This window comes from Scomber japonicus, chromosome 10 (assembly GCF_027409825.1).
Source record: "Scomber japonicus isolate fScoJap1 chromosome 10, fScoJap1.pri, whole genome shotgun sequence".
In the NCBI taxonomy this organism is placed as follows: domain Eukaryota; kingdom Metazoa; phylum Chordata; class Actinopteri; order Scombriformes; family Scombridae; genus Scomber; species Scomber japonicus.
Genome location: NC_070587.1, coordinates 21,213,474 through 21,357,652, shown reverse-complemented (window position 1 = coordinate 21,357,652; position 144,179 = coordinate 21,213,474). Strand labels below are relative to the sequence as shown.

Sequence of the window (144,179 nt, the reverse complement as noted above, 5' to 3'; positions counted from 1 at the left end):
CTGGGGAAGTACGTGTCGGACCGCAAAGAAGTTGGACCTAAGAAAAAGGTGAGTAAAAAAAAAAAGACTGCCGAAACTTTTTAAAAATATATCTTTGAATAAGTTATTGCTTTAGTTTGAAGTTGTATTTTTGGCTGGAGTCGGCTCATTCTGACACATCTGAAGTGATGCAGGTCAATCAGGTGCATTAGAGAGCTTTAAATAAGTGATGCAGCTACAGTAGTCAACTTTTATATCTATATTTAATACTAATTGCATTATTTCAAACCTGAATTAATAGTTAAAAAATCCAAAGAGATATTTTTTAAATATTTTTTATGTGTGAAAAATTTAAACCACAGATTTTTTTTAAAGTCTGCTTTTATACCCTAATCTCTTACATTTAAACAGCTCGAACTGGCTTTTGGATTTTAAAGCTGCACTGTCAAACTCCATCGGGCCTTCTCTTATTAATTGGTTTGGCCCTGTCAAGTTAGAAATAATTGAGCTCTATTAGTGGCCGACTTGTCAGTCTGTGCTGCTACTTAACCGGCCTAATGGGCGACCGGGGGTGCGCTGTGTGGGACTTCAGCCTCACATTTCCCTGCCTGGCGGGCCTGTTATCCCGATGAGCCGTTTAATTTCAATGTAATCCAGCCACACAGAAAAAGATGCCACCGAGGGTCGGGGAAGCAGCCTGGGGGCCAAGAAAAAAAAATCACAATAATAACAGTGAGAAAAGAGAAAAATTAGAGCTACTGCATTTATGTTATTGGATTTGGTTGCTCAGATTAACAGCAGTTTGGTGTTTGATGGGATTTTAAAGGTGCAGGGGAGAAAATTTACTTCTTTACTAAAAGCTGTTAAAACATTAGAAATAGTCAAATAAAAACTTGCAAAACAATAAACAAACAAATAAATTATCCGAGCTGGGTTTTTTTTTACTCAAACAATCATAAACAATTTGCTCCTATAAGTGCATTTCCAGCCGCACCCTGTTATTGTTGCAGCTGTCAACGGTTGTGATTGATGCGTCTAAATGCGTGGCCCCGGGGCCGCCGGCGATCATCAGGTGCAATCTCTGTGTCAAATGTCACGCTTCCATCTTTAATGTCCTTGAACAGTTTAGAAACGCTCTGACACTCCTCAAATTCGTTTCCCATATCAACTCAATTAGGCCCGTGTGTCATTCTCTTTAGTAAATTATCAGCAGAGCGGATAAAGAGGCATTAACGGCGTTTTTGTGTGGATCATGAGTAGAGCCGCGACACCTCCAGGTACAGCAGCCACTAGATATTGGTAGATAATAATCGTTAAATAAATATATCGATTAATAAATAGATCCATGGAAATAATAAATAGGAAATAAAAAACTTGCAGAGGTTGCATTATTTGAAGTATAGGCCTAATGTGTTATTGGTTTATTAATGTGGCATATTTACCTGCATGTTGAAGGGTGTTTAGTGCTCATATTTCCCATCTTTTCATTCATGCTCATGCTTCTCCTGATCGTCTTGTTTGGGTCTTAGGTCCGCTTGGTACGGGGGGAGTTTGTGGATGAATCGGGCTGTCCTGTGCCAGACTGGATTGGATTCATCCGCGCCGCCAGGAACAGTCAAGAGCAAAACCTGGAAGCAGTGTCGGATTTACCTGGAGGACAGGTGAATATTCATCCGCTCACACTTTCAGGGCCTATATTGGAGTTTCTGAAAGTCACTTTTCCCCCCCAATTCCTGGTGGATACTGTATTTTAACTTTACGCTCTCTTTTCCTCTCCTCCTTTTTTTCTGGCATATTTTAAGATTTTCTACCGCGTGCTGAGAGAAATCCCTGCAGGAGAGGAACTCAGTGTTTGGTACTCTAACGCTTTGGCCCAGTGGTACGACATGCCAACCACTGCCACTCCCACACACGACGAGAAAGGTAATTCAGACTGTTTGATCCGGGGGGCGGGGGGGCTGTCAGTGGGAATTGAAATACTGCCTTTTTTCCTCTTTTCTTAATAATTATAATAACAATAAAACCACATCACATTATCTTCGAGTAAAAATACATTCAGGTTTTTATCCATTAAACAACACAATTTACAGACTTGAAATGAGTTTTTAAAGCAACTTATTTAGTCAAGATTGGTGTCAGGGGGGGGGGGCAGTGGGCCTGCACTCAGCTTCAGTCGTGTCTATTAAACCAGATAGGCCTGACAGTGTCATCGACATGTTGAGGGGTCCATCAGTGCACGCTTAAATGGCTGCCAATACCCGTGGCGTCCCTCCTTTATAGCTGAGAGATGGAAATCAATTGCATGTTGTGTTTTTTTTTTCCTCAGGCGGCCTATTTTATTTATTTATTTGTTTACCTTTACACATTTGGTAATTTATCTAATCTAGGATACCAGCAAAATAGTAGACTGTAGTAAAATTACAAGAAAAAAAAAACTATAATAAATATATTAACCATAGCTGTGTTTTCAGAAAAAAAGAAAGGGACACAAATTTAACTTTAAGGCAATTTGTTTTTTCTTGCAGTTTCTAATTATTTAGTTGTTTATTTGTTACTGGAAAGATTTCAGATAAATCACATGAAAAAAAAGCCACAACATTTTTGGATGTAAATATCATATGCAAAAAAAATCTCATTACAAATGAATTAGACTGGCAGCACATAACCTAAAATATGCGCAATTAAGACACTAATCTCCATAATTATTTACAGTGGACATACATGCTTCATTTTCTCCAATTGCTCCGTTTCATAGTTTTTTTTTTTTTTTTTTTTTTTTTTTTGGTGAGTTTTGTCATCTCATCAGTCTGTGTGTGTTTGGGCTGTGATGAGGATTTAGTGTTTGCGCTTGAGGATTAATCTAAATCCTTCTAATCTTGTCAGAACACCAGCTCACCGGAAACTAATCCGTTTAACAACAATTACACACACACACACACAAAAAAAGATTATTTTCAACAGATACTTTTATTAGGAAAATTCCTTTAATAGACGCTGTGTGTTTTGGAGGATTACTTATTATTTATAAAGGATGCTTATTTCCTGCTTGGAGGGCCTTTTATTGAATATATATCAAAGCAAAAAGAAGAAGCTTGAAACGATCTTTAACTTGAGTCCTACATAATTACATTGTGCTTGAAACATAAGATAAAAAAAACGTAATTAAAAGCAGGAATTGACACGTCTCTGTCGGCCATGGAAGAAGAAGAGGCTGGTGATTCAGTGAGGAGACGGAGGTGAACAAATGTCATGGCGTCATTAATATTCATGTATTCAAAAGCAAATAAATTCAAAAACAAGTGCTTCACGGTAAATTAGGTGGGTGCGTTAAGGTATTGTGGTCTAATGAATGCTAACTTTTATGTGGGGTGTATATTGCCCTGATTCTCCGGCCCAACACACCGTGTGCGCTCCTGGACATACGCTCTCTCCCATTATTAGGCGTCAACAGATGGGCCTGCGCCATTGTTTCTGGAGACTTGCGATTTCAAGCAACAGCTGCTGTCACTTCCACGGGAAAGAGCGCAGAGAGGGAAAGTCTAGTATTCAATGCATCGCTTCCATGAGCGCCAGATTGGGCAGGGCGTTTGCTCTTTTGATGGTGATCATAAACAATGGAGGATTACAAAATCATTACATCTATATTAACCTCTGAGTGCTCGTCTGGGGGGTCATTAAGATGGATTCGCTGTGTCTATTACCATTTGGCACCGGATCTTACAAACCGGATTACACACATTAGGCCTAAATTCTAATTTCAGGTAAAATGTTGCAGTGAGTGAGAGAAATGCTGCGCTTTAAAGACACATCTCAACGAGAATATTGAGTTTGTGCAGTGATAATTTAGTGGGACAATCGATTTTTTACTACACACTCCACTCCGTCTCTCTGTGCGTGTGTAATGTGTGTTGATGGTGGCGTGGAGGGGAGAGGGGTTCATTAGTCTGTGCAAGCGCCCACAGGTATTTTCTCTACAGGTTGTCACCTGTTATCAGCATTTTACGCATGGGAATAAATTGTTAATTTGAATGTCACTAATGTTATCTGACTTCATGTTGTGTTGTTTCATTTAATGATCCGCATCCATCTCATCATTCATGTTTTTTTTTATCTTTGTTGTGTCTGCAGGTGAGGAGCGTTACATCTGCTGGTACTGCTGGAGAATATTCAAATACCCGAACACACTCAAGGCCCACATCCACTTCCACTGCGCCCTCAGCAACGGACGGGGGGTCGTGAGCAGCGAGCAGGCCAGAGGTACCGAGACCTTCAGCAGGTCACCAAAGTCTGGAGACATCCCAAACACAGCCACCTCTCCGAGGAGCGGTCACAATAACTCCTCCATCTCAGACTCTGGCAGGCGGACAGTGTCCTCCTCGCCATTTTTAAACAAAACAGGACTGGTAAAGAAAAGCAGCTCTGAGGAGCAGGACAGGGCCCTCGACATGAGCGTCACGACAGCCAGAAACCAAGGACACCTCCTCGGCCTCGGCGCCACATCCTCGGTGCTGAGCAGCATGGGCTTCCACCCGGGAGTGCGCTCTGCTTTCAAACCGACCGGCATCTCCAAAGTCCCGAGCGCAGAGGTTTCCAGAGAGGACGCCAACGGGAAGCTGAGCGGTTTAGGATTCAGCAAACTCATAGGGAACATGAAACCAATCCGCAACGTGGGTGAGACCTTGAACGGAGGAGGGAACCACCCACCGAAGTGCACACCTGCGATTATGGACTCCTCATCTCCAATGGTGCCGTGCACAAACGCTATCCGTGGTTTCCCGCTGCTGCCTCACATGGAGGAGACCTCGGCTTTTAAGCATGTGGACAGCCGGATGCATTCAGGCCTTTCCCCGTCCCGTTACCCCCAGATGCCCCCCGGACTCCATTTTGAACGGTTCTCTCTCCCTCATTTCGATGGTGTCAAAACTTACGGTGGAGACTGTAACATCCCTCTGATGCCCTTCACAGTTTATAACGGGGAGCTCCTGTACAGCTCACCTTACTATCCGCTCAAATTCCACTTCAGCAACCTACTCAAGTACCCAGAGTCCATGTCTTACTTTGGTGCGCCCTCGCTGAGCCAAGACTTGGGCTCGATCACCAACATCGACCGAGAGATCGCCATGCACACGCAACAGCTGTCTGAAATCGCAGCGGAGAAGAACCGGACGCGGATTGAGTCCATACCTGCCGGAAGCACCAGCAACGCCGGCTCTGGCAAACCTAAAAAAGGACACTTGTGTCTCTATTGTGGCAAGTTGTACTCCAGGAAATACGGCCTGAAAATCCACATGAGGACTCACACTGGCTACAAGCCGCTCAAGTGCAAGGTGTGCTTCAGGCCCTTTGGGGACCCCAGCAATCTGAACAAACACATCCGGCTCCACGCAGAGGGGAACACTCCGTACAGGTGCGACTTCTGCGGCAAGGTGCTGGTGAGAAGGAGGGATCTGGAGAGGCACGTTAAGTCCAGACATCCCGGGCAGACCGTCAAGAAAGTAGAGGACAAACCGGGAGGCCTGTTCGAGGACGCGGAGCAAAAGAGCGACAATGACAGCGACGTGGACGTGTGCTTCACTGACGACCAGAGCGACCAAGAGTCGAGCAAAAATAATGACTGAGATGACTTCATGGCCATTTAGAGACTGCTCACTGTGTTAAAATGGTGCAGTGACACAATGAAACATGTCCTTTAGTCTTGTACTGAGTCTTGCGTTTTAATATATTTTTTTGACATTGGGCGTCTGAGCTTTGGATTACAAACTTAATGAAACTGAAACATTTCTTTTTTTCTTTTTTTTTTAACTTAAAGGCAGCATTGGGCAACATTAAGATCACATTTGGACACACACACACACACACACAGCTTATAATAAGGGGCCTGTAACAGTGATGAAATGTTCAGTGTCTTGCTCAAGGACACACGTTTCTACACTAAGTTTCAATCAGCAGCAGTGTTACAGTTCCTTAAAAAAAAAAAAACAAAAAAAAAACACCAAATCTTCATTGTTCTCATTTTTGATACCAGTGGAGAAATCTGTCTTTCTCTGCCATGTCTCAAAAACACTGACATCTCTATAAAACTCTTCCATGAAAGCGATGAGACTACAATGATCCAGCCTCACTCACAGACGTCTCCAGTCGCTTTAAGAAGAAGAAAAACAGTCAAGGCTGAATGTGAGACTAGATGACTTCTTGAGTATATATTTTTTTGCAATGTAAAAAAAAGAAAAAAAGAAGAAGAAGATAACAGGACTGTCTGTTGTTATATGTCTCCCTCTACTTTACTAAAGGCCAATTTTTTTTTAAATATAAAGAGCACTACATTCTATCAGACTAGGAAATTATGAGCTGCAAAAAGAATATGATTCTTTTCGTTTTGTTTTTATTTTTATTGTGAATAAAAATGGGCAACGCATTCACAGTGTTCACACGCTCCCCTCTAAACTGTCAGTTGCACTTTAAAAACAGCAATGGGCATTTCATTTCAACAGGACGGCTGCATAATGATTATTATTATCATTATAATCGAACTTTTTTCCATGATCTCATTAAAGAACTTACTTCCGGCGCCTCATTGAACAACACCCTGGACTTTAATTTGCACTTTCTTGCCGAGGCACGCTGTTCTTAAAGACGCAGCCAGCAGTTTATTTAAGGAATGATTTCTACAGAAAGAAAATGTATTGATTGCAGTTATAAGCCTATGTAAAGAAGTGTAAAGTATGATATTTCACATTTCAGTGGAGAAGTGTTGTATACGTTTGTTTATAAGTGATATTGTCCACGAAGACAATATTTTACTCCTGTCCAATAAGTGGTTGGTTTTTGAATAAATTAAATTTAAAATATCAAAACGTGGTTTGGAGGTGTTCTCTCTCTTTCTTTTGTTTCATCAGTGAGATGAATATTAACAATAAGGATTTAACCCGACAAGGTTTCCATGCAAATTGTTAAATTCCCAAATCTTAGTGTAATTAATGTCATTAATACATCTCCCATACACATATGGCTAAGTTCTGTCAGTATTTGTAAAGTTCTGTCATTATTTGCTATTATATATTGTATATTAATACTGCATTTATTGAACGTATTGTTTGACAAAATCAGTCTCAACTGTCAGGCCTGTTGCCTGCCAGTACAAAATGTCATCGCTGGAAGGAATAGAACATTCCTTCTTCTCCTTGTTTCAATAATAATAACAGCAATAACAATAACAATAATAATCATAATCATAATCATCATCATTATCATTATCATCATCATTTTGTTGGATAAGAGCAGATGCTGATTAATTTCGTCGTTCGTTAAATTGAACACACCACAACCCTTTTCCAGTGTCCAAGTGGAATTGTTTTTCTGCCAATGTAGAGGAAGAACTATTTAAATTCTTTACTGGATTAAATATAGCAGTGTAAAAATACTCAGTTACAAGTACGAATAAATAAATATATGAATACATTTATATATAAATAAATAAAAACCTGCTTTGTTTTTAGACTAGGCTTACTTTAATAAAAGCATGCATGTTTTATTAGCAAATTATATTCAATAGATAGCTAAGAATGCATACAGACCCTTACAGTGTTATACCATTATGATATCATATTTAATATTGATCCTTACACTGTTGTTATTATTATATTATCAGATCAGGTCAAGTTGGAGCTTATTTGAACTATTTCATAAACTGTGAGGATGTTTAATTTAAAACAATGCATATTATTTAATAATACAATCAAATGTTTTGTATATTAAATATTGATTTGTGAAATAAAAAGTATTGCTGTCAAATACCTAAATGGTGGACTACAAAAAAAATCTCTCCTAAAAGTGTTGGAGTATAAAGAGACATAAGAGAACACTTTGAAAGATGTTTGAAGTCTTTAACCAAAACTAAATGTAACACTTGTAGGTCTATTAAACCTGCAAACCTTCAAGGTGATCTGGCAAAAGAGAAACACTTAATCTTTTACCAACAAAGTACATTTACTGCAGCGTGTCCAAATATGTCCTTTTAGTTAGAAAAGACTGCGTAAAAACAACACGACTTTACGCTTTTAAATTGCGCAGTGCCTACGCCAAAATCCAATTTTGCGTACAGGTGATATGTCAATTCAAATACTGCAATGTTAACCTTTTCGGGGTACGGTTGGTTAGATTTAAACATAAAAACTATTTGGATAGTGTTAGTGAAATGTAGTTTGGGTTAAAACAGTAAAATATGGTTAAAAAAATCAATCACTCCTTTTATGGCGCTATTTAAAATGCCCCACCTGATGTTGAGGATGTCCGGTTGGTCTGCTCGAACAATGCTCTCCTACTGCTTCTGCTACTTTCTGCCAACTAATAATTAACTAACCAACAAATTAGGTAAGCAATACTTTTTTTTTAAAACAGCCATCCACCCCAGTCCGCCTTCTTGTTACCTTAAAACGTCCCATTAAAATGACCTCACTTCCCCCGGAAAGGAATCACCTGCGCACGCACCTCAAAAATGTAAAGGTGTGTTATTTGTATGCAGATTAAAGAGACCTGGCTGGAAAAGAAGATGCAGAAGAAATCATATTAGAACATGTCTGCAGCTATTCAAAAATCTATTTAAACAAATTAATACTGAAATTCCAATTGAGTTCAAGGAATTTGTATCCTTTTGAATGCCTGCATGTTTAAAAAAAAAAAAAAAAAAATCTGGATTATTCAAGCTTTTGCAGTTCCTTTAATTATTCATACCGTGAGTTTTGGAATGAGAAAAATAGCTGTCTTTTACTTGGATATGGTGGACTCCAATGAGTGTCATTTCACAGACTTCTACTACTTTGGGGAGAAAACCACTGTATTGTCCATGCATGATGTTGAAGGCACTCATGACAAATCCATAAGTAAATCTGTTGACTTTATTTCAGCTGTTCTACCCCACGTTTGTGCCTTGTTTTGTTCACAATCCCCTAGGTATTGTTGAGACCATACAGAAGCAACAGGAGCATAAAGTCTACAGTGACAGCTGCTGGCAAATGATTACTAAAATTGGTCGCTGGTAAGTAATGATCTTATTTTTCACTTCTTTTAAGATGTAAAGGTGGCAAAATAGGTGTGACCTTGATGAAGCAAACTGAATCCATTTATGGAATTTTGAAAAAACATATCTGTCTATAATGGAGCACTATGTCTAGTCTCTTCTTTCACTGCTACTTATTGTATGTTTCAATACTCTCATGGTGAAATGTAGAAAATCTAACTACAAGGATACATACACATACAGTTTATATTATTACTTTTTCTTTTTGTGGTGTTCAGTCTCTCAAAATCTTATAAAACTGAGCCTAATCACATTGTAATACATTTGATACATTGTTTATCATCTTCGTGACAACTAACACCTTTGATAAATAATAATAAATATATTCCCTTCAAGAAATGTTATATTGAAATATAAAGAGACTTGTCCAAATAGCTAATTGAGACTTCCAGTATACAAGTTCTCTGTCCTGAAAAATCATTGAAATGTGAGGGTTTGTACGGAAGGTCACAGAAATGTCACAGAATGTGAAATTAAATTCTCCCTAAGACTCCATAAACACTGCCATGTTTGGGTGTTATTATAAAGACTAACAATTGGTCTGCCTCCATTGTGTCTGACTCAAATAAAGTGCAGGTCCTCTGTTGTTGTGTGTTACTCCCATGTGAAGCATTTTATTGGTGCTGAGATTCTCTGTGTAGAGTCAGGCATGTGTGAGGTAAACACTGGCATTCTGAAGAGGGTGCACTCTGCCCCCCCCCCCCCCCAACCCCCCTCCCCCCCGGACCTCCACGCTTCAGTTTCTAAGAGTCATAGAGGAAGGATGTGCAAGTACATTACATCTCTGTTTATACTCATGCAAGACACCTTGGCACGGCCCTCCACAATTGGCACACACGTCCCCTTGCTTTCTTTGGTCACTTTGTATAATACGTAAAAGAGAACATGTGCAATAATGACACATGAAATGAATTACAATAGAGAGAACTGAAGTAAAGAAGTAAAGTAGGCCGCGTGTCAACAGCAGTAAACGCTGACATACTGCTAAACATTGCAACTGTGTACTGTAATTGTGGCCAAATCATTACTGAATGTTGTCTAACAACGCCACCTAGGTTTATGAGAGCCTAGGAACTCTCAAGGTTTTTCTAACAGCTAAGCGTCTGGTTTAAACAAGGGAGAGCGGTGTGTAGCAGCACAGGGAATTTATTTTTTCCACAGTTTAGCATTCCCACAAGAGAAAATATATGAAAAGCTAAAAGGAATAAAACATTTTAAAACTTAACCACAAAACCAAGATAATATATTTACACAGAGGGAGCTAAACTATAATAAACACAGCACACAGTTAAAATAATGCCTAGCACCCTAGAATTGGCCCATAGATACCAACGTTGGCTCTGCTCCTTTTCACCCAGTGTATTGTCTGCCTATAGCTTCCCTCCTCTGTCTCGTGTCTTCCTGGCTTACAACCCTCCTCCCAACATGGTTCAGCTCTTAATTGGCTCCAAGGTGTCCTGTGTGCTGTTTCAATAGCCAGTCCTACTGTTCAAGCTCATTAATTATCTGCTCACTTGTGCTTTCCCACAACGGCAGAAGAAAACTAACACACAACACAACTATATAATACAGAACATCTCAAAACAATCCCAAAACTGATTAAGCAAAATAATACAAAATATGGTTGAAATAAATGAACATGCAAAACAAACACAAATGCAGAAACAATATCCTGCAGTGTGACATAATTACTGCTGCTTACCTCCAAATCCAAATTGCTGTCCATTTCTCAGTGTTTGATGGACTGGAAAAGCCATTTGAGCTCCACCAGAAACAGCAGGACCACTTGCACAGCACGCACCTAGTTGTTAAAATTCATAAGTCTGCAACCAAGCACAGTGACAACTTTGACGCAACAACTTGGTGCATGGCATCATTTTTGGCATGTGGACCTTGAGCTAGGGACATTGCATCAAGCATAAAGCTAGCATCACACTGAGGTCACATTAGCTTCACACATCTTCTATTTTGTTATCTGTTAGCAGTGCTTGAACTGGAATTAAAAATGGTGCCAGTGCACAAGATCATCCAGCCTGCATAATAATAATAGTTATTCATTTAAAGGGTGCACATTTCTCGTTTGGAAAAATGAAAATGACTTGAACTCCAAAGCCTCTCATACCCATAACCTACAGAACACATGTAGAAATAGCAAACATGTTGGGTTAACAGGCAGCCAGTCTTTTGAGAGTAGTTAGCGACCATTAACAGCTAGCTTAACATCATCCTCAGAGAAGCTTCATCCAATACTGAACAAGTCAGATGATTCCTGTATGTATTCTCACCAGTTGCGAACATTGGCAAGCTAGCTAAGAGCACACAGTACAACAAGTTTGGAGTTACCAGGAGAAGCTAACCTCCCCATACATCCAGTCACTAAGCCAAGCTAATTTGTACCACAGCTATCCGTCCACTGAACACGTATCAACCTTTCATCAAACTATAAGTCGACTCCTGAATTGTTTACGTATTGTACTGTAGAACGTTTCTGAGATGAGTAACTGTATTTTATACCGAATTTCAAATTGTAATAGTCTTTCTGAAAAAACAACATTTCCGCCAGGCTCTGCACCAACAACTTACGGAGAATTTTGGAGGCAAGTTAGACAACTTCTTGGACCTCACACAGCTGCACAAATTTCCTCTTCTTGTAGCTTGTTCGAGCAAGAAACTGACACATTTTGCCTGGCACTTACAAGTACTACACTCTGAGGACCTACATTTATTATAAAGTGGCAGAGCTGTGTGACAAGTTGGACAAACGTCTGTGCTGGTACTCCAGCTGGTCTGTCAGGCTTCAATAGATTTAAGTGGAGGCTTTGACTCAGTTGCTGAAAAATTTGGCCTTTTCCTTCCAGAAAACAACCGCCTGAAGTGGAGCACTGCAGACATCTTGAGGGTTTCCCATTACTGAAGGTAAAAAGGGTGTTGAGACTGAGTGTGAGTCAGGCACATGTGGTGGCAAAGATAGAACTAAACAACCAACACCAATTTGATTTGCTGGCTGTCTTATGTTCATTTCTGGTCACATGCTTTAGATTGTGTTGAAATAAAAATTTTCAACAAGGTTGCTGAGCCCAATTCTCCTATTTGAGGGGTTTCAAACTGGCTTGAGTGGAAGGAATTATCTGGAGAAAAAGACATAGTGCTTTGCAGTTGAATGTGATGTGATGCATTTACTTTCTTGGTGGGTCAGGTTTATTATCTTGCATATCGTGTTAGACAAAAAGAAGTTCAGTGTGGTCCACATAAGTGTTTACCAAAAATACACCCCAAACATGCATTCTCATTATAATTGGCCACAAATGCACACCATGATTCAACCCACAGGAATGATTCTAATTAACTACAAAGTGCTTTCACTCTTAGCAGGGGAGCGGTTTCAGAGGATGGAGCTGACTGTCCCTTTATGTGTCTGCTCCCTTCACTTTACCCTGTATTATACTCGCTCCTCTATGTACAATGCTCAGCTGTGGGCCCCTGCATCAGTCTGGACCAGATCCAGATGCTGTCGTGTCTAAACCCCCTTGGCTCCCCCACATTAACATCCTGCTTGCTCATCCCCTCCCACCAGCGTTTTCAATCAATTAGCGATGTTCATTAGTGAGGCCATGGAAAAAAAAGAGTTTGATTGAGAGAGTTTGACTCCCAGCTTAGAATTTGTTTTAAAACATATTTCTATTGCCTTTTTAAGCATTCAGAAAAGCCAGACAACAATGTGGAAACAAAACAATGAAGAAAATAAAATAAAATATGCAGATATTAACAAACAGGCACAAAGTAAAGGTCCGTGGCTTATCTCACTATGATGAGCTACAAAGACAGAAATTGGAGGTGGGTGGTTAATGCTTAGCTCTAATGTAATCCATAAGTGCTTTCCAAATTCTCTCAAAGTCACCAGAGGAGCCACATATTGTGACTCTCAATTTGTCAAGTTGAGGTGCTGCATCACCTTCCTCAAGCCACTGAGTCCAGCTTGATGGATGAAGAGTCTTCTAGTCAAGATGGATCAATCACTATTCTAACATTTTAAGTGACACCTTTGATTATCTTGAGTTTAATTCCAGAGAGATTATTATTGTTCTCTCCTACTATGTCAAAAATACGTAATCTGGCTGAACTGTCAATTTGAAAATTTCAATGTAATTTTGAAGATTGAACTCCAATAAATAGATGTATTAGGATATTACCAGAATGAGTGTGCTAGAGAGGCAGGGGAGAGTCTGCATCTACGTCAGGGAACATTTTAGAGAGTTTGGCTATAGAGAAATAAAAGTGATGCAGCACTGCTGTCCAAGCCACCCTCAAAACCCCCTCCCATGCAGACAATAGAATCTCCAGTGATGGGTTTTGTAAATTAGACAAAACATTGTAGATAAAATGTATTGCACCCCTTTTTAAAGGCTCAAAGTAAAACAAAGATTCCATGGGTGATTCATCAGCCAAGCCTAGAGTTTGGTCCAAAACCAGACATCGGTAGGCCAACCACCACACCAAGGCAGACTTGTTTCTAGGCTATGATTTAGTGTCCTGTAAAACCTGGTGCTGGTATCCTTGATCACAGGAATCCTTTTCAGTCTGTTGCCTCAACTCAACAAGCAACGGATGAGAAATGATGTTGATAGAAGATGTTTCAGACTCATTTTGGAATTTTAAACTCCTACATGTGCTATTCACTGCATTGAGGTGCATAAGGTCTCTGGTTATCTGTATGGTTTTTAAGAAATCAATTTGGAACGGTCTTATGGTCTTTAATCACTTCAAAAGAAATGTTTCTTTTGTGGTTTTCTATGCAAAAGTTTGAACACAAAGCTATTCTAAACTGAGTGCCATAACAATAGATAACTCAATCAATCGTTCTTGGCATGTGCACAGAAAAGTATGATTACAGCAAGGACATAAAAACTAATCATAAGAGAAAAACCGCGATGTTGGACTGGATACATTGTAGGAGGGTTAGGGACGAATAGCTGTAGGTCAGCAGTGTGGTGCCATTTATTCACTACTTTATTCTTTTGAAATTAACAGTAAAATATTGCATGCATTGTAACCTCATATGTGAACCACAAAGGCTGTGGGCCCTGTGTAAAGGTGATGTGAATGTTTGATCAAAGAATGTCTTCAACTGAAAATATGAAGATGATATTCAACAAATACATGTCGAGACGGAACAAAAAGATTTGATGTGGAAGAATCAGTGTGACTGCATATATTAGATTCTTAATTAGTCTTTCAGGGAGAGCTCAATTATTAGATGTACTGATGATGAATGACAACTGGAAAAATGGAAATTCTCATTTGTGTATGAAAGCAACTTTTCTTTTCCCAACCCAAAGACTGTAGTGACGTGAGATCATTTAGCCTTTCAGCAGCTTCTGATGTGGTGAAAAGGATGTAAATGCCAAAGAGCATTAAAATAAAGTTGGTATGTCAGCTATAAACATCAGGGCTTAAGGCTTCTCAGTGTGCCTCTGCCCAGATGAAAGTGTATTAAAAATGTTTGTCCAGACAATAAAGTCTGCAGTGATTCTCTGCAATGCCAGTTAACAGATTTGCTTGTAGTTTTTGTTAAAATAGCCCATTTCTATGGCAGCTGGAGAGTTGTTTGTCACAGTAACAGATATTTGTGTATTTCTGTGCTTGAAGGAGAATGAATTCAACGGTGTCCTTTACCAATAAAGACCCAAACCTGGCCTGAGAATAGCTCATGATGTTGAAGGCTCTCATGCAATACATGTCAACTGACACAAGGATGTTCAATACAGGAGCACTGGTAGCAGACATATTCCACAAAAACAACTTACAGAAAAAGTTTTTGTTGCAAAAAATAGCCAGCAGATACAAATCTGTGTGTCCACTATCAAGGTAAAGGGAAAATGTAGTTACAATATTTACTGTAATAAAAATTGCCATGTTTTAACCTTGCAGTGTTGCTATTATGTGTTTTTAACCATGTTGGCAATGTCGCTCTGTGGACTGCAATGTCAGTCAGTTAATCGGTTGGTCCTTCTCTTTTGTCCAGACTGATTTACATGTACATTCACTGTTCAAAAGGTTATCCACTCTTCACCATTTTCAGCCCACTCACAGTTTACATGCACAATCTGTGGCCTTGTAAACAGACAGTGTCAGGATGCCTTGCTCTAATCAAAGGCCATTGTTCAGCTGCCAATCAGACTTCATGGTCCCCTGAGGAGGAATCCTAATGAATTTGGTGATCCTCTCATTTTTCATCATGAGTCACCAATAGGTAAAAAAAAAAAATCCACTTTTCTGATGGATTGGCACTATACAGAAATTCCATAGTTCCCAGACAATGAATCCCTAATGACTTTGGTTATTCCTGATTTTCCTCTCCAGTCACCATGAGGTTGACATTTGCAGTTTTTAGTGAAATATCACTATTGTCCGTGGATGAATTATAATCACTTTGGTGAACCCTTGATTAATAATCTAACTCCATCATGAGGTAAAAATGAGTTTACGGTCTTACGGACACTTATTAAACTCTAAATTGTATTGGGATGGAAGCAGAAATCTGAGAGACAGACATCTCAAATAAAACCACCAGAAATTAACCAAACTGTACAATATATTTTTTGAGTTGTAGTACAAAATTTGCTACACACCTGACCTTGTCAGTTGATTTGGTTTTCTGATGAAGCATGTTTGGTAAAACAAAAACATGTCTTTGACAGATAGGCAGCGAGTGCTTGTCTCCATTTCTCAGCCTGGTTTAAGTCTGACAGAACCAATGTCGAGTGACAGCCCTGCTGCAGGTAGACCAGGAGATGAACGCAGGTAGAATCAATACGCACAGCTGGTCAGACAGAGTTTGAAAGAGATGGAACAAATTGCATCACGCGCACACAACATGCACATAAACACATACACACAGCCATATCATGAGGTAGACATGTGGTCCTCCTGGCGATGAAGAGAGTCTGACTGAGCGGATTTGAAGTGACAGTGCGGCTGCTGGCAGCTTGCTCTCTTGGAGCAGGTAAACCAGGTAGAGTAAACACACAGCTGGTTTCACAGAGCTGCAGAGAGGGGATGAAACACACATGCAGGAAGAAAGCATAAAGGAACATGGTCATGAAAACTATGATGCATGTTGGCATGCACGTATAACACTACAGGGAGTTACACAGGGAGGTAAGGAAGAGGACACAAGTTCAAATCAGATGCAAAGATGAACAGCTGTGCATTTGTATTTACCTTCACTTCCTATATTATTTTCTTTGCTACATCAAATTGTAAAGATCAGAGAGAATGGTTTAGTTTTGTAGGGAAACTTTAAGCGTCACATCATAATTGTGCACATTTTACTGGAATGTATAGAGGTCCTTCCTGTTAAGAGGTACAGACAGATGAATGGGTATGCTGACAGGAAAGACAGTAGCAACAAACAATACCAAAGTAAGCGAGTTTACCTCATATGGACAAACAAGGAGACAAGTTTGCTGCATAGGTAGAGGCCAAAGCCTCGACTTCAGTCAGAGAGAGACTATTCGTCGGGCCCCAGCCTGTCAGTTGTGATAGCAGCAGGTAGAAGGTCGAGACTGTGGCACACCAGCTGTGGCCCACTGGTACCCTCTCTTCCTCCATCCCTCCACCACCTCTGCAACACAAACACATGCTAAACAGGCCAGTGTCTTCACAGCCTCCCACATTCAGCTGCAAATGAGCCTGCTTCGGGCCCCAGCCCTGTTTGATGTCATGAATAATGAGGATGAATTTTCATTTGCGCAGGTTTCTGAAAATTACAATGCCTATTGTTCAGACCCCTCACATCAAGCAGTCAGGTCTGTGAGCTCAGGAGTCTATTCATGTCCAAGTTACAAATGCATACAATTCAAACCCGCACATTAACAGAATGATTTTAACAAAGGTAATAGTCAGTCTGAACGCAGATACTGTGGCTACATTAGACTGCACACTGCTGAGGCCAAAAAACAGTGAACTCCTGAGAATTTGTTGCTTTCAGTATCTCAGTATGTGAAGCATCCATCTCAGGTAGACATGTGGCCCTCCTGGCAGCGACAGACAACTGACAAAGTGGATATGAAGTAGGGGCTCCTTTCCTGGCAGCCCGCTGTCCTGGAGCTGGTAAACCAGGTAGAGAAGACACGCACAGCTGGTCACACAAACACAAGCATGCACACATACCAGAATAACTGAGGATACCCAAACAGCACAAAGTGCATGTTTCAGGTGCAATGAAAACCAACTGTTTCTGTCAGCATTCAGTTACCTAGTTACTGTCTGCAGGGACCCAATTTCTTCAAGGCCATGAAAACAGGAAACCATGTTTTCATAAATAAAGAGTATTGGAGAAACCTGATATCCCCAGTTAGTTTTCAAGTAGGGATTTTCAATCACTGACCTCACAGATTTCAGTTTAATTTTATGAAGGTCAGAGAGAGGCTGATTGGGTCAATATGCCACAAATTATTATTTTATTACAAACAAAACTACATGTTTTTGAGATTTGTTTACCTTCCCCCTCCCTCTGATAAAGATAAAGAGATATATTAGTGAGCTTTGGATGTGCGATATGTGGGCAGAGCTGTTACCCTCTGCTTCCAGTCCTAATACTATGATAATATAATCTTCACTTGGCTGCTTCATATTTGATGCATAGGCATCTCAAACTATGGGAAGTATTTTTGCATTCAAAATGTTTTAATTCAAAGTGACGAAAACTGAAAGATGAAGTATGCATATAGAACTTGCCGGTCATTCTGGCACATGTAAAAGACTTTCAGAAAATATGTAATTTTAACAGGCTAAGCTGTAACATTAGACTAAATTCTTCAGTATCCAGATATGTGGGACAGAGTGAGAGAAACTTGTGTGAGGCAGTAAAAGTAGCAGGTCTAGCTCACATCGACTAACCAGCGGGTTAAAAGTTGGATTTAATTGAAGCCCACAGGCAGCTACAAGCTACTATTGAACGCCAGTCTGTGAGGGACAAACAGTTAACTGGTCAATTTATCCCCCTTGTTGACATTGTTGAGGTTTGACTCATCCGAGACATTCAGACTTCAGTTATTCTGTCATTTGTTTGGTAGGTGACTGCTAGGAAGATGTTATCAGTCCTTAGGATGAATGAGGTCTACTGCTGGAAAAGCTCTTTATCCTTCAGTTGTGTGTGTGTGTGTGTGTGTGTGTGTGTGTGTGTGTGGCTAAAGATGTGTTGAATGTGGCCCATTGATTTCCTCATTAGCCTCAGCCTACTAAACAACCAGGCGACTGCTAATGCACTAGTCATTATCATTCAACTTGCAGCACAAGGTCTCTGAAGGCAAACCTCTCCACCATCTCCAAGGACACACAAAGCCATTTTATTATAAATACCTTTATGTGCTTAAAGTTTACGTTTAAAAAAAAAATCACAGACGAGGTTAAACTTGTATTCAAAGCAACAAACTTGATGATCTTCCTTTAATTTAATTCACTTGAAATTGAGTTGTTATTTCAGTTGGAAAATGTGATTTGAGTTTTAATATTCCCAATGAGTCTTTTGCTATTCATTGCTTTAGTATATCAGCTGCTCCTGTATTGAAGATAACCAGCTGTAAAGACACTTTGCTACTCAGCTATGAAAACATCATTTTTAAGCTGGTAAACACTCGTGGTTGGTGTCAGGACATTAGGCCAGCATGCAACTTTGATAGATTATAATAATGTTCTTTAACTCTTGGTTCACTTTATTTCTGCACCTGTATTAAGCACCAGAGGAGTTTAAGGTAAACTTTTAAGGACTTTTATGAAGTCATGCTTGATGTTGGTCTGCCCACCATTTTGGTATAGGCTGACGATCTCGACAACTATTAGTTACAGACATTAATGTTCCCCATAGGAAGAGCTGCAATGTGATCTCCTGACCTTTTCTCTATAGCCATTATTAGGCAGAATTTCAATTTGTCCAATTCGTTGGTTAATGACTAAATTAATGACATTCTCATCAGCTTCAGTTGTACTTTGCCGTGTTCAGATCATCCCAAACAAATTGGACTAAAGTGGAAAACTAAATTGAGTCTGATAGGTTTGCTCTTACAGGTCAGGTGTACTCTAATATGAAGGTGTAAATGAAAGCGTTAACATGTCTGTCCTTGCTGTATGTGACACAAATACATCTGTGGACATGAGGTCTGTTAAAACGTCTGAGAAAAAACACTGAATTGAATGTATTTTTTAATTTTAGTTATCACTGCTTTGTGTCTGTCCCTCGCAGTGTCATTACCATGTCAGTCTAGACTGTGCTGTACTTGACTGCTAAACTGGGAGAAGTCCTGGATTTTCCCATATAAGCAGCAGCTAGGGGCCAAAAGTCAAAAATGAGGACACACTAGTAAGTCTATATTTTTTGATGTGAGCCAAAAAAGGATCCACAAGGCCATAATGAACTGTATTCTTGTATTTCTTCTCTATAATCAAATACAACTGATATAAAGTATAGGCACACAGTACATCTATTTAATACAAAATATGTGAACTCTATTACACACCTATTCGTCTTCCTCTTGATGTGGGCAAGGGTGTGTGTGCTTAAAGGAGCACTTTTTTTCTCCCTCCAGCCTGTTTTTCACATCCTCAGAGGACAATCATTACCAAACATTACAAAGGCAAACTATTTAAACCCTTGCTCCTATTGAAAGCCAATTCATACTGAGTGAAGAAGAGAAGTTAAAAAAGAAAGAAAGGGAGGAAAAAAAGGAAACAAAAGCTGAGATAGACTCTGAGAGAACGTGGAGTAGAGAAAGAGGACGTTAAAGACAGAGAGAGGGAGAGACGGAAAGAGCGAGATACGTAGAGAGAGAGATGGAGAAGAGGAGACTCTTTTGGGGTGCAGTGGGCTGTGAGACAGGTCCATTCACTCTGATCTAAACACTGTGTCCCACTGCGCATCAGCGCTCTCACCCAGGCAGCCAACACTGGCCACAGACTCAAAGTTAACCAGTCAACTCCATTACAGTGCAGGGGGCGTGTACAGACCTGCCACACCAAAGGGATCACGCCGGCCAGCCAAGAATATTAATTGCTTTTAAATGAAGTGGAAGTCTCTTTATTGGGTGTCTGGTGTTGGTTTGTTATCTGTGAGGCTGAAAAGGCCCCACTGCTCTTTGGTCTCGCCGCCTTTGAAAGAGAAACTGACTCTGGATGAGGTCATTGATCAGCGGGGGCTGTATACTCCCAGTGGGTTTTTGTGTGTCCTGCCCCTTTAACTACCCCTATTGTCCTTTGCTCATTCAATCCTCAATGCACTGTGGTCAATAAACATATTTGTTAATGATGGTTCCTCACATTTGTAGATTCAGTCCAAAGCATGTTTACTGACAGTGGAGTAGGATGTACATTAAAGGGGACCTATCATGCTTTTCCTTATTTTCAGTCATAATGTTACAATGTTGCATATTCATATTAGACATGGCCAAAGTGTCAAATAATGAAGCAAACATACATAGAGTAATTATTTTGAGCAAAAAGTACTGGCTTCAGACTACTCTGAACAGTTTTTTCTTCTCTCAGTCTGAGCTGATGCCAGCTTGTGACTAATTTCTTTATATGGTCGTCTGCTCCACTCCACTAATATTATGGTATTTTTACATTGTTTTGGGGATTATTCACTCCAAGCCATGACTCGTGTTGAGCTGGCATGCTGTGACTGTTTTTCCATCACACATCTGCAGCGCTTCATCAAACATCATCACTGTGATTGTTTCTGCTTGTACTATTCCTACCTGCAATATGTCTTAATGTCTACTGAACAAAGAGCTCCAAATATTTCCATGTCTGTGTTGTGTCAAACACTTTTAACCACCACTCATGAGGCTCCACTAATTCGAAACATGTTTCATGCACAGTTAATTCTTCACAATAAGAGTCTCGCCTTATGTTGCCTTTTAAAAACTTGTGGGCTCACTGAAAGGGGAAAGAGAGAAAGAGACAGTAGCCAAAACTGCCTGTTAGGAGACAGAGGCTGAACTGAGGGGTTTCATAAAGAACCAGTATAAGATAAATAAGGAGTTTTTTTTAACTGTGAATCATGCAAAACTACTCTGGTGGACAACTTTTAACAAAAAGAACTATATAGACTGCAATTTTGTAAGATACCGGCTTGATTTAGCTAACTGCAAAGCCCTCATATTAGCTTCAAATGAACTTTTGCACAGAATGAGGGAAGTGGATTTTGTCCCTTGTTTCTTACAGTGTAATTGCCTTGTGAGGAAATAGTTTCAGGGCCAGTGTGGATAGGGACTGTTACAGCAACTCAAGACCCATTCCCACATTTACAGTATATGGGTACTTCAGTATTGTAATAGACCGACTCAAACATCTCCTTTAGTTAGCTATTTATGGTAAGTAACTACCTCAAAAACTAGGATGTCGGCTAGTAATAACTACAATGTCTAGCTTTTTTTAACAGGTTTTACAGGAGATAATGTGACGTGCTGTGCTGAGAACAAAAGAAAACTAACTAGCAGTTCATTAAAAAGAATTCATTTTGCTGTTGAGCAGCTTTCAATGACTAATATGAGTGATCCAGTTTTATAAACTGAATGAGTTATTATCTAAAATGTTCATGTCAACATCGTCCCATCACATCAGATATTGTATTGAAACAAATGTGAGTGGCGTGTACCACACGCAAGGGTTTATTATTTTGCCTCATAGGTAATTCCTCATAGTCTGGCTGTGACTGAATGTGCTTCCACCTGTGAGCCCTGTCGTGACTACAATGGCTGCTGTAGCTGAAATCATGTACAGTGTGTCCACCTCTCTGGGCCCCACTGAGCTCTGTGTCTGAGGCCTAGCAGGCTAGCAGGGGGAGAGGATAGAGGACATTATCTATAATTCCCTACGCTGTCTCTCTCAAAAGGGGCCCCGGTACCAAACAAAGCCGTGCTGCTAGACAGCTCTGGAGATGAAGACGAAACTGAGGTTTCACATCCCCATGAATAAGGTTAGATATTAATCCAGCTAAGAGAAGAAAAAACATGCTACAGGTTGCTTTCTAAGCTTCCTTTGTGGGAGTATTTCTTTGTGTTGCTGTCTGTCTGGCTTGTGAATAGGACCCCCCTCCTTTCTCACTATGTCCATTGAAAAATTGGCTTCTAAATACAAGCTATTAGAATATTTGTGTAGATAAGTAATAAGTTATTAGTTGCAATTACTGGTCATCTATTAGTCTGGTATAATAGACTGATTAGGCAGTGGGCCTTTTAACTTCTGAAGAAGTAATTTGGAAGACAGCCTACCTTTGACAAAGCAAAGAAAGGCTGCCTTTATTCAGGCCATATCTGGCTATTGTACTAACAGACATGTTATAATGGGATTACTAGCAACTACACTGGACTGATAAAATCAATGGCGAACGCATCATTTTGTATAATTCACAGGTACTGGAGATGAGAAGAGATCTTGGCTAGTGAGAGGGCACTTCAAACAGGATGAATAGGAGTGGAATATGCATTACACAACCTATATTTAATGTAATTTACTGCATATGAGAAATGATGATGGTGGGATTTTTTTCTTTTCCACTCAATGATTCAAGATATTTAAAGTGACACATTTTGACTTTTGGAGTTTTCGGATCCGTGCATGCCTCAAAATGTTACATCTAGGCCTGTTTGAGGGTGACCTGTGTTTGACCTCAGAGAAATTGGAAGCATAGCTTCCTCTGTACAGGTAGGTACTGGCCCTTTGTCAAAGATGATGACAAAACCACCATTCACATTCTGTCTGAGTTTTCCCAAGGACAGCTTATTGTCATTAAACACATCCCTGTCCTGAAATCTTTCATTATGAAGAGGAATGGCAGCTCTTGTGGTCGTTGGACTTCTGTCTTCATCTCTGTTTCGCTTCAATATGAGGAGACACTGGCGCTGTATTATCCAAATGTTGCATCCAAACGTGAAGGTTGCTCTGTGAGGAACAGCTGAAGTAACATGAAGCACCATAAGCTTGAGCTTCCTCAATGTAATGATAAATACAGAATGAGGGTTATCCCTGAATGTGGCAGACCGGTTCCTGCAGTTGAAGGTTTAGTGTAAATGCTGTGTACCTCACACATGAACACAGCAGGTTCTTGATGCCCCACCACCCTTCAGTTACTGGCTCAAGTTGTGCTTCATGCCTCCTCATTCACCAGCGGCCACAGATGGAGCACAGTGTTGACACAGGGCCAAATAACCAAGAACAATCATCTTTCCATTGGTGGCAGACAAGACAAATGTATTGCTGTTTTTCCTACCCACTCGTCTCCTCTCTTTATACCTCCGCTTCTTCCTTGCCTGTTGTTTATTCTAATGTGGTCTGGATGGAGCAGCTGGTGGTGACATGGGGTTGATTATGCTGTTCCCACAGTGACATATTCAAAGGCGGCGGAGGAAGACGCCATTGTTGCCTCTGATCTGTGGATGACAGCCCTGCCTGTTGCACCAGCTCCACACTGGCGGTCTCATGGTGAGAGAGGAGCAGGGCTAGCGTGCAGTGACATGTACAGTACATGCCGACCGATATTAGCTTCAGATTACCTACAAGACCTATCCAATGAGAAGAAAACATTATTACTTTTGATGATTAAGTTTCATCTCATCTCCAGTACACCATGCTTTATTCCCTATATCTTGTCTTCATCCAAGTGGTATCTAAGGTTGTTTCCTTTTATCCCCTTTTTTTACAATATGTCAAGTGGTCATGTTACTTATAAACTAATAATACTACTATTAATAATACTACTACTAATAATAGATAAAAAGATTTAGAATAAAAATATATATTCCCATAAATGCAAGATACACAACATAACAACCAACTTATATGCAAAAATACAATATTTTATCCAGACACTTCAATAATTACAGGTTGAGTCATTATTGAATAGGTGTTCTTGAGCCCTTCAAGGACTCAAAAACATGATAACGTGATAACACCAGTGCAGTCAGTGGTTGTTAAATCTGATTTTTTTGTTGATAAACTAGCAAATTTCACATTTTTTTTCAGAACACAATATGAAATTTCCCTTTTCTCTGAGGACTTGAGAATAACCCAAACTAATTTGACAGAAATAGTCGAGCCAGTCCAGTAGCTTAGGAATTACATCTGTACTGGAGGATTCCACTCCTTGCAATAGACCTCCAATGCCAATGTTCAGTGTCAGTGCAGAAAGTTGAGGTAAAGGGTTAACACAGGTCTCACCATAGTGTAGCCCACACAAGGTGAATTTATTGTACATTATATTCATGGGGATGAATGAACAGTATTGTACATTGTATCATGCTTTGAATACAAAACTCAACAGTTACTGTTTCAACTTTGTTACATAGAAATTCACTAATATAACTGGACATTCAACTTCTAGTCCACAATTTCTCAGCACTGAATACAAATAATTGTGTTTACAGTATATCCATTCATTGTGACAGAGGGCAGAGGTCATGGCAGTGGTCTAGAGTGGAAGTGGTTTTGCTGTTATTGAAAAGAAGACTGCTGAGCATTTGTTCAGCCTCCTCAACATTGTCTCTACTATCAGCAATCTCCATCGGTACAATCTCATAAATTTGTAGGAAAAAACACAAGCTGGACAATAACAGTTGTCTCCACATTGGTATCATCACTGTAGCCAAGCCCAAGGCTGACTTTCATGCAGAAGACCTGAGTTTGTGGCCTTTCACAGACTTGCAGTCGACCTTCACCTCCATAACCTCAAATCTTTTTCTAACCATGGTTTCTATGTGCAAATAGAAAGTGAAAGGTACAAAGTGGTGTTGGCCTTTGCAGAATTGTCCAACATTGACATTTTTGTCTGGTTAACAGGTTTGTATCTAACTCAATTTCCCACCTCCAGCTAAAATAAATGTTACCATCTACTCCTAAAATCAAATCTGGTTCCTTTTTATAACCTTCAGGGTAAAATTCCTCAATTTATTGTAAAAACTCAAAATTTCATCTTTTTAAAAGCAGCTTCTCTAAATCTCTCTGTCTATTTAATAAAGATAACTTTTCAGTTCCTATCCATGAAGGAGGAGTGGGCGGGTTAAGAGTTAATTTCCATTAAGTGCTTTTTTACACTGTCTAGTACTTTCACAAGTGCTCTTGTTGCTTTTCCTTCATCTCCCTTTTCACTTGTGCATATTAACAAATACATCCCACACCTTGAAACATACAAACAATTAACATGCAGCATAGATTTTACAATGCCGTCACATTTCTGTCACAGTGGACCCTCAGTTGCTTATTAGACTAGTCACTATAGCATAACTAGTCCATGCAAAGTATGCACACATATACTCACACTCACCCAGCAGCCCTACTCTGTTTAAAAGCATATAGGACAACACTGTGCGCACAAGCAAAGAAGAATAGTGGCGCTAGTCACTCAGTCAGTCCAGCTACTTCATCACAGGGCCCAGTTTGGATCATTTGGTCGGTAATTGCTGCCCACAAGTGAGCCACTCCACATGAATGGAAGTGCAGTAAAGCATCAGTGGCCATGATCAGTGTCTGCTTCCAGGTAATAGCACCCCATCCCTCCCCTCTTCCATCCCTGCTTTACTCTCCCAGGCTGCTTCTCCTGTTGAATGAGGGGATAAAAGTAGTGAGGGTGAGGTAGAGGGCTTTGCAGAGAGGGGAGGGTGGAGGGGGCAATATAGGCAATCCATAATTACCTGTAATGAGACTTTTGTCTTGGAGCATTATAGGGATGTTCTTGAAGTCACCCCGGAGGTGGTTTTCAGATGGAGCAAGAGCCACGCACGCCTCAAGGCCTCTCATCGCCCATCTCATCCATATGTGCAGTAATAAGTAATTACTGAAGTCTCATTGAAGTCCATATAGAGTATTCTTCCTCTCTCCCTCTCTATCTCTCTCGAGGCAGATGAATACCCGCCACTCACCTATTACACAAAGTGACACTCCTGGAGATCCGACGTGTCATCTCAATCTTCCTCTTCAGCCCTACTCCCCCCCTCCCTCAGTTTGAGAAAACAGCTGGCACCCTTTGATGTCTGACTGGCCTCGCACTGGGTCATCTCCACTGCTGCATTTGACAGGGTATCTATTCATGCTGTTCTCAGGGCGTTGAAATCATTTTCTATATAGCACCATGCTAGAAATAAGTATCATGGGTTTCCTGCATTGCTTCCTGACACCTAGATTTGAAAAGCTCTCACCCTGGGATCAAAAAGGACAGAACTGCTTTAACTGTTTGGTCCATTGGACACCTTATTCTGTATCTGCTGGAAGGATCCACTTATCACTTTAGAGGAAGTAAAAAAAATGATCTGCCAAAATCAATCAAATATCTCTCTGTTGTCTGCCATTAAGAATTCTGATTGTCTGATTACTGTAGCTTTGTGTATCCTTTGTACTGGCTAGGATAATATGCAAATTATAACTGAACAATCATGTCTGATTGAGAACTAAGAATTAAGAACCAAGTACTCACATGATCAGATATGTTTTAGGCAGTTTAGCCAGTGTGTCTGCACCAGTAGTCTCCAACCACTGGGTCACACATTAGTACCAAGCCTCAGAACCCTGGCTGCCATGCTGTGAGGAAATATTATGAAAAAAGTAAAAAAGCAATTACCTTGAACATGGTCTGTCTAGACTACGTCTGTCTCCATCACTCTCATAGGTATTCGATCCATATGTGCTGTGTCCTTGTTGCTTTTGCTACCAGGCAGCTGACAAATGAAAATGAAAGGAAATGTTGTACAAAAGTTTGTAAATTTGAATCAGGTAGGAAAGCTGAAAGGCTAAATATCTGATATCATTTCCAAACTTCTGATCTTCCAATGGCTTAACCTTTGGTCATGATAGTCTGAATGAACATTCAGCATGTTCATATGCACAGACCAGATCAATATTTACTATTTAGGTAGTCAGAGGACCCATTTACAGTAGTTATCTGGTTAATGAAATGTTTAAACCCTGCAGTAATCAAATGTCTTCCCTACCCTGACCTTATCATAGATCACTGTTGTTTCTTTTTTGAAACAACCGTGATCAGAGACTTTGTGTCTGTCCTGAGGTGCTGACAATCTCGAAATTTGATTGTATATTTTGTAGCAAACTGACGGTGCAGAGAGAATTTGTTTCAACAGTGGAAACAAATTCATTTGCACCTCTGATGGCCACTTTGTGATAGTTTCAGGTTCAGTCGGACTTTGGAATGGATGGAATCATTTTAAAAACAAGAATGGATTATTTGTAACAATCTCTCCTTTGATACATTATGTACTATGTGGTTACGTTCCCTGTCTGAAGTCCTTGACGATGTCCACACTAATACATTTTCGTGTCTCCATCCACACAAGCATTTTAAAACTATTTTAGAAATAATCTCCATCCATAGTAACATGCCTGAAAATGACTATCACATGACACACAGAAGGATTTGTCCCAAATCACTTGAATAACATATTGCCTCCTGTGCATGCAGGCAGTCGTCACATTCCCAATCAGGAAGCAATTCATCATTTCAAATCATCGATCATCATTTTCAAAAGAGTCATTTTCCACCCATCCAGACCAACATTGTGCTGAGCAGTGGGTGGAATGGTGAGACTGAACCAAAATGGTTAAAGTTGTAGGCCATAAGACCAAAACAATAAGCTGAAAAGTGGAGGCTAAAACTCTCAGCAGAGTTATGCATTAGTGCAGCGTTTAGTAATATGACACGCATTTCAGTAACATACAGTTTTTGGTCTGCTACACCTGTATGTTAAATTTCAAGATGGCAGATCAAAAATGTACTGAAAGTATATCGGAATATAAAGACTTTATATTTCCATAACAAGTACTGAACTACACACACAGAAAAATACTGCATGCTGTTTCTAGCTCATTTCTTCTCATGTAAATATGCATGTGTGCATTCACGCTCAACTCATCAATTTCTTTTCAAGGCCCCGGGTTCTTAAATTGACCATGAACACGGTCATTCAATCAATGCCGCACAAAATTATAATAAGAGAAATTGTAACATTCTGAATACTGTATGAAGAATAGCACAATTTAACCTGGTAGGAAAGACACACACTTGATATTTATATCAACTTGAATATCAACCTGAAGGGCTAAAGCTTGAACCAATAAAAATATATTTATCTGCCATCTTACTGCTGCGGTGGTCAAAAAGCATGAGAGGTAATTGAAAAGAAAAAAAAAAGCCCCAAACACACAAACAAGAGAATGAGGAGGTCACCTGAAGGTACTCTAGTTAGTGCTCAGGTGGGGTTTCACAATGAAGTGCTTTGATTGTGTGTCTCCGTGTATGTGTGTGTGTGTGTGTGTGTGTGTGTGGTTTGAGTTCTTATGACTTCTACTGGAGTTCTTCTTGTCATAGTGAAAAAAAGACCCTGAAAATGACCTTTAACACACACACACACACACACACACACACACACACACACACACACACACACAGACACACACACACACACACACACAAAAACAAAACAGCTGTGCGGGTGGGCCTTGTCATTAGTCCTGCTTGTTTTTCTTTTGATTGAGGGAAGTTGCATTGCGGTGCAACTCTCAATGCGTGTTTGAGAGTGAGTGTGTGTGCCATGTGGATCCGTTCTCAGTGTCCACTCGGCACTGAGACTAATTTGCATTCCTTTGTGTATGAATAAAGGACACCTATTCTGAGGACAGAGTTTACCAGCTGCTATCCAGAACTAGTCCTTATTAGAGCCCTGCTGTTCCTCTGAGAACGCCAGCACATGTTCAACACGTGCTGCCGCTCACACACGGGCACACAGCCTACACACACACACACACACACACACACACACACACTCAAGGACACGTGCACCCCCACAGCCATAATCTATTCATACACAAAACACACTAACACAGATGCACAAAAAGAAAGAGACACACACTTTACACAGAGACACTTGCAGAGGTTCCAAGCAATGATTACCAACACCAGTGCTAATTTTCTGCAAGTATCAATGGAAGGGCAAAGGTGACCGTCTCACACACGTCAATGTTTTCTCAGACCAGTTCCATGTTTACACATTAAGTTTTTACTGTTTGCACAGACTCAGATTTCCATGGAGTCAAAAATGATGGTTGCAGGCAGTAGTCACTTATTTTTCCTAATGGCCTCATCATTACATTTCTCTGAATTAGGTAGGTAACCTGCTGTTGCTCAGTCAGAATAACAGGAATAACACAGAGTAGAGCCAGTAAACAGGGTTACTCTGTGAATGTAGCTGTTGACAGTGACTAACTATATTGTCTCGGGCCAACATTTTTTACAATCCTCATAGAAAGTCTCAAAATCTAATTCTAAATACCATACAATTCCATCTATAGTGTTTAGTGTTCTATAACTAAACTAAATCCATGGTCATGTCCATGGTCATTTTGTCTGTTATTCATTACACATATCATTATGTGGGTTTATTATGTTTTGACATTCTATTTTAATATTTTAACATTATGTTCTAAATAAAAAAAATCAAGTACAGTCACGTTGGCATATGATTTAAAATAACACCTTGAAATAAAATAAACTTGTGTGTGCATGTGTGAGGAAGATATTTGAACACAGGGTCCAGATTAGGACTTCAGGCACTAACATGCATCTGTTCAGAGGGAAGCATCAGTGATTCTTGATTTTATCAAACAGCAGACATTTAGAGATACACTGAAAAAATAACATAAGTGATGATTTACTATAACAGCACACAGATGTGAAAAAAAAAACAGTACACGACAGTTACAGCGTTATCTGGTACATGATGATGGTTGCCAGTTTTGTTGAAGGTGCTACAGAGTAGTTTGGTTACGTTTTTATTTGCAAAAGTTATGAGTAAACCTCACAAGGGCTCACTGATATTGTAAAACAGTATTCACAATCTCACATGCACTGTATATTAACAGTAACAGTATTACATACATTTACATTATTTATTAGATCAAACAATAGATTAGTTTTCAGGTTATCTGTGTTTCTTCATGTTAAAAAGGAAGTTTGTCATTATTTGTTCAAAGAATGGTCATTAAATCAGCATGATTGTCCTGTGTTTGAAAATCATTTGTATTCATAAAAAAAAGTGTACCAAACAGTAGCGAAAAACAGTGTCTCTAGGATCAAGAAACTCAACTTATAATATGCTAAAAAAAAAAAGAAGTAAAATGCAAATTCAATACATACTTTTAAGAGTTTGCATACCAAATGTATTGTATTTGTGAGTGATTATGAACTGCAATGAAATCCACAATGGAAATTGAGGTACGTTTAACAGTTGGAAAAAAATATCAAATTATAAAATATGTTGAAAACATTTTCTTTTTCTTTTTTCTCCAATTTTCAACGTTGAAAGTGGCAAAGCAGCTGGATTGCGATTTGGTGCACACTTTTCTTTTAGTACAAAACAGTGTACAGTACATTTCTTACATTCTTCCTGTCGAATAGTATATATTATTTATAATTAATAGTATTAATAGGGACAGGGTGTGGAAATGGGGACAGGTTTACACCCTCTTTGCAACAGAAAATAACAGTTTTTATTGGAAATGCAGTAATCTGTAAAATAAATAAATAAAGCACTACACAAGGCACCTTTAACTCTTAATTGCCTAGGGAGCATGAGTAGCATTTTGTGATTTCATTTCAATGTGCTTGTGTAATGAAGTGCTGCAGTAGGAGGTCTATCAGTGTCACTTGCTCTCACTCCTCTGGATGTAAATGACTATTAAATTAGAGGATGATTTGGGGTTCAAAAGGAGAAACAAATTGTTCAATTTGGGGTAATTAGAGCACAAGATGTAGACACTGACCATGGTGGCCTTGGCTTGAATACCTAATTATAGAGTGGAAAAATTATCCGGCTCTCTCTTCAAAATGATGGTCAGTTTTAATAAACACAGCGCTCTCACCAACATTTGAGCAGACTATTAATTTGTATATTTGATGTTGCTGATATAAAGCATACACTTCAATGCTGCCTGTGCTCATGTATGTGTGCGTGTAAGAAGTGCTAGCTGATATTGCGACCCATGTAATGTGTTTTTCAGCCCATATCATCCCACTATTGTCCTGCTTTTCTTTATGCCTTTCTTTTCACCAGTTCTCTTTTATGTATTTTGCATTAATTGTACCTCTCTTAATTGTTCATCTGTTAAATAGGGAGTTAGCATGGTGCACAACAAGTGAGGGAATAACAATGGCACTTGAGAAATGTTGCACACAAGCTAACGCTCAAGTACACTTCAGCACGGTGACAAAGTGCAGTTTTTAGTGCTTAATTAAAAAATCATTTTAAAAATAAAAGATATGCTAATTATGTTGTTATTGCATGCTAAACAGTTGGTTTAGACATGCTGGTCGCTGCAAAAGGGGAAGATAGAGTATAAGCGAGTAAGAGGAACCATGAGATAGAGAAGAAGTAAAAAATGTACATTTAAATTGTCTCTGGATTGCCACAGTGTCAGGAGTTGGGGTCCTATTTTTTGGTTTTCTTGTTTTTATTTTTCAGAAGACTTTGAGGTTGTGAAGAAGGCTAGATGTGGGTGAACCACTGAGCAGTGTAGTCAAGAAAGGGTTTTTATATCTGATTAGGAGGTGGGCGGATGGGTGGATGGTTAGATAGTTAAGATAGTTAGGCAGCAAAAAGTGGACTTAGCTGCAGGCATAGTATTCTCCAATGACTCGGTCTGGAGTGCAGGTACAATCAACCTATGTGGTTGTTTAATTATAAGGGTGTCTTGCTATAGTGCAACATCTCTAAAAGTCAAGAGGTCTGCAGATGCAGACAGGCTTCGCCCATGTTTTTTGACAGAAAAGTGAGTTTTTCTGTCTTGTTTACACAGAACTAATAAGGACTTATGTGAGAACTTTACTCATTGTGTTACTGAAGGCTTTTTCTCATGAAATTGGCTTTCCCAGAGTGCTCCGGTCACAGGTCACAACATAAATGGATACCAGTGCTGCTTGAAGTTTTTCTTGTGTTATTGAATATAAACCATCAAATAAAAAGATTCAGAAATTTGTCTTGACAGGAGGAATCAGGAAAGAGAATAATACCTTATGGTAACACCAATGCTGCAAAAGAATAATTGGAATCCCTCACTCCAATCATTTAATTAAAAATGATCTTTGAACTGCCACTGAGATGATAGAAATGAAAAGTAGTCATTGAACTAAACCTAGTCTTCTATTCATGAGCTGAAGGTGGAATGGAACTGCACGGTAAATAGGCTGTTTCCTCTGCTGTGATTTTTTTTTTCACCATTACTCCGATTGTGGGATACTCATAGCTGAGAGAGGGGCTATGTGATAGAGTATGACCGCTGTCACAATACAGACAACAAAAAGGCTTGGTGAAAAATGTAATTTCCCCTCTTCTGTGGAGCCGCAGCAAAAGAAGGAGGGGGGGTGAACCCGGCAGAATTATTTGCCTGCAACTACTAGAGCTTGTGGTAATTACTATAATGATGTCTCCAAGTCAAGGCAGAGCCAGTGCCGCGATCACACAGAAGCTGATCAGAAAATAAAATTTCAGGGGGCACACAAGGCAGCCAGTCATCTCATTAAAACATGCTAAATACGGTGAAATGACAGAAAGATCCGGTGTGGCCTTTCACAAATATGAAGCCAGGTAGACAGCTTTGTTATTGTAAATATTCTTAAAATTAATATTGAGACTTTTAGGTTACATATTCAAAAAATCATTTGATATCTTATTCAAATAAAATCACTTGTATGATTGATAATATAATTACAGTGCAGTAGGGCTATAGCCAGGATTATTGGGGTCATGTCTTGTGAATTGTTTCAGGGTATTGGGCTGGCCTGAAAAAAAAAACATCTCTCATGATGAAAACATAATCATGAACGATGTTTTCATTCAACAATTGCATATATATTACGGTTAGGGTTCTTACATCTATTTAGATTCAGTTGCTATGAATTTTGACTGTTTTAGGCACGAACATTGAAAATTAATTAATTTGACTAAATAAAAACTTAATGTCTATCACTGTCAAAAAATATTTTGACACAGCATAGCCCATCAAATTAGAAGAAACATAAAACCCATAAAATATAGAAAACAATAAATATTACGTGAGTTTAAATTTGACTAGTTATTGAACCAGCAACATAAATATAAAATAGCTGAAACATTCAAATTTACCCCACAAAAATGGTATTACTAAAATGTGTTATATGTCAGCTGGGGATAACTGTTAGCTAACGTCGTGTGAAAATTGAAAGTACCCTATGTTATTTCAGCAAACTGTTGGCAGGTCATCAGAAAGCACATGTATAGTGTACAGTAATGTAGAAATGGCTCCAAGAATCTCATTTCCCAGTTTTGATTTCAAGTCAGGGATGTGGCTAGACTGTTAACCATCATGGGCTGAACCTGAAAATGAGCGTATTATACTTACTACCATTATTACCAGACCTATATGATGGAAAATCCTCAAAACCCATAACACAATGGTACTTTCACAAATGAGAGTTGAAAACAGAAAAGCTGTGGTAACTTGATCAGAAAAAATGTTGGATTGGTCATAAACCTCGCCTTGGTTGTTATCATTGTTTGTAGGACTACCAGACTGATAAAATATTAAACTTTTTGGCTATCTAACATGAGCCTAGGCTAGTTTGGTGTCGCTAGCCAAGGGGAGGCACAACTAAGCTATCATTGCTAACGGTTTAGCTTGATACAGTCAAATGCAAAACACGTTAGCAACATATAATTTATGCTCTGTTCATATCCTGTTCATGAATTTTGAGAGTAGACATTTATACACCTTGTTTTGTTGGTTCAGCATGAGAGGATGTATGTGAAACTGCTTCAGCTTCAGCCACTTTACCCGTGAAAAATAAATAAATATATACAAATGTACACTGACTGAATATGTGAACTAGCATTTGGCACATTAACCCCATCAACTGAAGAATTTACCTGTCAGCCAAAAAGACACAAGTATTTCCACCTGTTTTACTGGGCTTGCCTCTGTTCCATTCACTGAAGATACAAAACTAAAGTATTGCCAGCTAACAGTAGCTATACATGTTAGGTGGATGCTAATTGGGTTATGTCTAATTTTACTAATGTTACATGAATAATGTTAGTCTATTAAAAATACATATATATTAAATTAGCAAAATGACATGTAGGCCTACTAAGGCTGCTTAAAAACATATATACAGCTTATAAAATTCTAGCTGATTGTGTGTAAACAAACACCTGGCTACATAACTATTAGTCAGAGGCTGACAAAACTGTAACTTTTTACTTAATAAATGTGACTCAGTTTTCTTTGTATATGTTTTTTTTTGACTGGCAGAGGAATGTTGCCTTTGTACAACTACCAATTTCTCATTTACCAAACAACCCTACGACAACAATCATTTTTCACAGCAGGTTAGTCATTATTAAAAAAGCTATGAAAAAAAACTGTAAGTCCTCACATGGATAAATCTTTGGCATTTCTTCCTCAACAGTTAAATGCTCATCAACATTTTTTTTGAGAATTTTGTATTTTAATGTTGATCTATTTGCATTTCATTTATTTATGAGCTGCCTGTACCTGAGTTTACCATTACCATTTATGTGTGTTATCGTTGTAACTTACTCTGTTGCTCTTTTAGTGTTTAAATGACTTAAATAAAAAATTTTGTAAGGCATATGAATTATTAGTAGTGTAATTATCATTAAATCCAATGAAGCAATTTTTCTCTGATCTAAAAGAGCCTTCAAGTGCTTTTAGAGAACCCTCTTAAAACAAAAGGGTTCTCAAAAGAATAGTTTTTAGAGTGAGCACAAGGACACTTGGGAGTGTGCAGATATAGAAGATGTAACAGGCAGAAACTAGGCTTCTCTGTAGAAGACAGCAATCAGAAAACAAGCCTTGGTGAGCAAAAGTAATTTCTTTTTGACTATGCGACTGGCCCAAGAAGACATGGTGGACATGCAAGACCGTAGGCTGCTGATATGCACAGATGTTCCCCCTCATATCCACAAGCGTGTGACCACAGTCACTGGTTCAGCCTTGCCTGGCGCCCGCTTACGCAGATTGCCTCTTGGTCCCTCCACATTACACACGGCCCTGTTTGATTCTGATGGGTCCTGAAAGCCAGGAGACATACGTAGCTGTAACAACATCAATGCGCTTCGCCAGGTTTTCAAGTCAGGGACATGTCTTATTATAATTACTACCCATGTATTATTTATTTTGCTCTAGAGAGACAAATCGTCATGGTGCTCTCTGAACAGTTTCATGTTTTCCTCTCCTTCCTCCCTCCCTCCTTCTTGTCCTCTTTTCCAGTCCCGGGAGTGAGGAGAAGACCACAGTTTGGGAAAAGGGACAGGGTGAAGGCGGGGGGGGGGAGAATGGTGGGGGCAGCAGTGATCTGCAAATCATTTATTTACGTTTGGCATCTGCATAATGAGGCAAGGAGCCAATGGCAGCCCTGGCTTGCTGGAGACAGGGTGGCATGCCTTCAGTTTTAATGGGCACACTGAGGAAACTTCCAATCCTTCTTGACATTTCTCATAGCGAAATAAACGTGCTCTGGGTCAGAGTGTCTATTAGGAAGATAAGAGACGAACAAGTCAATTATACTTCAATGACTGCATAGCCAGGGGACCTCATTAACATGATCAGGGAGGTCCATGCTGCAGCAGCCCTCTCCTGTGTGTAGCTCCTGATTAAGTTGTGGAAGAATGACATGGCCCTTTTTTTCCTCCTGCTTTATGTATAAAAAGACAGAAAAAAAAGCACACAGACATAAATATATTCAAACATATATAAGCAAGTATAAACATACACCCATAGACAGATATACATATACACAGAGTGGCACCCACACACACACACATACACACACTTACACACACACACAGCAGACATCGCCAGGACACAGTGTCTAGCCAGCCAGCCAGAAATTGTTGACACATTCAAAAAAGTGAGAGGCACACTCCATCAGGGGTTGTGGGGAGGTTTTATCTGCTGATAGGGTCATGGAAGTGGATGCTCTGGGAAAACATTTGTGGCAGGGGATGTTGCGAGCTGTCATGCACAGCCTGGACGCATGGCCTTGGGTTGCAAGTGGAGGGTGGGTTGTGTGTGTGTGTGTGTGTGTGTGTGTGTGTGGAGGGGGGGCGGGGGGGGGGTAGCGAGCGGGCGGGGCACAGGCTGAGGCGGAGGCGCGGGTTAAAAAAAGCAGAGCCTGGGGTTTGGTGGGCGGAGTGGTGCATGTTTTTTTCCCCCTTTTCCTCTTTGCTGGCTTGTTTTCTCAGTAAGGACACTGCGATCTGTTGACGTTGATGGGATGAGTGCAGACAGGGTACAGGGAGCACGGCTTGTCTTTTCTAGTGCTTGCATAGTGTGCATCATATCCAGCCGCAGTTTGGCTAAGGCTCTAATTAATTAATTTGATCGCCTATCTGGACCAGTGGGAATTGATCAGCAGTCATCTTATCAGTGACAAAAGTGTTAACTACTTTTCACTAGGAGAAAAACATTCATCCATCCAACAATTTCAGCTCCACATGCAGTCAAACATGATTTCAGCTGCTACATTACTGCCAGAAAACAGATTACAAACATGGTTTGTAGGTAGTTTTTAGCTTTCATAAATGTATTTGAAAGTCTATATAAAATTAAAAGTAGTACAATATTCTTGTTGAATACTTGTTGACAATTTCTGTCACAGAGTTACTGAATGTCAACATTAGCTGAGAAACGTCCCCTGAGTCTTGAAAATGCTTTGGCTTGTTGTTTTGACAGAGAAGTATTGAAATTCTGTTACACAAATTGTCCTCTGATACTAGAAGTACTCAGAAATGGATCTAATGGGGCTGTAAAGATGGATCAAATTTTGATCAAACAGCCATTTGGCATTCTCATCGGAATCAAGCTTGTTTGCTGTAATTTCGGATTATCTCCTTTGGTTTGAATGCCTTCATGTGTGATCGTGAAGAAAAGAGGAGAGGAGACAGTAACAAGCCTTTGTCCACAGGCAGACCAAGCACACACAAAGGCATCCCACTAGGAAAGGTCCCGGACATATCTGTTCACATACCTCCATTATTGCTCTCTGAAACATGAATGATTTGATTATTTGATGACAGCTTATTTCTTAAATCTGTTTCGGCACCATATGTGTCTAATATGCAGTTTGCCCGCCATATGAATGCCTTGCCCTGGGGTCTGTGAGAGGCCAGTGCAGTTTTCAAACCTGGAGGGAGGATTGGCTTGTGAACTCAGACAGGCATGCCGCACTGTGCAAAAGCGCAGCGGACTGAATTGAAGTGCATGTTCAAGGAACAAGCTTCCTATTGCTATGCATCTCGTGTTCTCTCTGTCTCTCTTTTTTTTATTATGAATTAATAATCCTGCTTAAGGCTATACGTGCTGTTTTTAAATATCTTGGGCTCATCCAAACCAACCAAATCAAGCAGAATAAAGCTATGGAAAGACTCTTTCATTATTTCCATTGCCTTCCTGAGGAAGTATTCTTGTTATCATAATTGGTTCCCCAGTTTTTTTTTCCTTGCAGGAATTTTAAAACATGAGAATGCTTCACAACTCAAACTAAGTTTAACCAGCTTTGCAACCTGTGTCTCATCACTCTAATTGGCTCTTTAGTTGATCTGACTGGATGACAGTGATGCCCTGCATGACAGACCTTGTCCATTATAATGTTCACAGACTCCAAATTAATTTGATTAATTTCTACTTCTTACAAAATGTAATAATTATTCCAAACCAAGGAGTTTGACTTTTATTTGTTTATTAGTTCTCATGCAGCAAATGCATAACACTTTGGTGATTGGATATGTTCATGTTTCATATTTTATTTCATTTTTTATTTTTTGTGTGCATTTTTTATGCATTTAGTCTGGTTTTCAGTGAAGAGCTGTTATATATTATGAACATTTCAATAAATAATGAATGCCAGGCAAATTCTGAATTTTCTGCCACAGTGTTCTGTAACAGAGGTATAGTTTTATAAAGGTCTGACATGTTTTCATACAAGTACACCATAACAAGTGTTCATCATCCCTATACAAAAAAACAATTGGAAGATTGAACCTTTAAAAGTGTCATGGTTTCACTCATACAGAGATTTGTAACTGTGAGGAGCACCAGAAAGTCAAATAATATTTAAATAATGTAATTCATCCAATAATAAATTGTGATTTTATGTACTTGAGTGTTTGGTGGATTTTACATTGCCTTTTGGCCTTGAAGAGTCACTGCCGATGAATGCAGCAGTGCAGCTGAAGGTCATGGAGGTCAGAACATCGAGGCCGCAGTGAGTCCCTGCATAAGAAGTGTCCGTCACTGCATCTCATTCACACCTCGTATAAGTAGGAACCTGACAGCTCACCATTAGAAATCACTCGACTGGAGGGATATCAAATGACTTGTCAAAAGAAATACAGAATCCCACTGAACTGGAAACTGAAAGGATTGGCTCTAAGTAATGCAAATGACCTCAGGAGCAGTCAGAGTCATGTAAACACATTCATCCCTATTGAAGTGTGCCATACAGTAGAAGGAATTGTATAGCGGTATGGACAGATTGCCTCAATAATTAAGAAATTGCAAGGCAAATGGGCTATTTTGATTATTTTTCTGCTCTCTCAAAGAACTTTTCCAACAACTGAAAGATACTGGCCTTGCTAATTCTCCACTTTTGAATAAAATCAATTTGTGAGCTATGAAGGATGTCATACTGTGGTCTTGGGATACAAGTCTTCCTTTATCTAACTGCAAATAAGGTGCACTACCGCTTCAAGGTTGTGCCACAACAAAATTTCCAGTGGAGAAAACTACAAGGGCACATTCACATACTTTTTTTTTGAGAATATTTTAAAAATTATCTTTTAAAACATAACTAGACAGGGGGCAAAGAAAAAAAGGGAGTTTAAAAGTAAAACAAATACAATAGGGCATGAACCATATCATATTATCACCTGTAAACCCACCCACACCAACACTTACCTCACACTCGGCCGGGCAAAACAATACAAACTGCTGGTAACAAATAGTAAGAATTCATAGTACACAGAAACATACACATATATACAAACATATATGCATACACATGTTAACTCTAACTAAAAATACAATATATCTTAAGGTGAAGGCCTGCTCACTTTTCTATATTTAGTTTAGTCCTGTAAGTGAGAGCTGGGAGAAGTCCACATAAACATGTATATGTGTGTGGTTGTGAGGGGTTCAGGTTTGCTCTCTTACATTCTTCCTGGTCATTTAGCCCTGTTAATAACCTGCCATGCCAAATCACCCTTCTCTCCAAATATTTAGACCTGCACTCCCAACATCCCCTCAAACGACAGAACATGCTCTTTAATTGATATACTGTGCATCCCCAAACCTTTGAGTGTGAGGAGGGAGGAAACTGGTAAACTGGTGTAAATAGAAGAACAAAAGGCTGCAGCATTTATCTTCTTCTCTGCGTTGCTGGTGTCATACTGAATGTCCCTGCTTCCTTAGATCTCTGCTAAACAGACAGTGTTGGCTGTGCCCTAACAAGACGTACAGTTATGGTTGACTTCATTCCTCTCAGGTCTTCTTAGCAAGGCGGAAGACAAAGACAGAATTAATTTCTTTATTTATTTGCGAGGTGCCTCACTTTAGATGTGATGAGGAAACACGATGAGCACTTTATCGGTCGGGTTGCTCATCTGACGTGTAAGAAATAAACATGCAGCCAAAGAAAAACTCAGATGTGCACAAGACCAAAATCACCAGCAGGAATTAATACGCTGCTTTTTTTGACACAGACTTTCATTTGGATCATCGGCTTGTCTGTGACTGTTTCACATTGCTTATTACTGTGAGGAAGTGAAGCGTGTAAATTCATCCCTTCAATAACCTCTGAGCCATACGAAAGCTGTTATGTTTGGAACAGAGCACAGCACGAGCGCCACTATGCTCTCTCACGGCAGGTTACTCTGCTGCTCCAGCATCGTCCAGCATAACTAGATAATACGTTGATATACATTTAGAGTATTTTAAAGCTCTGAAAAGGTGACAGGTTGTGGGTGACAGCAATTGATTAGTGAGAAGTCATGTTAAAGATGGCGCACCTCCCCAAGTACTCAAAAGGCACAGCTTTTATTAACTGTAACACTACTTTGTTGTAATTTCCATGAAATTGGTTGAATACTTTTGGAAGTGTGGTGGTGTAATGTATATAGTTTTAATGTTGGCTTGATCAACCTCCTCCCCCCTCCCCCCACATTTGTGCAGGATGCCTTTTGAGTATTTGAATTCTGCTGTCACCCACCTGCATTCACTCATTAATCAGGATTGGAAGACATCCACTACAAAGTTTATACAATATTTGCTTCATCCATTGAACCTTGATGAACCAGTTGTTTTTTACTGAAATTAACCACGTTTTTGAATAAAGGCTTTTTAAAAGTAATCCTTATGTTATTTTTTATTCCTGTTCCACACGAGTGCCTGAAGTTTATTTTTCCCTCCATGTGATACCCTCTTCTTCAAGAGCACCTGTGTTTTTCTCGGTTTTTATATAATAAAGACAGTCCTTGAGCACACCACTACCCTTTTTCACGAGTTTCAAAAATGATAGTACTTTAAGAGGAATATGCCTTTTAATTATATATAATATTAACATCTAGCTTTTCTGTTCATGATGTGAAACTGGCCAGAAAAGGCAAATGCAAAATACAGAATTAAAACATGGCTTCTGTTAATTGCATGTCGACTTATTTGCTCTTTTTTGAAACAGTCTATACAGCTGTAAGTTGAAATGACCCTGCTCTTGTAGTGTGGAGTATGGGGCATGCCATACATTTCAGTCAGTCATATATAGAGCACATTAGATCCACTTCAAGATAGACTACCCCTTCAAGGTTATTCTATTATTTTCTTCATGATTACCAAGGTTCCATGAGTCTTACAATAGGGCGAATCTTCCTCTAAGACTTTCCCTTTATCTTACCATTAGACTCTAAAAGTACAAATTCATGCTGTAGCAACACCTTGTTCACAGAGCTTAATGATCAGTCCCTTACAGATACCAAATATGTCAGGCTGGATTTTGGGTAGATTTCTGCACCTATGTCAGAGGTTTTATAACTTTGTTAAGCAGCTGAATGCAAGCCTGCTAACATGTGCACAGTTATAATAATAGCATGCTGATGTATGATATGTTTAGCAGGTATATTTACTGTATTCACCATATCAGTTTTGTGAATTAGCATGTGGAATATCCTACTTGGTACTAAACACAGGCTGATTGGACAAGTACAGATATTTAGTTAAACAATTGAATTAAATTTTTGAGCTGATGGTGGCACTAAAGGAAAAGTCATGGGGTCACCAAAGTCATTGCAATTCATCCTGAGGGGGACATGAGTGCAATTTCATGGCAATCTTCAAAAATATACATTTCAGCCTCATGATGATGCTAAAGAAAAAATCAGAGGATCACCAAAGTTATTCAAATTTATCCTAAATATTATGTCAATCAATTAAGTAGATATTAGAATATTTCACCAGATAAGAGAAAGCTTTGATGAGCTGATGATGCTGAATGAAAAGTCATTAGTATTCATCATCAGGGCACAATGAATGTCTTTTAAATTTCACAGCAATATATCCAATAGTTGTTGAGATATTTTATTCTGAACCCAAGTAGTAGACCGGCACTGCCACATCTAGAGCCTCACTGTGGCTGTAAAGAGGAAAGCTATAAGTAAAGGAGATACATTTCATGAAAGATTAAATTAAAGATTAAATTAAATTAAATGAAGTTTTCACAGTATTTAGATTTTTTTTACATTAGATTTTTTTTTCAGTACCACGGTTTCAGTTGTCTCTTTTAAATATCACATCTGTCAGATCTTCCTGGCTCTCACTTGTATTTAACATGTAACCTTAACATATAGGTTTCAAAATGGCTTGACAATTTCCATTTTTTGTAGTTCTGCATTTAGAGTGAGTTAAAGGTGTTTAATTTCCAATGCATTTAAGTGTGTTTATTGTGAGATGGTGAGCAGTATGCCTCCACATTATAGACTGCTCCTAAACATTTATTTGCCCCCTAAAGGCAAAAACAGGTCACAGTGTCAAAATGCTCATTTGGGGCTAAAGGCCTGTTATTATTTTCACACTTCCACACGTGCTGGTTAATTGACCATAATTGCCAAATTAGCTGGTCAGTAATTTAAGTTTAATTATTCATGTTTTTTTCCTCTTCTCGTTCCTTCACTTCCTTCCATATTGTTAGATATAAAGACAGGGCCTGTTAGGAGTGTCATGTTCAATGAAGAGGACTGAGATGGGACCCAATTAATATCATGAGCTGAACCCTCAAAGAGAAGAGAAAAAAAAGTGAGCCTAACGGGGACATTTCCTCAGGACATAATTGAATCTGATTACATCAGTTTTAATTTGAGCACGCTGCCCTGAGGCTATAAGTTTGTCTTGAAGGTGAATGTCCTGAATTAGTGAACATGCCCTCATCCTTAATTACTCACCTGCAAATGTCTATCATAGAATAGTGTTTGCTCACTACAACTGCAACAATACACTGAGTTAGTGACAGACAGTTGAAAATCATGGATGCACTCACAAAAGTTGGTGATACCCTGAAATATTACAATATTCATTCATTTGACCCATTTTAGGAGCAGAGACTTTTGAACCAATGAGATCATCTTAAAACTATAGTGCACTGAAATACTGTAACACTCAATATTTAAAAATGTTCACACAATTCTAAAAACAAAGCAACATTTCAAATACTAACATTTTTCTGGTTTTATTTGTCAGTGTTTTGGGACTTGTGCTGCCAGAGGCATCTGCCATCTGTGGACTATTCTGAGTAATGCTGCAGAATAATACATTACAAATACACATTTCCATGCATCTATGTTGTACTGGTGAAGACTCATGATGGACATTTCAAAATCCTGACTAATAAAACAAAAACTATGGATGGATATGGATGAATACCTCCAAAGATAATTGAAAAAATTGTTTTTTAAATCTTGAGCTTCTAAAAATATTCTGGACATACAGTATGAGAGTTTTAAAGTCAAACATTTTATAGATGTTCCTGTGAATGCTCATAATATTCAGTCCTTCATCTATGTGTGTCAGTGGTAGCTGGAGCCTATCCCATCATGCACTGCAAACACTGCACATATTACAGTATCCCCGTGATCTCCTTCACACCTGAAGCACTCAGAGGAAACGTTACTGACACAAACACAGGTGAGAACACACAAACTCCACACTCACTGGATACAGACTCAGAGCAATGATCTTCTTTTGTATTTATAAATCTAAAAGTATTACTTAAACCCTTGCACATGCACCACCAAACACCCTGAAGAGTTCTCATAAAAACCCACGTGGATACAGTGAATCATCAGTCCAGCAGTATGAAGTTTGTATAAATGCTTTTCTACTGGAGAGCCCTCTTATCTCCTCACCCTCCCATCTCTCACTCTGTCTGTCACTCAGATAGACTAATAGCTCTTCTCTTCCCTGGTAGTCTACAAGGATCTCTGCACCGTGGACCTTCGGTTCACATTACCCATAGCTAGTCCAGACTATTGAAATTGTAACCTTATGATCCTCCAGGCCAAACTTAATGGGACACCAGAGTCCCAACCCGCCCCAACCAGCCCACTGGATTAGTGCTACTCGGATCCGATCACATCCAGGCCCGTCACAGAGGCCCTTCAGACCAACTAACTGCAAATCTGAGGCGGCACCTCTGGGCCCAGGACCTGCCTGAGTTTACCCATAGCCTCAGGTCATGTGGCCTTACTGACCAGCCTTGGTGCCCTCAGGGAAGTGAAAGAGCAGCAGCAGAGAGGCAGAGAGTGGTTGACCGACCCAGAAAGACCAGCATGGTCAGACACATGATGGTCACATGATGACCCCTCCCTGTTTTCAGTGGACTAAGATCCTGACTAAAGAACATCTGGAGGGCATCGCTGCAAGCAGTAAGGGGAGGGTCTTTGCTTCAAGTAGGGCTAGTGAACAGAGGAAGAGGACAGAGGACAAGGAGATAAGAAGAGAGGAAGAGAGAGAGAGAACAGGACAAATAAAAAGAGATAGATATGTGTATATGTGTTCCAGTTGAGGGAATCTCAATTGCTACTTTTTCTACACATTTCTATTTTTCTACTCTGCTTCCATCAGTTTTACTTACCATTGCTACGCCAAGCTGTGTCAAGCTTTCCGTTCTAGCACAGTACATGTGGATCCTTGATTTCAGAGCCACAGTCGGCAAAAGCAGGCTTATACATTCTGGATGGCGACTGAGGATTTTGCCAGTTGTAATGACAACTGTCACAGGCATACTTCATCATAGCCGGTTAGCTAACAAATAATCGTTCATGAGCTTCATGAGTCAGTTGAAAAGTCTGTGTCAGGCTGACTTGTTTTAAAATGATAACCCCGTGTGACATGATTATGCTGAGAGACCCGAGGTTAAAGCTACATGTCTCAGGCGAAAAGTAAGCTGATGATTCCTATAGGAGACATAGGATTAAAGGTGCAGCATTGATTTTGTACTGCAGTAAAGTCATTCAATAGGCAGTATGAGGAGGAACAATTTAAATTCTCTGGATTATTTCATTCTGATATAACCCTGTTGTGATGCTTACCTTACAGGAAATCTTTCGTTCATATTTTGCAACTGCCTTTAACATTATGAGAGTGCTGGGGTTGCTAGAGTGTAATCTAACAAATTAAAATGTAACCATATAAAATATATAATAATATAAACTGATCGTATACTGCTTAGCTTTGATAGAAAACTTTGGACATGGCAATATCTGCCGCTTACGTTAAAGCAGAAAAAAGGCACCACACCACTTCTGACACTGTTGCTCTGCTGTTTTTAGTATTTGAAAGATTAAAAAAGACATAAGGCTCTAACATCTGCTTAATTTCACTAAAGCCTTACATTCACTTTCACTCTCACTGCTTGAGCATCCAAAGTTTGGCATGAGACAGTTCAATATCTGTCCATTTCACTAGCCTTCAAGACGACCTGTCTGTAAAGCTGAGCAACAGCATCCATGAGCCATGTGATACCATAAATAACCAGTCTATGGTTTTGAACACAGGCTCATTGTACAAACAAGGACAAATCACAATAAGCATAGGATCCACTTGGTGAGAAAGAAAAAAGATATATGGATAGAGTATGGAGACGGAGAAGAAGAGAGAGACAGAAGGAGACACAACTGAGGCTTTTCATTGCGCATGAGAGGCAACAGAGGCAGATATCTGAGCCTAATCGCAAAACCCACTTAAAGAACAGCGTCAAAAGAATTAGGCCCATAACATCAGAGCTCAGCGTAATGGAAGCCAACAAGTTGACAGGGAACTAGTGAATTTGTGGTGGGCACACAGCGGCTGAGATATCCGGCAAAACTTGTATGTTGACTAGTCTTTTATCTGATTGGATTACTGTTACTTAGCCCATACACAGTCAAGCATGAGTAATGCAAAGCTCTTTTTTTAGATAGATGCCCGCCCTCTCTCTTGTTTTGTTTAAGACCCTGGTGGACGGAGGTGATGGATGGATGTAGACTTAGTGACCTATATGAAGAACATTTCCACACTCATCATTTAAAGGATGTATAGGCCTCATTTGGAACATACAGGACTATTATATCTCTGATTTCAGTGCCTTGAGGCTGATGTGAGGGCCACATTGGTACCAATCAACATGAGGGTTAAATGCATTAGTGAGGTGATGCGTAACATTTTAAAAGCTACTCTAGCAGATCAATGTTGTGCGTCATCTGAGTCATGCTGGCTAACATGTTTATTCACGAGTGTACAGTCAGTAGTCTGAAGTTAGTGGTTTCATTATTTTTAGGGTATCCAAAAAACATCCACTCGGAAAACAAATATTGATGAGAGCACCTGCAATTTGAGAACCAGTTGAAAATAAATACATTTTTAAAAAACAGTCATGTTTGAGACTACACTCGATACGTTCACTGCTGCAACCTTTCATTTGGAACACACTCCCACCTTTCAACAGATAAAGCTTTTCTTTTTAAAAGCCCACCTCCCTATTCATTCTCTTTGTCATTGTGAGACAACATGGTGATGCTAGACTGTGTTTTCAATTAGGTTGCTCGCTGTTTACAGGTATTGTGCTTGGGGCTGTTGGGCAAGCGTAGCCTGGCCTCCAGGCCATTGTGCCTGCTGACAATAGATAATGAGCTATCCACCCATATGCAGACAGCAGAAGACGGGCACACTTATACACATACACACACACACGCATGCACACACAGAATATGATTTTACTAAGACAGGGAAACAAATACTCGGACAGTGTTGGCCTCAGTTGTTGATTTATTCTGTTTGTCTAATTACTATACATTTATCATAAAATACTCAAATTAATGGGATAATATTGTAGTGTTCAAAACATCCTGTAGAGGGCGCTAGGTTCCTGCACGAAGGGTCCATATTCAGCTAAAGTCAAAGGGACAAATAACAAAAGGTAAAAAGCGAGAAATGATTTATTTTTTATAGATATTTGTAAAACTTTCTTTGAGCTGAGTAACGTGATTTAAAAATCTGTGACATCATCACAATGTAAAATCTATGGGGCCAATGGGCGAAACACTACTGCACATATTCAGTGTTCTGCATACTCTTGGAATTAAACCTGAAAGATTTTTTTTTTTGGCTAAAAAGCCTGGCAAGCGATTCTTATTGGACTGAATAGATGCCATTTTCAGTCCAGTATCCCACTGTTGTAAAATTTCAACGATAAAAACAAGCAAAATCTGGTATGCCAATTTAAAAAGTCCCGCCCTACTCTGCCTCTGATTGGCTAGTACTTCATTGGTTGGGTTGGTCAGGTTTAGGAATGAGGAGTGAGACTGGTAATGGTCATGACTTCACTATCCTAGGAAAAAAGTTAATATTAAAGCCATTCAAGACAGAGGTACCGTGGTTTGATTCTTTGTTGTTTTAACAAACTTTGAATTTGATGCGTTTTGATGATTATTTTCACAAGGCACAGGGGAGGAACTGCTCCATGGGTTTGGATGCAACAGATTATCTATATTTAGTTAACAGATAAAAATGTATTGACTTGACTGAACTGAACTGAACTTAAATAAAAATTAATCTTGCATCCGAAGAAGAAATGAATAAGGACAAAAGAAAATGAACTGAAATTTTTGGTGGATTTTCGTTTTATTCTGTCTATTATCACAAAGTAGTATCTGTGTCTCACTTATCATCTTCCATCTAGGGTGTAGACTGACTTAAAGGCACACTATGCAGGATTTGTCAGCGGGCGTTTGTAAAACACAGCATTGAGAGCTGGTCCCTCCTCTCTGACTCGACACCAGAGCGAGACAGAAGAAGAGATCGAGCTACAGAGTAAATGAAGAGAGGGAACGACGCTAGCGAGAACACAGCAGTGAATCAGATAAATAAGAACCATCCAGAACAGGGCACACACTTCTAGTGGGTCATAAGTGATGATTGAGAGATTACTATTGTATGAGTCTTTACATTGTATATTCTTTTTTAGGAAAATCCTGCAGAGTATGCCTTTAACATACTTGTGTATAATTATTAAATTGGTTTTTGACCTATTTCACTATAACAAGCACTCGCACTTACATCTTTTTTTCCCCGTGAAATACTGACCTGAGCTACTTCGTCTGAGCGTTTGTGTGGGATTTGGGTTTGGAGAGGAGGAAAGCATGGAGCATTCAACACAAGGTCAAGAGCCTGATCAGGTGCTCTTAACAGGCCTGTGAGACATTCAATGACAAATACAACAGATGAGTATTTTAAACAACTTCTGCAGTTATTCCAGACTGTATATTTTCAAGTAATATTTAATTTATTAGATAGAGATACAGTAGCAGCATCACAGATATTGGTACAACAATGTTGGGCTACACAATGGTGGTCTACTGGAGAGTTTCTATCTTCTGGCCACTTTGGGGCAATGGAAATAACATTGATATATTATCACTTTTTTTTTTTTTTAAGTATATTTTTGGGGGGTTTTTTGCCTTTAATTTTCAGGACAGTGTAGAGAGACAGGAAACAGGAGGCAGAGAGAGGGGAATGACACGCAGGATAAGACCACTCAGCTCGGGATTCGAACCGGGGTCACCTGCAACGAGGACTATAGCCTCAACACATGGGGCGGGTGCGCTACCCGCTGAGCTATGCTCAACCCATATTATCACTTTTTAAAGGGAAACTTTCAACCTGCACCCCATTTTCCAGTCTTTTATATCTAAGTGATTTGGGACAATAAACTCTTTCTCTTGAGCCTGTCTGTTAATTATTGCATCTAACTAAGTCTTGCTCAAGGAGACGACTTGTTCTTGTTGAAAGTTGAGTTGTTAAAATCAGCAAAATATTAATATATGACAGAGTGTTGGAGTACAGAAAGTGTAGCTCAGTATTATCATTATCTAAAAGATGTTCAATGTCATGAATGAATATTTACCAGATTTCGATAATAAATCAACTTTAATAAGGTCCAGGTTGAAAAAATACAGAAGTTTCCCTTGAAGCTGATAGAGATGATATAGAGATAGAATCATACTGTATTTCTGTCTGCCTGATGAATGTTGCTTAGCTTTGTTTTGGTTTCCACTAACTATTGAGGGAAATATTTGTTATTTAGCTGCTAAACACTTCATTATGTTCACCAGCTAGATGCTCTGCCTGTCTGCAGTTTCGTGATGGGCATTTCACACGTAGTATGTGTTTGATCTTTTTGTGACAGAGGTCACTCCTTGTGACCACACGTCATAACCTGTTAGAGTTGCATTATGGTAAATCTAGTGTCCAGTCTTTACTTGTAAGACTAAACATTAAGATATCTCAGCCTCTGCTGCTTTGATTTTGATGATTGGGAGTCTATCTAATACTAAATCACCAGAATGCCCCTTTAATATGTAACCATTAATCGTTTACCAAAAAAGAGAAACTGGCCTCAAACCCCAGGCATTCAACATTTGTCATTTAAAGTAGACACAATGTTTCCAGCATTCATTCTGTGCAACCTTTACAGGAGACTGTCACTGTGCATGGTACTGGGATGCTTCAGAGCACCACAACATATTGATCAAAAAGAAAAAATACACTCTTTAATCTGTCCGTCAGGTGGACAAACCCAGACAGACCCTTGAGCGGTTAAGGAGATAACACAGCAAGCGGATTTACATGCCGCAACTGATGGAAAAAAAGGGGCCACCTCGCTCATCGGGTCCACATGAAAGGGAACCTGGTTATTAATGGACAAGGAGAGCACTGGAGGCTGCATTACCATCACATGCACCTCACTGTCCTCATTTATAATCAGCAACACACACATTGAACATACGTACGGCAGCACGGACATGCACCATAGCCACACAAGCTAAGAGGGACAAACTACTTTCTATACCCATAACAACCAGAAGCTGTTGTTGCCTCTCACAATTAATTAGGCAACTTATTGAGCTCAAGATGCAATATGCATGTTAATTTAATGGGTTATGTCTGGTTTCAGAAAAAAGGGAAAATGCTTTGATGTTCATAAAACTTGGCAGGAAATCACTGGCGGCAAACAATTACAGAATTAATGAAGATCCAGAAAACAATAGCAGAGGCTATTGTTGTGAATACATGCATGTTAAATGTGATTTCAGCCAACAGTGTGCCTCTGAGTATATTCAGGCTTATTATCAGTGCTCTCTTACTGGTCTCAAGTGCATCAAGTGTCATGGTGGGCTTACCAGTCTTTGTCAATCAATCGGTTCAATTTCTGTTTAGACTACTTGTTAAAGATGTATGTAAAATGCTGAACCATACATAAATCAAATAATACATTTTAACAATGTATTAATTAGAGTGCTATTATTCAACTAAACTGCACATACAATTATAAATAACTTCAATCCCTGACATGTAGGTACATTTAGTCCAATCAGCATACAGCACAGTGTAACCCAAGTCACAAAGAGTGAGACACAGAAATGACTCAGCCAATCAGGCACAGTAGTCAGGGTAGGCCATAATACATCCATGGGCTAGACAGTTTTACTCTGATACTCTGATACTCTGATACTGGGTGACACAGCCAATATTTTACTGTAAACTCTCGATTTGTGCTGCTCACTGACACCTGCTGAGTGAAGGAGAGGAAGTCCTGCATTGGTGACCAAAGTAGTACCAAATCACAACAACATCTCAAGACACTTCACATAGAGCAGATCCAGAACGTACTCTTTAATCTAATTCAAAGAGCCCCAACATTACCCCATTACACAACTTTGCTCCATAGTGCTGTCCTTATTTATTATTATTATTAGTTATTTATTCCTTGTGCTATGATTACATAAATAAAGTAGTCAATATAGAATGTATTTATGCTTACATTCAGTTTGTTTTACTATCCACTTTATGCAAGGAAGAGCACTTACTAAATGTTTAAATTGCACAGATATACTAAAGTTGGTTAAAACTACATAATAATAATAATAATAATAATGCATTTTATATAAAGGCGCCTTTCAAAGCACTCAAGGTCACCTTACAAGGCACATATAACACAACAACAGTACATCAAACAATACAAATCAGGTAACATTTAGTGCAAAGATAAAGAATAAAGAAGAATAAATATGAACGAGACGTCAAAGTGCATTAATATAATAAATAAACAAGAATGAAGATTGCATAGTTAATGGGAGACAGAGTAGGCCACTCTGAATAGGTGTGTATTCAGGCGGGATTTGAAGGTGGAGACATTGTTACCTGGTCTAACCACTGGTGGTTATGTTTGACGCCAGTAAATAGCCATGGCCATCAAATAGCCATGGCCATCAAATAGGATGAACTCAATTAGCTTTATAACTTACTTGAAAGTAAAACTGTATATTGTCTAAAACAGCTGACAGAAATACAATTCGATCATAACAAAAACGTAAAGTAAACTAAAGCATACAGAAAACAAGACGCATGTCATACAACAATTTAAACAATGCTCACTTCACTTAGTCTTGTTGACACACCAAACATCTGGTGTACACTAAAAAAACGCCCACATACCGCTTCAAACCTCACTTACCTGCAGTTAAATTCTCACTTTTTATGGTGACATTAAATCCCAAGTCACTGTTATTTCTCCCACTGAGCATCAGTCTGGAGCATCTGCAACTCCATTACTACAGTTAGGACACGTTACGCATGCCCTCAGTTCAAAGGTCATCATATGACTGGCAGCCAGGTCATTTTATTTATAGCTAAATGATTTGTTTAATGTTTGTCTTGAAGGTCCATTGGTAGGCCTTCTCAAAATCAAAAAAAAAAGTCTTGTCAAAAGGGCAAGTGCACCCACTGCCCTGCCTCTGCATGACCCTAGGCTATCTATTCATTTGATAGTGTATTATGTGCTATATTATTTACAGTCATTTTGTTATTGCTGATACTGTAAATAGGGAACTGTTGTTGGGATAAGGAATAGCAAGAATATTTTCAACAGCTCTTTGTCACACATGGTCATTAAAAAGCCTTTTCTGCCTCCTGTTCCAGTCTAACATCTGAATATGGTTCTGTGTAATTGTAATCTTTACTAACTCTAAATGTTATTAATTATTATAAGTATTCATCTATTGTGTTACCTCCACTAGCAGCAGTATCAGGAGCCATGTGCTACAAAACACTAAAGAAATTTAACAAAAACATTTCTTTTTTTTTAAATTTCCAACTGAAAAGATGAACCATGCATTCTTCTGAGTCCACATGTAACTACATTTGAAATTACAGGTCAAATCAGTGTCAAGAATGGGAAAATAGATGATATCGTACAAATCTTTCAATCCAGGGTCATTAAATGATGTCTTTGGAATGACTTGTTTGCACGGTGGAGCAGAAGTGAAGGATTTAGGTCAGATGCAAATGTCTTGCTTGTAATATTTTCAGCATGTGTTGATCCATCTGGAGCTTGCAGCAGAATAATAAGCACAAGCCTGGCCAGCATGTGCCGACATTCAAAAGGCGGCAAAGACATGCTCAACAGCTAAAGGCAACGTAGTGGGTAGCTTAACTAAACCAGAATAAAACATGTCAAATGTTCCCTTTTCTGAATGATTAGTTTCAGTAGGTGCACAGAACATAAATGTAGACCTATCACTTGTTGATTTTTGCTTAAAACACAGCTTCAAATCAGAAAACCTTCATCTGATTGCTCACAAATGCTACAAAGTGGCCTATTTTAGTTGTTTTTTTTTTTAGTGCAGGGAGCTTCAGGGAATGATGTCTGTGTTCTCTGTGTTTCAACAGAAATTAATTAAGCACGACTTTGGGTCGTGATCACACATGTCACTTTAGATTTCAGTGCAAGAATCCCACACTGAGCGCAAGGCCTCATCTAATTATGGAAAAGTTGTCAAGGCGTTGGCGCTCCTGCTTGGTATCTGCGCGTGGTACCCGCCCGAGAAACAACAGGCTGTCTGAAACCTGCGCCCACCACTGCCTCTCAGGCTAAAACCTGTGCGACGTGCAGGCTTCACGAACTGACTGAGAAACAGGGACGTCTCTCTAAATTACTCACAGGATCATACACGAGAACAGCAGAACGGTATGAAGCTGCTGAGCAGAGGTGGTTTTGTGAGAATAGTCCTCATTCAGTCCACCACCAGCCAGGCAGGAGGCTGAATTTGCTGAGACAAGAAAGAGCGCTTGGTTTAGCAACATGAAAGTATCAAAGTGCCACAAAAGCTTGTGTATTTCTCAAAACAAAGAAAAAGTAGGGCGGTCAGAGGTTAGGGTTGTAGCTGATGATGATGTGCTGTTCAGACACACTTCACATACAAGTGTAGTGTTTTTAAATGGAAGTAAGCAACCTCACCATGCTACCCTAAATACTCAAGCAATCTTTCAGTCAAAGCAGAGATTTTAAGCCTGTAATGGGTGTCAAGGCAAACATCCAGTTATAAAAAAGAATTTAAACTCAGGTTCAGGAATGAATGTTTCAGTGTTTCATGTTTTCTCTCCCTTTAGGTTGTAAAGCTAGCTGCACAGATGAACTGGGAAAGCAATTCACAAACACAATGTCTAATCTGATATAGAGCTGGCATGAAAGGCACATTAAGTGGTAAAAGAAGACTGCATTATAATATCAAATCTTACATTTAAAACAACAGACCTTTTTTTTTTAGAAGACTCACCTATGAATATTCTGACTGTCAAATAACCACCCTGTTTCAATTTTTAAACTACAAATTATGATACAAATTGAGCTGATGTCTAAAACAGTTTCATTAATGCTCTAAGATGTGATATGGCTGCACAGAAGGGACTCAAAGGAGGGTTTATAATTTACAATAATCCAGACATATAATAGAAGCACTGTAAAATGAGCTGACTATACTGTGTCATTTCCATGCAATATAGACAAGATGCATAGGAGTTATGGATTTCAATCATGTCTGCTCATTCAAAACTCTGCTTTACTGACACAGTGGCTATTGTAAAACTTTGATTTTTGTTGGCCAAGTTGTGAGTTGTATGTATTCATTAGACCAAAGCTTCAGTTAGAGTGAATAAAACATTCATGAAAAGTGAACGCAAGGGATACTAGTGTATTCTTTCAGGGAGCTTTTGTACACTGATCTTTGTACTCTAGCTTACAGCCAGCCATCATGAATAAAATTATTTCAAAAGGAATAGAAAAGTTGCATGTTGGTTGCATGCTATTCATTTTTACTGGTCGTATTCTACAATCAATACGTTTCTACTTTCCATGCACCCACCTTCAGCACAGATACACATTGTTATGAGTGTGCATAAAATCCTTGAGGTGTAAAACTGTTGACAATTCAAGAAGCAGATGTTAGACAATAGACACACTTACAAAGCACTTCCACTCCCTTTATTCATTGCAATTTATTCTTATGTAGTGTATTTGCCAATAAGTTATACTGGTATACTAACAGTTGCTTCAAGGTTTTTCTAACAGTAAAAACCATATGGGGCACTATCATTGATGGTTGTAATTGTTAATATAAAAAAAGTCACTATAAGGCAAAAAAAAAGAAAAAAGAAAAACGGGGTGGTGGTGGTGGTGGGGTTGTTCTAAGCTACTGGGTTATTAAATGTAGTTAAATAGCTCCCAGAGTTTGTTGTTTGTGTGATCTTTGTTCCTGACATTAAGTCGGTATCTTAACAGACTAATGCCTATAGCAGCCCTATAGCAGAGAGATGCCCTTTAGCAGATATGGGAAATATAATGTATACCACTCATCATGATACAGGTTGATGGTCTACCTGCACCTCCTCTGGTGCCTTTTACGTAGCTCTGCTCCTAAGAACACCTCTGACATTTATTCCATTTAGCCTATTACAGATAATTATGTTCCACGTATAGAGTTCAGTTCTTGTCATCACCATTCACTGGCCCTATCATAGAAATAGTATATAATAAACTATTATATGAAATAATAGCTGGTGAAATGAGCCCAGAGAAAATGCAGTGATTCACATATAGGGATATTATTAGATTAATAGTATCTATTATTTTGTGTCATTATATTGGTTCATTAGCAAGGCAACTTTCCTTATAGGAAATGATAGAAGAAAATGTGCTGGAAAAAGGGGGATGATGATGGTTGACAAATGTGTGCATTCAGTTCATTATTGTCACAAATGTTGCACTGGTGCCCTTTCAGGCCTTTTAAGATCTCAATCTGTATATTAGAGCACCCTCTGCTGGTCATCTGCTCTGAGGTTGCTCTTCTGCACAGACCTGCACATTTCAGTTTAACTATCAAATAAGAGGAGCATCAAGTAAGGGAGTCAAAGTGCACAGATGTTTGAAATATATTTACAAAGAAGATATTGAGACCGTGTCAAAGACAATCATTTCTTAAGTCTTGAAAATAAAAGGATAAGTAGCAAATAAGGTTTTGTGAAATCGTGAAAGCAAATCTAAACAAAAGAGACAAATTGTGGGTCCTGAGAGGGCTGAAAGTGCTGCTGTCTGACCCGTGCTGTAGTTACAGGATTCAAGCAGGACAAGCTGTGTTTAGGTTGGTGGTCAGGCAGATGGGAGAGGGTTTTTTTTTAATGTCAGACAGGCAAAGGGGAGGATGGGTTAACAGACTCTCACAGGCGACATTCCCTTGGGGGCTTTACTGATTGGCATTGCTCACAAGGTCTCAGCAAGGTGCCATTTAATGCGAGTCTGTAAACAAGGTCAGAACCATGTCGAGTTACAGCTGCCAGTCACCCCAGCCTGTCTGTGACTAGCAAGGTGCCACCACGGGCTTCAGGGTGAGGACAGAAATCTAGGTAGAAGATGAGAATTCAAATGTCATCTGCAGTCTTAACCAAAAGCCAGTGTTTAAAAAAAGGAGCACACATTATTGGTGACATGTAACACAAAAATCTGAGATATGATTTCAATTCAGTATGACAACCTCTCCCCACAAATCCTTCCTGTGTCTCTTAGACTGTCCACTAAAGCAGACACATCTCTAAAACATGCTGTTAAATTCATACACGCATACACAACTTGAAATAAGATCAGTTACTGTCTACATGTTTTGTAATACAGATAATACCATTTACAGCTGATGGCTATAGCTAACTGACAACTGGATGGTGCTGACATTGAGACATATTGATCTTCATGTCCGAGCAGTGGTTGCCCAGGGCTGTTTTTTTGGGCGATTTAAAAGGGGGCGTGAGGCGAGGGAAAGTGAGGGAAAACAAATGTTTGTCTCTCAGAGTCCCGCCTGGGGTGTGACGCTGAACGCTGAACTCTGACTGGTCCGGTTTCTTCTCTATTGATTTTAGACTGGGATGGGTAGCGGGCCCGCCGAGGCCTCTGGTACTGACTGTCTGGACAGTGATCGATTCATTAAATCATCCTCAGTCTAATAGACAGCACCAGACAGACGAAAAAACATATACTGTTGGAATGTACTTGATTCACCTGCTGCTTGTTTTAGTATGTATATTGCATGAAAATGAAAATTGTGTTATAGTTTATATTGATCAGATCTCTCAAGGTCTTGGTTTAAAGGCCCAATTTCTCTGTGCTTTTGTAACTGAGCCACCTTTGAATCATAATCTAATGACAGTCGGCATGTCAGTGACAGTTTGGTCACTACCAATTAAATGTGATGAACCACACCCAAACAGTACTGATGAAACTGATTATCTGCAAGTGTTAATACATTTTAACCTTGAATTGTTGCTTATTTGGTGTTTTATGTAGCAGAGAAATACTTTTTGGGTTTTAAATTTTGAAATTTGGTGATAAAAATAAACTGTCTAAAAGTTTTAAAATAACACAAATGTGCACACTTGCAGAGTTTATAAGGCCACATGCTAAGCATTGTTAATTGGATTGCAGTTACATATGTTGACCTGCTGAGGGAGCCAGAGTACCATTTGATACATTTCAGACACCAGGCTTCTGGTTTGTTTTTCCCACTAACTGATATGAATTTTATCAAGGCAAATGGTCACTTGGAAATTAAACATTTTCTCACACAGATGACAAAAAACAACACTTAGATACCATCAGCGAGAGAAACATTTGCACAAGAGAGACACATATCTTCATCCAATATTCCAATACTTACTGCACCCTTTCTCTGTCAGTAGGTTACAAATAATCACACATGGAAAACATTAATCAAAAACATTTTTATTCCACAATGAGTTGTTGGATATTCTCTGACACAGTCATAAAGTAACTTCCTATTACAGTACAATCAAAAGTAACCTGTGAAGGATTTCCTCTATATATATTATTGCAACGTGTCATGTGATAACAGCCATTAGTGCAATATTTCATAAACTGCTATCTGTTTCACATCTCATTAACATCCCTTTGGCCTGTACTTTATATATTATGAAATATTGAATAACTTCATATTGTGGAGTACATTCTATTCTTGCTATTATTTGGGGCAGAGGAGTAATTACGAGAAATAAAGCTCAATATGTCTTTCGTGAGGCCCACCAGAAGCACGAAACATCACTGGTGAACACTGTTGGCTCTTTTGCTTCCAGTATAATGTGTTGTCATCATTAATTTCACAGTAATATATTAAAGAGAAAATTCTACACACATCCTCTTTCATATGTCAACATCACGTCTAGTGGTGATATTGGACCTCAGTAGTTATCTGGCCCCTTGAGGGCACGTTCTGTCTCTGTCAAGTGGATTAAAGTTTGCATGACTGGATTGTCATGCTTTCCTCTGGCCAGCGGTACGAGTCAACAGAAAACTCATCGTAGTCAGTGCCGTAAGAGAGTGAGCGTACGTATGCTTCTTTGTCGGACGGTTCTGGTTGAAGTGTCGCCATGTTGTGCTCATAGGCATACTCCATGATCTGTAACGCACAGGTTTGGACAATACCAAGTGTTTTTTTTACAGCCTTTTTGGTGAAATATTTGTAAACTAATGGATTTGAATTAAAGTGATGGAGATAATCTAATGTTCAGTGTGTGTGTGTGTGTTTGTGTGTGCTGAGCTCTCACCCTGACTGCCAGTTTGAGAGAGACCTCCCTGATAGAGCTGAGAGGAGGATACAGTCTTCCCTCGGTGAGGTCCTTGTCTGTCACCAGTTGAGCGAGAGCCTGTGGAACAGTACACACACAGGTAACGATTGAGCACATGTCACATTACTCTCAGCTTTATTTATGGACTGATGCAGTGAGGCTGGTGGTCTGAATGAGAATTTCTAGTCACATTTTGGCTAAGAGCAATGAAGGGTTATAGGTGAAGCAAAATGGGGAAATATGATTGTGCAGGTTCAAATATGGTGGAGGAGATTATAACATAACAAGCTTCAGGTATGATCTCAGAGATCATCCTCACAGTGGCATTAGTAATAGTAAATACCTCAGTTCAATGACACATTAAGAATATGTTTAGAAATTTAAACTGACAGTCTGTGGTTGCGGCAACATGATGTAACATTAGTTTTAAACAGTGCTGAATTTATTTATATCTATTTATTGTTTTTATACCCGCTTACAAAATAACAAGTCATCAATAATATACCCTGAAAGCCTCAAGGCACACAAGCTTTTCATTATATTATAGAGAATTTGGCTGACAGCATTAGTGATCAATAACACAACTCATGTAGTGTTCATCCATCCATGGTGTTAAAGCCAATGCGTTACCTCTGCTGCAGTAAGGAATATCTCTTCAGTAATACATCGGATGGTGCAAGCAGTGACACCGAGGCCCACACCAGGGAAGATATAAGCGTTGTTCCCCTGACCGGGGTAGAATGTCCTCCCATCAGGCAGTGTCACAGAGTCAAATGGACTGCCACTGGCAAAGATGCCCCTGCCCTGCAGCACAAGTGGTACAGTAATGTTTAAAGGTATTCATCCATTTTTCAAGAGAGATGAATGACAGGATGTGTCCATAGCCAAGTATGGTGATAAAACAACACGTCTGAGTCTTCTGAATACCTCTGTTAGTGTGTAACACTGCTCAGCAGTGCATTCGGCTTTGCTTGTAGGGTTGCTGAGAGCGAAGATGATTGGGCGTTCGTTGAAAGATGCCATGTCCATGATGATCTGCTCAGAGAAAGCTCCAGCAACAGCTGCCACACCTGAGACAGAAAGCCAACAATATGCAATATATTCCATTATTTACTTCATTTCTATTCCAACTTTTCAAACTGGATCTTATGATCATATGAATGCTTGATAGTTTACCAATGATAGCTGTGGGTTTCAGTTTCCGAACCACATCCTCCAGTTTCTTCATCTCGGGGTGCTCATGAGCAAACCTCTCCTTCTCATGAGTCAGGTGGTCTCGACCCTAAGGATTTAGACAGAGCAGAGGAGGAAGAGGAGGACATTAAAGAGCATGTGTGGAGACATCAGACACTGAAGAAATATGGTTGAGTTCAAGATGTAGAGTCCATGGTTTTGCTCAATTACATTTAGCACTGACATTTCTTGTTCATACTAGCTCATAGATCATCAAAGTGACATTGGAGGACTTTGAAAGAGGTGGAGGAGAGATAAGGAGAGTGAAGAGGAGGATTTAGGGATGAGAAAGACAGGTGATGCTTGAATAACATGGATAATGTGAACAAAGCAAAGTTATAACAGATGCTAATGTTCACCCTCTGGAGAGCCTTTTGCAGTGATTCCAAGGAAGGACATCTGTCATATAAGTTAATGAACCATGGGAAAGTAGTTCTGAAGGCGAAACTCTGAGGGGAATCCACCCTCAGATATTCCTAATCTAACTGATCTGCATGTCAGGACTTATTTTTATGGTTACATGTTTTTCTATCAGTCTTATCTAGTTCCTGGAACTTTTTTTTGAAGATTCAATGATACATAACACAAATCCAGCATTATCAGATGGTTTATTCTGGTCAGATCACATTAGTGGTTTACTTGAGCATGTGAAAGTGTTTGTACGTGTGTGTTTGCTTTATTTCATTAAGGCACCTTGACAATGAGGCCCTTGGAATCAACCATCCAGATCCTTTTCATACAGTCCTCCTTGGCGAGTCCCTCCTTCTCCATCGCCATGGTGATCAGATCAGCGATCCCCATCGCTGCCTGGGAGAGAGAAGATAAGATGTTCATGAGGATTCCACACCAGCTTTGACAGCTTTAGCATGCCAGTTACAATCACAAGCATCACAAGGGATGTGATCCTAAATTACAATATTTTTTATTTTTTTATATGTTTGCTAATCCACACATCTTAAAGAAAGCCTTGAATAATGACACTACAATAAATGTAATGTTATTATAAACTGAAATCATTCCACTGCACACAAATCACATGTGGTAAAACTGACCATTAATGGTCTGACTGTCTTGTTTAAAGAGAGAGCATGTAGCTTTTGATGGAAGAACAAAACAGGCTCATAAAAAACATAATATAAACACACCCTCACTCAGCTCAATACACTGAGGTGTTTCACCGCTTTAACCTTACTTGGTCTGGTATGACCAGTAGCTTAATATTAGCAAACAGTTAACAAACTTAATATGGACCTGTTGGGTAACTAAAATAGCTGAGACAGTACATTGACTTAAACTATTGCTGCCCATCTGGATACACAACACTTCACCAGGGGACATGTTTTTCCTGCTCTGGTTTTGCCCTAATGATGATGCCTTTTGTGGCATTTTTGCCTTTATTATGTACAGTAGCTATAATATAGAGAAGGAAATGAGGGGACAGAACATTTTGACAACACTGTGGTTTTAAAATCTTCGTCCACCTGGTTGAAGTCATACAAGCAACAGACTCAAAAGAGTTGCCATTATGCTACTAGCTAAAGTTATAAAGTCTCCCTTTTATTTTTTAAGATTTTTTCAGCACAGACGCCTTTATTTAACTGTAGATAGACAGGAAACAGGAGAGAGAGAGGACGACGCAGCAATGGACCTCCGGCCGGGATTCAAACCGGGGTCGGCTGCGTATGTGGCATGCGCTCTAACCACTGGACTACCTGCATGCCATAAAGTCTCCCTTTTAAGTGTTCTACACCTACCTCTCCTGCACCTTGGAACACTATAGTATGGTCGCACATTTTGCTCTTGGTGATGCGGAGGGCAGCCAGGAGTCCAGCTACAGCCACTGCAGCAGTACCTGAAGGAGATTATAGAGCAACATCAAATGACAATTTTCAGTAGCACAATTTGAGTTTTTCCTCTGTAAGTGTTCAGAGGGAACAGACCTAATTTTGTCCTGCATGAGGTAAGTGGTGCATTTGTGTACCTTGTGTAATTGTTGGAGCTGTGTCACTTACAGCCCTCTCTCCATACAATGTTTTATTATATAATGAACTGATAAACTTCAGACTGCTTTGTTTTTCAGCTTGGTAGTGTCAGCTCTAGCCAAGGTAGTGCTATTGAAAATGCACCACACCCACTCCATTACCTCCAATATGTTGTAATAGTACTCACAATAGCAGTTGGAGTGTTGGAGTGAACTTCATTAACAGCCTAATAGCCAAACAAATAACCAACAACATCTGCGCTGCTCCACTTATTCTCTTTGACTCATTAAAAGCAGCAAACAATTTAATGAGCCATCAGGAGAGAGCAGGAACACTCTTCTAGTGGAAACTGTTCTCCTCCAAAAATATACAGAGCCCCAAATATTAATATACAGCAGTATATTAGTATCTGGGACTTCAAACTTCAAATATTAATGATTATTTTAAATAAATAAATGTCAAATTTATACCAATCATGTGGTTCTATGAAAGGGAAATGAGACAGAAGATGTTCATGTATGTGTGCTGAGTTACCTTGGATGTCATCATTGAAGGTGCAGTACTTGTTGCGGTACTTGCTCAGCAGACGGAAAGCATTAATGTTTGCAAAGTCTTCAAACTGGATCAGACAGTCCATGCTGTACCTGTCAACAGAAGAGTTGTATTTAATCTTTCTGAAGCAACAGAGAGCTTAAAAAGACTTTAAAGACAAAGGAGATAATAAGCCCAATCATCTTAAAAATGACTGAATGAATTTGATCAATTTTAGTGTACAAATTGACAGCTTCTGCTTTCAGAGTACTTATTTAAGTCCTGAGGAGGGCGCTCTTCCACTGTACTATGCAGCACAGGATGAGAAATGAATTGAGGTGAAGCTGGCTTGTCTGTGTACATAATGCAGTTTCAAATGAAATAGAAAACAAAACACTCTTTGGTTTGAAGTGAAAATTAAAGCCACAGACTGTTGCACACAGTTCTGTTTAATAGACATTTGACAAGCTGACACCTGTTCCCCAGCTTTATGACAGCACCTCACAATGCAGCACCAGTGAGAGAGGTCAAACCCTAACAAAGGAGAAGAAACACAAAAACTCAAAATTTGAAGGAAAGAACACAGAGGCCACCCAGTCTCCCAGTAAACCAGCAGTGCTCAATTTTACAAGATGTTGCTAAGACCACCCATCACATCTAGTCAATACAACAACACAGGAGCCTGTGCCAATGACGCCCTTACAAAAACATCATACAACCAAAATAAGCTTGGCGTTATGAGTCTGTAAATTAGATTTAGCAGCAACAAGGATGAATCCCAAGTTCCCATGGCTTTCAACAGATGGAACTTTTGTTCAGGAATTTATTAGATGTTTGCAGAGCGACTGCTTCTCTATCTCCAAGATTAGAGTGTGGTGTTCAGCAGCAGGAAAGGAAGGAATGATCTGGAGAAGGTGTGCAGGATGGCATTCTGTCTGAAAAGTTAATGACAAAGAGATGCAAGAAAAATACTGTATATCAAGCTAATGGATATTTTTTTTAATCATTGGCCATTATACAGTACCAGCCAAAAGTTCGGTGCTTCTCACTTAGTCATTTTATAGTATTCAGTATTAAAATCTAATCTGAAACTAAACTCCAGTGACATTACAGAAACATTACTTTTCTTAACATAATTGGCAGTTTGCTAAGCCTCCCCTCTCTCACTGTTACTGTTATTGTTACTATGCGTGTCAAATTTGAATGCAGTTTACAATGGTAGATTTACCATTTCAAACTTCTTAGTAATTTTGGAAAAAATGGTTCATTGATTTCAAACAGATGTTGACAAAAGCAGTCCTCTCATTTCTAACCAGTGACTGAAGATTTGACCAGCTAAAATGAACAGTTTTCACACCTGAGTAGTCTTCGTGACAGGTGCGTTGGTGAAGTAGCAATGTAGCTACATAGCTAGGTATATGACATGTACTATAGCTGAGGTAGGTCTTTGACTGAAATATGGTATATATTAAAGTGTCTTTATTGAGAAAGTGAAGACAGTGTGCGTGTCCCTTCTTTTTGGTACCAGCTAAAATGATCAAAAACACTGGTTCCTGGCTGATTCCAATGAAAAAGAGAATCACAAACATTCAATTGATATTCACATGATATCATGCTAGATGTATTTCCCAGGACAAAAAAAAAAGAAGGAAATCAGCATTTTCACTGGCTGATGATTCATGTGGAAGGCGTTTAAATGGAAAAACAGCTTTGTTCTTGTATTGCAGTACAGAGCTGGGTAGACCTAATGTTACAAGTATGATAAGAAATAATATCAGATCAGTCTTCTTGTTTTAATGTAATGTAGCCCTATTTGGCTGCATAGCTTACATACTTGGACAAGAAAGACAGAGGTCAGATTTCTTCATCGTTCGCAAGAGAACTTACAACTATTATAAAAGAGAAAAGACTTTTAGGGGTCGACTAGTGTGTTTGGCAAGCATAACGCTATCTCGGGCACTGAGTTTAGCATGGGTTGCTGGAGTGTAAACGTCTCCAAATCCAATAAAGATTGAGGCAAGACACAGTTTAATCCATTCCTTACAATTTTGTTGTTTTAGTTTTGGAGGGTCTTAAAAAGACACTACCCATCAGACTCTTTATATTGTCTGGTACTACTGCCCCATTCATAGGACTTCAGCATGTAGAGAAATTTAAAGTGTACCTGTTGTGCCTAGTTACTGTTGCTAAGATGTGATTGGATAATTTCAGTTTTTTTTGGGGGGGGGGCTTTTAACTCATGCTCGACTGAAGAGAGAGAAAATTTGTGTATATTTTGCATTAAAAGTAAGATTAAAGACTACATGTGGGATGACAGTGTTGATGTTTCTTGGATGATGTGACACTACAGATACCAGATACTTGAGCAGTATTCATTTATGAAGTTTTTTTCTCAGCAACAAAAAATGGGAGGGGGGCAAGGTTTGCCCAAACCTGTATTAAAAACACCGGAGCTCATGTTGCAGTGAGTTACTGACAAAGGAAGTTAGGCTCAGTATACACAGCAAGCTGTCCCAAAACCCCCAAACACCTGCAGCCCTGTCAGTTAACTGAACAGAGAGAGGTAAAATCCTTCCTCATAACATTTGTTTTTCTCTCCTTTTATTCTTTTCTTCAGCTCACTGTCATTTATGTGGAACTTACTCTTTCTCTACTTTTTAGGTCTTTTAATAAAACCCCACGTCATTCCTCATAGGGAAAAGGATCTTTGATTGCACTGTTATTGTACAACTCTCCAAAGTGGTTTCCCACTTGTTACAGTGGCTGCTAAACTGCTTAAATTTTCAGCTACAGGACAATGAAGATGAGAGGAAGTGAGGAAAAGCAAAAAGAAAAGAAATGCAGGATGAGAAAAGTGACCAGAGTTCAACTGTAATAAAACTTAATGTCCTGATGAGAGAGTGCCATCACTGGGTCAGTGTTTATCCTTCCTCTGCCACACTGCAAGACATTGATGTTGCATACAGAGACTGACAGCCTGGCTGACTTACTGCCAACACAGCAGTAGTGTTGAGGGGAGAAATGTGTTTTCTATCAAGCAGAGAGCAGTACGAAAGCACTGGGAGCCTGGGCGAAGAGGAGGAATAATGAGGCAAAGAAGGGAGCTATAAACTTTTCATTGTGTTGGGGCTTTAGGAGATGGAGACAGGCGAGGATAGATGTGGCCTTGCCCTATTGCCAGTACAGCGCTCTCTGGTATGGTTTGGTGTTTCTTGCAACTGCAGAGGTCACACCAGTTCAGCAGGACTAACGTCCTCATGCCGGACGTCCAAGGATGTGGATTTGGGAGTCCATGAGAGTACAAGAGTCATGCTCACACGCTGCAACTATTCTCATACAGTAAAGCCAGGATTACAGAATGAGGATTGTCAGACACTGAATTCATAGGTTTTCTTTATAAAAAAATGACAGATGAGAAAGATCAGAGACTTTCTACATGGCTCTGAGAATGACTGAGCTGTGAATACAAGCATATTTATGGGCATGCACTGACCATAAACTACAGAGTGACTATGTGTGGTTGTGGGGTTGCAAAAAGAAAGGAGCATCTTCCCAAAGCAGAAAGCTCTTTGGTCCTTGGTCTGAGCCAATAAAGATAGGGGGAGTGTTTTTGACAGTGTGTGTGCGTGCATTGCCTAGAACAAAGCTAGTCTTGGAGGCCATTTGTGTTCATCGTCCATTATTCTGCCTGAAAGTCTATTGTCTTTCCTTGACGACCTTCTGAATGGAACGCCAAAATCCCACAAAGCACCTCTTTTTTGCCAGCTAGATAGAAAAAAATACCCTGTCCAAAGAAGCAGGATTTGCTTTTGTATCTAAGCTAAAGTATCAAGGGCAGTAACCTAAGCAAAACTGGGCACACCCAAAAGATGAAAAACAGACCTTGTTCCTCACTATGCTGTTAGAAATCCATTAATATCTGAACAGTGGAGGAGAAAGACAGGCTCAGAGGAAATGTGAATGAATGACTGGGAGAGTGATTCTACTTACATAAAATATACCATAGTTTGCAATCAGCAAAATGAATATAATGTTTTATTTTAGTGCATTTTATTTAATATTTTACTTGATACAGTAAAGGATCACAGTAGAATAGATAGATTAAACTGGGGCTAATATTATGAGTACATATGCCATAGGGTGGATAGGTGGACTGTAAGTAAATTATTAATCCAAGTTTGTTTATTCATTACTATCACAAATGATACATTCTTAGAAGTTTGAATTTAATGTCAATTTTACCTTCAAGTGCAAGTGCATTATGATTTCAGACTATAAACCAAAGTTCAGGAGTGGTTGGGACTCCACTGCCAAGACTTCAGACTTGTAACTGTAAAACAGTGATATTGTCCCACATTTCAGGGCTGTTATGGAAAAAGAAATGAAACTCTCTAACCCTCCTGTCTAGATTTGGCAGTGAGATCACTTTCCGTCTCTTTGTCCAGTGCTTTGTCAACAGTAGTGTCTGTTCGGTGAGCTTGGCGACCGAAAGGGGCCTGGTGGGAAAGCACTCGTATCTGTCACTGGAATGAGAGAACAGGGAAGAAATATTCTCCCGACACCTGCTTAAATATGTAAAACAGTGACAGTGAAAACCCAGTGAAAACTTTGATTGAGCCAGTCAGGTTTCCCAGTATCAGGGAACAAAATAAATGAGAGAAAAAATACATAATGATATTAGATTAGATTTCCTCTGAGACCACAGGTTAGAGTAGGGACTTTAAAGATGTATCCCCTTGTGAAATGAAATCATTTTATCCTTTCAGAGTTTTAAACAAGCTTGAAATTAATGAAAGAGGTCTGAGGTTGTGGAAAGCAGACTGTGAACTGGAGCAGGCATGGACTGTGGTATAGCTAATGACGTACACGATGGTATCGTCAGCATAAAACCGCACACTGTAATGCTCAGTTGGGAAATATTTATTTATACAATAAATAGCAGGAGACCAAATGTTGATCCTTGTGGGACACCTTCATCAACCATCTGGACACTTCATTCAAAACCACCAGCAACAACAGTCTGAACTTTAAGCCAGCTGTGAGTAGAATAATCAGGCAGCTCATTTAAATGCTTGTTAATTCATTTTCTGATAGTAAACCTTTTTGTTTCACATTGGGAAGCATGGTGAAATTCAGTGCCACATATAAATCACTGCGACTCTACACAAAACCTCATATCTATAATACTGTTTCTCCTTGAGTTCTTCATTTGCATTTCATCAACTCTTCAGTATGAGCTCCACTTTCTCCCCTATGAACACATACCATCGTGTACACTAATGCAACACTCACTTCTTCTACAGTAACAGTTTCCACCATTGACTGTAAATAAATATGGATGTCAACAGCTCAAGCTCCCCCTGGTGGCTGGCTGCAGTAGAGGTCATAAATGCTGCCCTTCACATGTCAGCAGATGGGACATGAGCCACAAATGAGATATTCTGACTTCATTTTTGAACAGCAGTAGGAAGTGGAGTCCATATTCATATACAGTCAGTGGTTTCCACATAACTTTATTCATTACGTCAGATGATCTTATAACAGCAGGTGTTCCAATGGACTGATTTGCACACCTGAAAGTTCTGGAAACAGAAAACAACCAGACAGGCAGACAAGACACTGGTTGAACCTTTTCTGCCATGGTGCTGTTAAAACTATCTGAGCAACAAATCCAAAACAACACAGAGCTCCTTTGTGCTTGAAATTGTTATTTTGCTGTGATTTATGACTTGTCACAATAATACGGGTAGTAGAATGAAAGAAAAATACTTAGACTCATTGTTTCATGGAGCTGTACTTAACCATTTTTTTCAGTGCTTGCTGCCAAACCAGTCCAATATATTGAGTGTAAACGCTTGTGACATTATTATTAATGTTTGATAGTATGAGAAAGAGTGAGACGACAAGCGCTGTCCCATGTGGTGAATTACTCAGACATTTGGTATTATGTCTGGGCCAATCTGTAGGACGAGGGAGTTAACGAGTGACCCAGCTCCTTCAGGAAACATAATCGCTTCATCTGAGACTTGATGAAATCTGAATATCCAGCTAATAGGAAGTAGGCGGATATCATATAGACTTCCAGCACTGAGGGGGGAGACTAGACGCAGAGGAGAAGGAGCAGAGTGGTGTGCTTTTAGTTGGAGTGCATTCATGAGGACCACAGCAAGCCAGGGAGGACCTCTGCAAAGAAGGTCACAGACAAGGGTCCTCTGTCCAAACACAGCTGTCGAGCCTGTGTGCACATACGTGTTTGTGTACACATACAGGCTGTCTGTTAACCACCATCCCCACAGGGCTGAGGCCTTAATAAATCCCTAGCTCCCTCTCGTTCTCCAGAGGGCCGGCATCTCTCAGCACACATTATTTCTCAAATCCCTCAGCTGTCATTAATGACAAAAACGCATTCTGCATTCTTTCTCCTTTCCTCTGTTGGTCTGTTCCTCACTCTCTCAGTGCCAAGAGTTTAAAATAGTTGATGGCATTCTTGTAGTTCTTGCATGCTCCTCAAGATTTGTATGGGCGAACACCCTTTCTGTCAAATAGGCCTACTGTAAAACTATTTATGATATTAACAGTTGTGACAGTTTTGAAAGTGACTAAACTGTGCTTCAACTAGAACATAAAGCACATTTATGCTGCCAAAAGCAATATTTTTGATGAACCCATCAACGTAAGGTCAACAAATACAATGCAGTGTAATGGTAAGTATAATAATGATGACAATGTTATCTAACCACAAATGGCTAACAAACCACTAACAACTATTGTTCTTGTAGTCAGACCCTGATATTGCTTATCTTTCTGTGCCATAAAGCCCCACTGCCACACTGGATGACATGTGGCACTGGATGACATGTTGCTTCATTACAATGAGCATGGTCACTGTTTATTTTGAGCCAGTGCCACACACATTACACCATCTTATTGCTGTAAATACTCAGCAAAGCATCAAATGTGTATTAATCTGCAGCTCCACAAATGCTCTACATCCTCTGTAGTGTACTATTTAGTGTTTGCTGAAACCCACAGCCCCAAGCTTTTATTACTCAATCTTTTTTTAACAATGAAAATATGTACAGTATTTCTGACTCGTTTTTTCCACAATTATATACTCGGTAGAGGAAAATACACTTGGGGCTCAGTGGCACAGCCAGGGTAGGGAAGTCAGAAAGTAGAGAGATGACAAACACACTGTTGGTTTTCATTAAATTTGTTGACAATAAGAACAATACAAAATAAAGTCTTATGTTTTAAAGGAATAGTTCAACATTTTTGGGAAATACTTTCTTTGTGAGATTTAGATGAGATGACTGATGCAAGCAGCCACAGGTACTAAGATCCCGCAGGTTGATTGGCAACCTCATTGTGACCAGAATTTATCCAACAAACAACAACATATACAACAAATTACCCCCTGTAAAACCACACATTTATTGATATATCATGTTAATTTATTAGCTGTAGAGGAGCTGGAGAGCAAATGATGTCACATTTGGACTGAGCAAGACTATTTGTTTTCTCTGCTTCCAGTCTGTGTGCTAAGCTACGCTAACTGGCTGGTACTGGCTGTTACCCATATTTTAACAGCTCATGAGTGGTGGTATAGTCTTCTCATCTAACTCTCTGCAAGAAAGGCATATACACATTCTTCACAAAATATGGAACTATTCCTTTAACATGTATATTTTTGGGAACATTCAGCTGGAGATGAAAAGTTAGGCAAGTGTCACTGGAAAGTTATTGGTTTAAATTCCAGACCAGCTAGGAAAATTCTGCAACAAAAACTGGGAAAGTGCACACATGTGTTAAAGCATAAAGGTAACTGAGGCATTTAAAAACTGCCTGCTCCTATCTGTGTCAGCCATATTGGAGACAGAGGAGCATTTAGAATAAAAAAAAGCTAATGTGTTATTGCTGTGTGACTTGAAGCACCTCTTCTCTCTAAATTATTGCTTGTGTGGAGATTTCAGTTCCAGCACATCCCTCCAGTCACACATTATCACCTTTGCAGACAAATCCAACTAAATTTCACTTTGGAATTAAATGTAATGAAATGTGACAAAATGTTAAGCCTTGGTTCATCCTTTTTAAAAGTGTCTTGGGTGTTTTGTGGAGCTTTAAAGATTATGAGGTAATTCTTTTCTGTCTGAAGATAAAATCAGCAGACTTCACCTATTGACTGTTCCTTACTGGAGAATGGGCCCTGGCCTGAAATCAAACACTCAGTTGCATCACTAACCATTCTGCTTCAGCTAAAAGGTTATTCTTAAATGATGGATTAAAAAAAAAGGCTTCCAGACTTCTACTCGTTGATGATGAGTCAATCTGGAGTATTTGAGTTCATGTTTAGTTTCTTAGAAAACCAAACGCGAATATTACTTAAAAGACTGTAGAGCTGTAATCATTCATTCAATCTCTGAGCCCATAATTATTCATTTTCCGCCAATCTGGCTCCTTTGGGGAAAAAGCATCGCTGTTCCCTGTAGTTGAGAAGCCACCCGGTTATTAGAGTCAAGGCATCCTTATTGCCAGCTGGAGGGGGCCCAGACCCAGGCCTCTCCCTCTGGACTCCGGTCTTTCCGGGTTAGGCTGAGGCTTAACCAGGCCCATGTGTGTGGCTGTGAAGGTTCCATGGCACAGAAGGACACAAAGACATGTCGGCACGCGAGAAAGTCAAAGGTATGAACAAGTTTTGTCAGGGTCAGGATTGTAATAAACACATAAGATACTAGCCCTCAGGGACAGGACAGTCAGTAAATGACTCATCTAATTTCATCCCAGACAGGGAAACGATAATCAGTGTATACAAACTAAATGAGAGACAATATAGAATATTACACACTTGAATACCTTGTTGTGGAAAGTATAGGCCAGGTTAGGATAGGAGAGAGGGGAGGAAATGTGGAGAGAGAAGCTAACCTCTCACTGTGATTCAGTGTTTAGCATGTCAACATGACATCACAAGTCTGAATTATGCATCCTCTGGTCTTGGGGACTGGGACCACTGGAGTCACTGGAAACAGATTCTTCCACAAACAACGACTCCCCAGCTATTCCTCTGAGTGTCTCAATTTACACAGTCCTATTCTCAAAGCTTGATAGAGCATCCCTAAATATCCTGTTTGCAACAAATAGAGAAGCAAATACTCTCATCCCTGAAGAATGTTAACGTCTGTGAGCCAATAAACAAGCCAGATCATTGTTAGACTATCGTTGACAAATTCAGAATAGGTGAATTTAGCCAAGTGTCAAACTCATAGAGCTCTTGACAGTTCAGTCTTCTGCATAGCTGGTTAACGATCCTCAAACATCTGCCGTGAGAGTTTCAAGCCAGTGAAATCAATAGCTCTGATGGTTACCAAGACACTGATCACTTTTCAATGAGCTGTTGTTGCCATGAAACTATTTCAGCTGGGAAGCAGAGTTTTGACTTACCCTGCTTCAAATGAAGATAAAACTGAATCATCGATGACTTAATTTCCAGACCCCTGAAGTCCACAAGATTTGCATCATACCGCATTCACAACAATGCTAAACTGCTTAACATGTTTCTTTTAAGAGCTCCGTGTGCTGCGTGCACTGAAATTGCAATAACAGACCGCCTAAAGGAAGCGGGCAAATGATGAATTGGAAGCCGATATGATTATACCTGTCTGACACAGCCTTCATGAATTCATCCAGCAGGTCGTCGTAGGCCTGGCCTCTCATTCTCTTGTGCCTCAGTCCAATGTAGAGAGGATCCTTCAGCAGCGCCTGGAAAAGCACACAGGGGTAGAGAGAAGATCAACAGATGTGAGACTCCATGTTTCTACAAGAAGAAAGTCTGTAATGTAATGCAAGTGGACTGCAAACAGTAAATTTACCAAACTGTGCTTCTTTTGCATAGTTTCTCTCTTGCATGTCAACTGCATTGTAAAGCATTTTATGGAACCTCAAGTGAACAAGAACAAAATAAAGACTTATATATAAAGACGTTTATTACACTTCCGTAAAGTTGTGGGACTGCTAGAGATCCAAAACCACTGTCTCTTACTTCCAATAAAGCACCTCTTTGTAAAATCCTTCCTGCATGGTAAAGCACCAGAGCCCTTTTCACTAAATTTGCTAAATGCAAGCTGTGATTTCCAATGTGACACATTTACTCTCATGTTCATTCTAACACATTTAAGTATGACCCTTACAGGAGCATTGAATAGGACTGTAGGACCTTATTTTTCCTTACTCAAGGATTCTTTAGCAGCTGGGTTACAAAAACATTTGAAACAGGTTTAGTTTTTTAGGTCTATATTCTGAAACAACGTTGCTAGCCTCATTCTGGGAGAAAGGTCAAAGTTCAGTCACTCTATCCTTAAGATTCATTTAGACCTGCCCTCTCCCATCCCATTCAGTTTACAGGCCGACTACATCAGATTATTTAATGGGAAAAGCTATATTCTAAAGTCAGATACATCAATGATCAATCAATTTATTTTAAAAAAAGGTGTGTACTTGTAAATCTCCTGCATGCTCATTTAGAAAAGAAACCCTTCTGTACCAGGAGAGACACAAGAACTCTATGTCTGTGTCTGTGCTTTGTGTCCAGTCTTGACATTTGCTGGATGTGAAAATTAAAGAGAGAGGAGAGATATATACAGTATGTGAGTTGGCACACACACACACCTGTGTCTCTGCAGACCTTAGACCTTGGTTATAATGTGAACCCCATGTGTGATCGGACTGCCCCTGTCAGTTCATACACAATCTGTAGAGACGAAATTATTGCACTGCTGCAAATGTTGTCTTTTTAGCTGTTATGTCAATCACTTTCACATGCTTTAAAGGGGAATTCACCATTACACCGGATGTCTGGATTACCACGTCTCTGATAGTAATGAACAATCACTACTAAGTATAATTTCAAAGCACACACATTCCAAGAAAACAAGACATTTTCTTTATTCAAAAAAACGTCTCAATTCTCGATCATTTCTGACACTCCATCGGCCAAAATACAAAGAAAGTTCATGGAGTTCCTACAGGTGGGTGAATGAAAATGAGGAATGTAAATATGTGACTAGAGACTGTGAGAAACAAGACTGTTTTTTACATTTACATCAACAAAGCAGTCCTTCAAAGGGCGAACTAACACTCAGCTTGAAGGGAATGAAGGAGGAGCTGCAGTGACCTTTGACCTGTGCACCGCAGTATCTTGAAGAACGAGAAGGATGCAACAGGGAAGTGAGAAAATTAAGAGCAGAGGTCCATGGGAAAGTGTGTGTGTGTGTGTGTGTGTGTGTGTGTGTGTGGCAGAGATGAAGAAAGATGATGAATCAGATGGAAGTTAACGCCCCCTAAGCATTGATTAACTGCTTGCAGATTTTGCTTTAAACTGCCTGTACATATTTCATCAAATGTTTGACATGGTGCACCTGCCTGACATAACCTCAACCATACAACAAAGCAGCTGATTCCTACATAGATTTTAGTAGATTGACTCATAATCTCTGCAAACTTTGGCTTCTGAGGAATTTCGGTAGAAGGGTGGAGAGCTGTTGTCATGCCTCGCTGAGACAGGCGACCTTTTTACTTCCCACTGATGTTGATGATGGATAATTACAGGGTGACACCGAGATGAGCGCGGCTTGGGGAAGGCAGCAGCCACCTTTCCGTGCCAGGGTCAAGAGCTGCCATGTCCAAGAACGGCTCAAAATGTTTATTTCAAGCGATATTTATTTGAAGCTCAAGTCTCATTTCCTGGCAGACCTTCAGTAGACAGTAATAGGCAGGAGGTGGCTAAATTAAACTCTAACAAAAACAAGCAAAACTGTTTAATTTGATCCCACAAGAAAGGGGACTGATATCAGAGAGAGAAGGCTCAGTGGGACTTTCATAAAATGATGCAACAACATGCAAGAAAGAGAAAGATCAAAACCTCTATTAGAGTCATGAGAAGTCACTCAGTACTGTGAGTGGAGTTTGGTCGCCTGCTGCTCTTCTTTCGGAAACTGTGGGACTATACTGCCTTTGGAGCTGCGCGGTAAGCGACTTGGTCGTTCATGAGAGAGATTCGAATGGGCTGACCTCGTTGACACTGTGCTGAACTGTTGACATGAGTTGTCGTTCTGTCCCAGATTATCTACTGTTGATTGGATAAGCTGTCCTTTGTGTTGTACAGCCCCTTTTCTCTCAGAAGGGATTAGTCCTCGTGTATGGCTTCACAGTTCATGGCTGCTGGAGACACCGAAGCTCCGTTTTCACCTTCCAGTTGAATCTTTTTTTCCCCAAACTAATGACTGTTAAAGTTCAGGAAAGTCATATAAAAACAGTTTGTGGTGCTAGACTTTGGATGGTAAGAATATATAACTGCAACCTTTTTTGAAAATTGAATTCAAGAAGCAGTGGAACGAGGCAAGAAATCAAGACTAGTCTGGATCTGTGAAAGCCTACCCTGAACACACACACACACACACACATGCACATACACACACACACACACACACACACACAAACAGCATATTGTCAAGGATGACATCACTGGCTCTTATTTCAGCATGAGTAAGTGTGTGTGTTGAGGTTAGTCCAGGTGACATCAGGCCCAGGGACACAAAGATAGATACAGTCCAGGGAGATAACAGGATGATGCAGTAAAAACTGGACACCCTGCTAACTTGTTTGAAGAAGAATGTTTTTCTCCATGCTGTGTCTCCCCACGGATACGTCTATATCTTTTGTCTGCGCTATATGTGAAGAAGAGATAACAGCTGTCCAGGTAGTCAAAGTTTATTGCTGGTTCTCACATGAGATTACACAGCTAACGCATTCCTCCGCAGAAAAAAATAACACCTACGCAGTCGCTAGCTTCCTAAACGTCTCGAGCCAGGCAGACATTTCACAGGCGTTCAGACTCCTAGATTAATGGAATACTTTGACATTTTGAAGACTGTTTCCTTTCTTGCAGAGATTTACATGAGAAGATTGATACCAGTCCCATGTCTGTGCAATAAATATAATGATGGAAACAGGCACATGAGCGCCCATAAAACCACCAACTGTTGTTTCAACACTTCTTACTTATGACTTTTGTAGGGGATGAAACAAATAAAATATAATGTGTTAATTAGAGAGATTTAGATGTAAGCTGACTGACTGCTAGCTCCAGCTACATACTCACTGCACAGACATGAGAGTGGTATACCATGAAAATAAACAGTACATTTCCCAAAACTATACAATTTACAATAAAAACTGCATATTCCTGACAGTTTTTCATATTTCAGATACAAAAAACAGACTACAGCTCCTTACAGACCATAATTTGATTAAATACACTATCTTATATGAATGATGCAGGTACCTAAATAACCACTATTACCTAGTAATGATCGCTAATCTAATCTCGGTTGTGGGGTCTGCCTCCTTTACTGTTTGGATATCTGCCTGCCCGCCTTTCTATCTACCCCCATATCCACTCAAGGACAAATATAATCCCATAATAGCAGTCATTTTAATAATTATCTTGAAGTACTACTACCTCCTAATAGAATCCCACTCCCATCTGCTCCTATCATGCCTTCACAGTCGGGGCTGCAGAATGAGGCGGGATACCAATGAGCAGCTTCTAGTCTACCTCCCATATGAAGCCAGTCACTCCGCATGGCTTAAGACACATACACACACAGCCGGTCCATTTATCCCATTACATCTCATTTAGCCTGTCATCTCTTTAGAATAATAGAAAAATGGAAAAAGTCAGCAACAGCCAGGCAGGACTACTGTAAAATCTCTTATAGAGCTACTTCCTTTTAAAGTAGCAAAAGCAGCAATAGCACACATGCAAGTGTGTGTGCTTGCAGGAAAGTTTGCCCCTGTGCATGTATAATTAATTTAAAATAAGTCTTTTATCTTTTCAGCTGTCCTCGCCATTTTACGATATGCATTACGAAACAGCAAAAGGCATTTCCGGCAATTGGCTTGGCTGAAAAAGGGGCTTTCCTAGCATGCCGCAGGCCATATTCTAGCCTTTGTCGTGGCTCAAACACTTACATCCACAGAAAGGTTTGGTCTCATCTTGACGTGGAGCATCTGCTGATTAATTCCATGACCAATGAAATGAAATGAAATGAATAAATTCTTGTTTTTGTTAGCTTCACTAGCATCTTGACTGTATAGGCCTTGCAGAGGTCTGCACTATACTGAGTGTACTTTTCTAGTTTTAAAGTTTAATTCAACAAGTAGTGCATCACTGTCAGAGATGTGATGTGAGAGCTCAAGCCTCATCTTTCCTCATCTGGACACAAAAGAGATGTGATCATAAACAACAAAATAAAAGGTAAATGCTAATATAACAGCCACAATTAAATCCCTCAACAGCAAGACATGAGATTACTTTTAATGTCATTCTTGCAAGTCACTGCTGCGTGCTGCTCTACACGTAGCATGCAGCAAACTTCAATACTGAGTAGAAAATAATGACAACATGCTTTCATAAAAATAAATGGGCTACAGTACATTAAGACATCAGTCAGCTTTGATGATGGGCTTCTGATTTCTGTTTATGCATTCCTGTTAAGGGGTCATCTGCAGCGTGTCTCCCCTTTTTTACCAATGTCTCTGCAAATGTCTGAGCAAAGGAAAGGAGGCAAACCCTTGCCCATTTACTGCAACATGTAGCCTAGAAGCCATGTCATCTCTATTGGCACACAAGGGCGAGTGCTGACAGTGCATTTCTGATTTTATTGTTATTTCTCAATTTGCAGTGCTTTGGTCCCCACTGGGGATAATAATAAGTCAGCAGAGGAATGGATATATAGACCACAAAGGGGGAAATCCCCTCAACCACCCCTCGTAATCCCACCACACATACACGCCTGTGCAGCATTTCCAGCTACAGTATAATGAATCACATCTAAAACCACAAATTGTAATTTACATTTATACAACATGTTAACAATTGAACTTTAGATGTGTTGGTTATTGTATTTCTGAAGACAGCCAGACTAGCTGTTTCTGCCTGCTTCCAATCGTGATGCAAAGCTAGGCTTAATCACCTTCTGCCAGCTCTGCACTGAACACACAGAACACGACACGACAGTGGATAAGCATATTTCCCAAAATGCTTAACTATTCCTTTAAAATTCCAACATATTGAAAGTTCCTCCTCCTTTTGGCAGCAGGTATAACGCAGATTGAGGACACAGGCACAAGTATGGATCAAAGACTCTGAGGCAGATTGTTAAAGTTGTATTGTGATGTCCATAAATGTCTAAGAGTGCTGTCATCCACCCAAGAATCCAATCTGCCTCTCTGCAGATATTATCACCCTAGACCAGACTCATTCAAACAGAGCATTAGACTCAGTATGGAAACTTAAAATGCTTAGAGATGCCAGTACAGGAAGAGGTCAAAAGGTAGTGCTGCAGTAAGTATGCCTTTAAAGATAAAAAGCTGAGGTGGAGGACTTGGCGGAGTGAGAGATGATTTTGCTCTCTAAATCCAGTTCCATGAAGAGGAGGGCTAATGTAATGTCTTTTATGGGCTTTCTGGGAAGAGTGTTTCTGTAGTTATACTGCAGGAGATTTCTGCTATGAGCCCCGAGAACTTTGATGAAGTGTGTAATGGGTAAGTGCTGTCAGAGTGACCTCAGGCCGTCCAGGATGCCACCACGGGCACAAACCTAATAAAAGAAAGCCAGAAATGTAAGGTGCAGAAATAATATGGAGGAGTAGTTAGATAGGGAAAACTCATCCAACCACAGAAACATCCCTCATCCTTAATCCACTTGGGACATGCCTTGGATTGAAACTGAACTCCAGAGTCTGAGTCATCTGAAGACCGTCTTGGAAAATAAGGGACAGCTTCTGACAGGCTTAGCTTAGCTGTGCCCGGCGCACAGGCATCTGAGGGCTGCCACGCCCTTGGCCGAGGCCGACAAGACATGGATACAGTACACAGAGGGTTGTATATAGAAGCGCGCACAGTCTATTCTTAGTCTGTTTAAGGCTGGAGACACACGTGCTGCCCTGCCCACAGTTTGGATCATCTTTCCGAAACACAGAGAACAAGGAGCCATAGGTAGGTAACTACGGCTCTGTTGGCTGCTGCTCTCACATACTGGCAGAGCGGAGAGGTGCTTTCCCAGCTGGCATCCATCGACGGAGCTGCTTACCTCACTCATGTAAAGGGTGTTTCCTGGTTGTAAAGTGTGAGATTTGTTTTCTTTTTTTATTCGTTGATTTCTGTGGCAAGGCCTACCTGGCTATATTGGATAAAGAGCAGTTCCCAGCTGGCATATCATGTACTCGTGGCATGTTAATTTGCAAGAGCAATATTTTGAGTTTCAGGGTCTGAGGTAGTAAAGTTGAGTGGTGAATATAAGACAAAGCAAACTTGACCATCACTACTTGGGTTAATAATGAGCCAGTTGCCCTACAGGTATGTAATCCATAGTGTGCTGAGCAAGATATTTTCATAGTTCCAGCTTCTCTATAGTAATTACTCCACCTCTGATCTCGCTGTGGAAGGTAAGCAAGAAAAAAGTAAAGCAAACACAAAATAATACAAGAAAATATCCAATGTGCTACTTACCAGACTAACAAAAACTCTATTAAGAATAAAAGTCCTACAGTCCAACTTGAAGTTTCTACAGTTTGGAAAAATACACTTTCATGCCGAAAATATACAATGAGAAGACTGCTGCTCTCTCATGTCTGAACAGTAAAAATAAAGCTACAGCCGGCAGCCAATTTGCTTAACTTAGCATAAAGACTGAAAATAGAGGGGAAACAGCTAGCCTGGCTCTGTCCAAAGATAATAAAACCTGCCTAACAGCACCTATAAAGGCTCACTGATTAACACATTCTATAAAAACCCATGTGTAAAAATGACAAATTGCAGTTTTATGGTGGATCATGTAGCAGACCATTTCTTGGCCAGGTACATAATTTAATTAAGTCACTTTGTGTACATGATCAACAAATAAAAGTATAATGTGTTAGTTAGTGAGCTTTAGAGGAGAGAAGTTGTTTAAAGGACCGGTTCACAATTTTTGAGGTACCCAGGTTGTTTTAAGACTTGAAAAATGATGCACTAATCCTTTAAAGTTCTGCAAGTAGTTGATGCTTATTTAGCCCTCAGTGCTTACCTCATTGTCTGTGCCCACATCCAGCATGACAGGCAGGCACTGCTGCGGTGGCATACCTCCGCAGGCTGTGTAGAGGGCCAGCTTGCCCACTGGGATGCCCATGCCATAGCAGCCCAGGTCTCCCAGTCCCAAGATCCTCTCTCCATCCGTCACACACACAGCCTGTCAATCAACAAAAGGGTCAGCTATAAAGTTCAGAACAACATCAACAACCTGAGTCAGCAATTGACTGTAAATCTGTGTCATAATGATTAGCAGAAGCAATTCTTTGGATATTATATTTCTAATAATTAGATTAAATCAATTTAAACATAAGCTAAATAAAAAAGCAGTCCAGCACTTATTAACTCCAAACTTTACCGAAACAAGTCCACCCTAATACCCCGAAACATGTTTTTTCCCTCAGAGTAAGCCAGGCCCTCCTACACACTCCTGGATTTTCACTCTCTCCAACAGCATGAAACAAATCAATTGTGCAACACTTAATATCGCCAGCAGAAGTGTTTGATTTGAATTTGTTTTTCCACAATCAGGGTGACGCAAATAGCTCTGGCTCAATAGATTTACAGCCTTGTTCCTCCCACAATCTAAGGAGGTTTACAGAGTATCATTAGTTTCCCCACAAGAATGTTTAAAATGCATAATGACCATAATTTAACCCAATTAGCAGCTTTTTTAAAAAACTATGACTCTGTTAATTTGTGACAGAACGGTTGCCAAAACTTATCATCGGATGACTACCTTGGCTCCCATTTGCCCTCTCTCTATTGAAATGTTTAAAGTAGGGCATATTAGGTGAGTTTACGATAAGACCACCCTGACAATGAGAGGCGGCATGTCAGCGCTCAGGTAAATGCCCTGCTGTTGACAGCTGTGAACAGGTGGCTGAGGCTGCAGGTATATTTGACATGCCAGGAATGCCTGCTGGTTTCGTCATTCTGCATATGACCTAATTATGCCCTGCACATACAGTAGTGGCTCTATACGCAAGATTAAAGGAATATTTTAGGATTTTGGGAAATTGGCCAATACATCAGGTCAATTTACGAGTGATGAGAACCAATTCCAACCTCATTCACATGTCGCCATGAGATCACTGGTACATTAATTATTGTGAATGACAGTCTGTTGTAAGGTGACTGAGCTTTTGTGCTTTTTATCAACACTGAATATAAACTCACAAAGCTAGCCAGGGTTATGCTTTTATCATAAAGTGTTCAACTACCTTCAGTTCACTGTGTAACTAGTAAAGAACTGATAGTTTGAACAGAATTCTTAGTCATTTTAGATAACTATCTTCAGTAGGCTACTTGTTTAGCTAGCTAGCAAAATGGCTCTAGCAACAGCAATGCCAGTTGGAGTGAAATATCAACAATTACCTCCATTATCGGGGTGCAATTTAAATCTGTCGTATAACTTCGATATGACCAAATATCTATAATGACCATTAGCCTCAGCTGTATTTTGTGTTTAGCACTAATTAGCAAATGTTAGCATTCTTGTTGTATAGCATACCGACATTAGCATTTAGCTAAGTACAGCCTGTGATGTGAGAGCAGATTTTATGTAGCATTCATCTGTATGCAGAACTGGGCTGGACACATCCACCTCTAGGTGTGAACTGACCTGCCTCAAATTACAGACATCAGCAGGGGCTATTAAGTACCAAGATACGTTTCACAAAATCTGAATGTAAAATCAATTAATCATGCTCTCAAACTGAGAGACCATGCTCTGGATTTAGAGAGCTCCAGTGTTTTTTTTGTGAGAGGGATTAGGACTGACCTCTCACTCTGGAAATATAAAAATATTGTTGGAAAACACTTTGCCTCTATGAACTCCATTAACATCATAGTAATGTGTTGTTTCTGGATGTGTTGTGTAATTCTAATGCTTCTCTTTTCAATTATATTTAAGTGTTATATTATTATTCAACAGTTTGAGTGATTTACCCTGATGTCCTTTTCTGGCCAGTTCTGGAGCAGAGAGGCGATGTGGCCACGGTCATGAATAGAGATGAACAGTCCCCTGGAACATAGAGTGACAAATAGAAAAAGTTAGTAAGGGTGCATACTGGTGGCCCAATGGTTAAGGTGCATGTAACTGCAATGTCCACAGCTTGAATCCTGGCTGGAGGACCCCTGTTGCATGTCACACCCCTCTCTCCCTCCTTGCTTCCTGTCTCACTGCACTGACTCTCAAATAAAAGCAAATCATTTAGACAACACATTTTACATATTTAAAAGGTTTCCTGTCATGCTCTATTATCACAGCTATCCAACAGAGCAACATGTCACTTAAGTAATCTTAGCAAAATCAATGGCAACACAAGAATTCAACTTATGAACACCTACTAACTTTAAAAAAAACCTGCTTATCTAGGATTTGAAGGGAAAACAGCCTTTAAGCTCCATCTCAGAGGCTGTTTGAAGTTAAGCTGCCATTTCTTTGTCTGCCTTCTACTAACCAGGACTTGATTGAATACTGATGGAACCTGGGATTTTAATGTTGAGCTCAGAGCCCAGGGCCCCAGCAAAGAGTTTGCTTAGGACCCTAGAAGCTCCACAACTATTCATTGATCTTACTATCACCCCCTTACATTTATCCTTTTCTTACCCCCTGTCATCAATGTCCTTTGCTTCAGGACAATCCAAGGATAAAAAGATCATCTCTATGCGTGGGGTCCAGCTGCAGCGTCTTTCCTTACCAGCAAACCCATCTGGTTATAGTATGAGGGCAGCACGAGTGCCAGCGACAGTAAAAATATCTCTACTTGCAAGAATCAGTTCATAAAGTAAAAACTGACCCCAGGTTGATACCAGAGGAAGAAACGTCAAATGCAAACAGTATGAAACATGGTTCGAAGTGTGAGGAAGACAAAGTGTGCTGAAGATAAGGACATAAAAGCATCATATAAAAATGCTTTGATAATTCATGGATGAGGTGGGGTACACTGTCTGCATAGGTTTCCATTTAACACCAGTAACCACAGTAGAAAAAAGTATAAAATTCACATGTGGACATCTAACATTTATACATCAGACAGCCACATAACACTAGAAGAAATACTGAACAATGATCCAAAGAGAGCAAAGAGACATTTTGAAAATATGAAACATTAAGCTCTACAGTCTTTAGGTTTAGAAGAGATATGAGATATTTCTCACAAATACACTCAGCATGTGGGAAATACAGACTATTTTGGTTGAGGCGTGTGCACATGCATGAATGTGTGTGACTGTGTGAGAGCACAGTTGATGGGCAGTCGGTGAGTGTTTTGTCCACATGACTCCAGTTAGATGACGGAGGAGTTCACACATGGCAGACCAGTGGTCCCGGGGCTCTGCATGTTTGCTTTCCAAAGGTAAACACTGTATCCTGTCTGATCTCTAATCAATTAGACTGGGCTCACACACTTTTATGAACTTATGAAGTCTTACTCAGCCATTTTATCATTTATAGGCACCATGTTGGGGTTTCAGTTAGCGCAAATCTTAACTTTGGCTATTCTGTACTTTCCTATTTCTATATTTTACTCATTACACCTTACTACCAATGATCACAGTAGTGCCTGCATAGTCCAAAACACATCAACGCAACAAGACACATACTTTTAGAAGACTTTTAAAAGACTTTAAGAATGGATTTGAATATTCCAAAGAAGAGAAAGAATGTGTAGGAGGGGATAGAAAGAAGAGACAGAAATGGAATGACTCATCAAAAACAATGACTGTTGTGAAGCTATTAAAAGTGACACATTTCTGCCTGCTCTGCAGATTGCATAGAGCTGGCTAAGCCAAAGACATCTGGCATCTGTCATTTTAAAACACCTTTTAACTTTTTTGGCAGTATAACGACACACATCTGCAAACATCTCATCTGTTCACACAAATACGAGCTGCTTGAGATGCACCATTGTCAGCAGGGCTCTGCAATGTGAGCATTTTGCAAATCCTGTTGACAATGGAGTGTGTAAATGTGAAAACTTGTTAATAAATGCTGATTCTGTGAGTGGATGACAGGCTACAAAAAAAAACTTTGCTGAAGTCAGGTTAGTGTTTTATCTGCAGGCTGATGTCTGATCTTTGCCAAAGATTCAACCAAATAGTGATAGTGTAGCTCCAACACATCCCAAAGAGTGATAAGTCTTTCAGGAGTTAGAAACTTCCAGTTGTATTTCATAAATTCAAAACTATAATTCATATCATATCAGTAATGTAATGCAATCAGCTTAGTAGCTTTGGACTAGGACCTCAGCTATTTGGAGTAAGTAAGCTCATGATAAATAGGATGTGATTAATTTCTTTTACATCGTTGAGATATGAAGTCATTTTGGTCTGTTTACACTTCTTCAAGGGGGTACAGGTAGTTGAAGGTTAGGATTTGAGTGAAGGATTAAAGGAAACCTGCCTCTTAAGACTTTCAGGTATGTTAAATTACAAAAAAACAAAACCACAACATTTACTGATTAACTTATAATGTATAGACTGCTGTCAATAGAGAAACTGACATTTCTTCTTCTTCTACAGCAGCAACCTCCTTTGTCAGAAGTTATATCTAAACTGCTAAAACCATTTATCCAACTTTTAACTAATTATTTCACTTATTTATTACCCATTACTTTAAACTGACTATTTGAACTGAATACTGATGACATCTGGGATTTTAATGTTGAATCCAAAGCCCAGGGCCTCAGCAGGGAGCCTTGAAGCGCCACAAATATTCATCATTCATATTCAATAATATTCATCCTACTATCACCACCCTACATTTTTCCTTTTCTTACTCCCTGTCATCAATGTCCTTTGCTTCAGGACAATCCAAGGATAATAGATAATCTGTATGCATGGGGTCCAGCTGCAGCGTCTTTCCTTACCAGCAAACCCATCTGGTTATAGTATGAGGGCAGCATGAGTGCCAGCGACAGTAAAAATATCACTATTGCAAGAATCAGTTCATAAAGTAAAAACTGACCCCAGGTTGATACCACATGAAGAAAACAGTGGGGAAATGTCAAATGCAAATAGTATGAAACATTGTTCAAAGTGTGAAAGACATAAAAGCATCATATAAAAATGCTTTGATAATTCATGGATGAGGTGGGGTACACTGTCTGCATAGGTTTCCATTTAACACCAGTAACCACAGTAGAAAAATATTATAATATTCTTATGTGGACATCTAACATTTATGCATCAGACAGCCACGTAACACTAGAAGAAATACCGAACAATGATCCAAAGAGAGCAAAGAGACAATTTGAAAAGAAAATATGAAACATTAAGATGTGATATTCCTCCTGAATACAAACACTTAGCATTTGGGGGGAAAAAACTGTCTAGGTTGAAGTGTGTGTGCATGTGTGTGTTTGAGGTGAGCACAGTTGATGGCCAGTCAGTGAGTGTTTTGTCCACATGACTCCAGTTAGATGATGGAGGAGTTCACACATGGCAGACCAGTGGTCCTGGGGTTCTGCAGGTTTGCTTTCCAAAGGTAAACACTGTGTCCTCTCTGATCTCTAATCAATTAGACTGGGCTCACACACTTTTATGAACTTATGAACTCCTTTTTAGCCATTTTATCACATATAGGTACCATGCTGGGGTTTCAGTTTGAACAAGTCTTAAACTTTGGCTGTCTTGTTATAACACCACATACACACTGAGCTACATTGCATTGCTGCTGTTATGCCTCGGGTATGTGAAGATTTTTTTCACTGCTCACTTGACCTCTATTTTAAGCTGTTCTTATTTTATTTCATTTATTATCATAGATGTTCTTTATTTGATATGTTTATATGTATATTAATATATGTGTATGTGTATAGTATATTCATGTCGATGTGTATATATGGATCACCAGGACCTGAGGACTGTATTTCATTCTTTCATGTAACTACAAGGCTGAATGACAAGTAAAATCTCCCATAGCAACAAGAGTGATGTCACACTCATTGCACAGACCACAGTAAAAAACCTTGCTGTTGTCAGGTTGCAAGCTGCATGTGATAAGTCTTTGTCATGTCAGTTTCAGGAGACAAAAATCTCCCAGTTGTAATTCATATATTCATAACTGTAATTCATATATAATAATGTAAGCCAATCAGTCTACTTAACAAACAGATTTCAACTGAATCTTTTGAGTTTTAGTTCTTTTACATTTCACTTTCTTTTAAAAGTAGCGTGTTAAACATAAATCGATTCAATAATGGATTTGGTGCTGGATTCGGATGGGATGAAAGCACAACAGTACTTGTAAAGCCTCAGTAGAATTAACAGGCTCTATGATGTTTAAAAAGGGACCCATTGGTGAAGCACAATACACCCCTGTTAGTTTTGGCTACGTCCAGAGCGCCTACTAGGTTTCTAAATTCTTCAGTAATCTCTTAGTTAACCCAGTTTGCCCCTCAATATCATACATGCTTTCTGTTCAATCTAAAAAAAGATGCATTAGTGCTGTAAAAGAAAATAACTGTTCCTAACTTTTTTAACGTAATGTGTGGCCTGCTGTGTGTGTTTATTTGGAGCCAGCAGGACATGAGCCTCTGCCAGCAACAGCATTACACAGGATTTTGGGAGAAAAAAGCGACAATGGGATTGAAAGACTGACCCCACAATATCTCCGCTGCAAAACAACTTCATGAGATGGATCAAAGCAGACAGGCAGGCTGGCGCTAATTCCTAATCTTGCTCAACTTCAATGTTACCAAAAACATTTCAGGTTGAGCTTGCTGTTTCTCCCTCTCCTCCTACCAATCCTCATTTTCTGCCACTGTGGGCATTCGGTGGATCTGTCGACTTCATGACCTTTGACCCTGTCAAGTACAATGAAGTAGAGCTGCGGGTGTTTTAAAGCCAAAAAATACACACATAAACCAACTCCTCACATAAATTACCACATGTGTAGAGTACCCAGAAAAGCTAAGAGCTAATGTAAGGTAAATCATGATGTCAGGAGTCATGCTGTTTTAAATCAGTCATCACTGTCTGTAAGATAATGGTGAAATGATAGTTTCAGGAGAATTATGACATAGCTAAGAAATATCTGCATGGTTCGTTGACAGTATATAGCAGCTGTCAGTGGTATGTGTATTATATGAAAGCTTTTAGTCCACGATCCACGAAGATAGCACTACCCTGTGTGTGAGACAGGGGGAAAAAAAAGAGAAATTAAATATGGGGGGGGGGGGGGGGGGGGGGTGCTTTACATATTTTCTGTGAGAACATTGTGGAGATATGAAGTCATTTTGGTCTGTCTACATTTCTTCAAGGGGTTACAGATAGTTGAGGGTTAGGTATTTGAGGTAAGGGTTAAAGGAAAAATCTGCCTCATGAGACTTTTAGGTTTGTCAGATTACAAAAAAGCTAAACCTCAACATGCACTGCATAACTTCTGGTCTATAGTCTGCTGTCAATGGAAATACTGACATTTCATCATGTTCTACAGCAGCAACCTCTTATATCTACAATGCCATTACCATTTATCTTACCTTTAGCTTATTATTTCAATCATTTATCCATTCATTTTATCACACAGTTATCTGTTTTAACCATATAACCATGACTTTAGTTAACTATTTTGAGTCTTTTTTTCTGTTTGTTTCTGTTTTTATGAATCTTCTCTCAACATATTATCAGTCCCTCAAGGAAATTGCAATTTTGTGATGACAATAATCAATGCAAATCCAATATACTTCCAACTTTCCTAAATTATCGTAACTTTTATGCATGAAATGGCTTCAGATCTGGACCAATCGTTGCTTTTCGTGTTAGTCATCGCATTCAGGCACGTTCAGATGCGTTCAGATGGAAAATGGACAAATCTCACCTGCCAATAAAAATTACAACCATAGACCGTGCAAAACTATTCCCAAATGTTCCAAACTGAGATTTCCATTCAGTTAGTAAGAAGAACATATGTTGATAAGTTGTTCAGACAACAAATATAATCGACCTCAAACATAAAAATTTGGCACTTTGTAAATGTATATTTTAGTTAACTTAGTTTACTTAATAAAAGGTTAATACGTGTAACTTACATACAGCATTTTCTTTGTCATGTAACTTTGAGCTGATGTTTATAATATTTGGAATATAAATAAAATATTAGTACTAAAGTATAGTTATTCATCTGATATGCAGTATGTTTTTTTATTAAAAGAAGTGATTACATATGACTGTTTATTGATAGTTTTTAAAAATCACAGTATTTTCCTTTGCTTGCAATTTTTCCCCAATTCATTCAATTCCATCGCTTAGTGTACATAAAATATTACAAACTGTATAACAATTTTTGAGAAAAGATTCAAGCAAGGTGTAACTGCTAAGTCAATATGTGGATATAATTTTTTTCAAATTAGTTGAGCAACTTTAGAAGTTTCCCATGTTAGGAATCATTGTACTACCAGATATTTCCCCATATATTGATGCTTTCAATAGGTGAAATGCGTGTGTGTGTGTGTATGTGTGTGTGTGTGTGTGTGTGTCAGACTGCTGCTCATGAAATAACAACATTGACCAGCAGTCGCCTCGTTTTCTAGATGAGAGGACGACCACAAAGCGTTGAGCAGCCATGTCTGGCTCCTCCTGTATGAGAGTGTGGCAAGAACAGAGAGGGTAAAGAAAACAACCTGGTGGCCTGATTCAGCACCACCGCTGACCTGCAGCCCAACACAAAACACACCCCAGAGACTGTGGAAAGGCTGCGGGGGCCGGCAGGAGGAAAGGCTGCTTTCCACACCGTGACCCCAAAACACAGTTTGAGCCCCATGAGGAAGGCAGCTTCCAACCGTTGACCCGTGTCCACACAAAACACCACCAATCACCAATTCTTCACCCCTCATCACATAAACTTAATCTTCACTGTGCCGGACACCCTCATTTAGCAAGCCACATAAGGTTCAACTGACACAATGGACACAAATCACTGAGAAAAGACTGTGAAAATAGTGTTGGAGGTCACTGTCACGCTCTGTGAGATTTCTCCAACTAATTAAGACTCAAATCTGCCACAACAGACAAGTTTTTATTGTTAGTGTGTGTCCCCTGAGAAAAATTATGCCAGGGCATTTTCTCCTAGATTTTCTAAATTTGGAAGGGCCTGATTGGAGCTGAACGGAGCCAACATTTTGCAGTGTGAGTCTGCCCAGAGGGAGGAGGTAAATGTCAGCTATGTTCATAGACAATTTCTGTTTTGTTGCTATAAGTAACTTGAACTTTTTCACTTGATATGGGCCTACCAATGCCTGATATTTTGGAAACACTTCAGAAATGTCACAGAGAGCAAATTTAATTGTTTAGAAGCAAAGCCAAAGTTCCAATTCAATTTGAAATTCAATTGAATTTTATTTATGTAGCGCCAAATCAAAACAGAAGTTATCTCAGGGCACTTTTCAAATGGAGCAGGTCTAGACTGTACTGTTTAATTTACAGAGACCCAACTTTCCCCCCATGAGCAAGCACTTGGCGACAGCGGCGAGGAAAAACTCCCCTTTAACGGGAAGAAACATCAAGCTGAGCCAGGCTCTAGGTGGGCGGCCATCTGCCATTTCTAATCGGTTGGGAGAGAATGGTGGGGGAGGCAGACACGGAGAAGCACAGCAACAATAATAATAATCATAGATATATGACTATCCCGACAATGGGTTGCATTAAAGTCACGTCTTCCCCAAGTAGCAACTTCCAGGTCTGAAAAGTGAAGTCAGCGCTCTAGTGCCAAAAACAGCAGTTCATCAAATGGCCACTTGAGGCTGGCTCCAAAATTGATTCAATCCCCATAGACCACCATGTTAAAATGCCTGACTTTACAGCAGAAATAAACATGTCTACAGCCTAGTACATCCATTATCTTTTACAGTCTTTGGTCTTCCAATGCTTTTATATTGATATGGTATTTTTCCACTATCAAGAAAGTACAAAAAAAATGAAACATGTTTTTTTAGGAGGTTAACTTGTCACTTACCCAACATATGATGCACACAACATCAAGCCCTATTAACCTGCAGATGCCAGGCCAATGCTGAGCCAAACAGTCTTTATGCATATTTCCTCTCTGGCGCCTTTTTTTTTTTTTTGCTTTCTGTGCCTGTGGAAGGATGAGGCGCATCTGAGGCTATGTTTTTGCAGATTAGGCGGTGCTCATTTTGGCATGATATTGATTTTGCGATAAAACCTACTCAGACCATCTCTTATCACACACGCAGAGCAATTCTTCTGGCTTCTTTTGGCAGAGGTGCATGGACACAGCCATCTCCAAAACAGCAAAACACATTCCATTTATGGTAAGTTTTGCGCCTTTTAATTTTCTGCATGTTTTTTCATTTACTTCAGATTGGACTTGAAAATCAAAACACTATTTTCTGGAAGATTCTTACCAATAATATCATCCATATGATAGTAATCCAGTGACCCGGGGTTCAGAAACACAGTCTGTTGGATGAGTGTGTTTTCCACAACAACTTGTAGAGTGTCAAATCTTTTCCATGTTTACTAAACAGCTGTAGTCATTACACAGCAGCGGATATGATATATGTGATTCATCTACACTCTTTGATTTGCGAGAGGAGCTGTGCATCATTTTAGATATTAATATCACAGCAGAGGAAACTTCAATAACTATTTAAATCTTCCCACATGGTGATAGGATCAGTCAGGATCAACGGTAATTAATGTTCTGTCTTCTCTAAACATCAGACTGGAAAGCTGTTACTCACAGATTCCAACTTCAACAATGTAATAATCTGATGTAATGTAAAGGTAACAACCTGCAGTCAAGTCTAATAATATTTACAGTGGTCTGTTCTGAGCATGGATGGTCCAGTGCTGTGCTACAGTGCAGTGAACAAATAGTTTAAACAAAATCCTGTTCACTTTATGCACAGCTGGCATCTTTTTTATCATATCAATATTTGATTAAGGTGATGGATTTTTTTTTTTGAAATTTTTTTAAAACACTAACTAGATCATTTCCAAAAACGATTTTGCACATTGTATATTCTTAAACTGGTATTCTACGTTTCGTTTTCTTTGTCGGCATCATATGGAGATAAGCGGTAATTGCAGGGGTGTCTTCTGGGATTATAACATTAATAAATTACTCTTATTGTCTTTTTATTTGCCAAGCTTTGATTGAACAGTTACATAACAAGTGTAATTGTCATCGGCTCAATCTCCTCTCCTTTGCTGTGTGTGCAGTACACACACACACACAGAGCCCTAAAACACAACAGAGCAGAGGAGAGGCAAAGATGTAGTGCGACCATAAATGACAGCAAAATGCTGTTTCATTTCAGCTCAGTATGAAAGTCTTCACTGGGTCTTCCTGTCTGGATTTCCTGAATGTATTTTGGAACTTGTGGTGGTTCACAGATGTGAACTCTTCCTTCTCTCTATTGTTGCATTTAAAGGTGATGAGAAGCTTGTGTTCGGTCATTACTAAAGCTCACACCAACTCCACCTGCTCATTCTGTATTCTTTCCACTAATAATGTCTTCAGTCTCTTTTCACGCTTTTGCCTGGCTGAACCCATAGTACACCAGTGCTGACGATCAGGAAAAATGTGTTGGTCACACCCTCATGCACCACTCGCCAGGAATTAAAACTTGAATCTCCACCTACGCCCTATTCCAGGGAAATAAGGCCCATCATCTCTTAACACTATTCGGTTTCCAGCCTGTTTGGCTTGTGAGTGCACTTGTGACCCTTCAACTTGTGCTCATGACATTGTGGGAAATGTGCTGATTTGCTTCCTTGGTAAGAATAAGATGAGAAGATCTATGCCACTCTCATGTCCACATGATAAAAAGCTACCACCAGCAGCCAGTTAGCTTAGCTCAGCATAGAGACTAGAAACTATCATTTAGCCAAGGCATTTGTACATCTACAATTCAAGAACTGAGCATATCCCTGAGGAAATCCATTAAGTACAATCAAAAGCAGCAGAAAAGCTTTAGACAGAGCCAATTTCTGGAGAATTTCTGTTCATTCATATCACCTCACGGAATTATTTAGAACAGATTCAGACTAAAACCACCAATATCAAATGGTTGCATAAACCTTAAGTCAAGTTACAGCGTTTTGTTCTCTTACAACACATAATTATCTTATACAATCTGAAATGTTCTTTACAATAAACTGTGCTGTGGGCAGAAATAGATTTGAGACATATAGTTTATCCATCTCTGTGCCCGTTCCAGCCCTCAGCCAACTGGAGCTCTGTCTGGACCCAGAAAACTGTTGCTGTTGGACTAATTACTTTCTCATTAACTCAGAGCTGCTTGACATTGCTGACATACTGTACTGTCTCTACCGTTTCTAAAGATTATGTAACCAGAGAGGTTATGCAAGCCATGACACGCTGAGTGTCTCTCAGATGGAGGTATGACAGTAACTGTATACCAACAGTCACTTATTGAGGGAGATCCTGAGACACATTTTGCTCTCCATGATGTAATCCCATATCAGCCTTGCTGGTTGTCATAGCGATGCTGTGCACTTCCACAATAGCGAGGAGTCACAGAAGAAGATCGTGCTGCGAACATGGAATTCTTGCTCTATAAATTGTGGCTTCCCAGTGTGAAAATGGTATATAATAGCAAAGGCTTTTCCAAGATACAGTCTGCCTGTGACAGAAGAAGAAACACATTTATTCAATGGCAGAACTCCCTAGAGGAGATCCATGGCTTTTCAAAACAGGTTCAAACTGGAGCATCACTCCAAAATTAACACACTGGATCCTTGTGCCAGGCCAGCTGCTGGGATATTTTAGTTATTATTTCATTAAAGCGGGGAAGTTCAACTGACCTTCAACAGAAACGAAAACATGTAGTTGGCAATAACAAGAGATTAATATTTAGAATTTCATTAGAATAGATGACTAAACTAGCCACTTGGTTTGGGTTCAAATGGTTACAAACAAAGACAGAGTTTGAAACACAATAAGCAACCACAAATTCTGATGTACCACCATGTGTTACCAATAAACCTGATCTGTGTCTGCCTTTTATAAACTATATGAAAAAGTAGCTTCAGACAAAGCTTTCTTCATGAAGACAGATGGTAGTTAAGCTTATAAATCAAACATTTTGAAAATATTTTTTCACATAATTAAAATAAATAAAATGTAACAAATTCAATCATTGGATGAAATCAAATGATCTACTGATCTTGTGATGTCCAGTCAGTGGATTAAACCAAACTGACTGATGAGACCCTCTACTTTCATTCAGTTTAACAACACATCTGCTCTTAGTCAAATGTTGGTCTCACAAAGATACTGTGTAGTCAAACAGAACGACAGAGGGACATTTTCAATTTGTCTTCCAACCACAACTTTCCAAACTTTTCTTCAACTTCCAAACTAGTTCAAATGTCGCAATTAATTTAAGATACGACAAATACAAAGAAAACAGGCTGTCGTACTCAATCCAAGAATACAGTTTGAGTCATATTTGGACAAGTGAAGTAAACAATTTTTTTTTATTTTGAGGATTTCATCACCTTGAACTTGTTACCGTCACTCCCCGCTGTGCTGAGCTGAGCAGAGCTTTCAGGGCGTGTCATGATCAGAGACTATATGTAATAAATAAACATTACTGTGTATCAGTGCCTCTGTAATCTTTTCATCTAAGTTAGTTCTCATGTTAGTTATAGTTCCGGTGAAGGAGCGTGGGAACATTCACTTGATACCATGCACAACAATCATCAGCACTTCAATTCCACCAGTAGGGACAAACAGAGACACCAAGGGATTTCAGTTTCTCATAGGCAACAATAGAGTTCTGTTTATGCTGCATACAATGCATAAGCAATTTGGAGAAACCCCTGTCAAGGTAAACTAAACATTTCATTGCAGCCAATGAGCATAAACAGTACTTTGGTTTTGGCTCTATATTAGAACTTGTACTGTACTGTACTTCGATAGCACACTTACACACAGAGACCTGCAGTCTTCCTGTCAGGTGAGTGGAGCATCACTGAATCCCATCACAGCAAAAAGTAAGTCAGCCTAGCACACCAACACATGCAGACACACATATATAGAAGTAGACACAATAATTTCTAAGACTGGATGTGGTATGTAACCACAGGCTATAGAAAAGACTGACAGCACAATATTTAAGCAGTGAGAGCACTGGTTTCAACTCTCTTGTTTCCTTTCCTGAGTGTTATCTAATACGTTAATGACTTTCCATGGAAAGAAAAAGTCGTTTTTTTGTCTGTGTAGTTTATACCCCAGAGAGACAATCATTTTTCACTGCAGTTACTTGATCACACATATATTTTAGGGCAAAGTCATTTTAATTTCATGCACAAGCTGTAAGCTAGCTTGAAGTATCCATATAATAAGAGAGCGAGTCAGTTTTATTACTTAGCTTGTACCTTTGGTTTTGTCCATACTAGTCATTTCCAAGGCAATTAAGTGAATGAAGCCAAAGCTGTTGGAATCACAAATAACACACTCATGCTGCAGTATGCGTATGAAGCAGCCAAGCAAGTGACTAAACCAATAGAGGAGAAGAAGAAAACTCAGTGAACGGGGGCTCTGGCAGTGCCAATCAATACCCGTGTTCATGCCACAGCCTGAGCTGACGCAAACCTTGCCCAGTTTAAAAATAACTAATTGCAATGGAACAGATGATCGTCGAGAAACTAAATATGCAACAGACCTCTGGGAAAAGGAAAAAAGTGCTCTGTAAACACACAAAAAATAAATAAATAGCAACGACAAAAGGAATCTGAATAAAAGGGTGAATAATTTGGTATCAGCGCAACAAACACTATTATCCAGCCCATAATCCGCCTCTGTTTTTATGTTGCTCTCTGCGTAAGCACACGTAAGCCTGGATGTGATTGTTCAAGTCAGGAAAGAGATGCTTTTGTAGGATGTCTGCAGGCTGTGTTGTTTTGTGTGTTACTTCAAGGAATTCATCATAACAGTGAGAAGCAACCGGTAATTTCTTTTTTTTTGTTCGAAGCAGAGCTCTCATCACTTGTGAAGCGTCACGAGCAGGAATTCTCTTTTCCAGTCTGGTCTCTTGACTTTCCCTTCACACCCTCCTCTGTGCGTATGGCCCTCCAGAGACAATGCACTCTTCTTCTTCTTCTTCTTCTTCGTCTGCCTCCCACTCTCCATGGCACGCTCAGACTTTGACATGGTTCCATCACATCACAAGGATTCAACACGTTGCCTGAATCACCCTCTCTTTTTTGCACAAGCAAGAACCAGTTCTAGTTCTTGGCCTCAGACAAACCATAACCCACCCCCACCTCATTCCACCGTGGCCCACTGAAATCAGCCCGGGCTTCCACACAATATCGAATCTCCCCTCGTGAAGCTTTTCCACAGAAGGAGAAGGAGAAGGGAAACTCTGGAGAATTCTAGGCCAAAGTGAACACAGTATTGCCCATCTGATCGGCCTTTCATGATTTTTGGTAGCACGCTGAGGCAAAACATAAAAAGACATGGAATCTTTGACACACGCCAACCTGCCGGAGATGAAAATAGCAACCAGACAGTGCGAGCTTCTGGGATTTCAAAGCTTGTTGTCTACTGTAGCTGTCCGGGTGAAAGAAGAGGCAGCCGGTCTTGTGTCCAGACGGCTGCTGTGGATGTCAAGTTTCTCTCTCAGCCGGCTTTACATAACTCAGGGTCAAGAAGCAGCAGGAAAAGCCCCGTTCCAGCACAAAGGCCCTGCTAAAGGAATCAAAGCCACAGACCTGATGAACCCAGCTGGCTATTAGATGAGTTTCAGTCCTCTGAAACCAGGTTTTCCATTCATTCGCCTTTTCACACACGTCAACAACATTTGTAGCGTTCCAGTGACTTTTTGTGTGGGATGCAAATAGTTTGGTCTCTGCAAGCGACTGTACAAAAAAAAGCGGTTGTAGCGTGTTTATTGGTAACAGTGGTCAAGGCTGGATCATGGAAACCATATATAGGAAAACTATATCTTCTAAATTTTATATAAGTCATCCTTTTATGGAAAACAGACACAGGGCTCATCCAAAATGGCACACAGGTTACACACATTTTTTAATAAGAATATTATAAAATTATTTTGCTCTGTATGGATGACAATGATTTATAGTCTATTGCACTCACTATGACATTTACACAAAAATGTGGATTCAATTTTAAGGAAGTCTGGGGTGGCGGTAAGTGAGCTGTTGGTATCCACTATGAAACAGATTGAGAAATGCTTTAAGATTATCCGATTTTTCATGTCTTATAGCTGAGGAGATCATTCATGTACCAAAAGACACTATGTGAGAGGCTTAAAACATCATATTTTACAATACAGGCAGTCAGTACAAAATATGACCATTGAGGTAGGCTGCAAGCTCCATTGTAATCATTTGTAATAGTCAATAATAGTACTCCAATAATATGTATAAATGTCTGGAGAGACTTAATACCTGCTTTTCTGTTACAGCTCCTCATGGACATTTAAGTTCATTTACTGTAGTTTTTTTGACTCGATATCATCATGTTGAATGCCAACATTACTGGTAATATGAACTGAATATTCAACATCATTAAAATGTACAAATAAATTTTAAGGGTACAAATACAAGGAATACATAAAACAGACTGTAGCGCCCAAACTATGGGTATGTTTTATGTGACATCAGATGGCACAAGGTAAAAGTTAACTAATTCTAAGGACTTCATGACCTAGACAGTGAGTGAGAGTGCTAGAGTCATTATAAGCCTATAAGCGCAAAATATCAACACTGCACATACAGTTTTATACATTAACATAAAAGTTAATTACCTTCCAATAAAATAGCGATAAATAAAAGGTTCATAATAATTACTATGACAGTTCGTCCTCCATCATACAAGAACGTTTGCCCTGTTAACATGTAACTGCCCCAACTGACATTTCCTGATGTTTAATAAAGAGACTGGAGCTGTAGCCCCCACTGTTGAAATGCTGAGGTCTAAATCAAAGTGAAAGTTCAGGGTGCCAGGGGGAGAGGTCAAGTATCACGTAATGAAACACATCAAAGAAAGTCAAAAAGGGAAGTCACCTTGGGTCAAACCTCATTCCTGTGGAGGTCAGATGGAAAGCTGGTAAAGTATTCTTCATCACCACAGAAAAAACACGTAGTGAGATCATCCATAACCTGAATGTCAGAGCGCTTATCTTTCAAAAGAGTCCCAGTGTTTATTAATGGTCAGGTTTCTTGCAACATGACACTGAAACCCTGTGTGTTCACTGTGGAATGATGTGCATGAACTTAAATGTACATCCAAAAAAGTCAACAAGCACATGTCAAGAATAAACTAAAGTTAAACATCTTATGCAACATTAAAGTGCAAAAGTTGACCTAAAATAGTGCCACGCATCAGTGGAAACATGAATGCTATGAAGCAAGGGAATAGTTTCAGTGATCTAACTTAAAATGCTGTGTGCTCCTGCCAAAATAACCCTAACCCTAACCCCACATAAATCACATTTGTCATGCATATTTACATGTCATGTAACGCTATTACCAAACATTGACTGGGATCAACTGGTTTTTCATTCATGTCTGCTAACAAGCGGCACAAATTTGCAGAGTTACTCACAATTTAAGTGCAGGCCTTAACATCTGAACCCCTGCCTAATAAGCCTATTGTGTGTTTAGTCTCATTGCACAGTGGAATGTGGGTACTCGCAATGGTTTGTTTAATTATTTACATTATTACAAAGCCTGTGGAAATCTTATTGGATTAGCAATGAATATTCTGCAAATTTAACCTATTAACAGCCAATTATTTGGGCACGTTTTTGTTTTGATGTAGAATATAATAATGCATGTCAGTAAATCTGAATGAACAAATCTAAATCACAGACCTCAAATGTTTTAAATAGCATTGATGTGGTTTTCAGAGGAATTGTGTGTGTATAAAGCAATTATAGATTAATACACGGTTCATAGTGATGGTGTTTAATCTTTTAGTAGATTTTCTATAGAATTTACAAGATTATTTATAGAATTAGTAGACTGCTGATGCAATTAGTTTCCAGATATCAGTTTTCCCATGCATGGAAGCACCGGGGGGGGGGGGGGGGGAAGTCAGATCCACACAAAAGCACAAAAATGAACTGGTTTGACTTTTTGTATTGCTGTGTTGATATTGGGGATATACAAAGTAATGTAAGCACCAGAGGAACTAACAAGAACAGGTCTCAGAGGGCAGCTGATTTGCATGCATTCTCACAGAGAGAAGACTTACCACTGAGCAAGAAACCAAAATAACAGAATTTGGAGAGTGTTGGGAAAGTTTTTGATATATTCAGACTGCCTGCGAGTGCAGATGGATATCTTGACGTGTCCAATTTCTAATCTCAGGCCAAATGCATGACGGGACTGTAAGTGTTCACAGCCAAAGCTGTGACCTGATGGAGCTGTCAAAACTAAGACAAATCACAGTAGCTATTTGAGCTTTCTCACCATGTCCTTAAACTAAGCAGAGGGCATTTTTAAACTGGCATAACAAGAGGCAGAGCCGTTAAGAGATATTAGTGTCAGATACTGGAGATCTTTTATAGAACTGTGGTCCTATCTTATTGCAGATATGGAAGGGGCGCCTTTGGTTGAATGCTATATGATCTGTTGACTTAGTTGTTATCAGCTGTGAGGAGTGTCCTTCATCAATATGAGGCTGACCCAGTTTCAATTTAACTGCTAGGCTTAACATACCTTAACCCTATATAGATAACTCACCCATGTACTTAAGCCTTTTCTGAAATGTCTTATAAATTTCCAAAAAGACGTTTAAGCATTCTTGGATCCTTCACCGCTTTGGTTAAGATTTGGCCAGCTTTAAGTACGATGACATAATTTGGGTCAAGTAAAGACTGGGGTTTAAAAATACTATTTGATAACAACTAGGTTTAAGTGATAGTTTGGATGAACACTAGTTTGCTTTCTTGCCAAGAGATAGATGAGAAGCTTGCCATCTGTCCTACTACACTGAAAAAAGCTAAGACGCAATTAGCTAAGTAAAGACTGAGAGCAAAGAGAGACAGCTTGTCTGGCTCATTTTTTATTTCCGTTTTTATTATATAAAAGAGATATAATTAATTTGTGAGTTTTTCAAACCCAAAGCATCACCCTTGTTTTACTATAATGTATGTCTATATCAGTTGACATCACACACAGTCAGTCAGTCAATCTACTTTATGAAGTCTCCCTGACTCTCTCTTTGGCTCACATATTAATACTTGGTAACAAAAACAACAAAGTTGCATCTGTAAGTGGGGCTTTAAGTGCCACACCTGGAAAAACAGGCATTGTAGTGAAGCAGTTGGGCTTAATGACCACAAACTGTCAAGCTCCATCATCTTCATTAACCCACAGAGTCCAAAAAGCTCCATCGCGCCATTACTGGAGTTACATGGTGGCAGTGGTTTGTATCTGATGGAGCTGCTGTTGGATTTTTCATAATATTTGCTTCATGCTGTTGTAGTGTTTTACACCCCATTCGAGAGAGAAAATGAACACCAGAGATTGTAGATGACAACGTGCCAATAAGGTTGGACTGAGAATGGGGGAATTTCTTGTTTGGAATTTCCATTGAATCCAAGGGGAAACAAAGCTGGATTTAACTGCTGAGGTCCTTCTCTGTGCAAGATGTGTGCATGTGTACACCTCATGTAACATTGGATTTGCAACTATAAATGTTACTTTGCCATTAATCTTCCACTCAATTTCTATCTCCATCTGTCATGCACGTTATTCCTTTAATAGAAATTGTGAGTGTGAGGGATTCCCTTTTTAATATCTGTTGAACTACAGCCAGCAGCAGGTGTGTTACTGAACCTGATGTCATTTTCGTTATTCGTGGAGTTTTCAATTCTTATGTTTTCTTTAATGTTCTATTTAGATAATGGTTATTCCCAGCTGAAGATAGGAACTGCTACTACTACTACTACTACTTCTATTTCTGATAATGACGCTGTAATATCCAGCTGTGGCCACAAATCTGCCCACACATGACGAAGATCTCACCTCCGACAGTGTGTGTGTGACTCTCCATACCCCTCATACAAACCTATGCATTGCCTACATGCACTGTATTACATCACATGCGCCCATCTGGCTGTTACAAGTCACAGAGGGATAAGGCCAGGGCAGGTCAGTGGTGTAAAATGACTGCTGAGGGGCTGAAAACTCTCCTACACTTTAAAAAGTCACTGCGAGGCCACTCAACATCTGCTTTGGCACCCAAGCAATTCCAAACATTTCAGCCTTGAGAGGGGTAATAAAGAAATTATATAGCGTCATTTCACTTTGCAGTTTTCGTGGATTTTTTGGGACCCCGCAGCAGCAATTGTGGGCAAAAGATAACATCGTTAAAACATATAGAGCGCATAAGAAGACAGAGGTGGAAGTGGCCAACATTTGCAAACATGGAGTTATTCCATCAGGCATTGTATTTAACTCACCAACCTCTCCTTGTGTTTTATAGATCTACCATAGTTCCTCAAGGCAGGGAGATGAAAGTTACATCAATATTGCTTCAGGTTATGACTGTGGGTGACAGTGTTTGCATTTCTAATGTACAGATCATTGCATTCCATCCAATTTCTTCCTAGAACTTTTTCTTCTTCAATAGAATTCAGGTTAAATCCATCAGAGACAATCTAACTTTGTTGCCAACTTATGTGCCATATACTAAATGTATTTTCTGCTGTATGCTCCTAAAACACCTACAGATTTGCTTTAAATATCCAAACTAGGCTGAGTGTGATTCACAGAGTATCAGATAAGCTTCACTGAATGGTCACTCCCATTTTCCAGTGTGGGCTGATGAAATATTACTACTGTGTACCAAAGGTTGACCAATGGAGACCATGCAGGGATAGCAGCCAAACACAACTGTACTCTGTAATTTGGTTTCTGGCAGTAATGGAGAGTCTTCTATTAATCCATCAATCAGCAGCTCTTGTTCTCTTTTTCTTAAAAGTCCAAAATAAATTGGGAAATTGGGGGAAATATTAGAAATGTTCCTTTTGTGTCATCCTCTGGAGGGACAGCAACCTAGAGACACAGTAAACAAACTTCGTAGGTGCTTGAAACAAACTAGTAAACTGTTCCAGTTGACCACACTTGCTGAAAAAACTGCTGTCGTAGAAAGAATGGAGACAAGATAATCGTTTAAATATGGAAATAACGGCACACACTGTCAGACAGACTTTCCTGGAAGACATTCATAGTGTTGCACTCATTTGTACCCGCGAAAAATGACACAAGTGGCAAACATGTGCGTAGTGGGCATGAATGTCATATTGTTGCTTTCAGCAAGTGACAGAAATTGTCGAACACACCCTCCCTATTTCAGAGTTGTAAAGGTTTGGGTTTCAGATGTTGTTCGACCTCCTGACAAGTACTTCAGTTGGAACATCTAAACTGCTAAAAGTTTCATTAGCTGCTATGTTTTTTGGATATCTAGCTAATAGATGTTAGCAGTCCAAATTTCTCAGGTGTATGTCTGAACAAGCTAGGGTGTAGGACAGCACATGTGTCCATACTGCTACATCAGATGAGAGGGACACATTAGAAGGAAAGATAATGTGGGTTGCTGTTTAAAGTCTGTGGCTCATTGATTGAGTTTGATTGCCTGCCTATGATAGAACAGTGACATTAGTGCTTAATGCACATATGATAAATGACAATTGCATGACTTTATGAAAACAAATTCTCCATCTCTGTAGACAGAAAACAGCGTCCCAACTAGTTAATGCAAAGAGAAGGGGCGCCATCATGAAGGAGACCACATGACACAAGACTTACAGAACAGATATTTATGCTGTAGCAGACACAGAACATGCAGTTTAATTTAAACTGGACTAAACCGGAGCAAGTTTCAGAAAAACTCTGCCTGTCTGTTCTTTACTGTGTCATGTCTGCCATTCAGAGGTTTATGTATGCAGGACAGCAGATGAAGCCAGGACCTGTCTACATCAGACCAACTGAGTCTGACTGAAACCAAACACCTCTGAGATGAGGAGAGAGAGACGGAAGCTGCCAGATAGGCTTTTAGGATGACAGCCATTAGACCAACCAAAACTTAAATGAATATGTTTGCAATAATTTCACAGTTGTTTCTTAGAGACACATTGGAACAAACTGGATTTTCTCCTGAAGAGCCAAATCCAACCACCTTGCTCTCCAGGCATGCTACAGCTCTCTAAAGTCATGGAAAATGATGGCAGTTTGAATTAGCAGTGGTCCCTGGTACTGTAGGTCATGGGCAATCCAGCCAGGTAGTCTTGGTCTGGTAGAGAGTTATTCAAAATATATATTTAGTTTGATTACTTTCCATGTTTACTCAGCAAACCGTAACACTGCTGTGGATTTAAGTTGGGTAACAACTGATACATTCATTTATTATACTAAGGGATACAGCAGGAAAGGTCTACTGTATCCTAAAGTTTCTTTGCTTTAACTGGCTTCGAAAATTAGACCTCGGACATGAGCTCCACATTGTTATACAAGGTCCTCAAAGTCCAAGGTGGAATTAATCCCAAATGTTTGCCACGTTTCTCATGAGGTCAGTGTAATTCCACACCGTTTCTCTCCTTCCAACTCCTCCAATGCTTCTCCTGCTCAACAAAGGCATATTCTGAGCTTCTCTCATGGTCTACCTAAGACTAAACATGTGGTAAACAAATACAACAGCAAAAGTCATGCCATCAGTCATAATCAGGGAACGAATTCTCTCTGGACTCATGTGGATGGTTGATTATTATTTATGGTTGTAGTCGGGTCATCGCAGCTCACCAATCATCTGTGGATTAATGAAGGCGCGGATCATCATCGCACTGAGCGAAGGTTTCTCTCGTATTTACAGTGCAACGCCGTGTGTGGGCCTTAGTGGTGTGAGATCACAGCTCAAAAGCCCTTAATCTGCAAGGTTGGAACACTTCATCATCCAGCACGTGCCACTTCAGAGGTGGCAGAGTCAGCTTCAACTGATGCCTTTCATTAGGCCTTTGCAACCTCCTGCAGCTTACCCTCTTCTTTAATCAAACAGCAGCCTCTGAAAGCATAGCTGTATTCAGGTTATATTACAATACATCTTTTATTCAGACAATAATGAGCCAGGTAGCACTTTACTTGTGTGTGGTTTCACATATATATATATATATTATGGCTTTCTACATACACAGTAAATACTAATATATGATGCTAGGGTGCTAATGACACCAATATGGTCATTTTGTGCTATGAGTCAATAAAAATTTGTCTCACAGCAGAGCCAGAGTACAATTAGACCTTAATTCTTGTGGTCTGGCAAGGCTCAATAAGCTCAATTTGCTTGGATAAGAGGCATAATCACACACAATTAGTTTACGTGTTGACTTTTTGTGTGCTGAACATCAACACAAAACATTCCTGAACATAAATGGACAAACATGCCATTAAAAACAGACTTCTTAAAAAAAAAGCAAAAACAAAAAACAAAAGTATGGTTCGTCTGAGAAGGCTCCATATGTGCATTGATCTCATTTTTTGTGGAAGTCTGAGATGAGAAAAAGCTTGGCAGCTGCTAAATCATGATTTATCTCAGATCAAGTGAAACAAAAATAACATTAAAAGCAGAAAAAGAGACAAGTTAGTTAGTTAAATAACAAAAACAAAAAAAAAACTTAGTTACAGCCTCTTTTTAACATGACTTATACATCTAAGGCATTAAAATCCAGTGTTGGAAATTAACCAAGTACATTTACTAAGGCACTGTACTTATTTTGAGTCAGTACTTTTACTTTAATAGTCAAGTAAAAAGTACATTTTTTTATGCAGGACCTTTACTTGTATTTTTACATTGCTGTATTAGTACTTGTGAATCTGGATATGTCTTCCACCACTGATAAAATAGCTTAAATACAGTAGAGATGGCTGAAGAAAAAGAGCATCTGGTCTTACCCTCCCTCTCTAGGGAGTTTAAGAATGCCTATTTCTTACTTTGCAGCTCCTGACAGACAGCTGTAGTAGCACTGACCCTTGGCCCTTCAACCCACTCATGGGCTACAAATAATCATCTATCTCCATCAGCAAGATGAATTGGCTCGTGTCACTTACCTCGAGAGCCCCTTGAACAGCCAGACTCACTTAAAAGAGCTTATTAGTAGTTTATTTAGACACTCTGCAGCAGTGCACCACAGAGGGCACGGTGACACTGGAAATGACTGAAGTAAACCTTATTACATTCATGCAATACCTGGGATCATTTTTCTACAACAAAACATTATCATTTATCACAACTGAGTACTTGTAGCTGTCAAGCAGAGTGCACAACACACATTTATGGTGAAAACAGAAACAAACTTTGTGTGATGAAAACAGGCCGACTTTCTCTGCTAAACACTGCATCAGCTCATGAACTTACAAACCAATAAAAGTAAGCGTGTCCACTAATCTTTGGAGGATGTGAATGTGTCCCTTTTTCCAGCTCTCCTTCCTGCCTCTGCCTCATTTAAAGATCAGTGAGTCAGCCGTGTTTTGACACCAAATGGCGCTTGACCTTTGGCCTCTGGTACAGAGCCCGGTGTCGATGTGTTTAGTCTCTATGAAGTAGATTAACTGGTAAAGTTAGACAAGACAAGGAACGGCTGCTGCTTCCACACAGAAAGTCTTTATACCTGAAAGGCAGCGATTAGACCTAATCTGCTGCTATGGTGGTCCGGCTGGAAGACACGCATGCATACACACACGCACAGTGCCACCAGTAACTTATTATAAGGATTTCTAGAGGATGCTGGTGAGTGAAAAGCCCAGTGCATAGATTTAGTTGGAAACAGAACAATACTTTACAACCACCCAGCAAACATAAAAGACACAAGCTGATCCTTCATGATCATGTGAAACAAGACTGTACACAGTGACAATTTGTGCTAAATGCTAACATCACCATGCTAACTTGCGCACAATAACAATGCTAACATGCTGATGTTTTGTGGGTATGTTTACCATTTTTACCATCCAAGGCTGGAGTTATTGTATGATGACATTAGTTAACTGGCACAAAACACAAAATACAGCTGAGGATGACTGGAATATTATTCAATTGTAAGATATTTCGTCATATACTTGAACACTGAACAAATTATACATTTGGTCTGATGGTTGCTCTAGATGAAAAGTCAGTGAATCATCAGAGTCAGTGGGTTTCATCCTCTGGGGACCATGAAAGTCTGCATCCGATTTCATGGCTATTAATCAAATAGTTATTGAAATATTTCAGTTTGGATCAAAGTGGTGGACGGACAAGAACACTAACATTCCCACCCGTTAAACTACAACAATGGTATGGCTAAAACATAGAGACAATGGAGACAAACGTAGCCAATGTAGCACATGTGTGTCATGGTCCCTGGAGCTTCTCTTTTCTTAGGCTTGGGTAGTGGAGAGAAAACAACCTGGCTGAAAACCTATCTTAAATAGATCACAGATATTGTAGAAGACCCCCTGATGCATTTCCTAGAGGCCCAACTCCCTACCAGGGGGCTCTGGCAGCAGGTCTTGGCCCACTCTGCTGTGAGACTGAGGGAGTGCATTAAATGACTCCTCCAGCCAACTCGGTGTGAGAGGAAGGGAAGTATGCTAGGAATATTTTCCACATAGTTCTGCGGGGATAGGGAAATGGGGAGCTGTTGGGTTACAAAGTATGTGCATGGGAGAAGTTGGGTTTCCAAGTATTTTAAATATACCCAAGGTAGGCATTTATAACAAAACTACTGGGACACAATTAGGAAAACAGGGTTTTACAGCAAATCAGAAGCACCAGTGGTGGTAATACAAATGAATACATCATTGAAGGGAGTGTTTGGACAGTTCTGGCACGGCTGAAGACTGGATGCACGATAGGGTAAAATACTCAGCAGACCTCTGTAGTTACTCTTTGTATCATTATGAAACTGGGACCAACACATCTTTTGATATCACTCCAACAAATTACCAAATTCTAAAAATGCCAAACAGCAAAATGCGTGGTAGCTAACTGCACTTCCTAACCACTGTTGGTTGGCGTGTGGATTAGAGGATTATACATATCCTTTTAGATCATTACAAGAGCATAGCTTACAGCACTAACTGTACTTGAGAGCTTGTGAAGGGCAGCTGACCAGGGTGGTCTCCTATCAGTCTTATTTGAGTAAAAACAAATTCAATGCTTGTATCCACCTAAGTGAGGTTTAATGCAGGGAGGCAGGGCCAAGCAAAGCAGAGCATGGCCCTGAACGAAGGCTCTATCAATTCAATATCTATTAGCAACTGCTTAGGGAGTGTTGCTGTTAGATAGTGAGAGACTTGGACCTGATGAACCTATTTGAGGAAAAACAGATACCAGGAGACAGGTGTGTGTGTGGTCTGTCATAGGCTACTTTTGGGGAGAAATTTCAGACTTAGTTGTGAATTGTGACTTGTCCAAATGGGGCCAAAAGCTGTGTCCCTTATTGTTAAAAGGTTGATTTATGGGTCGGTGGTTAAGATTAGGGTTAGGCAAGCAGTGGTGATGGTTAGGGTAAGTCTCCAGAAAATGAATTGTAAGTCTATGTAATGTCCCCAGAAGTGACCATGATTTGATTTATGTATGTGTGCGTGTGTGTATGTGTGTGAGCATGGGTGTGTTTGAGAAAGAGAGTGAAAGTGTGTTTACACTAGATGAGGAGAGGAAACCAATGAAACTGTCTGGTAGGATCGGAGCCAGATCCACTCAAGGTGAACCCTGAACTGATTTCAACAGCTTACAGCGGTTTGCCTGCAGCTGAGCTGTCTAACAAAACTCCACCTAAAAAGGGTCTACCGCAACCTCTACATTTGGTTCAGATCTCACAGCATCAAAGACCAATTCCAGCTTAACATACACATGCTTTAAGAGTCCTTGAACTTGTGGTTTCATTGCAATGCATCAAAATCTTTTGACAACTGGCTGTGGCTTTAGTACATTTGACTTGAAGAAGTGTATTTTACAGTCCACTTGTTTCTGTGAAACCAAGACCAGAGTTTGATACATTGATACTAAATTGGTTGGAAAATGAGAATCTCCTCTCTTTCTATTGCTCAGTTGGCTACAGAATGTTTTATTGTTGGTTACAAGATTAGTCCTTGATGCATATATGCAAAAGTCTTGTTGGTATTCGTTTAACTTTACATTTGTTCTTATGACAATATTGTAATATTGTTGGTCTTTAACAAGGGTCACCTGATAATGTATAGCTCATCATGCTGTTAACAGTGTTTGTGTTCTCTCTCTATTAAAGGTATGTTCAGGTACATGTTGGATCTGATTATCCCTCAGCCTATTCAGATCAGGGCTCTCTTTTTTGAACATTTATTCATGCACATCAGATTTGGGTAAGTTCTCCACTGGCCTGTTTTGGATCTGGTCAACTTTTCTGACCCTGTTCAGTTCTTGGTGCTTTTCAGTGTACTATGGGTGAGGAAAAACTGGAATATTGGGGTCACACATCCTGAAGTGTAAGAAAATGCTGGCTGGTATAAAGCGCAGTAACAAAAAAGAAAAACAACCAATACCATAAAACACTTAATAAATAAGTGCAGAACTGACTGGTTGTTAACAGAGAAGGAAAACAGAATCATCCACTTCCTTTAGGCCTGCTGCCTGTTCACAGCAGTGGGAAATGAGCTGAAACAAATCTTAATTCGAATCAGGTTTTTCAGGGTTTTTTGTACAGTTTCATAGTTCAACAGGGCAAAATTGTGTGTGTGTGTGTGTGTGTGTAAGTCTCACCTTGGTCTTCTAAATATCAAGCCATACTGCTGGCAGGCGAGGCCCACAGTGGGGGTGTAAATGACAGGCATAAACCTCTCGATGTCGGACATTAGCACCCGATAGAACAGCTTCTCGTTGCGGTCCTGGAGATCCATCAGAAAAACATATCTGGGAGGAGCAGGGAGGAAAGCACTGCATGTTAATCTCTAACATCTTGAGGGCTTATACCTGCTGAACTAAGGAGGAGTTTATTATTGTCAGATGTTAAATTCTGTGTTTGTGAGCAAGATGTACCAGGCAAGATCGGGAGGAACTGTAAGGAAATAGGGAGAATATATCAGAGAACAGAGTGAGGAATGGTGGGAAGAATTAAAGAAATCCCCCTAAAAAAAGCAATGCTGTTACAAAAAAAAGTGAGGAAGAAAGAGAACAGAAAATAACTCTTGCTCTGAGTGTACAATAACTACTAGTATAGATGTTTTTGTGCCTATTTTCCAAAAAACACAAAGACTAAAGATCAGCCTCTCAGATAGCCGATAAACTCTTTGTTCTGATTGTAGTTTGAACAGGAACTAAAGTTTTACGTATGAACCAAATTGAGCAGAGTGTGCCAGAAAAGGCTTGATTCCTAATCAGAGATGTTTCCATAAAGCCGAGAGCAAAAGGTGCCTCTTGATGAGGGGATAAAAAGCATGCACGCCCTGTCTGCTATAAGTTAGACTACATCAGCTGCACAGTACACAGTGGTGACAGTCGCTCTTGAAGAGAAATGTTTTTATATTGGTGAACAAAATCAGCTTCTGCCACATGTAATATATCACATGAGAGGTCTCTGTATGCTTTACTGTAAGGAGGGGAAATTACTTTTTACCACACATTGTACACTAAAGTTCTACTTCTTACCCCAAGGTGTACTGACTAACATTTCCGGAGCTTTCAACCACATCTCAAACTTTCTTGCTCAGTTGTCATGGAAATGAAAACTTAGTTATCCCAAGACAAGTGAGCAAACTCCATCCACTGAATGAAGCTTTGAGATGTGATTAAAAGCTACTAAGTAGATTTTTAGTTATGTCTTTGCTTACTTTGTGAAGAACTATATTATTTAATTAGTCTCCTCTACTCAGAAAACGTGTCCTTTCAGTTGGATGTTTGCTCTTTAATGTGCAGGATGATATATGTGCAGAGTTTGACACTAGAAGGTTGTTTTCACATTCATCTGCTGAAGACGGAAAGTTTCTCTGAGCTCACTTAAATCTGAATTTAAGGTGTGTACATGCAAATATGATTTGTGACAGTTTGGAAGTTTTGGAAGCCAGTTTGTGTACAGTGTTCAACTTAATTTGTGTGATGTGGAAACTTGAAGCCTCCAATGCACAAACACTGAGAATGGACTGTTCAGTAGGAGACATCTTGTGTCCAGTATTTGCATATTAATGGTTTAATGTTTTTGTTAGTTTGTTTTTTTTAAAACAAATTAGATACAACTTAATGGTTTTTATATGTCTAACAACATAGCTAGAGGGAATCTTAAAGTTTAACCAAGTTCCCTGTCTCCTAGATGCCTCTGGATGTTATCAGGTATTTCAAACTGAAAGGGGAATCCTTAGTAGACTGAGAACAAGCTGGAGGAACCATTCTATGCCCTATCTGACCTAGGAACATTTTATGATCACCCAGATAGGGCTTAAGAACATGACTGTAGAGAGAGATTGTATCTCAGGTACCTGGTCTATTGTCAGGACAACCAGTCAGAAAATCGATGGATGGTTTCACAGAGAATGTGTGAGTTTTACCGCTGATCCCATGAAATGTGAACTGTGAAAAATCCCCATGTAGGAAGTAGCCTAATATGATGTAGTACAGTTCTCCTGCCATCCTTCAAGCTTGAGAATGCAAAAGTAAAGAAAGATATAACAGAGGAAAATTTCAATCATTGCAGTGACTCATCAAACAAAACTATATTTACTGCAGCAGTGTGATATTGTTTGATTTTGCTGGCTATTATTTAAGATTCCTTCTCTCTTCTTAGCCTTAAAAGGCGTGAACACTCGCCACACCTAGCAAACAGGATTATTTAGAGCACACGCTGATTTATAAACCAGTCTTAGTCAGTGCAGTGTTTCTTTTATAGTCAGACTAGTGAGGCAGTCGGCACATAATTTATCTCTATCATAATCTATTTTAGCCTGATTGATCAAGCAGCTCTGCTCTGTCAGACTCATTTTAAACTTGTTGCTGTTTTCTAACAGCCTCATTGAAAATGAAGTTCGCCTGAAGCTGTACCATTTTGCATTCTACAGTATTTTAGTTGGATAAGCCTCTGAACATCCATTTCCTCTGTTGACGACACAGTCACAGTAGGTACTTGAGTAACTCTATCATCTCAGATCATAAACCATAATGAACTTTTAGTGCTGTTCTGCTTGCTGTAATTTGTCACAATAATTCAAAACCACGACAAATTCCTTTAACAGGGAAAAAAAAGAAAGAAAAAAAGGAGTCTAGATAGATGATGGAAATAGAAAGGGAAGCAGTGAAAGTTCAGAATTATGGTCGTAAAAAAAAAAAAAATGACAGCATCCAGCAGTAAATACCAAAGAAGGATTTGAGAGTTGGGAAGCAGACTGTATGTAAACACAGTGGGCTTGAGCAATGGCAGGCAAATAGAGGACCTTAATCCATGGGAGCAAAGCCCAAAAGCTGGAACACACTCAGGGCCCAGAGACGGATTGTCAGTGACACTGATAGGGCATGAGAATGACACTGACGAGCTCATAATGGTCGTCTTTAGATGCTGACGCTGTGGTGTTGCTATGCTGGAAAAATGAGGCGGCTGTAAAGAAGCTGTCCAGTTCCTGTTGACTCCAAATCCTGTCTAACAAGCAAATCCCTCATCACTGACATTAGAAGTGACAGCTTGATGGAAAGGGCGTCTGAGGGATGGTGGAATAAAAGGCAATTTAACGGATAGATAATATTCAGCACCCAGCTCGCAATTCAAAACAGTAAAACCGGGGTATGATTTCAGTTTGAGGCCTGGTAGAGCTATGTAGAGTTGATCAAGCAGCCCAGACTGAAATGTTAGCATGTGGCGCATTCATCCCATAATACTAACAGCTACAACTCACAAGTGCCTAATGAAGCATGCAAAACTGAGCTGCAGTTTTCATTTGGTCACTGTGGAGGTTATAAAAACACTCGTGAAGGAGAACAGGGAGGAGATGGAGAAATTGAAGGGGGGGGGAGGAACAGTGTAGAGATTTGTTCTGTAAAATATACGGTGTTAGGAGATGGATGTAGATCTCCGAGGGCTGATCGCTAATCTCTCGTGCTTTGAAGGCTTCCAGATGTAAGATTTCGCAGTGTGCACAGAGGCAGAGGAAATCCTCCGAGGGGGTTTGTGCTGAAATTCAACTCTGAAAAAAGTGCTGTTTGGATAGAAGATAAGAGGGTAGTATATCATTGTAGCTGCACCGTGAAGAGATTTTTATTGGCCGTGTTCATGCGACAGCCTCACCTGTCCAGGTCGTCTTTCCTCATGTCGAAGTTCTTGAGCGCTCGGAGCAGCTGGATGTCCTGGCTGATGAAGCATGGAGGCAGCAAGCCATGGATTCCCAGCTGGAGACGCTCCTCGAGGGAGAACGCCATGCCCTAAAAAAAACACACACACACACACACACAAATCATCTCTGTTATCCTCCAGCAACCTAACATGTACAGGGACACCTACCCTGGGCAAACATCATGACTTGCTGAGGGGCACATCAACTATACATTTCCGTGTTTGCTTTGAATGCCAACTGTGTTTTCCAGCTGATTTTGTGAAGTAAACTAGTGAGCCTCAAAACAATTCGCCGACCTCTAAGCATCCATCTCCCCCACAAATGACAGGGTGGTATAACACATAGGACTGTGGAGCCTTTTATTTTATTGTAATCTTTGCACAGTGGTCACACAATCTCAGGCTAATTGGCTAATTTGAGGTGACTTGGGATAAGTCTTTGAATCTTTTGCAACTTCAAACGAGATGAGCAATTGCAAAGTACAAACATTTGACTATTTACTATTTCTTGTTTGTCGTTTTATGTGGGCTTTTTGCTTGGTTTTTCAGACAATTTGGGGTTTAAGTGAAATATCTCAACCATTACTGGACGTAAATGTTGGTTCAGATATCCATGGTGCTCCCAAGATGAACTGGATTGTAATGACTCTGAGGATACCTTTACTTTTCCTATTGCATTACCACAAGGTTTACAGTTTTGAGTAACATGTCTCTGCATTGCCATTATATTTAGTAGAGATATCCATTGTGCCAAGAGAATGAATCCTGATCACTTCGGTGTTCCCCTGACTTTTCATGTAGCATTTTCATTGTGAAAAACAGCACATTAGCATTGTTGTTATGAGTATGTTAGCATACTGACATTACCTTTTAGCTCAAAGCACTGCTAAGTACAGCCTCACAGAGCTACTAGTATGACTGTAGACTTGTCGCTTTGCTCACACCTGTTTTAAATGTCTTCAATCAGTTATTATTTTTGGTAACAAGATATTTAATTTCCTTCAAGAAATGCGATCCTAATAATGTTCATTCTTGTTGGTCTCTTGGGATTTAACACCCTTTGCTCAGCTATGCTCTGAAAACTGTGTTTGAACTTTGAACAAATGAATATTTAGGAAACTATCCACCAATCCTTTCTACTCAAACATTCCTGACTGATGAGAGAAGCGGCGTGTCAAACATGTCCTCTGTTCTGCCGGGGTGTTTGCTCTTAGAGGGGCTCCCTCTCACCCAATCTGAGTTCAGACACGCCGCTGTTAGCTCGTATTCTGGTGTGATGTCCTTTTCCACCAAACGCACATCCTCAAAAACACACACAAAACAAGGCCCAGACTAATGACCTGCTTTACTCGTCTTCACTTTGTCCTTTATGTCGGTCACCTCTGACCTCCAAACGGGAATATGGAAAAACATGCACTTGTTTAGTGTCAAAGTTGTAACCCTTAAGAGTCTGACCTTTAACCTGTGAGGTTTTTCCATAGAGAAGACTATGTCCTCACTGGGGAGAGGTGATGTGAGTTGATGTGACATGAGAAAGTGGGGACAGTGTGAGATTGAGGTATTTCAGTTTAGCTCCTCCACTTTAAAAAGGGATAGATTTGTCCCCAAGCACAAGCACTGAAACGGGCACAGCATCCCCTACTATTCTCTGCCAGTGAGGCATGATATGGTGGGCATTTCCATTCTCCCTCTATCCATAAAAGACCAGCGACCCAGTGAAACCTCAACATGCCAGCTACTGTTGCTGACTGGCGAGACAGAAGCAGAGCTGTGCTGTGAACGTCTCTGTTTTTGGACTGAGTCCACGGATGCTTGGCCTGGGCAGCCGCAATTTACAGCCTTTCCAAGCCACCGGCACTTTTGAGTGTATCTGGTTTTGTTAAAAGCGTTCTGAGGTTGTAAAAAAAAATGTGCTCAATCACACGAGGCACAGCGCTAGAGGGAAGTAGAAAAGCATACGACAGAGTAAAGCATTCGGAATTAAACGTTTGGCGGTCTTGACGTCAGACAGACCATCAGTGCTGACCGCAGACACACTTCCAAATCTTATTACTAACATTATGTTAAATAAAAAACATATGGCTTCCAAACTGTTGATTTTAGATTCAATCTCAATGATTATTGATGGTAATAAGGCTAATAGGGAGGGAATAAAGGGACAGAAACAAGTCATTTTCATTTTGGCACAACATCTGAAAGAAATGGGTTTGTGTTTGCTTTCTGTCCTCAAGCTATCAGCAGGAGGTACTGGATGTCACTGCATTAGTTAACACAGAACATCATGTCATTAAACCACACAAATAATGTCTTTTTTTTAAGTTGACAGTACTAAAGTACATCTGGACATGACTGCAGAAAGGGCCCTAGTTATTTCAGAAGCTGAAGTCCCGATCTGTCTGTCCTTCGCTGAGGCTCAACACGCTCTGTACTTAAAAGACCTCAAATAGACAGAAGCAGCTCTGAATTACAACCTTCTCCAATTATCAAAAAAGGTTTTCTATTTTCCAGAACCAGCTGTTCACATCAGACTCTATGTGTGCCTTTACAGCTGGCCCACGATGCACCACCGCTCCGCTGTCTGCTGCAGCTGACCATGAGGGATACATGGGGAGAAAAGAGTCTTAAAATACACGAGGCAAACTGAGCTTAATATAAGGCTATAAAATGAAATTCAGTCCTCACACAGACTCACGCTGCTCTCTCATTAGCTGTGATATACTCTTTTTTTATGTGTGTGAGGAATAGCAGTCTCTGACAACACTTACACTTGGACACTGACGCTGACATGCTAAAAAAACAAAAACAACACAGCCGCATTCACCCACACAAATGGGCACACGAGTCTTTAATCAGCAGAAACTGAACTTATTCACTTTCACTTCCTTTGAGAGAAACAGCTCTCTCTGTGCCAGACATGGACTAGCACACTTGCACAGTTTTGCTAACGTTTTACTTTTACTGTTTTAGGACATTTTCTCAAACTTTTTTAGAAAGTTTCTGAGAAAAGACCTTACTGACAACACTTGACATCATATTCTTTTTCTCTTTCTCTTTAATAAATGTTCCACCTTTTACAGCTCTTCTCTCCACATTCAAAATTCAATTAGCGATACCTTGACTTCAACATTGGTTGCTAAACAATACTTTTTTCAATAATTTTATATAATTTATTTTGTAATTACACTACTGTACAAATCTTTAGGTTTATTTTTCAGTTCTTTGGCATTTTTACACAATTAAAAACTGTTTCACCACATAAAAAGTATAAAGCTATTTACCGCAATCACTTTCACACTGGTGACACCATCAAGCTAATCCTAGCATGGCAAAAAAATTAAACCCATAATGTTAGCTTATGTAGCACCTAGCATGCTGTGACTGTAATTACATTAAAACTCACCGACCAGCAAAACACTAGTTTTAACGTTTGCTAGTTTTAAAGAGTTTAAAGTGTGTTCAGTATCTCTGTGCAGAAAGCTAACATTAGCATAAGCGGTTTTAGTACTTTAGCAGCAGCGTCCACAGCAGCTTCATCAAGATGTTGTACCAAAACATGTAACCTGCAGGTAAGACAAGATGAAGCTGTATTAAATATCGAAGATGAGGTTGTTGTCAATTGTTTGACATCAAAAGGATTTAAGAGGGGGATTGTCTCTTTGGTGGAACTGATAACAACACACATTTTCCTCACAGGCCAACCACTGAATTGATACTGAACAATGAATTTAATTATTTTTTATGTAAGATTTGAACATGTAAAGTAACTATTAACTGCTCTGTCAAAAAATGTAGTGGTATAAAAAGTACAATATTTTCCTCTGAAATGTAGTGGAGAAGTAGAAATGTAACATGAAACCAACATATTCAAATCACGTACCAGTCCCTCAGAATTGTACTTCAGTTAAATGGTAAATGGACAGCACTTTAAAGTTTTCCTACTTCAACAGACAAAGTGCTTTGCCTCTCATTCACCCATTCACACACCAATACAAGCTGCTGCCCATTGGGAGAAACTTGGAGTCCAGTGTCTTGCCCAAGGAGTTTTGTTTCTTTTCACCATTGCTCATATCTTTACTGACATGACCCAGCAGTTGCTATGCTACTCAGTGGTTGTGTCAGAAATGGCTCTGCATCAATCAATCAATAAATCCGCTTTATGTCAAACGTGGTCTAAAGAAGAAAATGATAGAGTGAGATATAAAAACATAAGAATAAAAACAGATGTCACATCCTTTCAGTCAGAACAAAAAAACACCCATGAACTCAGAGCCCACTATGCCTCATTAAGAATAATTACCCACACAACTCCATTGGACCTCAAAGGCTGCCAGTGTCACATGTGAAACAGATACCATCCATGGAGTTGGGCCCAAAATGACCAATTAACATGCCCCACAAAGGAGAAGGCAGCCTGGCCGTCCAGAGGGGGAAACCCTGGCCTGCCGAGTGACTTTATGATTGAAGATACGGCTGGTTGGGTTGGGTCAAGGCCGGGCACCGGTGAGGAGGGGATGGAGGGGGGTTGGTTTTATAGCAAGAAAGGATTAGCGGTGCACGGTTGATAGACGCTGGCTGGGTAAGCGTGGGAACCACTGACGCCAGTTTTGATGTCCCTCTGACTTTTGACTTGAGTATTGGCTTTGCAACACCCTTGTCGTCTGCATGTAAATAGAGCTGCCAATCTCTTCAATCCCAAGGTCCCGTCTGTCCAGCTCTGTTTGTCTTTCAGTCAACATGTCTGTCAGTCAGCCTTGAGCATCAAGGAACAACATTCTCTCAACATAGGCCACATCAAGAATGGTAATCCAAGACTTTCATCCCACTGTTGAAGAGTTAAGAGAGCTTCAAACCAAGAATCTGTGAAACAGTGCATTCAAACTGTTTCTTGCCTAGTTTGGTTTCTTCTGCCAGTTACCAGCAATGCTATTTTTACTTGATTGCGCATAATAATTTCTAAACATTGAGAACTGTGAGTTCCAGTCCTCTTGCTACTGACATGTGGTTTTGTAAGAAATGAAAACACTGAAAAAAAGAAAAACCTCAATCAAACAGCTTCTGCTCCCCAAGAACCAAGAAGTCTCTAAACCGCCGCTCATACTGTATACATTTTTAACTCCTTGTTAATTCTGTTAACAGTCCCCTGTTGGCTTGTAAGTGGGAAGTGTGAACCTTAACGAGCCAAAAACAACATGCAAAGAGTTTCCTTCAAATGTTATCAATGCTTTTTATCAATGAAAAATAAGCTGCGTGCCAATATTTTCCTCGACTCTGCTTTTTGGTTTATCTTCTTCTGAAGTGAAGTGTGGTGACAAACACCCACCCATACACACACACACACACACACACACACACACACACACACACACACACATACAGACAAACCATCCCTATGTTTGTTTGTCTGAATGCAGGTTTTTCAAAATGTTTGACTGCTGTAAATCTTGCTCTCTCTCCCCCCTTGGGAGCACTAAACTGGGCTGGGCAGGATAAACCCAAGAAAGCTTCCACATGTCCCCGACCACATCAGAAGTGCCCGCACCCTGTGCCAACACATGTGACGCCCGCAGCTCCATGTTCCAGAAGCCGTTGTAACAACCCGAACCTGTAATCTACCCACTGGCCAGTGCCACCCCTTAACCTCGGACTGCTGCCATGCCCAACCTAAACGTTTCGGAGGAGAGGAAACAGCCAATTAGCTTCCCAGATGGCTAAACAAGAAAGATGAAAGTGCCCGTCCTTTGAAACTGATAAAATGCCTTTCTGTGCTTCCCAAGGAGTTCAAAGGGTGAGTCTGTACTGACGTTTCAGTGCGAAGGTCTAGAAACTTAAACATTCTGCTACCTCAACCTTTTAATTTCCATGTGCCACAACCACACAGAGGTCTTTCTGACAGCAGGTCTGTCAGGAGGCTCGCAGCACAGCCACTCCCTACATTACAGTTAGCCTACAGTTTCCTCCTCCTGATATGGAAAGAGTTAAATTCTTTAGTTCCAACTGTTTGGTTAAATTCACCCAAAGGAGTTGGTTCCTTATCACAATATTCTCAACTTTTCTCATACATTTTCCCCCCTTGTGTGTTTTTCACTTTCTGTGTGAAAAGCATGAAGTTAATCTGATGCAATGTTCTGCAGCTCCAAGAACCAGTCAAAGAGGTTCATAATAATAATAAAGAAGCACTACATCAATTTTACACAAGTTTAGTTTATACTTCAGCCTGTGAAGACAGTTGTATTATGTCTCCTGATGCTCTTCTACAGTGAGAAATGATGATCAGGATTATCTACAAATGTAAAAGCTCTAATATATCAAGCTTAGTACTTAATAATAAAGAATATCATGAAAACCAAACAAACATGGACGCTTCGTGTCAGCCAAACTCTTTCATTCAAGGAGACTTGAACTTTTATAAGTTATATGGGAATCTTTCATGTCTCTACTATACACACCATGGCATAATGGAAGATGCTCTCACACTTGCACTATGGGAAATGTAGCATCAAACATTTCCAGAATGACCCATACCAGGGATAAAAAGTCACAATATCTCTGCCTCTGCTGCTTTGTGGCAGTGCTATACAAAATTGCTGACACACCCCTGTAGGATACAAAAATGCTGACTTTAATAGAAAATGTAGCAATTGCAACCAGACAAATCAAGGCACTTCTGCCAATTCTGCTCCTTTATTGATTAGAAAAATTTCTTCCGGTGGCCTAATGCAGCCAGAGATATTGAAGGGACAGATTCCTAAATATAGTACAAACATGGTGCAGAACCTATACAGCTTTTCCAAGTGTTCCAAAATCAAAATGACCAAACTATTGCACCATATCAACAAATGATTTGACACTTGAACCAAAATCTGCAAAACTCTGTCACAAATAGTTTATAGAAAGCTGTGAGTGGTGACAGTGGCTGCCGCTTGACTTCCTTTTATGCCAGATCCAGGATCAGTTTGTAATAATATGAGTAATAAATATAAAATTGTGACGGTGACAAAAGATGACGACAGGAAATGTTTCCAGTAAAGGGAGGAGTGTGTGCATAAATAAGTGTGTTGCATAATTTGAAGTGGATTAGAAGAGTACTACTAAAAGATTTATAATGGTAGATTTTTATAAACAGTTTATATATCCTCCTTTTATGCTACAGACATAACATGCATTGAATAAGGTACAATTTCACTATGATACTGACATGTTCATATTATCCTACATTTAGGAGTTTTAAGAATTATTGGTTGTACATTGCTAAATAATCGTGAAAAACAATAATTATTACAAACTTTTTTGATGATAAAGCTCCTAAAAAAATATTTTCAATATAATTTTGGAAGTTTTGAGACTTTTGGTAGTATTTTAAGTGAAATGCAAAGTCATATCACATGTGGCACTAAAGCACAGTGGAAATAAATGAAATCATCTCTTTGCTTTAGCAGTTTACTTTTCTCTCCCTTTTTTTTAAATATAAATATGGATCTTGACTCACTATGAGACGAAATTACTGGTTTCGAGGCACAATTCTGTCAGTGTGCTGACTAAGAAAAACATAAACCCTCAAAAGCCCATCTCCCACATTCTGGGAAGCTTGTACAAAAAAATTATGTAATTCCACACAAAGCTGTGATTAATGGGGCTTGTGAGATTCCCAGATAAGACAAGAGGAGGCGACCATCCTACTCACAGGTCCTACCCTCAAACACACAAATCCTCCTTCCAAATACAAAAATCTGTCAAACGATTGGATGACGCTTTCTTTTCTTGTGCGCTCCTCAATGGAAATGCCCTCTGCACTGGGAGAAACGGCCCCTATTGAGAGAGACTTGAGCTAACACGACAGGGAGGCTTTTCCCTCCATTGAGCCGCTCTCAGCCACAGTCGCAGATCAGACGCGGAGACAAAAGCCCGCAGGCCTTCAACAGGGAGAGGGGCTCAAATGTTTGGCACTGAGATACGGCCTGGCAGAGCTGTGTGTGGCCACAGAGCACTTCTCTATTCAATGCTGTGTGGGAGAGGGAGTGCTTTCTTTTCATAAGGAGAGGCTTGGGGGGGGTGCAGTACTACAAGAGATGGCCTTCTTGTATGACTTGTTTATCGGCAAAAAACCACTTGCTGGAAGTGATGTATAGTGATAGCCATCTTAACCCCGCTTCTCCTCATTTATCTTGCACTGCATTCAACATTGTATTAGTGCCACCGCAATGCTGAACCGAATAATTCAGGTCAGCTCTATTTATGAGGCGTCTTCAATAAAAAAAGTGTTCCAAAGTGTTTTATGACATTAAAACAGAACGCAGATAAAATAAATGGGTATTGCACGTAACAGTGAAAGCAGGTAAGCCACATCAGTTGCCCTGACACACTATAAAATGAATAAAGAGGTTTAAAAAGTGTTAAAACAGGTCATTAATCTACATTTATGTTATTAAAAGCAGGAAATGATTATGTTCTTCTAGAGGACAGAGATGGGACAAAGCCAATTCTGAAGTAAAACACCAAGTCAAATCCAAGTCTTAAACTTTGTGTTTGGAGTTGTAAACATCATTATGGACCCTTCGCCAAAATGTTTTCCATGACTAAACAGACAGTAATGTAGTATATATACACAAGTAATAAAAAAAAAAGTGATTTATTACTTTCAAAATAAACTACTGAACATTTAATAGTAAACTGATCAGTTTTGCTTGGCTGTGTACAATCATTCCTGAGCTCCATATTTTTGCTTTTTATTTTTTTGGTGTTTTTTTGTGACTGCAGCAGAATCTGTACATCTGAATGTGATGATGTGTGTCTGCTGGTTTTGCGCTGCCAAACATACCTCTTCCTCCTCCTACTGGTGGCAAGGTGATTGGTTGTTGTGGGATTGAATAAAGTATATCCATTTGGAAGGAAAATGTGTGATTAAAAATCCGCAGCTCTGCTAGAAGATCACATTTAGATTTAAAGGCAGCATCCCAAAATCCCAAGAAGAGCAGTGTTGGATGTTCAAGAAATATCAAGCTTCATGGAATAGTTTGACATTTTAAGAAATACATTTGCACTATTCACTTTCTTGCCAAGAGTAAGATGAAAAGGTGGATAAGCTTACTGTAGAATAAAGACTGGAAGGTGGTTGCAATAACCAACCTATAGCTGTATCCAAAAGTAACAAAATCAGGCAACCACAACCTCTAAAACTTGTGAATTTACACTTCATACCAGCTGTTTCCCTTTGTTACCAGTCATGAGAGTGGTACAGATCCATTAATCTAACTCTTATATCCTTAAAAAAACTCAAACTATTCCTTTAATGAACAAACAGTTTGCAGTTTGGACGAGCTGTTTCAAATCAGCTACAAAACATCAGAAACCAAAAAAGAAACCTCTGCTATTATAAAAATATCTTGTTACTTCACTTGTTGCCTTTATTCAGCTGCTCACAATGACATGTACAATAAATTTTTATCAAATTCTGATCAAAAGCAGATGACTTGTACTTTGTATTTTGTATAATTTCACCACTTGGAAGGTAGAAAGCAGAACATGTTTGTGCTGGCAGTGAAATGTAGAGCTTCTCCGGCGGTTGCCAACACAAAAGTTGACTTTAAATAAACCAGAAATTAAACTGTGAGGGGGGGTGGGCGGGGGGTGGGGGGGCGCCGACAACACGGACTGTGAGAAAATCAGCTATACTTGCTGATTTGGCCCCCGCGCTGTTGTTGCACCATAGACTGTATCTGGATTCACTTCTGCTGGTGATGTCAGAACTCCTCAGACCAAGCACCAGCAACCCTCTATCCAGCTGACCAAACAGGCTGAGCAGAGGAGTGCTGAGCCTGTTCCTATAAACACTACCATCAGCGCCATCTACTCTACCCCGCTATTACTGCCACGTGTTCTCCACACACTGCAGCCAGGACTCCAAAAAGGCAACAAAAACCCTAAATTGCTTTTTACAGTGAGATGTGTGGCGTACATTAGCATCTCAACTAATTGAAAGCAAAGCAAAAAAAAAAAAAAATGAAAAAGAAAAAGTATTATAGCAGGAATTTGGATTTGGCTTGAGAGTTAGGATGTTTCTAGCCCACACAAATATTTTTATTCTTAACCCCCGAATACAATATGTGCCCCCAGACATGCAAAGTAAGCTCAATAGCAAACCAAATCTCACGCAGGAGGCTGCTAAATATCGCAAGTCAGCAGAATCTGAGTGAGGAACTTGGTATCGCAGGAAGCCTCCTGATGAGTTCACCGGTTTGTTTGATGGTGACCCACACTGGAGGAGACTCTGGCCAACAGCTGGAGGAAAGACTGAGTCATACCCCTTCTACGCTCCACTGTTTATAAACACACACACATACATACGTACATTCGGGCACCCGCATATACACACAATGCAAAAACAGTGAAGTTAATGCAGATTTATGTCCCGGCCTCATAAACACATACAGTCGTATGATTACGAATGCAGAAGTGTGATGTACACACAGGTGCGTTCTTCTTCTGCTGCTTCATAAACACACGCACACACACACACACACACACACACACACAACTGTCCTATTTGTGCCCTGATTCAAAGTGCAAATAGATGAGCTGTGAGTCTATTTAATCACCCCGCAGAAGAAGAAACACACTCCACGACGTCCTCATTGTCCGGTGGCTCCTCTTGTTGTATCAATAGTGGCATGTGTGTCTAGACGCTGTGAAAACAGCTGATGGGGGGGAAGAGAGTGGATAGCCCAGCGGAATGACAGATTCATCCCATAGTTATCATAGCTGGGATTAAGAGGATAAGATCCAAAGATGAGAGAAACAGCGGGGAGAAGAGTGACCAAAAAAAACAAAACAAAGAAAAGAGCGGGATAGAAGGAGAGAAAGAAAGTGGGAGAGGGGGTTTACAGTGGCTTTTTTTTTCCTTTCAAATCAAGACCAAAGAAAAACCGATCAGGCCACCAGTGTTGGGCTGGTGGGGTGACCAACTCGGGCCGGACCGGCTATTCACAGCTCTTTAAGGCTGTGATCAGGCGGTTATATAACAGTAAAAAACCACCAGACCACTCACCAGCACACTCAGCTCAGCCTCTCTACTGCGCTGCCACGTAGAGAGAGAGAGAGAGAGAGAGAGAGAGAAAGAATAGACAGATCTGCAGAGTCTGTTGGAGGCAGTTTCCTGCTCGAATGTGGTTTGAGCTGTTTGAGCAGAGGAATCATTTAAAGCTGCGCTCGGCAGGATTGTTGGGTAAAAATACAGCAGCTTTACTTGTAAAAGTTAAAAACTGAGACTCGCAAAGAGGAGAGAGTCCGAGCACACATATCTGCCATGTGGAGTGGAGTTATCAGCAGGTAATCTTCATTTGTCTCCTATGAGCGTTCAGACGAGTCATTAATTATGCATCATGTATCTCCAACCTCAACACACATTTACATCCCTGCTGTACTTTCAATCTGAACCGGTCCCAATCATATGAAGTTCAAATTGCGCCGATGTCATGTCAGCTGATCTATGGCTTTTTAACCACAGTCAGACTACTGTACAGTATGTCATGTGAGCTGTGTGCCAGTCCATATCTGTCAACTACTCAAGTCTAGTTAGTTACTATATCTATCAGACCAATCAACAAACTATGAGCAGCATTTCCCAGATTTCTGACTCACATTATTATCTAGATCCTGGTGCTGTGGATACGCAACTGTGGTTTTAACTACATTATTCTAACATGGCCCGGCCTCATGCCTCAAATGTTGTCTGAATCAAGAATAGAGAACTTTTAGAAATGAAATCTGCAGTGTGTGTGTGTGTGTGTGTGTGTGTGTGTGTGACATCAAATGACTGGGTGAGTCACTCCATTTCATTTTACGATTTGAATCTTGTAACTGAGCTCTTATATAATACATTCAGTCTAGTTAAAATGATTCCTCTACTGGTTTCTTTAAACAGTGTGGGTGTTCATGTGACAGGATACAGTGCTGTTGTTAACCCTCCGTTTTACCCCATAACGAGTGAACTGAAGGACCCTGAACTTATCATTATGGAACATGGCACTTTGACACCTCAACACAACAACACTGGGTTTGTCCAGATTGGAGTTCTTGCAAGCTCTGATAATACCCCTGTGAGTTTGGGGATTGTTGTTTGTACTTTATGCAAAATTGCTACAAATACAATGAGTCATGATTTTAGTATTAATTACATGAATTTTGAGATTTACTTACAACAAACAAGATGACCAGCGCCACAGGAACAGATGATCCATTTACAGTAATAATAAAAGGTTGATTTATGGTTCAAAACAAGACGAGGATGCTTCACTTTTAATGCAAATGCAGCTCCTTTTCTAAATCTCTTTGTGTCAGTAAATCCACAGATGAATACTAAAAATATTCAGAGATTTCAAAACAAATCAACGCTTGATGAATGGCTGTAAACCGAGAAGGCCCCAGAGAGTTTTACTGGAGACACATGATACCAGTCACATCCAGTTTTTCACCACTGGCTGATCAACCTCCTACTGACTCAACTGATCTCAACAGCCAACTCAGAGCTGCTATATCACTGTTTTCACCCATCCACAGCAATAGGTTTGGACGGATGACCATAAAACATTACCAGAACTTTAAAAAAAATACATTATAGCAGCGTCGGGGAGGTAAGATGTGGCAGAGCAAGAGTGTTTGAGGGGAGAGAGATGGAGGGAAGGTGGAGAAAGAGAGAAGACAGAAGATATAGAAGCCTTTTATCAAGAACCTGATCTGTTCCCTGTCAATGTCTTTCACCTCTTACATCATCAATGAGATGCAGCTTAATTAACAACACACATTATTGCATTGGCTCTAAGAGAGGTTCTTATATTAACCAGATTCTGATGGGAATGTTATTCTGAGGGAATCAATCAATCCTTGTGATTCTTTTGTGATTTCTTGCAGAACAATGTTGCAGAAAATGCGATTAGCAGCTTCAATCCCAAATGTTGATGTTGGCCTTCAAGAATTGGTCTTGAGGAGGTGGAAAGAAAGAAAAAGAAAGGAGAGAAGATTTTCAGTAGTGTAACCTTTAGTGGTTTGTGCCGCACAGTGGAGACAGTCGGTGATGTAAGATGTTCTCTCATGTCTTCTCTTAGATTTTACATTGAGAATAAATGGGTACGTGTGTGTTGGAGGAGTGATAAAAGTGAGAAATGAATGCATTCATTCATTCATGCCGGTCTGTGCATGCATGTGTGTTCATGCTCACTCTGCTGTTTGATGTGCAAAACATACAGCGACCGTGAATCTGAACGGAGAAGGCGGACTGGTTCTTGTCCAACACAAATACTGACGCTCGTGCTCAGACCGTCGACCCGTCCCTGTAATGTTTGTCTCCACTCTCTAATAGCAACTCCATCCATCCGCCCCCCCCCCCTGCCCCTTCCTCTCTTTTTCTAGGAAGCACTTAGAAAAGACAGCGTGTGCGCCTGAGAGAGCAAGGCTGCTGTCAATCATCCGCTGAATGATGGAGATATTTCTCATACCGATGGGAGGTCTCAGGATCGGTATCAGGATCGGTGTCTGTGTCAATCATCCTAATTATACGCTCGTATGGAGTCTTCGCGCAGATGTTCTTGGGTTTCAAAAAAGAAAAAAAAGTCAAATTCTGCAGGTTTCATGGTAAACTTAAACCTCATCTTTTTAGAGAGCTACATATTGTACCCACGCTTCACAGGAATGCATTTCCTGATTTTAAGGAAGTCGGTCCCGTGGCATCACTGCACTCATTGTTCCAAATGGCCATAGCAGTCATCCTACACGATATCAATTCTGTAGGCATCAGCAATCAAGTGGAAACAGTGGCAACATAAGAAGCACATCCATTTTGAAGCAGAGTCATCCTGCTGTGGCTGCAGAGAATGTGAATATGACTTCAGGGTAACGTGACCTGAGCTGTGTGTCAAAACCAAACCACATATACTGGTCTAACTAGAGTCTAACCAAGGTTCCATGCTGAGAGAAGGATGTGATGACTTTGTGTTGACCTTGCACACCAGAGTTGAGGATGTAACAAAGCATGTTGACCACAAACTCTGAGCAAAACTGTTTTACCATTGTGTGTGTGCATGACCTGCAGTAGCTGACTGCAATATGCTGTAGTACCAAATTATCACAATATACTCTTAAGATGTCAGCACACATGCACCATCATTTGTTTTCGTCCTGTTGTCAACAAATGTCATGGAGAGACCAGAGCCAACAATGGTAATAGTCTGATTCTCAATACTCTCTTACTTTCATAACCTGCCTGTAGCACTCAGCCTCATACCCAATTCATTTCCACTGGATGTAAATCTTTAAAAATGCACATAGTTTTATTTTAGTAATATATTAAAGGGTCCTAAAAACAGCTGATCACTGTAGTTTTTAGCAAATGTTACTGAGACAGGAGTAGCTTTATGTGTTTTTGGGGGACTATTTTTCACAGCGGATCAATACACATTTGGAGAACTAGTGAGTATTAATGGATGCAGGATTGTGTATTGGGGATTAACTACAATGCCAATATTCATTGTAATGAAGAATAATGTCACTCAGTGCAACAATGTGGCTCACTGATGTCTTTTTAATAGTTTTTGGATGACGGAGCTCTGTGGCACGGAACAATATATCAGGCTATGGATACACAAACAATTCTTGTTAGCACAATCAATTCATTGTTGGTTTTGGTCTGGGCATCAGAATTGTTTGTAATAAAGGGATATAAAGTATACCATAAGTACCTTTTAATTTGCTTGTTTTTTTTAGTGTGCTGCAGAGCGCAACTCACAGCTCTGTAAAAAGCTTCTTTTTTATTGTGGTGAGAAAGCTCCAGGACATTGCAGAAAGAAAAAAAAAAGTTTATAACTACATAAATATTTGGAATGGAAATATTTTGTTTTCTATTTGTGAGAATTTCAAAGTGGAAATTGGAAGTTTGATTGACGTCTGTCATTGTGTTCATCTATATTATTTCTTGTTATTACAAAATAGTGAAGTGAGTGAGTGAGTGAGTGAGTGAGTGAGTGAGTGAGTATTTGTGTGTATTTAATTATAAGTAGTAAGTCACAAATTGTGACATAGGAAACAGTTATTGAGCATTGCTATATCCAACTGTTTACTACACTGCCTTTCTACATCTAACATTTCATTTCCCAACAGAGAATTCACCTTCTGTAGCCAGGCTGTCAGGTCCCTGGCATGAGCAGAGGTTAAGTCATTTGCTGAGGTTATTTTAGCCGAACGGCACCCTTCAGCCAGGATGTGACTTCACTAACCAACTCTGCTGCCAGTGTACTTGTCACTATTTTCACCTCAGTGTTGTCAAACAGTTGCCCATCGCCTCTCAGTGTAGCAGTGCTTATTTCCCCTGCCATTCCCCCTACCCCTCCCCTATAAATACACTTCCTTTACTTACAGTGCTGGCTGATCTCGTATCTGCTTGTGCTTAAGACGGGGACAACCATGAAAAATAGAATCATAAGTGTGTCTTTGCTTTGGAAATAGCTCAATCGGGGGTTCCTGTTAAAGCAGAGCCAGGAAAGCACATCAGATTATTTAGACGAGCAGGCGGAACAGTCAGGCTGACACAAGGTTCGCACATGTTCGCCGAGTGTCCGTCAAAAACGGGACAAAAACAAATGAAACCACGGGCCTTCCAGAAATGCTTGTAAATTTGGGAGAATGTACACAATGTGTCAAAAAAATCTGAAAAGTCAATTGGCTTAGACGTTTAAATGAGTGCATCTGAGCAGACCAAACTTTAGATTGAACGTCTGAGATATTCAGTTAAACAGTTTGAAGCAGGGATTTCACAGTGAAGGTCAGAGACGTGTGTGTTCATTTTTAAAAGGAGGTGAAGCACTGACACGCATGGTAAAGACCAGCAAAGAGACCTTCAAATGATCCCCGACACATTCCTCCATTACAAAACTCCACGCATACCGAAGCATCATATGCTGACTGACCTCTGACCTTTGGCTTTCTGGTCAACACAGGACAGGTGCAACAGTTTATCGTCCTTAAAATCCACTCATCTGTCACCTCTCTACTTTTCAATTTGTCATCATGACAATAGAGTATCTGAGCTAAAACTAACAAACTGCTTGGTGAAGAGGCCCGCCTTGTCTTAAAGAGTCTTTTCTCATTAAAAAGTACGAGTGATGTTTTGTTAAATGGTCCTAATTGTGCACAGAGAGTGAGTGGAGGTGTATCTGCCTGCAGGTGTAACATCAAAGAATGGAAAAGCCTGGTCTAAATTACTTTGAATATGCATGCCTCTTTTATTTGCACGTATAAGAAAAAGCCAGTGTGTGAATGTGTGTGTTGACTTGGCTTGCTGAGGAGAACGTTAAACCGCTACCTTTAGGCCGCTCTACATGGTGTTAAAGGGGAAGTTCCCTCTGAATCTCCTTAACGACTCCGTGGCAAAGAAAAGGTTTGCTCGAGTGCCAGAAAGCCCTCTGCGTGAAAGGGAAGAGAGATGACATTTTTCTGTTTCTGCTCTCCATTTAACATCTTAAAGTTATGAGTGTGTGTCTACTAACAGCCATGACACACATGGGGATTTGGTCAAGTATTGCTTTTCAACCACAGGCCATTGCAGGAACTTGAAGTTTTAGAAGTAATAACCTTTTTCTTTTGTTTTTGTTTTTTTAAAAGCTCAGCATTCTGCTAATGGTTGCACAGATTTTTGGAGGGAAACGTAAGCAGGGTGAGGGTTAGGTAAAGTAGTGAGACAAAGGAAATGCTTCAAAATGAGCTTTGGGATACTGTTAATAAACTCTGATTATGTGGCTTTATGCATTTTTTAAAAAAGTGTAGTATCAGCCAAACTTTTAGGATGACGTGATGTTATGTGTCAAGTGTGGTAAATATTACATTACCAGCTTTTACCTATTACCATCTATGAAGTCATCCTGTTGACATCTGTGATAATGCCAATATCCAAAGAACCAACAATATTGTGTCAGTCTATGTGTGGTTGACTCTACATGTTTGGATAATGAGAGTCATTTAAAAATAACCATTGAAATATTGTTCTTGATTCAATATTTCTGCTCTTTGGTGGCCTATAACAAACTACAGTTCTTGTTTTTCCATCTAGTCTCTCTTCTATAATGACGTACTGTAGTGTGCTGAATTCTGCAGTGGCTCATTATCTCCTATCTTTCTCCTCCTCCAGTTAGTGGACCATCATCGCTCAGTGACCGACAGGACTGCACACTAAGCCCAATAAACCTGCCAGAGGGAGAAACACCAGACCACCTGTATGAAGTACCAGACAAGTGGCTCATTCAGTACAAGATATGAGACAACGGCGCTGAGGCTCATCATCATCATCATCATCACTAAAGAAAAGTGAAGTGAAGAAAGTATAGACTGCTGTTACATGCTACTGTACATGTTTAACCTGTATGTGATAAGGCTTGTACAGTATTCCTATTCCCATATTTGCACAGTAAATCATGGGCCAAAAGACTTGAGCCAGCTAGTTTGCTAAAGGAAGGTAAGAATTTATGATCCATGTCTAATCTTTACATTCGCTATCTGTCCATCTATCATTTTAAAAAAAAGCACAGGAGAAATCGCAGGAATGTATAGAGCATGGATGTCACAGGAAACGCACAAAGAGGCTGTAAATCATTTGAGGAGCAGAGCAGAAACAAGCGCCTCGATGTTTAAACTGTTCGACGCCTCGTAGAAAATGCGGGTCAATGAGTTCAGCAAATATTTGAGAGCTATTTAGCGCTTATTCTTGACCGGACTCCGACACGGTAGACGTCCCACACTGGCTAATCTCCATCTGCTTCTAAAGAGACGATAACGGTGAGGTTCAGCAAAAGGCTACATGCCAATAAATAGTTGAGGGTAAATGACCTGAAATGAAATAAAACAAGTCATTACAAAAAAACACAATAAGATACAATATTAAACCTGCTCAATCAAATAAACATCACTTTAATGTGAGAATTTGGCGTTTCTCCACATGTGACTCATGTTCTAATCATTTATTTAATTAGCAGTGATTCTCCAGCTTCTAGTAGAATAATTTGGTGTATCCTGACTTGTTCAGACTGAATATGAAGCTAAATGATTGTTCAGAGTCATTTTTCTGTCCATGTCAGCTCTAACAAACTGTATTGAGTGTAAAGCCATAGAGGGGCAGGTTGTCCTATTGTGTTCAAATCCTGTAGATTCCCTCAGCAAAGGCCAGATGCCCCCCTCCCATCTGTTTCCTGCTAAATGGCAGCATAGGGTTCAAGAGGATTGCCCTGAGAATAAAGCCTGTTAAATCCATCCCTTCCTCTCAGGAGGAAGAGAAAGAGCACACATCAGCTCCCGTCCGTCTCTTCTCAGGATCTTACAGCCTGACTAAGCTTTTCCCAACGAATGCCTCCCGACAAATGTGCCGTGTGAGGCCTGCATGTGCACTCTCATTCCTAAATAAATTTGGTCATTAGCAGGCGCTCGAACTTTGTTCAAAGGGCCAAACGCATTAATCAAAAGATAGCAAATGTTTTCTCAATCAACATGCTGCACTGTGCTCATAATGTTTTTAGACGGAGCACTGAGGAATAGCTTGCAAACAAATTGAGGATTTATCAAGGGAGAATTAGAGCTGTGTGTGCTGTTAACTTAATTTTATGTGTTTGGTTTGGAGGAAGAGCTTGAGCCCTTTATCTCAATCAAACACTGAAGTGCCTTCCTCTTGTTAAAAATGCCACTAACCTCTATTTGTAAGCCTACATGGGCCTGCATCAGTTTATATTAGCTAACTGCTTTGGTGTCAGACAAGGTTACTTTTTTGGCTAACGTGGGACTCAGCATTTGATACGATACAGCAGTAGATAGCGGTTATTTCCAGCGGCTTCCATTAGTGAATTGTGAAAAGAAAAGGTGAATAGTGTGTAAATCCAGCCCTGAGTAATCACAGGTGCAGGACAGAAAGCAGCTAACAGACAAAAAGGAGATGTTCTCCAAGGAAAATATGACAATTAGCAAACTGATGAAAACCTTCTAGGCCATAGCATCAACAAAAATGTGTTAATATCAGTGTGTTGAGTTACACTAGCATACCCAAGTGACTAAACTGGCAACAGAAAAAGCTCAATTCTCTGTTATTGCTTTGCTGATGTATGGTTACCAAGAAATTAAGAGCAAAGCATAACATACTGTAACCAATGATCTATATTGTCAAATTTCTTTTACCTGGAAAATGAAAACTGCTGCTAACAGTGAGAAAAGTAGATAAATGATACTCTTTCATAAAGTGACTATCCAATGAAATGTCACTAAGTTATTTTTTTTGTCATGTTATTGCTCATACATAGAAATCCACAATAATTTATGGTAAAGACTGAGATGCTGATTGACCATGATGGCTCACTGAAACGTAGTAGGAATCTGTGTTTTATGACCCCTCCTGTGTGTGTGTGTGTGTGTGTGTGTGTAGTAACCTGATGTATTTAGCAGTAAGGAGATATTTTTGTTAGGTTTGTCATGTTTCGACCATATGTTTGCAGCACATATTGATGTACTTTAGATATATTTTTCTTTACTTTAACCTTTTCTTACTCTTCAGCACGTTTTAAACTTATGACTTAAAATGCCTTAAAAAGAGGGCAAGAAGTCAGGTACACAGTATAATGGGGAAAATAACTAAAGAAGCAATTTTGGCATAACAAGAAATAAAGACTCTACAAATGTCACATCACCTGACTTGACTCGCATCTTGTCCAAATCTGCCATGAGAGAGCAGACAGGAATTCATCCTCTAATTTACTCTTCGCTTTTGTGAGTCATGTTATCCGAACCGCCCTACCAGCACCAAACCTCCGACACTGACCAAAAAGGAGCGTCTTGAATTCCTTATCCTGAGCAAATACTCGAGCGCAGGGCTCCTTAAATCAGGAGGTGTCAACTTGTGAATGTACAGACACGCTTGTTGCTCAAACAGCCTTGAAAACCGAGCCTCTGTTGACTTAGGGAGGGCGGCCTGGAGCGGATGGAGGAGGTAGTGGACATGTAGGAGTCCTCAAAAGCAGCCGAACCCCCCCCCCCCCCCCCCCCTTTGAGGCAGCCTTTTCATTCTCAACAGTCCAGGTCCCTTAGGAGCCTGAGTGCTGCTGGGAAAGTATCCAAGCCTGTGAAGAAAATCAGCAACTCTGTGGAGCTTTGAGTCCTACCATTGACTCACTTTAGGCCAGTGTCGCTTCACATCATCAGTCTTGTTTCGCGTATCCCTCGACAATTTCTCTTCTGTTTCTATGGAGCAACAATACTGCCGAGACGTGTGAAATTAAAATAACTAAAAAAAAAAGGTAACACAAAGTCCTTTTCACTAACACGAGTACGTAAAAAATGAGCGAACTAAAGCAGTAATGACGAGACATTAATCTTTACTTGCACGGTGAAGTCTCCTCTGGCTGAACTGTTTTAATAGCGCAGGAAATCTCCAATTAATCTTTTTGTGGTCTCACAAGAAAGCCAATCCAATTTCAGGAGCTGCTTCAAAATAATAGTCTAATGCTGGAGTCAGTAGCCAGGACGAATTGGATATTTCACAGGAGACGGAAAACAGCTCCCGTTTTCCGTCCTCCCCACTTGCCCTCTGCGACATCACTAAAGGAGATGCAGCACCTGAACGTGTCACACTGATGAAACGGCCAGGGAGCGAGTGGTCCTTTATGGTTGTTGGGGCGCGATTCCAATTGTGACATATTTTAATGAGGAATGGGATTGCTATTGTTGTGTTGCGTGTGTATAAATGTCAGTGATTACAGAAATGTGCGACAACTAATAAAAAAAGCGCTACCTAAAGTCTTGTGTTGAAAGTCGTAGGCTACTTTTCTCTGCCCGATGTGTTAAACATGTTTGGCTTTTTCCTGGTGGTCCAATTGGTTGACACAGCATGCCAAAAACAACTGGAACTGAAGCAGATCATTTTAAGCCAAAGAAATGTTGCCAGATTGGACGATTTTCCGCCCAATTGCTGCTTCCTTATTAGATAACATTACCACCTGAAGGTAAAATGATATACAGATACAGCTAAAATGTACACAGACTGTGGTGATAACTGTGAAGTGAAAGCAGTTGCTAGGTGACGAAAGATAGTAGCCTAGCCGCTAGCCTCTGCTACATTGTACCACTCATACTCCATATACATAAAGCTACCTCACACATATAGCCCTACTTAATGGGAAAGTCACACAATTCCACTGTTATAGGCCCCACTGAAATGTGTTTCACTGTTGTCACTGCGAGTTTCTCTGATGACAGTAATGTCTGCCGTCCAGATGACCTGCTACATGGCAGCTGGCCCAATGAATGAAACAAGACAGTAAAAAAAAGAGTGCATCTCTTCACAAAGCAAACATCTCTGCTGATGAAAAGCAGGAAGAAGGCCGTAACGCTATCTCTAGTAATGCTGTAGTTCACGCTCAGTGGTAAAGGCACAATTCTTCACTTAAGAGAGAAAAAGCCATAAAGTTTGTTTTTAACTGCCTTGTTTGTGTTAGATCTGGTGAGGAGAGGAGAGTTAGGACACGACTGATGGTTGTGTTTTTTTAAACCTGTCTTTAAGTCTGTCTTAAAACAACAGTCAGGAGCCAGAATGAACATTGAAACCTGTTTTTCTTGCTGTAATGATTCCTCCTGTTCATACTGACCATTAGAAGATCCCTTCATAATGCACTTACAGTGTAAGAGATGGGGAACAAAATCCACAGTCCTTCTGTGCAAAAAAATTATTCAAAAATTGAAGCTTCAGCCGTCCAAATGAGTCAAATCACGTAGATATGTTTCAATGTTAAAACCTTTTTAGTGCCAAAGTCCCTCTTTTTGTTACTATACTTCCATCACAGCTCAACAAGGAAACACAAAGAGGGAATTTGATGCTAAAAAAAACTGTAAATGTAGCAGATATCAACTGGATATGACTAACTCAGCATCATATAAGCTTGAGATAAAATTTTAAATGCATTGTTACATAGTGTTTTTATGGATACCTGACTGCTGTTTTAAGATGGACTTGAACATTTGGGAAACTATCCTTTAAAAAGGCCAAATCAGAAAGATGGAAAACAAAATGAATCCACATATATTTGCAAAGTATCGAGAACCTTTACTATACAAGAAAAAAGTTCAAGAAACTAGCATAGAGTAAAAGTGACAGAGGACGTTATTAAATAAATGTGAATGATTCAAAAGTAGCTTCCTGCTTTTTTCGACTCTTTGCCTCCGTTTCCTCAAAGGATAGCTCTGTCAAGATGGTTTCTATTGATCAGTGGTGCAAATTTGCATGTTGAAGTTCACCAAAGTTGAACTTGACACAAAAAGCAGTGAGGATTAACTTTGCACCAGCGTACAAATCCATTGAGCAACACAATAAATCAATTTCGCATATTTCAGAAGACAGTTTGCCAATTTAAACACTGGCGTGGTCATTAGGCTTTTCACAGGCAGATTTATGGCTCTTTTATCACATTAAATCCATTCATTCTAACCTCCTTCTTCTTTTTGTGAGGCTGCAACTACACAAAACATGTCCATCAACACAGGATCAGTCAAACTGATAGCCATCCCCCTGACCTCGGGAAAACCATTTGTACATAATGCTCATACGCATGTTGTAGAAAGCTGAAACAAAATACCGCCTTAAATTCTTGCTGCTGTATCTTTCTTAAAAACAGAGCTGAGACCTCCGTGGCTCTAATATTAAAAGACAAAAGCAGCATTGAGGACATGAGGAGGAGAAAAAGACAGGAGGGGTTGAAAGAGATGGGATGCTTGAGAAGAGCTTCATAGTGAGGTGATGAGGCTCGACTGTCTCCGTCTCTCTGTCTGGGACAGCCTAATGGCTTCTCCGTTGTCCTCACATGAATGAGGACTAACTTTCAAAAAACCCACAAAATCGGAGCTGAGGAGGTGGAACCGTTTGGATGAGATTGCTTCTGAATAAACAGCATCTGAAATGTGTGTGTGTGTGTGTGTGTGTGTGTGTGTGTGCAGAGACAGTTGAATTGACTGTCCGATCATATTACACTCAAGTTTATTTAACCCAGCCTTGAAGAAAACACTGATAAAAGCACTTACTTGTCTGTAGGTTAACAAGCCATTTGTTATGAGCATGTCACGCTATGTATTTGTGTATATGCGAGCCTGTGTATATGTGTGTGTGTGCGTGTGCGTGTGTGTGTGTGTGTGTAAAGCTCGGGTTCGCAGGTCTGTTACTGAAGGGGAACGAGGGTGCACTTTCTTTCTGTCTGTCTGGCCGATTCACTCCAGTCCTTCAGTGGAATGTCTGGTCACCAGCAATGTGTGCGGTCGACCTGAAACACCTGGCCACACCTGGGACAACCCACACACACACACACACACACATTCATATACTGTACCCACATTTCCATGGAGCTCTGCGGTCCACCTAGTGAGGGGGATTGACAAGTGCAGCTGCTCTGCATGAAGCCTGAACAGAGAGACATTTGTGCCGTTTTTTGCCGCTCAGTTAAACGAAGGCTTGTAATCTGACTGTCAACATCATCCAGTTTAACCTCACATAACTACTGTCATCCACCTCTAAAGAGCCTGTAATACACACACACACACACACACACACACACACACACACACACACACACACACATACTGACATTCCCACATTGTTTCTACCTGGACCAGAGACAGTGCAGTGATGTCAGAGTCTATTCCTACCTGCTACACCAACTCTGTCTCCATCACTGCATTAGGCCTGTCATGATAACTACTTTGGTTGGATGATATATTGTCTTAGAAATAATCGCGATAAACAATATTATTGTCATTTGAAAATCATTTTATACCATAATTGACATAATGATAATATCATCATAGAATAATAATGCAAGGGGAGAGTGGGCGCTACGCTTCTGCATTCTCCACTCAGGATGTGCACAGTGAGGAATGGAGGACACTACTTGCTTAGCCAATGTGATGAATAGACTCTTAGCTGCTAATGTGAAGTGTGGCAAGACATGATGATGTCGATGATTGTGTTATTGTACGATAAGTTGATAACTTCATTATTCTGACCGGCCTACACTGCATATATATATTCAGTTTTGCTAAGTGGTAATGCAGTTGGTTATGCTGGTTTTGGAGGCGTAAGCTATATTAACTGGTACTAAATTAATTAACTAGATCATTTTAACTGCAGGATCATTAATACACAATGATGTGATTGATTTATTTTACTCTAAAGGTACATCAACTGTAGAGTAGCATGAAGTAGAGCAACTAAGTAACATGCACTTTGTTTAAAGTGTACAAGAACTGAAATGTAAAAATGTTAATTGGTGTGAGTGCTGCACTTACCAAAGACTGAGGTGAGCTATCTGTTTCTCACAGCTTTCAGACTTAATGCTAAGCTAAGCTAAGATAAGCTAATCTAAGCTAATCGCCTTCTGGATCTAGGTTCATATTTATCATATACACTTGAGGAATAGTATCAGCCTTCGCATGTACCTCTTGGCAAAAAAGCCAAGAAACATATTTCCCAAAACACTGAAGCAGTCCTTTGAGGAGTCCTGTGATAAAAATGGACATTTGTCAAAAATTAACACCAATGCAGTGCCAGATAGTGTCACGTCACCTCCGACTTATGACATGAAGTTATTTTAAAAACATTTCTCTAACACAAACATCCATCAGAGGGTTTTTCCCACAATGTGAAATGTTGATGGTTTGATGAATAGGAGAGCTGAAAGTTAAGAGTGTGATTCATTTAGAAGGACTTCCAAAAGGTCCGTGGGAACCTTGGCTAACACAAACAGACCATCATCAACATGAGAACTGTCAGAGCAAAACTTTTAAAGATGTGACTGTGCAGAAAACTAACTTTTTCCCCTGGTGTCATGCTGACGTGTTAGTCAGTAGGAGTGCCAGTTCCATACTCAGTTTGTACTGGTAAAGGTCAGTGCCAGGTCATCAAGCTGGTTTGAGTTCACTTCACCTTTTATCAATTGTTATCTAATTGTATGAAAGTGTATTCATTGCTCTAAAAGCCTTATCAGACTTCATCAGTGACACAGAATGACTGGAGCACATTATGTCTTACATCAGAAACTCATAAGATCAGCCAACAAAGCATAACACATACCCAAAGGCAAAGATTCCGAGATCCACACAGAAATATTTCCATTGGAAGTGAAAGCTTGGCATATTTACTGCCTGTTTGTTTGTCGCTGGATTTATTTATGTTGGTCTTGGTTAAAGGAAAATGCAAATCTTGTAAAGGGGGAAAAAAAACTCTGGGGGCAAATGTCACTCAGTGTAGAATCCAAACCAGACTAGCTCTAACATGAGAGTTTAATGACTTCCAGTTGCTACATAGGGTTATCAGGACTATCGAAATTTGGCATACCGGCACATCCTCAGTGCCCATTCAGATACACTGCTGTTCAAGGTTCATGGTTCAAGGTATCTTTATTATCCCGGGGGGGGCAATTTGATTCACTGCAAGCAAATGAACAGAACAAGAAATGCCAAATATAAATTACAGTTTCAGAGTGCCATTTACAAGGCTGAAAGCAGCAGGAATAAATGACCTTTTGAACCTGTTTGTTCTGCATCGTGGCAGACTGTATCTACACCATGATGGTTGCAACATGAAGTCACATCGCCAGGGATGGCTCGGATCAGCAAAGATTGATCGGGCTTTCTTCAAAAACCTGACCTCATACAGGTCATGGAGATCATTCAAGGATGTACCACTTTCACAAAACCCAGCAGGAGGAAAAGGCCTATCATCATGTTGTCTCAGTTCATATGCAGATCAGTCCAAAAATGAGTTAGTAATGATGATAAAACAGGACAGACAGGATACAGTTCTAAAACTGGTTAAAAACTGTTAAAAAATTTCAATTGCAGTCTGCACACTTTCACACACTGCTGCTGAGTGTAGCCATGACCAGAGCCACTTAGCGCATGTGATGTATCAGTAAGTTCAGCACTTGTCAAGAACACAGATCCTTCATTCGAGTTTCTTTCATCTAACAGTCACTATTGAAATGTCATTTGCTTCATTCAACATTTGTAGGCTCAAATGACGAATCATTTGAGTGATTTTATAAACCTCAATAAATGAATCAAGGTAATCAATGTGGGATTTCTAGGCATATAGTGTTAAAAGGTATGAATGACAGCACCATCTCTCACTTAGGGGCCTTCTGTTTTTGAACACAAGTGGTTCTGTGAGTCTATTATTCATTATTCTAAAAGGTTTTTCTAACATTTTCTGTGCTAACAAGTAGAACAGTTGCTGTGAAACTGTAAAAGAGGATAACAAACAGACAGTAGCTCATTCTCTGTAACCTTTTTGACTGACTGCACTTGTTGCACCTACCCTCGCCTACAGTACAGAGCCAGTGAATGGGCATCTGTTGGTCGTCGACACACCGGCCGCTCAGTTCAGTGTTTGAGGTGAAACAGCATCCCTGATTGGGTGCTAAGAGCGTTTTTTAAGAGAGGTTTGTTGTTGTTGTTGTTTTTCGAGGCCTCGGCAGGCGGAACCAGCGTCAGAGAGCCGCACTGAGGGCCGGGATTCACACAGATGCCTCATTAATGTGTGATCAAGCGGAGAGACAGAGGACGTCTGTGGAGCGTGGCCAGCTCTCTCGTCCCAGCCACAGAGAAGCCTTTCTACAACGCGCACCCCACTTCATCTCTTTATTGCACTGCAAGCACACACAAAACACACCTATAATATCCGGTTCCACCTCTCTGGAGAGGGAGGAGGCTGGTGTTAATCAAAGAGGAAGGTGAAGCTGTGTGCGCATACATCTGCTGTGCATGTAAATGTATGTGTGTGTGTGTGTGTGGAGAGAGATTAAAAGGAAATCGAAGCCTGTGGATGTGAGGACAGGCTGCTTTCAGCGCTGCGTCCCCTCAGCATCAATTAGCAGGTTGTGCTGTGACTGGCTCCTGTTAGAGGTGAAGTGGGCCAGCTGAGGGAGGTAAACACACCTCATCCCCAGGGCTCGCTCAAATCAGAAGGAGGGCAACAATGTGCCACTGCCTGCGCCACAGAAGCCCGCCTGTGCCTGGCCACTAACATGCTTTAGCAGTCATTTCCTACCTTCTTCTCCAATTTCCTCGCCCCCGGTTCAAGCGCAGGGTTGACAGTGGACGGTTCACCTGGCTGCATAAGAAACTCTTTTTTTTCCTGCCATTACTCTAACCTGTGTGTTTGAGGGAGCTTGTGTTTTGGGTCACTTTAGACGACTGATGAGAGGGGCAGGTTGATCAGACAGAGCCACCAGCAAAAACTAGTAAAACGTCTGTTCTTTGCAGGGTATTTTTACAGTTGGCATGAGCTAAACTTTTATTTTTGTCATATTAAATCAAATGTAAAAAGGAAAAAAAAAACTCACTATTTTCCTTTTGTAAAGCACTGAGGTCATGGTTTTAAAGAATTCCCCCTCATATTTCCTTTCCTGACCGAACAAACAAGTACAAACTGTCAGAGCAGGCTCCTCAGATCCTCGCCTCCTCCAAAAGGTTTTGAAGCCCAGTTCTTGTACTCGTGTAATTAATCTTATTAAACTCCCACTTTTACTCCAAAACAACATAACAACACAAATTGTGAGCTCGTTAGGACGGCCAACTTTAAAATGAGATGAGAAGCCGCCTCGTAAAAGCGAAGAACAAAAGGCCTGCTGCTCTTGTAACGTTCACTCTTAACACCACTCGCAAAGGAAAAAAAAGAAAGACGACGGAAACAGAGAAAATGAGAAGAGAAAGAGAGAACAGAGAGAGTTGATGGTTTTAAAAATCAAAATAAAAGGACGCCAAAAGACTTGATTTGACTGTCTGAGGTCCAGCTAATGACAGACCTTTATTAAAGTAGACAAAACATAGTGTAACATTCAAGTGGTAAACCGGTCATGCTTCCACATGAATTTAGGTCAGCCTATCTCGCAGTCTTTGAGAGCCCTCTTGTACACTGGCTCCATTCAGGTCCCTGAGGTGTAAATTGAGACGTAAACAAACAGTTTACAGGGCACTGAAGCTAAAGGCCTCCAGATTGACCTCAACTCAAAAACAGCCGTTCTCATAGTCTGAAGAGAGACTATTTCACATCAGATCAGTTAAGAAAAATATGGATGGAAAATGCTGTCTGAACTATTTCTTTATCTACAAAACATTTGAAGGATAGTGGAAAAATTACATAATGGAACCTCATTTACCAGATGACAGACAGACAGAGGTTTCTTTGGTGTGCATCACAGACAGACACCAAACAAGAATTACAACACACACCAGATGGAGAGACCTGTTAGGCGCTGCACTTAGTGGTTGCATCAGTGTAAGGTCTGCAGGGTGTGCCATTGTTAAATAAACTGTGAGATCAAAGCCTTACTGCAGGTTAGTGTGTAGTTACATCAGAACCGCACTCCCCATAAATGCTGTTGCTCTATTTGTTCTATTTCTGCTGCAACAACAGAAGTTCAATCTGAGTTGTACCTAAATTAGGCCTGTCAAAATAATTATCGACTTATCGTATAATACATGGACCATGGCCTTGATCGTTTTTTGACCTCAACATTTCCACACTTCACATAAGCAGCTAAGAGGCTATACATGTCACATTGGCTAAGCAAGTGTCCTCCATTCCTAACTGTGTACATCCTGAGTGGAGACGAAGAAGAAGAATTAAAGGTAAATAACTCTGTCCCCAACCATAATGGCAGTCATAGCACCCACTCTCCAATTCCACCCCTTGCATTATTATACTATTATTATCATTATATCAGTGGTATAAAATGATCTTCAAATGACAATAATATCGTTTATCGTGATTATTTCTGAGACAATATATCGTCCAACAAAAGTAGTTATCGTGACAGGCCTAATCCAAATGAAATCAGCTGACACAACATGAAATGAAACACATACAACAACAAAACACATATGTATATTAAGCTTGAATTAAGTCGATTTATTAATCAAATATACATAAAATGCTGTCTATATAACTTAATTATCGGCTAACCAATATATCGGTCTGGCTCCAGACATCACTCTCTCTCTCTCTCTGAATATATCTGGGTAACAAAGGTAACCCTAATTTGTTCTTATTAGCCATACAGCATCTGCGTACACGCCTCTCCTCACTCCCAACACTATACGCACTTAAATTCATGAAAACAAAAACACACAGGGTCCATTTGCAACATGTGGTGGTCTCAGGAGTGGAGTCATTAACTTCCATTAACAAAGAGGGCTCTATGTGGCCACCAGCTCGCCATCACTCACCCCACATACTGTGTCCTGTCTCTACTCCACTATCTCACTTATCAGCCTAGTGTTGACACCGCCCTGCCTGCCAGCTCCATCAGCTGTGTTTAAAAACGGCAACTTTTATCAGACTGGAACAGCTTTCACAATAAAAACTGTGCTTGACTAGACACTGGACAAACATTTGAGCAGGTGATGGAGAAACAAGTGGGGACAAAAAGACAAAAATGGTAGATTCTGTAGCATTTTGTGTTTCGAATAAGCTGTAGATCAACCAGTGACAGACTTATTTTTCTTCAGAGTAGAGAAATTAAAGAAAGGGAAGTAAGTGACATAACATTTTGCAAGTCAGAGAGCAGAAGTTCAGAGGTGGGAAAAAAGACCATACAAGTGTTTTGAAATTAGCCTGACGTTGGCCAATAGCATCAGACCACATTCACTGTTTACAGGCCACACTTGACGCAAGAGTGACCCTGCTTGAATCTAGCCTGTTCTTTTGATGGTCAGCACCATGGACAGAGACCTAGACCCTGTCACCGCAGGCTGGACCGGTGACCTCTGGGGGCCCCATCCCTCCACACAAACCATTAGAAAACACTGGAAAAGCTCAAAAGCTGCCAGAGGCTCTTTTGTAATAGATGTGTTTACAGAATGGAGAGGGGAGAAAATACATTAGCTTGATACAACAGCAAAGTCTGGGCAAAGGAAACACATTAGAAATCCCAGCAGACCACAGTAATGTGCTTTGTCCCAAAATATGCAAAGTCACTCCCGCAAGGAAGCTGCTCAGCATTTGTTGGATGCATGATTAAGCAACTTCCCCCACTTGTTCCTTATTTTCCAGAAAAGAAAGTAGAAAACGAACAGGCTTAATCTGGAATATTTAAAAAGTTCATGGGGGCAGTGCCTGGTTTATATCTTACTTGACATGATATCAGTTTCCACAGAGAGCTCCCAGCAGCTTGTCAGAATATGCTGAATCACATGTTGCAGTGCTTGTGGACAGGAAGAAGGGCCTGACTCTCCATTCATTAATAATGCACAGCAACTACACAGTGAGCTACAGTCTTACACTAACAAAAGCTCCCCTCTGTGTGCCAGTAGCGTTTGGTCTCTTTAAGTCTAAATATAACCACGTCTAAAGCTGATACCTAAACCTCCTGGCTAATGTTGCGTTCACTTGCTCCTCGTCACTTCCGCATACAGCCGTTAATAAGTCAAATAGTAAACTTTTGTATGAAATAGCGGTTGTGCTAACATATATTTTTGGTAGTTGCTACTTATGTAATGAGTTGAAAAGGAGCGTTGCTGAACTGGAAACAACATGAAATACATTAGCAAGTCATAGGCTAGCATAAGTCTCTTAACATTAGAACTACATTTGGGAGAAAGCTGTGGTGTGGCTTATTATGAGTTCACGGAGCTCAGCAATCTCTTAAAAACAAGCTAATTCTTGTACATTTCACAATAGCAGAAAATATCCATATTTCCAGGTTCGTGTTTACACCATGCTCCAGGTGGAAATGCCCATATTTCCTACAGCCCCCGAAGGCAGCAGCTAGCTTGTCAGCTTTGCCGTTCATAGAAACAAGTTGAAACTCTCATAACGCCATGACAACACTTACCTTGTTGAGATGGGGGTTTCGGGTAACATCGTAGCCCCTCTTCTTAGTGTAAACGAAGGCTTTTCTTTTGCTTTCGGACTTGTGCATCTCCGTCTCCACCGACTCCCGTCTGACCAGACCGTGTGCCATGTTGTTGCCTCTTTAAACAGAGCGACGGTGAACTGTCGTGAACTCAACAAGTGGATGCGCAGGTCCGAGCAGAGAACTAACCGCGCGTCCGTCTAAACGCTCAGTATTTAAGAAGAGCTGCCTGCTCCTTATCAATCCTTTATTGTTCCCATCAATTTACTGGAGGGATTAACATGAAGCAAAGTCCCTGCTGGTAGAGTCACCTGCTAACAGGTGGAAGTGGTGATAATTAGGGGCATATTTAGGAGCTGCTACACTAACCAAAATACATAATGCTTTATTTTAAGTGCTCCAAATTGCTCATCTAAAAAGAGATTAAAATTCATTATACATGACATTATTACAGATTGTAAGGATTTGGCATCAAAGGCTTAGTTTGGTTGATTCATGGGAGTTGTAGTTAGTTATTAAGGGATTTAGTAAGTGTTGTGTGTGTGGATTACATGATTATTGGTGTGACAATAGTTATTATATCACTTCAAAGTCCATTAAATGTACCCTGACTGTGCCTCAGTAACACTACAAGCCTACTAATGAACTCTTATAAGAAATTATGTAATTTCTCAAATCATTTTAAGGGGTTTGACAACAAATATACAGTATGTGTATAAAACAAGTTCAAGTGATCTTATATACCATTTCTCTTTTTGAACCACATATTCATATTCATAGAAGTAGTAGTAGCCTACTAGTAGCCTTTTATGTCATATCAGCAGTCAATAGGGTAGTAGACTATTAATAGTTACTACTAGTGAAAGTAACAGCAGTTCTAGAGCAAGCAGCATTTTCAGGAGTGAAAGTAAACTTGGTAGGTCTACATTAAACAGTTAATGTTTTATAACAGTTAACGTTTTAACATGCATGATTGAGATTACTGCTAATAGTTTTTGATGAGTCATGGCACTTGTTACAAACACGTAACTGAGATTGTTTTACAGCACAGCGTGTCTGACGGCTGTGACAGGAGTGAGGATATTTGAAGCGAAGGTCAGCCTTCAGCCTTCACACTGTTACAGCAAGAGAGTTATGTAACATTAGGCAACAGTGAGTGTGAGTTTCTTTAATATGCTGTCATTCTGCACGGAGTGGAAAAAAAGGTCATTCAACCATCAGTCCATATACCTCGTGTTGATGAGGTGACTGCTTCAAATTCACTTTGAAATCAGCTGATTTGTGATGTTCTTTTTAACTTGCAAAATGGACTTCTCCTGCATTTGGATGATCCGGTCTGTGTAGAAGCACAAACATTTAAGTTTAGTTCTTTCATTTATTTATGTATTCAGATTTCTTTAAACTGTTCTGAGGCATGATGTCATTACCTGTCAGTGTGTGTCTCTCAGATAAAGGGAGATATATGGACCCTGAGTGAGCAAGTCTGAAGTAGGATTTTATGTCAAGGTTGAGCTCGTGCCAAGTGTGTAAAGATGATCGGACTGATAAAGTCATCTTCGAGTGTGTCTGCAGAACAGATAGTGAACGTGCAGAGATTGTTCAAGAAAAAAATCCACCTTTGGTACCTCACTGTTATACAGTCTTACTCCCTCATTTATCTTAAATCAGTCTGCGATGTCCCAACAGTAGTTTCTGAGACAGCAGAGAAAATGTCTGAACTTGTAGCAGACATACTTTCCTCCAGTAAATCATGCCACATTGTGGCTGTATTTCAAATTTAGTCAAACCACTATTAATGGAGAGATTTATATCTGTTTCTTCTCTGCTAAATTTCTCCATGTACCTTTGAAACTGCAGGTATACAAATAAGCCTTCATACTTCTGTGAATGGTTTGGATTAAACCTCCTATTGAACTTCTTTTCAGCTGCATAGAATTACATAATCAGTAGGAATTAGAAACATATGCTACCAATGCAGTACCAACAGGGTGCTTGGGTTTATATGGGGTGACATGGGGTGTGTACTGGTTCCTTCGATAGCCTCCTCAGTGTCAGGGTACATTACTTTGTTCTCCTGACTGCTGCTGTTAGATGGACAGATCTGACTGAGCTCTGGAAGACCATCTGCATCTCCTGTCAACAGCAGCTCCTGATCAAGACAAAGTAGTAGCAGGGCTTAGATATTCTAAAGCCACTGAAAACTTGGATTGAAATCTGAAATATTTCTCCATGAGGGTTTGGGGAAAGTTCAAGATGGATCTCCCTTCCCTTGAGTTTGCCTATATCCCACTACAGGTGGATGCCTCTTTCCTCCTGCTTGATTTCTCTGTCACTTCTGCTCTACCAACCATTACAATCCTTACATTTACAATTCTTACATCACCATACCTGACCAATGATCTTTCAGCCCACGTCCCTCAAGCACAGATACTGTTCTTTAAATATCACTGCACTTCTGCCATTCTAGCTTACATATATACTATTGCACAACCAACCTCTTCCCCATCACCACCATGACCTCCTCGGTATCCAGTGAGCCTTATTCAAAGGTTTTCATCAATCATCTGGGATCCTGTCCTCTCCCATATCTTCATATCCGTTTACACTTCATGAAGAGTCTAATCACCAAAAACTCTTTCTGTTGCTAACATCATTAAATGTTGTTATACTATTCTAATTGATCTCTCCTAATTGAATATTCATGACTAAATATGTCAAAGATGAAAAAGATTTATTTATCCAGCGTTGACTGAGTTGATCTACTTCATCTGGCCTGTGTTTGTGTGCTATAATCAGGTTTGATTGATAATGCAACACAAGCATCAACAAAAAAAACCCATCTACCTGTCATCACACTGTGATTAAAATGTTGTTCAATTCTGATTCGAAATACGTGATGTCATCTTTTTTTTTTAACCGAATCCACTTCAAACCAGTAATAATAACAAATGAAACCGCAAAGATAGAAATCAGTTTATGGGACATAGTCAAAACAGTTTTTGAATGAATTTGGCAGAAAATTCGATTTGATTGAGAAGTCTTGTTTTCCGGCCTTTAAAGGAGCTGCATTTTTGAAATAACTCACTGTGTTTTGATCGAAGGAAATGACATTTGATCAATGTCCTATTTAGGCTCTTTTAAGTGTAAGTCAAAATGTCCCCAAACCTGAAAACCATTTAGTTTGGAAAAATAGAAAATGGTATTACTGGCTGAATAATGAAAAAGCAACCATGGGAATGTTGAAATAGAGAGACCAGCAGCAGCTATGTAGCAAGAGTCAGCATTTGATATTGATCAAGGAGTCTAGCCAAAGCGGCCCCTGATATGGCGGGGGCCCCTCCTGATCACCTTGTTTATCAGGCTTTCATCCAGTGTTTAAATGACTCATCTGAACGACAAACATCTGCCATCTGTTTGTATATCAGGAGCTGGAAGTTATTTTTGAGGTCTAGGCGGGACGCCA

At 39.9% G+C, this 144,179-nt stretch overlaps 2 protein-coding genes across 2 annotated transcripts in view; one reads left to right on the top strand and one right to left on the bottom strand.

Moving 5' to 3' along the window:
* prdm13 (PR domain containing 13) overlaps nt 1-5,597 on the top strand; it is a 5,717-nt gene extending 120 nt beyond the window's left edge. The window contains exons 1-4 of the mRNA XM_053327293.1: nt 1-48; nt 1,509-1,640; nt 1,782-1,902; nt 4,108-5,597. The exon at nt 1-48 is cut by the window's left edge and continues 120 nt beyond it. Coding sequence (XP_053183268.1) covers nt 1-48; nt 1,509-1,640; nt 1,782-1,902; nt 4,108-5,597 — 1,791 coding nt within the window. The remainder of the gene's footprint in view (nt 49-1,508; nt 1,641-1,781; nt 1,903-4,107) is intronic.
* Nucleotides 5,598-56,770: 51,173 nt separating this feature from the next.
* Nucleotides 56,771-140,902, bottom strand: me1 (malic enzyme 1, NADP(+)-dependent, cytosolic). Its single transcript, XM_053326533.1, has 14 exons — nt 140,696-140,902; nt 109,767-109,900; nt 106,265-106,414; nt 80,467-80,542; nt 78,515-78,676; nt 71,045-71,148; nt 61,396-61,505; nt 60,634-60,731; nt 59,573-59,686; nt 58,823-58,928; nt 58,574-58,716; nt 58,277-58,450; nt 57,626-57,724; nt 56,771-57,477 (listed from the first exon to the last, which is right to left on the bottom strand). The coding sequence occupies exons 1-14, from the start codon at nt 140,822-140,824 to the stop codon at nt 57,310-57,312; spliced, it is 1,767 nt and encodes a 588-aa protein (XP_053182508.1). The 5' UTR covers nt 140,825-140,902; the 3' UTR covers nt 56,771-57,309.
* Nucleotides 140,903-144,179: the final 3,277 nt, after the last annotated feature.

Excerpts from the sequence above, each read along its gene's own strand:
- me1 (XM_053326533.1), bottom strand. The coding sequence starts at position 140,824 with ATGGCACACGGTCTGGTCAGACGGGAGTCGGTGGAGACGGAGATGCAC. Across the intron at positions 71,149-78,514 it reads ATGTGGGCACAGACAATGAG|GCGCTGCTGAAGGATCCTCT; the intron begins GTAAGCACTGAG and ends GTGCTTTTCCAG. Across the intron at positions 58,451-58,573 it reads AGTGTTACACACTAACAGAG|GGCAGGGGCATCTTTGCCAG; the intron begins GTATTCAGAAGA and ends CTTGTGCTGCAG.